Source organism: Triticum aestivum, chromosome 3B (assembly GCF_018294505.1).
Source record: "Triticum aestivum cultivar Chinese Spring chromosome 3B, IWGSC CS RefSeq v2.1, whole genome shotgun sequence".
NCBI classification, from domain to species: domain Eukaryota; kingdom Viridiplantae; phylum Streptophyta; class Magnoliopsida; order Poales; family Poaceae; genus Triticum; species Triticum aestivum.
Window position 1 is genome coordinate 799,668,117 of NC_057801.1, and position 144,179 is coordinate 799,812,295.

At 46.7% G+C, this 144,179-nt stretch overlaps 3 protein-coding genes and 1 pseudogene across 10 annotated transcripts; all 4 read right to left on the bottom strand.

The window, feature by feature from the left end:
* Window positions 1-23,265: 23,265 nt before the first annotated feature.
* Window positions 23,266-61,648, bottom strand: LOC123072520 (uridine 5'-monophosphate synthase). Of its 8 annotated transcripts, XM_044496090.1 has the most exons (12): window positions 60,741-61,025; window positions 60,457-60,540; window positions 56,404-56,491; window positions 46,521-46,700; window positions 45,799-46,428; window positions 45,542-45,694; window positions 45,261-45,455; window positions 43,930-45,180; window positions 24,095-24,232; window positions 23,850-23,953; window positions 23,703-23,775; window positions 23,266-23,617 (listed from the first exon to the last, which is right to left on the bottom strand). In XM_044496090.1, the coding sequence occupies exons 2-12, from the start codon at window positions 60,507-60,509 to the stop codon at window positions 23,492-23,494; spliced, it is 2,991 nt and encodes a 996-aa protein (XP_044352025.1). In that variant the 5' UTR covers window positions 60,510-60,540; window positions 60,741-61,025; the 3' UTR covers window positions 23,266-23,491. The 8 variants fall into 8 exon arrangements, with proteins under 8 accessions (XP_044352025.1, XP_044352026.1, XP_044352024.1 ...); XM_044496091.1 differs by lacking the exons at window positions 23,266-23,617; window positions 23,703-23,775; window positions 23,850-23,953; window positions 24,095-24,232 and adding an exon at window positions 24,753-24,971; XM_044496088.1 differs by lacking the exons at window positions 23,266-23,617; window positions 23,703-23,775; window positions 23,850-23,953; window positions 24,095-24,232 and having other exon boundaries at window positions 43,032-45,180.
* Window positions 61,649-64,502: 2,854 nt separating this feature from the next.
* Window positions 64,503-67,255, bottom strand: LOC123066684 (putative serine/threonine-protein kinase-like protein CCR3). Its single transcript, XM_044489723.1, has 3 exons — window positions 66,746-67,255; window positions 65,561-66,652; window positions 64,503-65,460 (listed from the first exon to the last, which is right to left on the bottom strand). Exons 1-2 carry the CDS (start codon window positions 67,214-67,216, stop codon window positions 65,714-65,716), a joined length of 1,410 nt encoding a protein of 469 aa, XP_044345658.1. The 5' UTR covers window positions 67,217-67,255; the 3' UTR covers window positions 64,503-65,460; window positions 65,561-65,713.
* Window positions 67,256-74,075: 6,820 nt separating this feature from the next.
* On the bottom strand, window positions 74,076-74,848 carry LOC123066685 (uncharacterized). Its single transcript, XM_044489724.1, has 2 exons — window positions 74,591-74,848; window positions 74,076-74,488 (listed from the first exon to the last, which is right to left on the bottom strand). Exons 1-2 carry the CDS (start codon window positions 74,649-74,651, stop codon window positions 74,232-74,234), a joined length of 318 nt encoding a protein of 105 aa, XP_044345659.1. The 5' UTR covers window positions 74,652-74,848; the 3' UTR covers window positions 74,076-74,231.
* A 31,865-nt stretch (window positions 74,849-106,713) lies between these two features.
* LOC123073124 (uncharacterized) lies at window positions 106,714-106,852 on the bottom strand (annotated as a pseudogene).
* Between the last annotated feature and the right edge of the window lie 37,327 nt (window positions 106,853-144,179).

The window sequence follows — 144,179 nt, forward strand, 5'->3', positions numbered from 1 at the left end:
GCCCGATACCCCATGCAACCCTGCGGGCAGGACTGTATCCATGGATGCATCGTCGAAGAGTTTGCTTGTCAATCCCGTTCCAGCTATCACATGGTTTGTTTATGTAGAGAACATCTTCATATACAACTAAACTGGCACCCTAGACAGAAAATGGCAGTAACAGATTTACAGCATGCAGTTATACAAAATAAATCTTAATAAGTAGTTATGAAAGAAATAAGAACTCACCTGGTTCTCCACAGCTAGATTCATTCTTGAGATCTCAAGATGTGCTTTGAAGGAGGAGCAGTGCTTGGAGATTGAGTGCGTGCATGTGCTGGTGACTTGGTTGAATGTGTGTTGTGTATAATATAGGCAGCCAACACCTAGCCAACCGTTGGTTTGCAATAAATGAGCAATAAGTTGGCAGGTTGGCTTATAACTGTAGCATCACTTATTGAATCCACCCCAGTAGCTTTATATTACGTCCCACCAACCTTTTGTGCCAGATGACGAAATTAAATTCCATATGATTAATTTCATTAATGTTTACTATTGAAATCTTGTACGTAACTAATTTCATATTTCAATCAAGTTTTGTTATCGTTAATTTCAGTATGTTTGCCGCACTACATTTTTTACCATTAGAAAACATGGTCGTACAAAACTCCATCATTCCGTCAAAATGTAAAAAGAAAAATCAGATTAGATATAAAAAAATTATCATCATTCCATTACATTTTAGATCTGCAATGGTATTTCAATTCGTTACTATTAGGTGCAATTTGTATTTGAAATCGTTACTATTAGGTCAAATTTATTGCTATTATATATCCAAGATAAACGACATACTAATATGATCATTGCTATTATATATCGAAGATAAACGACGTACTAATATGAACTATGATATATAATACTTTCATATGAACGTTTAATTCTTTACTTCTGAATGTGTTGAAAATAATTATATTAGATATTACAAGACAGATGATACATTTTAGTATGTCCTTTATCTTTGTAAAAGGAAAATCTTACTTATACATAAATATTTATGTTATTATGAAGGAATTTAGCATTATTTTGATACTATATTGAAGTAAGTACTTGTGTTAGGGAAATTAAAAAATTAATACTTCATATCTGCCATTAATTGATATAGCTAGAACTGAATGCAATGTAGATTGATGGAACATTAGTTTGCTTATGTTATAAAATGCCAATTTCATTGATTAACTAGTACATCCATTGAATACAATCGATCATTACGGTTCACATTCCGGAAGTAATAAGAAAACAATTGAAAAACGCTCATCACAAATAATATATAATATGATTTTATGAATGAAGACATTGCGTCTCATATAGATCCTACTTACTTTAATATAGAAGTTATAGAGATTACATTGCATCTCTTATTTAAATGGTAATTTAGTATTTTTACCATTTTGTCTACTACTTATGTATCACTATATGCTATTAGAACATAAAAGTCCTTGTACATATCTTGTAAATGTCATGTTAACTTAAATGTTAGCTCATTACTGGTATTTGTTATCGTTAATGACATGTCAAATTCGTTCAACATGTTAGATTGGAAAAATACAACTATAAACCCATGTTAGATATAAGTAAATTAAAATGATAAATGTGTGCCACACTTGTTAGGAGTAATAAATGAAGTTTTTTAACCGGAATTAAGAACGTTTTATGGAAAAGGTACGATCAAGACTTAATTGTAGTGAAATAGAGGTAGAGCTGACATGTTAGTATATACTTTTTGTGTAAGTATGATATTAGAAGCATGCTTTTGAGCTGCCAATGATTTTTTCCATTGCCACTTTGTATCATGCGTTTAACAAAGCAATTTCATTATTTAGCGCTTGACGTTGAAAGTCTTAGATCTGAGTAATAAGAAATAATAAGTTGAATCAAATGATTGCAATACCTCAATTCTTATTAAAATGTTAATCCTATGGGAAACACTTCTATTATTGAATTATTATACATGAGATGATAAACATCACAATAATAGTACAAATAAAATATGAACAAAGTGATCTTGTGTACATCCTTCCTCTTGCTACGATTAACCTTGTTAGTGGGCTTCACGGACTAGTACTGGAATCGCCCACTACAATTTGTTGTAATGCGAACTGTGATTTACTCTTATTAGAGCAACTCTAGCAGACAACGCTAACATGAGGGCCGTGTCAGAATAACAACAAGGAACGCTAAAGTTTTCGAGGTGCGTGTGATAGTCTATGCCTGAAACAGTTTCATCGTTGGTTTCACCCTCGCCGTTGATTCACCTACATATAATGGTAAGCAGTTGGTGTGCTGGAAATCCCCTCTCGAATTTAACGCACCTTCCCTTTCAAAGTTAACCAAACCACCTTCCCTCTCTCATTTAATGAACCAATATTCTGGCAAAACGACCAATTAGGAGCACACCCAAATGGGGCCAGCCGTACAAGGACTCCACTCCCGGCAACCTGCGTCGTCTTGCCTATTGCTTAGCAAAGCGATGTAATGGTCGTTGATCATGTCATCCAGCCCGGGAAAGGTCTCATCGGTGTATGCAGGTATAGGTTAGATGACCGTCGTTGCCTATCATTTGCTTGAATGAGTTCTTATGGCCGTCCGCCGCGGTCGGCGCTAACGCAGAGTCTCAGTGCCTTGACGATCACGCGCAAATAGACGGACGACTTCAAGCGGAAAGTGCGGCGGCTAAACTTTTGAAAACCGAAGAAGCAATGAAAGTTGTTTTTGAGAATCAAAACGACGGGGTTTGTGCAGTAGTTTTAGCTCATTTCAAAGCTATTTCTTTTATTTTTTTGCGTTAGTAGAAAGGTAAACTATTAACTAGTTTCAAGAATGTTACTGAAACTAGTGAAACTTGATTCTTAGTTTAGTGAAATAAGTTTTGTAAGTGAAGTGAATTAATGAAACTATTAACTAGTTACACTCGTCTAAAAAATAACATAATTCACTCATTGAAACTTTTCAAGGAAGTGAAATTTGTTACTGAAACAACTGGAATAAGAAATTTAATAATGAAACTAGTTAATATTTTTGGAACTGAGTGAGTCCATCTGGAGTCCTTTTCCGGCACTCTAACGAATATAATAGTAAGCAGTTGAAACAAGAGAAATTACTGGAATGTGTTATTTACACCGAGTGCAATTATATAAATAAGATGAAACCAATTGTTGAAGTAAAATTAGTGAAACAAGAGAAATTACTGGAATGTGTTAAAAATGATATTGAAATAAGTGAAATGAGATAAATATTTTAGCAAAAGCATTGATATGACTGAAATATTATATTGAAACGATTGAAACATGAAATTGGAAGAAGTAAAATCTGTTACAGTTTTTAATACTGTATCAAACATTGCCGTTGGATGTATAATAAAAGGTGACTGCAAGGGCACATGTTAGGCCCTGACTGCCAGCAGGCATGTCACCTCAGCCCAGCCATAGTAAAAATACATTTTATTAGGTCATATATCTATGTACGTGGAGTGGTGCACAGAGACCTTTACTATAGTGTGTCCTCTACCTCTCGCCGTCTTGTAATCGTTCAACCACATAGCTATAGGAAACATTACCAGATACTAGATGGCAGAAGGAGAAGAGGAGCAGTCAAGATAATGGAAGAACTTTGAAGAAGGATCTCTGTGCTGGATCATTAGTAGTCAGAAGCTCGTCCAGACTGCTCTCCTTACCGCTGAGAAGCAATTCCAAGCTTCCTCTTTTTCTCTGAAATCGACGGTATGTTCCCTTATCCAATATATTTCATTTATATTTTGCTGCAACTGATGACATCTTTAGAAATGATAGATCTGTCCTCTGGTCATCACTTTGCTTACTTTTGTGACTATCCGTTTTTTGCAAATCATAAAGAGAACCTACTACTTATGTACTACTTAGACTTGACAGAATGACTGATACATGTGGCAATTTACTTGAATCTTTTTCTAGAACTGTTACTTGAACATCAGCTATACTACTAATCTTTTAACTTGTCTATATTGTTTAGAAATTTTTTGGCAGTAAAATTATGTATTTACATGGGTTTGGTCCTAGTCTGATACTCGGATTGATGGTGTACGTTAATTAAAATTTTGTTCTATAGGGTTCATTCTTTCAACATCTCATAATGATCAAGTTAAAATTTTCAGTGAATAATTGAAATTAGGATTTTAAGTTAGATTTAAAATAAGTACATTGTTTCAGGATGGAAGATCAAAACGATGAAGAAACAGGTGACTTGTCAGTACTACCTGATGAGATTAAACAAATTATTTTAGCAAGATTGCCAGCACACCCAAATAGTCTTGCTAGAGCTATAAGTGTGTGCAAAAAGTGGAAGAGGCTGATTGTAACAAATTCCTTTAGGAGACTGTTGATTGATAATCAGAAGAGTCCTCCTTTCCTAGGAGTTTTCACAAGAATAGATGGAATTTTTAGATTCCTTGATGTTGGTCAACATCCTGATATGATTAGAGCTCAAGTGTTTGAGGAACATTTGCAACGTGAAGCTGACGATCCTTTCTTAAATAATCTGAGAATAGTTGATGTTCGTCATGGGAAGGTACTTTTTTTGTGCACACAAGGTAGGATTCTAGCTGTCTGGGATCCTCTGAATGGAGAAACAACATTGACACAAGAACCAGAGAATGAAATTAATAGCCAGGCTAGTATATTGTGTGCTGCCAATCATGATCACAATGGTGGATGCAATAATTGTCCTATCAAAATCATTTGGATTAGCACAGGAAGAAATCCAACCAAGGTGTACACCTTTTCTTCTGCTACTAATGAGTGGCAATGCGCGGTGTGTGTTCATCCATTTTTGTCATATGTAGAATTCCGTCCTGGAACCATTGTTGGAAATGTCATGTATTGGGTACTGAGTGTAAACGACCTGTTTAGTTTCAATATGATTGACAGCAGCATGAGCTACATAGAACAACCTCATGAAGTTGATACAATTCTTAGGAGGAATGTTCATGTAATGAAGATTAGAAATGATGAACTTGGTGTTGCTGCTGTTATTAATTATGAGATGAGAATATGGAGGATGGAAGCTGAATTAGATGAGACAATTTGTTGGATTCCTCATAAAGTGATTCAACTGCAGCGAATCATTTCCTTCCCAAGAACAACCCATCTGTGCTGGAAGCCTAAAGCAATTATAATGCATATTTTTGAAGATGGAGAAAAGATGATTGTTAGAACAGCAGATGGTGTCTATGAACTGGACATTTGCAATGAAGGTGGTACTATGCTGTTTGGGCCGGAAGTTACTATGTCAGTGTACCCATATGCAACTTTACATATCCCTGGTATGATATTATTTATTAATTGAACCATGATATTAAGTAGTACTAGTTATGAAACACTGACATTTGAGTTCTAAATGTAGGCTTATCTGGGTATGTGAACTAAGAAGGAGAAAGTGTTAGTACGTTGGGCAATCAAGACGAAGAATGGACAAGTTTAACCAGTAGTTGGTTTGTCGTACCGTTTGGCGAATCAACCTTTACTATCACGTATTTTGTTATTACCGGATGTTATTCCTACCAGGATAATAGTAGCATTATTGTAATATATTTGAATGTTTCGAACTTGCCTTCAATCTATAATATTATAATTTGAAGTTAGCAATTATTTTGTTGAGATTTCCTTCCATGTGGTACATGTTTAATACTGTTCTTTTATGGGCTAATATTAAAGATCACTAAAAAATAAATTCATAAATATCGTATTGCCAAATTACGTTATATTAATAGAATGTAATTATTATAATTGGATGTCTATATTTAATTTATGTAATTTGAAATTAACAAATAACACATGTTTCATTTTTATGAAAAAAACATATTGTATAATATACAAATGGTATTTCATTATCACATGAATTAGAAGGTAAATTCCTTATGTATTGAAATATAATTTTGTTACAGACAACCTAATAAAGATACAAATTGTGTATTAACGTATGTGAAACATGACATATGAAAATCGGTACAAATCTTTGAAACATATTTGAAAACATAGTACTATGTACATTTTTAACAAATTCGTGATGTTAACTATGTGAACAGCTAAGACATATGTTATTTAATATAATATAAATGTGGAATTACTATTAGGTTAATAGTTAATTAATTTCATATTATTACGTTGCAATGATAAATTTGAAACTTTGTGCATTGCAATATTGACCTGATAGAAACCATATGAAATATGTAATTATTATAATATATGTCAGCAAACTGACATATGTAATACTTACCAGATTCTTCATATGTGTCCCGGTAAGAGAAATATGCAATAAACCAGAATACATATTTCATTGATGTTTTTTTACACATGCATTATACTTACAAAAAATTTGTGAACTATGATAAGCATGACTATATGTATTTCACTTTTCTGTAATATGACATTCTGTATTTATTAATGTATACAACAAGATATATGAAAAACAAAAGAAATAACTGGTACGTTACTTCAAAATATCAAGTCCTCTGTTTTTCAAACTGAAATATTTATGTCAGAAATTTGGATCGTTAGGAAATTTATTATTACATTCGACACATGTGAAAAATGTTATTTGCTCATGTGTTATTTGCTCATGAAATATGTAATGTCATGTATATCATATTTCACTTCTATAACGAAAATGACACATGTAAGAAATGACACATCATATGTCCGTGTTGTTAATAATGAAAATATGTGTAATGTAATTGATGTCATATTTCATATATATGAAATGACATATGGATCCTATTTTGGATAGAATGAAATAGGAGATGTTTTCATTATCCAAATTCAAATTTCATAATAGCAAAACAGACAATATTTACAAAAAATGGAATATGATATGTTGTAAAAATAAAATTTTACTTTCTAAATATGATATCTTAATAAGATCACATTTCAATTTTATAATAACAAATGATAATATAGAATAGGACATTTCACATGTATAAAATGACATATGGTTCATATTGTCGATACAATGATATACGAAATTGGACTTTGAATTAGCATAGATATTCATATTACAGATAACTGAAAATTGTATTTCAAATATATTATATGTCAGATTTCATATTACAGAATAGGACATTTTACAGTAAAATCCAATTAGATTTGTTAATAACACATGGTATTCAATGATATAATGTATTCCATCCATATATAAAAACATTGGTGTGATGTTCAATTATATAATTCTTTTAAGTCGGGATATGCCTTGTTGCACGAAACTATTATTTCATTTGCTTCATTAATGTGAAGTTTCTGATATATTTTGGATATGAAATCTTATGGTGTGCTTCTCAACAAAGGACAACTCATCATACAGGTTAGAAAACATTTCAGCACGTACACATTTATAAACAACATACCGTGCCGCCATAATTTCGATTGCATTGCACAGAATAGTTGCTTTCTTAGCCGACAATGAAGTATCTCGTTGATATTAATATATTTTTTAAGAGTACAAATTGGTACATTGTGGATATCGTACGTCTTCATACTGAGATTTTTCCATGGTCTTCATAAACTAAGATATCGTCTTCATACTGAGATTTTTCAATGGTCTTCATAAACTAAGATATTTGTAGACAGGAAGCAATTCTTTACTTTTTCCATGGTATTCGTAAACTAAAATCTATTTTAGATCATGAAGTACTCTATTAAACTACAATGAAATTTTTTGGCGCAATATTTATAATATAGCAAATGATTGCAGTTCACGAACATAAGAGATACATTGATACAAATATCATTACATATATTAATTAGCTAGAACATTACAGGTCGATAAAAGTAGGAACTAATAATTTAAGATACAAGGTGGAAAACATAAAAAATAGTAACCTAAGCATCAATATCTTCCTCATCTGAAGATAAGATTATAATGCTATTAGATTTTTTGCATGAAGAAGACGGTTCATAGTCCTCCTATGCTTTGTTGTCTCCTTTGGCTTCGACATTGGATCTCTCATTATCAGTATATGAAACACTTTCATTCATATTCCTTAAGCCGGACACATAAGGATCAGCTTGATATGAAACACTTTCATTGTTATTATTTATCCTGCCATACACTTTTGCTTCACCCTTGATGTGTTCAGATACCAAGTCTGGGGTCAAGAATCGGATGACCTGAGGGGATAGATGGAGGCACTCACTAGCATCGTCAAATGTTGAAGACGAGTCGGTGGTATTTGTTGGTGTAGGAGCACCACTTGTAGCAGCTTCAACTTGAGCGTCAATATATTTCCCAGACGCCGTTAGGAACCAAGGTATCTTTGCTACATCCTTCCTCTTGGTTGGATTAACCTTGTTCTTCTGCTTGCGCGGTGGCATCTGAATCACTTTCTAGTGGAATGAGTGAATGGAATGTTGTTGTCATGGCAGCTCTGAAATCTGCTTCTTATATAGAGGGATAGAGTGTCTGCAATAGGATAAGTGTATGTATCAATGTTTGAAATTGATTCTTCTGAAAAAATGAAAGGTAGTCACGGGCGTTGGCTGGTAATGGATCAATGCATATCTATTGATTTGACAATACTATATGGAGAGATAGCTTTCCAGATAAAATGTAAGACAGTAACGTGTTACAGCTTCCTACCTATAGAGTCATAAGATTCTCTTACAAGTACTATGCTGCCAACTTTTTCTATTGAATGAGTACAAGCGTGCTCTCAAAATTCAGCTTCTTGTGTAATGGGCATACAAATAGCTAAAATTTTAGACAATACCCTACTAGATGGTTGTACTATGTTATAACGAAAGTATATTTTATCGTTTAATACCTTATTTTTAATTTTCAATAGAAAAGTTATCATCAACAATGTTGTACTTATAATTTGAAGCCCAAAAAAATACTGCTGTAGGTAATGATGATACAGTACTATTTAGAAAAATTCAATATGTGTAATTAAGTATTTCTATATTGTAATATGGTTGAAGCCCTGTGGAATTTGGAATATATAAGTTATGAACATTTCATTTTTCATTGTCATCCTAGGTAGATCATAACTTCTTAAAATTCAACACTGATTCATAAAATTTACTTTCTTGATCAAAGTTGTAATTATATTGAAGAAACAGATAATGTACGTAAGCAATATAGTTAGAAAAATGACAAATTAATTTTTCAAAATTTTGGATTTACAATTCATGTAATGTAAATTTCATAGTTAATTAAACAATTTATTTATCAAATTTCAATATACTGAAATATGAAATGCTATCCCAACATATTATTTTCCATTCTCTATAGCAATCGTACATAGTACATGTTTTGAATAGTCACATCATGGAACTGGCCCTCTATTCAGAATTGTATACATTTGGCTGTGCATGCAGGGACACAGACAGGTCATAAAATGATTCTTCTGGCATATGTACAAAAAGTTATTCGGTTCCTGGTGTCACACTTTTTTGACCGGTACGGTGGTATGGGAAGTACTGAGACGGGCATAACAAATTTTTTACTAGCATGGTGGAAAGGCCAGTTAGTACATGCATTCGGTTACTTACTAGTTAGGTCTGCATCTGCTATATATATGGTGTGCGCATCCCATTTGAACACAGATTGTCCTAGCTCATAAGTAGTGCAATAGAACTAGCATTTAGAAATGGTTGTCATAGTAACAGTAGAAGTCCACCTGCCGCAGAAGAAACTCATTCAACCAGAGTTCTTGCGCGGCTGCGGTAGACCTGCAGCTGCTAGGAAGTGTTTAGGTGGAGAACACAATGGTCGAATGTTCTACAGGTGCGGAAACGGATGGGTTGAAAATAGTGACGGCTTGAACGAAAAGCTATGGTGGAAACGGGTAAGTTTATTTATATTACCTTTCATAACAGTATATACTATTTGAGAGATTGCGACATGTTCTAAAAAATTGTTTTCTACATTTTAGCACCTTGGTTGTGAAATTTTTGTTTGGGAAGATGTGCTTCAGAAGTTTGCGGAGACTGTGTTTGAGTACAATCGACTTGGTGAAGACGAGTTAGAGGGGGAGATAATTGGAACAATTGGAGCTCGGACTTCGAACTAGTTGCATGTGATGCTATCTGGCTTATTTCGTACTATCTATCAATGTGTTGGCTATCTATGTAATTTTATTTTAGTTATTTTCATGATGCACTAGAAATGTTTCGTTTCATTTGATCATGTAATGAGAAAATTTGTTGTATGATGGAAAATTTGTGCATATATTTCTTTTTATCAATTTATGTACTAATGATCTGTGTTTGTTTAATAATTTGAATGTGCTAAAAAAAGATCATGATCATAAAATGAAATAGCTTGCAGTCGACTAAAATACGAGTTACATATAATGAGGTGTTAATAATTGAACATTTCAATTTTATACTACGGAATGTAATAATAAAATAGGACATTTCACATGCATAAAACAACAGATGATATGTCCAAATTGTTAGTCATAAAAATATGTAATGTAATTGATATCATATTTCATATATATGAAACGACATATGGATCCTATTATTAATAGAATGAAATAGAAGATGTTTTCATTATCAAAATTCATCCTTGTTGGCGGATATTGAAATATGTAATATCATGTAAACATTTGGATAATAAAATAATGTATCTATCAGTTTTTGATTTATACAGAGAAGGATTATTAAATTCCAGTCATTGTTGGCAGATAGTAAAATATGTATCATGTATATCATATTTCACTTCTATAAGGAAAATGACACATGTAAGAAATTACACATCATATGTCCTAGTTGTTAGTAACGAAAATATGTAATGTAATAGAGATATCATATTTCATATATATGAAATTACATATGGATCACATTTTGGATAGAATGAAAAAAGGAGATGCTTTGAGTATGACATTCCAATTTTTGTAATATGAAAATGAAATATTATGTGGAAAATAGATTATGATGTGTTGTAAAAAGAACAATTTACTATTGTAATATAACTCGGAATATTTATATTTGAAGTATTAAATATGATATTTCAATATATTAATTTGAATTTGAACAATTCAATGAAAGAATGAAATATGAGATGTTAATAATTGAATGTTTCAAATTTATACTACGGAATGTAATAATAAAATAGGACATTGCACATGTATAAAATGACAGATAATATGTCCAAATTGTTAGTCATGGAAATATGTAATGTAATTGATATCATATTTCATATATATGAAATGACATATGGATCCTATTTTGGATAGAATGAAATAGGAGATGTTTTCATTATCAAAATTCAATTTTCATAATAGCAAAACGAACAATTTTTACAAAAAATGGAATATGATATGTTGTAATAATAACATTTTACTTTCTTAATATGATATCTTAATAAGATCACATTTCAATTTTATAATAACAAATGAGAATATATAATAGGACATTTCACATGTATAAAATGACATATGGTTCATATTGTGGATATAATGATATATGAAATTGGACTTTGAATTAGCACAGATATTCACATTACAGATAACAGAAAATTGTATTTCAAATATATTATATGTCAGATTTTGTATATTAAAATAATGTACGTATTAGTATTTGATTTAAACAAAGAAGGATTAGTATATTTCATTCTTTGTTGGCACATACTGAAATATGTAAGGTCATGTATATCATATTGCACTTTTAGATATGTCGTAAAAATAACATTTTAATTTCTTAATATGATATCTTAATAATATCACATTTCAAAATTATAATAACAAATGAGAAAATAGAATAGGACATTTCACATGTATAAAATGACATATGGTTCATATTGTGGATACAATGAAATATGAAATTGGACTTTGAATTAGCACAGATATTGATAATATGAGATCTTAATAATATCACATTTCAATTTTATGCTAAGAAAATGTAATAATAAAATAGTATATTTCACATGTATAAAATGACAGATGATATATCCTTGTTGGCAGATATTGAAATATGTAATATCATGTAAAGATTTGGATATTAAAATAATGTATGTATCAGTACTTGATTTAAACACAGAAGGATTATTAAATTTTAGTCATTGTTGGCAGATAGTAAAATATGTAATGTCATGTATATCATATTTCACTTCTATAATGAAAATGACACATGTAAAAAATGACACATCATATGTCCTAGTTGTTAATAATGAAAATATGTATAATGTAATTGATATCATATTTCATATATATGAAATGACATATGGATCCTATTTTGGATAGAATGAAATAGGAGATGTTTTCAGTATCCAAATTCAAATTTCATAATAGCAAAACAAACAATTTTTACAAGAAATGGAATATGATATGTTGTAAAAATAACATTTTACTTTCTTAATATGATATCTTAATAAGATCACATTTCAATTTTATAATAACAAATGATAATATAGAATAGGACATTTCACATGTATAAAATGACATAAGGTTGATATTGTGGATACAATGATATATGAAATTGGACTTTGAATTAGCACAGATATTCATATTACAGATAACTCAAAATTGTATTTCAAATATATTATATGTCAGATTTTGTATATTAAAAGAATGTACGTATCAGTATTTGATTTAAACAAAGAAGGATTAGTATATTTCATTCCTTGTTGGCACATACTGAAATATGCAAGGTCATGTATATCATATTGCAATTTTAGATATGTCATAAAAATAACATTTTAATTTCTTAATATGATATCTTAATAAGATCACATTTCAATTTTATAATAACAAATGAGAAAATAGAATAGGACATTTCACATGTATAAAATGACATATGGTTCATATTGTTGATACAATGAAATATGAAATTGGACTTTGAATTAGCACAGATATTGATAATATGAGATGTTAATAATATCACATTTCAATTTTATGCTAAGAAAATGTAATAATAAAATAGTATATTTCACATGTATAAAATGACAGATGATATATCCTTGTTGGCAGATATTGAAATATGTAATATCATGTAAAGATTTGGATATTAAAATAATGTATGTATCAGTATTTGATTTAAACACAGAAGGATTATTAAATTTCAGTCATTGTTGGCAGATAGTAAAATATGTAATGTCATGTATATCATATTTCACTTTTATAATGAAAATGACACATGTAAGAAATGACACATCATATGTCCTAGTTGTTAATAATAAAAATATGTGTAATGTAATTGATATCATATTTCATATATATGAAATGACATATGGATCCTATTTTGGATAGAATGAAATAGGAGAAGTTTTCATTATCCAAATTCAAATTTCATAATAGCAAAACGAACAATTTTTACAAAAAATGGAATATGATATGTTGTAAAAATAACATTTTACTTTCTTAATATGATAACTTAATAAGAGCACATTTCAATTTTATAATAACAAATGATAATATAGAATAGGACATTTCACATGTATAAAATGACATATGGTTGATATTGTGGATACAATGATATATGAAATTGGACTTTGAATTAGCACAGATATTCATATTACAGATAACTGAAAATTGTATTTAAAATATATTATATGTCAGATTTTGTATATTAAAAGAATGTACGTATCGGCATTTGATTTAAACAAAGAAGGATTAGTATATTTCATTCCTTGTTGGCACATACTGAAATATGTAAGGTCATGTATATCATATTGCAATTTTAGATATGTCGTAAAAATAACATTTTAATTTCTTAATATGATATCTTAATAAGATCACATTTCAATTTTATAATAACAAATGAGAAAATAGAATAGGACATTTCACATGTATAAAATGACATATAGTTCATATTGTTGATAAAAAGAAATATGAAATTGGACTTCGAATTAGCACAGATATTGATAATATGACATGTTAATAATATCACATTTCAATTTTATGCTAAGAAAATGTAATAATAAAATTGTATATTTCACATGTATAAAATGACAGATGATATATCCTTGTTGGCAGATATTGAAATATGTAATATCATGTAAACATTTGGATATTAAAATAATGTATGTATCAGTATTTGATTTAAACACAGAAGGATTATTAAATTTCAGTCATTGTTGGAAGATAGTAAAATATTTAATGTCATGTATATAATATTTCACTTCTATAATGAAAATGACACATGTAAGAAATGAAACATCATATGTCCTAGTTGTTAATAATGAAAATATGTAATGTAATAGAGATATCATATTTCATATATATGAAATTACATATGGATCACATTTTGGATAGAATGAAAAAGGAGATGATTTGAGTATGACATTCCAATTTTCGTAATATGAAAATGAAGTATTATGTGGAAAATAGATTATGATGTGTTGTAAAAAGAACAATTTACTTTTGTAATATAAGTCTTAATATTTATATTTCAAGTAGTAAATATGATATTTGAATATATTAACTTGAATTTGAACAATTCAATGAAAGAATGAAATATGAGATGTTAATAATTGAACATTTCAATTTTATACTACGGAATGTAATAATAAAATAGGACATTTCACATGTATAAAATGACAGATGATACGTCCAGATTGTTAGTCATGGAAATATGTAATGTAATTGATATCATATTTCATATATATGAAATGACATATGGATCCTATTTTGGATAGAATGAAATAGGAGATGTTTTCATTATCAAAATTCAAATTTCATAATAGCAAAATGAACAATTTTTACAAGAAATGGAATATGATATGTTGTAAAAATAACATTTTACTTTCTTAATATGATATCTTAATAAGATCACATTTCAATTTTATAATAACAAATGATAATATAGAATAGGACATTTCACATGTATAAAATGACATATGGTTGATATTGTGGATACAATGATATATGAAATTGGACTTTGAATTAGCACAGATATTCATATTACAGATAACTGAAAATTGTATTTCAAATATATTATATGTCAGATTTTGTATATTAAAAGAATGTACGTATCAGTATTTGATTTAAACAAAGAAGGATTAGTATATTTCATTCCTTGTTGGCACATACTGAAATATGTAAGGTCATGTATATCATATTGCAATTTTAGATATGTCATAAAAATAACATTTTAATTTCTTAATATGATATCTTAATAAGATCACATTTCAATTTTATAATAACAAATTAGAAAATAGAAAAGGACATTTCACATGTATAAAATGACATATGGTTCATATTGTTGATACAATGAAATAGGAAATTGGACTTTGAATTAGCACAGATATTGATAATATGAGATGTTAATAATATCACATTTCAATTTTATGCTAAGAAAATGTAATAATAAAATAGTATATTTCACATGTATAAAATGAGAGATGATATATCCTTGTTGGCAGATATTGAAATATGTAATATCATGTAAAGATTTGGATATTAAAATAATGTATGTATCAGTATTTGATTTAAACACAGAAGGATTATTAAATTTCAGTCATTGTTGGCAGATAGTAAAATATGTAATGTCATGTATATCATATTTCACTTCTATAATGAAAATGACACATGTAAGAAATGACACATCATATGTCCTAGTTGTTAATAATAAAAATATGTGTAATGTAATTGATATCATATTTCATATATATGAAATGACATATGGATCCTATTTTGGATAGAATGAAATAGGAGATGTTTTCATTATCCAAATTCAAATTTCATAATAGCAAAACGAACAATTTTTACAAAAAATGGAATATGATATGTTGTAAAAATAACATTTTACTTTCTTAATATGATATCTTAATAAGAGCACATTTCAATTTTATAATAACAAATGATAATATAGAATAGGACATTTCACATGTATAAAATGACATATGGTTGATATTGTGGATACAATGATATATGAAATTGGACTTTGAATTAGCACAGATATTCATATTACAGATAATTGAAAATTGTATTTAAAATAGATTATATGTCAGATTTTGTATATTAAAAGAATGTACGTATCGGTATTTGATTTAAACAAAGAAGGATTAGTATATTTCATTCCTTGTTGGCACATACTAAAATATGTAAGGTCATGTATATCATATTGCAATTTTAGATATGTCGTAAAAATAACATTTTAATTTCTTAATATGATATCTTAATAAGATCACATTTCAATTTTATAATAACAAATGAGAAAATAGAATAGGACATTTCACATGTATAAAATGACATATAGTTCATATTGTTGATAAAAAAATATATGAAATTGGACTTTGAATTAGCACAGATATTGATAATATGACATGTTAATAATATCACATTTCAATTTTATGCTAAGAAAATGTAATAATAAAATTATATATTTCACATGTATAAAATGACAGATGATATATCCTTGTTGGCAGATATTGAAATATGTAATATCATGTAAACATTTGGATATTAAAATAATGTATGTATCAGTATTTGATTTAAACACAGAAGGATTATTAAATTTCAGTCATTGTTGGCAGATAGTAAAATATTTAATGTCATGTATATAATATTTCACTTCTATAATGAAAATGACACATGTAAGAAATGAAACATCATATGTCCTAGTTGTTAATAATGAAAATATGTAATGTAATAGAGATATCATATTTCATATATATGAAATTACATATAGATCACATTTTGGATAGAATGAAAAAAGGAGATGATTTGAGTATGACATTCCAATTTTCGTAATATGAAAATGAAATATTATGTGGAAAATAGATTATGATGTGTTGTAAAAAGAACAATTTACTTTTGTAATATAAGTCTTAATATTTATATTTCAAGTAGTAAATATGATATTTGAATATATTAATTTGAATTTGAACAATTCAATGAAAGAATGAAATATGAGATGTTAATAATTGAACATTTCAATTTTATACTACGGAATGTAATAATAAAATAGGACATTTCACATGTATAAAATGACAGATGATACGTCTAGATTGTTAGTCATGGAAATATGTAATGTAATTGATATCATATTTCATATATATGAAATGACATATGGATCCTATTTTGGATAAAATGAAATAGGAGATGTTTTCATTATCAAAAATCAATTTTCATAATAGCAAAACAAACAATTTTTACAACAAATGGAATATGATATGTTGTAATAATAACATTTTACTTTCTTAATATGATATCTTAATAAGATCACATTTCAATTTTATAATAACAAATGAGAATATAGAATAGGACATTTCACATGTATAAAATGACATATGGTTCATATTGTCGATACAATGATATATGAAATTGGACTTTGGATTAGCATAGATATTCATATTACAGATAACTGAAAATTGTATTTCAAATATATATGTCAGATTTTGTATATTAAAAGAATGTATGTATCAGTATTTGATTTAAACAAAGAAGGATTAGTATACTTCATTCCTTGTGGGCACATACTGAAATATGTAAGGCCATGTATATCATATTGCACTTTTAGATATGTCGTAAAAATAACATTTTACTTTCTTAATATGATATCTTAATAATATTACATTTCAATTTTATAATAACAAATGAGAAAATATAATAGGACATTCCACATGTATAAAATGACATATGGTTCATATTGTGGATACAACGAAATATGAAATCGGACTTTGAATTGGCACATATATTGATAATATGAGATGTTAATAATATCACATTTCAATTTTATGCTAAAAAAATGTAATAATAAAATAGTATACTTCACATGTATAAAATGACAGATGATATATCCTGTTGGCAGATATTGAAATATGTAATATCATGTAAACATTTGGATATTAAAATAATGTACGTATCAGTATTTGATTTAAACATAGAAGGATTATTAAATTTCAGTCATTGTTGACAGATAGTAAAATATTTAATGTCATGTATATAATATTTCACTTCTATAATGAAAATGACACATGTAAGAAATGAAACATCATATGTCCTAGTTGTTAATAATGAAAATATGTAATGTAATAGAGATATCATATTTCATATATATGAAATTACATATGGATCACATTTTCGATAGAATGAAAAAAGGAGATGATTTGAGTATGACATTCCAATTTTCGTAATATGAAAATGAAATATTATGTGGAAAATAGATTATTATGTGTCGTAAAAAGAACAATTTACTTTTGTAATATTAGTCGGAATATTTATATTTCAAGTAGTAAATATGATATTTCAATATATTAATTTGAATTTGAACAATTCAATGAAAGAATGAAATATGAGATGTTAATAATTGAACATTTTAATTTCATACTACGGAATGTAATAATAAAATAGGACATTTCACATGTATAAAATGACAGATGATATGTCCAAATTGTTAGTCATGGAAATATGTAATGTAATTGATATCATATTTCATATATATGAAATGACATATGGATCCTATTTTGGATAGAATGAAATAGGAGATGTTTTCATTATAAAAATTCAGTTTTCATAATAGCAATACGAACAATTTTTACAAAAAATGGAATATGATATGTTGTATAAATAACATTTTAATTTCTGAATATGATATCTTAATAAGATCACATTTCAATTTTATAATAACAATTGAGAATATAGAATAGGACATTTCACATGTATAAAATGACATATGGTTCATATTGTGGATATAATGAAATATGAAATTGGACTTTGAATTAGCACAGATATTGATAATATGAGATGTTAATAATATCAAATTTCAAATTTATGCTATGAAATTGTAATAATAAAATAGTATATTTCACATGTATAAAATGAGAGATGATATATCCTTGTTGGCAGATATTGAAATATGTAATATCATGTAAATATTTGGATATTAAAATAATGTATGTATCATTATTTGATTTAAACACAGAAGGATTATTAAATTTCAGTCATTGTTGGCAGATAGTAAAATATGTAATGTCATGTATATCATATTTCACTTCTATAGTGAAAATGACACAATATCACATTTCAATTTTATAATAACAATTGAGAAAATAGAATAGGATATTTCACATGTATGAAATGACATGTGGTTCATATTGTGGATACAATGAAATATGAAATTGGACTTTGAATTAGCACTGATATTTATAATATGAGATGTTAATAATATCACATTTCAATTTTATGCTAAGAAAATGTAATAATAAAATAGTATATTTCACATGTATAAAATGACAGAGGATATGTCCTTGTTGGCAGATATTGAAACATGTAATATCATGTAAACATTTGGATATTAAAATAATTTTTGTATCAGTACTTGTTTAAACACAGAAGGATTATTAAATTTCAGTCATTGTTGGCAGATAGTAAAATATGTAATGTCATGTATATCATATTTCACTTCTATAATGAAAATGACACATATAAGAAATGACACATCATATGTCCTAGTTGTTAATAATGAAAATATGTAATGTAATAGAGATATCATATTTCATATATATGAAATTATATATGGATCACATTTTGGATAGAATGAAAAAAGGAGATGCTTAGAGTATGACATTCTAATTTTCGTAATATGAAAATGAAATATTATGTGGAAAATAGATTATGATGTGTTGTAAAAAGAACAATTTACTTTTGTAATATAAGTCGGAATATTTCTATTTCAAGTAGTAAATATGATATTTCAATATATTAATTTGAATTTGAACAATTCAATTAAAGAATGAATATATGACATGTTAATAATTGAACATTTCAATTTTATACTACGGAATGTAATAATAAAATAGGACATTTCACGTGTATAAAATGACAGATGATATGTCCAAATTGTTAGTCATGGAAATATGTAATGTAATTGATATCATATTTCATATATATGAAATGACATATGGATCCTATTTTGGATAGAATGAAATAGGAGATGTTTTTCATTATCAAAATTCAATTTTCATAATAGCAAAACGAACAATTTGTACAAAAAATAGAATATGATATGTTGTATAAATAACATTTTACTTTCTGAATATGATATCTTAATAAGATCACATTTCAATTTTATAATAACAAATGAGAATACAGAATAGGACATTTCACATGTATAAAATGACATATGGTTCATATTGTGGATACAATGAAATATGAAATTGGACTTTGAATTAGCACATATATTGATAATATGAGATGTTAATATTATCACATTTCAATTTTATGCTAAGAAAATGTAATAATAAAATAGTATATTTCACATGTATAAAATGAGAGATGATATATCCTTGTTGGCAGATATTGAAATATGTAATATCATGTAAACATTTGGATATTCAAATAATGTATGTATCAGTATTTGATTTAAACACAGAAGGATTATTAAATTTCAGTCATTGTTTGCAGATAGTAAAATATGTAATGTCATGTATATCCCATTTCACTTCTATAATGAAAATGACACATGTAAGAAATGACACATCATATGTCCTAGTTGTTAATAATGAAAATATGTAATGTAATAGAGATATCATATTTCATATAAATGAAATTACGTATGGATCACATTTTGGATAGAATGAAAAAAGGAGATGCTTTGAGTATGACATTCCAATTTTTGTAATACGAAAATGAAATATTATGTGGAAAGTAGATTATGATGTGTTGTAAAAAGAACATTTTGCTTTTGTAATATAAGTCCGAATATTTAAATTTCAAGTAGTAAATATGATATTTCAATATATTAATTTGAATTTGAACAATTTAATGAAAGAATGAAATATGAGATGTTAATAATTGAAAATTTCAATTTTATAATATGGAATGTAATAATAAAAAAGGACATTTCACATGTATAAAATGACAGATGATATGTCCAAATTATTAGTCATGGAAATATGTAATGTAATTGATCTCATATTTCATATATATGAAATGACATATGGATCCTATTTTGGATAGAATGAAAAAAGGAGATGCTTTGAGTATGACATTCCAATTTTCGTAATATGAAAATGAAATTATGTGGAAAATAGATTATGATGTGTTGTAAAAAGATCAATTTACTTTTGTAATATAAGTCGGAATATTTATATTTCAAGTAGTAGATATGATATTTCAATATATTAATTTAAATTTGAACAATTCAGTGAAAGAATGAAATATGAGATGTTAATAATTGAACATTTCAATTTTATACTACGGAATATAATAATAAAAAAGGACATTTCACATGTATAAAATGACAGATGATATGTCCAAATTGTTAGTCATGGAAATATGTAATGTAATTGATATCATATTTCATATATATGAAATGACATATGAATCTTATTCTGGATAGAATGAAATAGGAGATGTTTTCATTATCAAAATTCAATTTTCATAATATCAAAACAAAGAATTTTCATTATCAAACTTAAATTTTCATAATATCAAAAAGAACAATTGTGAAAAGAAATGGAATATGATATATTTTGAAAATTTGAGTTTTGTTTGATATTTGAAATAAAAATATTCTACCTCATATTAAGAAAATAAAACGTTATTGTTACAACATCTATTTAATATAATGAAAATTGAAATGTGTTAATGAAAAAAACTCTTATTTTATTCTATATAAAATAGTATCCATATGTCATTTCATAGATATGAGATGTTATATCTATTACATTGCTTATTTCATTACTAACAACTATGACATACCATATGGCTTTCATTACCAAATTTATATGAAGTATTGAAAACTGTCATGTTAATAATTTCATATTTCACATTCTTCATATTTGATAAGTTATTGGGCTTCGAGAAACAGTATTGAAGTATTATATGTTCTGCATATCATATTAGATAAATAAAAAATAGAAATAGTGAAGGATTTCCAAAATATTTACAAGTTGATGTGTAAGAGTGGAATAAAGGTAGGTTATGTTGATTATTGGAAGTACTAGTGTTGTCTACACGGCTTGTACTATTTACATTTGGACCATAGTAGATTGGTGTTGTGTAAAAAATGTATATTCTGATAGGTCAAATCAAAGCCCAGGTTGTAATGAAAAGAGTGCAGCCTTACCTACCAGGGAAGCGTGGTACTGACGCATGTGATTAAATAACAAAGCTGTACAAATGCACCAGTTGTGAGAATCCAATGACCGCAGTGGGATATAAGACAGCCGAAGGAACAATCATATTTTAGAGAGGAGAAATGTTGAAAGGGTGTCATTCATCTGGATCTTCAAGCTCGAGCTCTCTTCGAAGGGTGTACACGTCAGTTAGGAATGGTACAAGCTTGGATCCACCAGAGCTGAGGTGTGCATGCAAGGTTGAGGCGAGGAAGATGATGTCTCGTACCCCACGCAATCCAGATCGAGAATACCTTTCATGTGGAAGCACTGTAAGTTCATTGTTCTTCTTTACTAATTATTTCATGCTAGCACAAATCTAATCTCCATAGCCACAAAAAATTATGAGCAGCCAGGAAGATGCAGCATTTGGATCTGGACAGATCTATTGATGGAGTATGTTGAGAATATGGTGGATTATTGTGGAGCTCCACTTAAGGAGATGCTGGAGGATGCAAACAGAAAGGTTGTAGACCAAGATAAGTTAATTTGTTGTCTGAGGATGAAGATTGAACAAGATATTCATGAGAAAAATAGGCATGTTGAAGAGTTCAGAGTTTGTATAACAAAGCTTGAAGGTTCAGTCTGGAGGTTGAGGATGTTCATATGGGGAACAATCATTTTGGTCTCAACTTGCTTAGCAATTGGTGGATCTCCTTCTAGTCTGTTTACTATAGTATTAGCAGTAACGGTAGTTTATCTGGCTTTAGGATAGCTTTGAAAGCGTCCAAGTGTGTATGAAGATGTAATGTCATTGGAGATCTAGTTATGATTAAGTAAATTGTACTCCTTTATGTATGTGCAGAAGTTAGTGTTATCGATTATTGTTTTCGCACATAATTTGTTTGTAATGAACTGAAATTTGAAATGAAGGATATGGAATGTAATATTAAAAATATATAATTACGTATAAGTGAACTTTGCTGGGAAGTGAAATGAGTAACATACAAAGAATGTATGCAAACAACAATAGGTGATATATCATTTCACATAGCATAACGTAGTTGACATAATGAACAAGTTATATATCATTTCACTTCGAAAATGAGTGTGAAAATAAGTTGAGGAGAAAAAATTACAAGCACGAAGAACAAGCATTAAAGTAATTTTTTCATTCGATTGTTAACCAGAAATGGTCTTGGGAATAGTTCAATGAGAGCTGTAAAAACAAATATACTGATGATAGAGAAATTAAGAGGAACTAACTTAAAAACAGCAAAACGTTCAGCTGTCATTTGGTTACATCATAGCAATAAGTAGTTTGTTCCAAAAGCAGGAAATAACCATACAAAGTTTATGAGTAGCATACATCACGGCGGTTCGACTGAATGAAAGTTGTTCATTTTGATAAACTACTATATCATATGAAATAAGTTGCAACCAGGTGGGGATGGTAAATATAGGAAACGCGGCCGTTGAGGAATCATTCGACTATTGTCTCGATGGAGGATGCTATCTTCTGGATCTCAGGCTTTCTTGGGTTGAGATCATTGAAGCGGTGATAAACCAGTATGTAACATATTTCCTTCCGAAAGACATCCATTTCCCACTATATGTAATGAAGCATAGGTTACTAGTGGAAAAGTGATTGTATACAGCATATTTAAAACTGTTGTTTGTTTGGAATAGTATACCTTGTAATTTGCGACCAGCTCTTTGCCATTGTGACACAATAGGACTTTAATAACCCAGAAACCGCAATCATCACTATAATAATATTAATTATGATTAGTTCATGCAAATGTTGAAGATGTAAATAGAAAAAATTGTAGTATCTATACTTGTTTGTTTGCTTTCCAGCATAGCAATACTTCCTTGGGAAATGGATAAAATTGAAAGCACTCTGATTGAGAACAGCAGTCAATGCTTCTTGCAGATTGCTACACTGCAATGTTTATAAATAATTCATTAGCTAACATAATTAATGTGCAACATTTGAAGGTAGTGTTTGACCCTAAAATTTCAGATATGGGCAAATTGGATTACAGCTAGTAACATGAGTAGAGAGACAGTACTAATGACATACCATGTTGTCCAAGATAACCTTGTGTGGGTCTTCACCTTCTTGTACCTTCTTGTTAGAGTCATAAATTTCAATTGTATTTTGTGTGAAGTTAATGACTGCCAATATCCAATGGTTGTCAAATAGCGTCGGGAGGTACAACTTGAACCAAATAAGACACAATTGATTATTACAAACTTGAACTTCTGTATAATTTTGAAGAGTAAATCATGTAAATGCTGAAATATTACCTGCTCAACATTTTCAAGTGACAACTTACTAAGCTTCTTGCATAGTAATGCGTGCCACGTTTCGTAGGTTTTTTCAACAATTCAGTCTATTGAAAGTGCATACTGGTCAGATAATAACAATGGAAAGGAAATAACCTAAGAACAACAAATATTACTTACTATAATTGTCTGGTCCAAAATAACCTTGGTCTTTGATCCCCAGTCATGCATCATTGCAACAGACATTAACCACATCATGTTTTGACACATCTTTCCTTTTGGCAATAGGCATCTTACAAACTCTCTTTCTGTTACAGAAGCTTCACCTATCCTTATCTTTGTACCGCCGGTATCATTCACGTCACGTTGACGTGTCGAACGCAAACCCCTAAACTTGTTTCTGGCAACAAGAGTGTTGTAAACGTCGTTCAACATCTTGGCCGGATATTTCTTCTTCTTAATGAGCTCAGAAATACCTTCAGCGATCTCTTCTTTCTTCTGATAACGCTGTTTTCTACTCCTCATGGATTCATTGATGCTACCAGCATAAGCAAAACTTTCTCCGTCTGATAATGGGTCATCAAGCTGACGAATATGCTTACAATCAATTGTTTTAGGAGATGAAGGTTCATCTGCAATGTCAATTATCTCTACATCTCTCAAGTTGTGTCCTGAGAGTTAAATATTTGTGAGTCAGAAATGTATTTCTATAATAAGACAAGTATATTGAAAAAACATTTTATATGTGACAACATTCATTGCTTGTATGAACTTACTTGGAGTTAAACGAGAAGTATGTGAGTCTGAAACTTGCTGCCCAAATTTAGAGATATCATCATCTTCAGTGCTGTCGGGGGGTGCTGATTCCACCAACACCTATGGGGACAGGGCCCCTTTCGGTTCGGTGGGAGGCGGAGAGCGCACAAAGAGCGGATCGAGGCGATGCACGCGGGGGGGGGGATTTTATCCAGCTTCGGGCCGCACGGATGCGTAAAACCCTACTGCTGCTTGTTTGTGTGTATTGAATCTTTGCTCAGGAGCGATCGATGCTACCAGACTGAGCGTGGGAGTGTTTCTGGTATCTCCAATGAGCCGAACTGGCCGAACCCCCTACGTTGCGCTTGGGCCTCCTTTTATACTTTCAAGGGGTTACCCACAGGTGGCAACGTAGACTAGAAGGGTAAAAATGGAAAAGGATGCGGTAGGTGCAGCTACCGCTACTGTGGATACAGTGCACCCTACCTACCTCTGACGGCAGGGGACAAGGGCATTAAATGCCTGTCTGAGTCTCCTAAACAGTGTAAAAGGTGACCATTAGGAGCGCCACCGTTTGCCACGATGGGCTTCTCTTCATCTCCGCTTGCCACCACGTACCCCTAGCTGCACGGCCTCCTGCCACGTGTGCTTGGGAGAGTCCCAGAGCGACACGTTAGCAGGTGTGCTGGAGCGCGGGCACGAAGTGGGGGTTTCCCGCGGCAAGCTCCTTGCCGCGGCCGTCGTCTTGTCGCGTCCGGAAGCTTGTCGCTCGCCGGATCTTGCCGGGACGCAGGGCGCGTCGCGGCAAGCTTTCTTGGTATGCCTTGAGTAGTCTTCCCGGCAAGATCCTCTTGCCGGGGTCTTGTCTCTTCCGGCAAGATCCTCTTGTCGGGGCCTTGTTTGGCCTTCCCGGCAAGCTCCTCTTGCCGGGGCCTTGGTTTGAGTACTTTGTTCTTGAATGGTCTTCAAGGGATCCACGGAGGGTCTTGGCGGTCACCCGGCAAGCCTTGCCGCGGGGTGCTGCAACTGCCCGTGCACGAGTTCGGGATACTAGGGTACCCCTACTCTAGTACACCGACAGGAGCCCCCGGGCCTGGGCCATACACGGTGCCGAGCGCTGTTGGGCCAGGCCCAAAATAGTGCACGGGCACGCGCGGCCTAGGTCACGCCGAGTCTAACTCCGCTCCCACCGCGCACGCCCAAAACGGCACGCGTCAATCGCGGCGTCGTGGGAGAGATTGTGGGTGGTTGTTTACTTGGAAGGTCGAAACGTCCGCCCCGTCCCCCTTATAAGCAGGGGAAACAGGGGTATTTCCCCTACCTTCGCCATTTGCTGCTGCAATCTCAGAAACCTCCGCCGCCCTCTTCCGCTTCCAAGGTCGAAAGAGAGCAGCGCTCCGCTCCCATCGCCGTCACCACCACCAGCGCTGTCGATCTCCCCCATCGCCTCCGCCATGCCTCCGAAGTCCGGGAAGGGGAAGGCCACGAAGGCCGCGGCCGGGAAAGCTGTGAAGTCGACCGAAGCGCAGCGGCTTGAGGCGCTGCGGAAGGAGCGGGCCACTTCCCCCCCCCCCGAGCTCTCCGCGGAGGAGCTGAGGGAGTGGTACTATCTCTTCTGGTCGACGGAGACGCGGGCGCATCCGCGCACGAAGGTACTCTCCGCCGTCGCCTCGCAAGCAGCTCCAGTTGGCGGATATCCTTTCTTCGCCGTGTTCTTCTACTGCGGGCTCTGCCCGCCATTCTCTGATTTCTTTTGCGACGTCATGAACACCTATGGACTCCACCTCCTTGACTTTACCCCCAACGCCGTTCTGACCATGGCAGTTTTCGCCCATCTATGCGAAAACTTTGTCGGAGTCCACCCCAACGTAGCTCTCTTCCGCCATTTCTTTATGCCTCGTGTTGAGAGAGGGGAACCTCTTGCCGGCGGGATCGCCTGGATCTCGCGGGCCGGCAAGAAGGAGACCTATCTGGAGGGGGAGCTCCGCAGCAAGTGGGACGAGTGGAGAGCTGATTGGTGCTGGGTTGTAGAAGAGAGCCCGCAGCCGTTCACCGCCCTGCGCCAAGCCCCAGCAGTGCGTGGCAATGACTGGAGCGCTCTGTCCGTGGACGACGACAAGCTGACGATCGCCACCACTCGGATCTTGCGCCTCAGGCTTGCCGGGCTGACTGTAGGAGCTGTTGGCGCAGATTTCCTTCGCCGGCGCATCGCCCCTCTGCAGGCGAGGGGGAGACCTGCCTGGGAATTTGGAGGCCCGGCAGATATCATGAGGTTGCGCCCAGGCCTCAACTTCAACTTCACCGTCATAGAGTTGGACGGGATACTCAAGGAGATATTCAAGCACGACCCACAGCATCCCGAGTGGTTCAGGTTGCCGGCAGGCGTCGTTCCTCTGTGCAACAACTCTTCGCACGACCGCATCTGCGCCATGATGCCGTTGTGTGACTCGCACAGGATTGCTCCAACTTGGCGAGAGCCCGCCGACGACGTCGTGCAGCAGTTCTTTGACAGCCTAGTGGAGGTGGCGGTCAATGCTGACGAGAAGAAGCTCCTCACCCGCGACACCACTGAGCAAGAGATGGAGCGCATCGCCACCAGGGCGGAAGAGGCGGCGGCAGCCGCGGCCGTGGGTGAATTCGGGTTCACCGTGGAGGAAGCGGACGCGGTGTTGGCGATGAGTATTGCCGAACGGGAGCAGCCCGAAGAGGAAGAAGAGCTCGCCGCGCCCGATGCCGAGTCGAACGAGCCCGCCGAGGGTGCAAGCGGCCCGCCATCTCTGAGGAGCTTGCCGCGAGCAGGGCCCGCAGCGCAGCCAAGAAGGCGCCTCCACAGGGTTGGCGACGTAGCAAGGGCGGCAAGTGGGCCAACAGCCGCAGCGTCGCGCGACGCGCTCTACTGTGGCAAGTACGGTTGCCGTGGGAGCGCCTCCTGTCGCAACGACAACTGAAGCGGGGTCGTCTCGGGCTGGCGCCGCAGCCCCCGCCAAGCGGCCAAGGGATCCCACCCCTCCACCTCGTCGTGCCGGAGGTGGGCCGAACTTCGACCTCTCCGCGCTCAGCTCCGACGAGGAAGAGGAAGAAGAGTAAGATTCCCTTGTTGTTCTTGTAGTTCTTCAACTTGCTGGTGTTATCTTGCATCTGATCTGACCCATCCTGGACTCTCCCTTTTCAGGACTCTGGCCCAGAGGGCGGCGAAGAGGGCCAAGGCTCAGGTGGTGGTCATCGAGGACGAGCCCACTGCGACGACAGGAGGCGCGCCCGAGACCACCCTACCAGATCCGGCCATCACTTCGCAGAGCAGCCCCCAGCGCAGCCCCCAGCGTGAGCATATGGTTTACTTTCTGCTTCTGGGTGCGCGTGGTTGCTCTTTTCCTTTTTTGACATCCGATCACTGGTTTGTTTGTGCAGGAGCAGAACAGCTTGATCAAGAGGGCGTGGTGATCTCCTCCGACTCGTCGTCTGCTTCGACTATGCCGCCAAGGGCGGACTCCCCGGCAGGGAGCGTCCTCCGGTAAGGGAGGAGCCTCCGGCAAGGGAGGAGTCTCCGGCAAGGCACAGCGCTAACGATCCGCCGGTGGTGGAGGTCGCGACGGCAGATCCTAGCACAGGTAGCCCTTCTTGCCCGAAACTTTCCTTGTAGTCTTCTGCTGATTTCTCTTCTCGAACACTTGTTTGATTTCTCCTTCTTCTTTGGTCGTCAGACCCACCCTCCACGGATCCGATGGAGACCGAGGCGGGTGGCGAGGAAGACGCGCGCGGCAATACTGATGATGCCGCGGCCACCGAAGAAGGAGCCGGCGCTGACGTGCCCGCCGGCGAAGAGGCCGCCAAGACTGCTGCCGAAGAAGCTGGCGGGGGATCTGGCGATCGCACTGACGGCCCTGAGGCCGCAGGAGCGTCGGGCGCTGCACCGACCGCCGATCCCTCCGCCGCTGCCGCAGCGTCAGGCTCCGAGGAGCCCCAGTCCGGCGCCTATCTGAAGGCTGGCGAGGGCATCTTCATCAAGCTCCCCTGGACGTCGAGCTCCAGGGCGCCGGTGGAAGGAGAAGCTCTGGATGGGGAGGTGCTTGCCTCCGCCGGGTTGTCGATCGTCGACTCGCCGGGAAGCAGCAGCGGCGAGCCTGAGGAGGAGCGGTTGCTACGGAGGCTGCTGGCGCTCTACCGCGCCCGCCAGGTCAAGTTGGAGTCCCGGGAAGCGCTTGTCGCGAGGGCGAGCGTGGACATAGAGAAGCGCGCGGAGGAGCTCCGGGGTCTTCGCCAAGAAACTCTCCGGGCCTTGGCGGAGGAGCGGGAGCAGCTTGCTGAGGAGCGGAAGGCCTTCCTCCTCGAGAAGGCCGAAGCTGAAGAGCAGCAGCGGCTCACCGGCGAGAAGCTGTACGCGCGAGAAGGCGAGCTGACTCAGCGGAAAGTGAACCTCGACAGCCACGAAGAGGAGCTTGCCGCGCGCGAACGGGCACTTGGCGGGACGCTCCAAGAGGCAAAGGATACGGCTGCGGCTGCCGAGGCCGCCAAGAAAGACTTGGAGGCAAAGGTGGCGCAGCTAGAAACTGATCTGAAGGTTGGTGGCAAAGAGCTTGCCGCGCTCAAGCTAGAGCGCGAGAAGGACGCCCTTGCCCACGGTGAGTTGCAGGGCCAACTCTCCGAAAAGGGCAAAGAGCTACATGCCGCCAAGGATTCCAACGCTGATCTGGAGCTGAAGCTGGCCACCTTGACGGAGACATTGGACAGCGCCAGGAAACGGGAGGCAGACTTGAAGAAGGACATCGAGGCCAACGAGGCGCTGCTGGCGAGAGCCGCCGAAACCCAGAATCTCCTCAGAGATACCGTGGAGCTCTGGACGGAGGGTCTCGTGAATATTGCTGCAGTCATCGAAGAGGAGCTGGTGCATTTGGGGGTGGAAGGCTTCGGGTACTCCTCCGACGAGAACCTCCAACCCAGCGCCAAGCTCACTCTGTTCTTCAAAGGCGTGGCGGCGGCGCTCCAGCAACTCCGGGAATGGATCCCAAAGCAGTTGGCCGACGAGTCACGCTCGATTTGTGCCGGAGTTCTGGAGAAGGTGCTGGTGAAGGTGGCCTTCCGCAATCCGGGCCTCAACCTTACCAACGTCCTCAAGAAGCTGCCGGCGGACGCTGATCTTGACGCACTTAAGGCCCTCGTCGCACCCATTGTGGACAGGGTGAACGAGGTCAAAAGGGTTGACGGCGGTCGCGTAGATTAGGCCGTCCGTTTTCTTCTTTTCTTGTCGCTGCCAGTCATGTCATGGGAACACTTTATTAGAGGCGCGACAAGTTATTTTTGTAATATAACTCTATCTTAGGCAAAAAATTGATGTGTTACTTCCTTTACTCGACTCTTGGCTTTGTATGGTTCTGCCCTACGCTTTCTAGGGAAACTTGCCGGTGCAGGCACCCTTGCCGCGAGCGCCGAGTGCGGAACTTCAGCAGCCTGCTGGCGGGGTCGCTACCGACAAGCAACCTTGTCGCAACTAGTTGCAGCTCACTTAAGTTGTTGAGCGAACTCGAAACAAAGTAAGGGCGCTAGCAGCTCACTTAAGTTGCTGAGCGGACTCGAAGCAAAGTAAGGGCGCTAGCAGCTCACTTAAGTTGTTGAGCGGGCTCGAAACAAAATAAAGGCGCAACTAGCTACGAGTTGGTTCCTCCGCGCACAGGTTTTCCATACAAAGCACGGTCGTTCAAGGAAAATAACTCAAAAACTTAAAAAACTGATTGCTCAAGCTTTAGCAACTTAGCTTTTCTGTCGTCTGCTTCCCGGCAAGGAGAAACCTTCTTGAACGGCCTGGTCCACACCATTATCTTCTCCTCCCCCCCCCCCGGTAAACCTTGTGGGCGAGGGAACCTTCCTTCTTTTGAGAAAGAAACAGAGAAATAAAGTAATGATATGGAGCCTTGGGCTCGTTATTGCTTACCGGGGTCTAGTGCTGCACAAAGTGTCAGATAATATATGCGAAAAAGGATTATAGCATAAAAGAAAGCTGACAAGATGTGCGGGGCACATGAACTTTACTAGTGCACGGGGTCTGCGCCCGGCTCTGTACAAAGGATTACATGCAACAGCGGCAAGACTTGTACAGAAAGGTGGTTGCCGGACAGGGTCCGACAACCGCGCCTTACGGGTAAAACTTACGAAGATGCTCGATGTTCCAGGAGTTGCTCACCGGAATGCCATCTTCGGTCTCAAGGCGGACAGCGCCGGGCCTAGTGACTCGTTTCACCCGATAAGGGCCTTCCCACTTCGGCGTCAACTTGTTGGAATTCTTGGCCGACTGAACGCGCCGAAGAACAAGGTCGCCTTCCTCGAGACTCCTGGCATTGACTCTGCGGCTATGGTAGCGGCGCAGAGCTTGCTGGTAGCGAGCGGCTCGCACAGCAGCCTGGAGACGGTCTTCCTCAAGGAGCAGCGCGTCATCTTGCCGCAGCTGCTCTTGCTCGAGCTCATCATAAGCGAGCACTCGAGGTGACCCGTATACGAGTTCCGTGGGGAGAACTGCCTCCGCTCCATAGACTAGAGCGAAGGGTGTCTGGCCAGTGGCTCGATTTGGCGTCGTCCTGATCGACCAAAGAACCACCGGCAGCTCCTCGATCCAGTTTCTTCCGCACTTGTGCAGCCTGTCGAAAGTTCTGGTCTTGAGGCCTCGCAGCACTTCAGCGTTTGCCCTCTCCGCTTGACCGTTGCTTCTCGGATGAGCAACAGAAGCGAAGCAGACCTTGGCGCCAAGATCTTGGACGTACTGCATGAAGGTGCGGCTCGTAAACTGTGTGCCGTTGTCGGTGATGATCCTGTTAGGGATCCCGAAACGGCAAACAATCGACCTGAAGAACTTGACTGCTGACTGTGCTGTCACCTTCCTCACTGGTTCCACTTCCGGCCACTTTGTGAACTTGTCGATTGCAACGTACAAGAACTCAAAGCCCCCGACAGCTCGGGGGAAGGGGCCGAGGATGTCGAGCCCCCAGACCGAAAATGGCCAGGATAAAGGGATCGTCTGGAGAGCTTGAGCTGGCTGGTGTATCTGTTTGGAATGGAACTGGCACGCTTCACACTTGGTTACTTGTGCAGTTGCATCCTGGAGGGCTGTCGGCCAGAAGAAGCCTTGTCGGAATGCTTTGCCGACAAGTGCTCTTGCGCCAATGTGGTGACCACATATGCCTCCATGTATCTCTGCCAACAGCTGTTGTCCATCTTCCCGGCGAATGCACTTCAATTTCACACCGTTGAGTCTTATTCTGTACAGTGTGCTGTCGACAAACTTGTACATACTTGACTGCCGGGCTACTTTTTCAGCTTCTTCTTGCTCTTCGGGAAGCTCTCCTGTCTGAAGGAAACGGACAATCTGCTGCGCCCATGCTGGAGCTTGCGGCTCGACAACAAGGACTAAAGGCATATCTGTTGCTGCGGGAACATCCGCTTCTACGGCAAGAACCTGCGGTTCGGCCGGAGCGTGATATTCCCCGGCAAGCTTGCCGGAGCAGAACTTGCCGGGAGCGTTTGCTTCGACAGAACAAACCATAAGGTTTGCCGGAGCAGACTGCCCCTCAGCATCTTTGGTGTTGATCTTGGGGACTTTCTTGGCGGCGGCTTCGGGGAGCTCTGCCGGAAAGTAGTCACTGGAAACCAACTTCCTCTTTTTGCTTGGTCCAGTTGATGGTGTCACGGATGGTTGAGTCAGCTTGAGCAAAAAAAACCCTAGTTCCACAGGTAACTTTAGTGCTGCGCACTTTGACAGGCCGTCAGCAATATCATTCTGAGCTCGTGGAACGTGTTCCATTTGCAGGCCGTCAAAGTGTGCTTCTAGCTTTCTCACTTCATCAACTTAAGCTTCCATCAATGGACTCTGGTAGTTCTTGTTCACTTGGCGGACGACAAGCTGTGAGTCACCCTTGATAATGAGCTTCTTGATCCCAAGGTCGGCTGCGATTCTGAGACCGGCAAGCAATCCTTCATACTCTGCAGTATTGTTGGTTGCTTGCTCTTTGGGAAAGTGCATCTGGACTATGTACTTGAGGTGCTCTCCGGTGGGTGCGATAAGCAGCACGCCAGCTAAATCTTCGTCGTCTTCATCGACATGCCACCGAAGAAGAAGGGTTCGGAGACAGCTGTCCCGTCTGCGTCGCTTCCACCGCCTCCGGAGCAAACGGGTGGTGGAGTGGACGCCGGCGGAGGAATGGGCGTCGACGAGGGTGCCCACAACGCTGCCAAGTCCAAGGACAAGGCGGCACAGACCTCGGCGTCCATGCGAGCACCGCGCCCCTCTCAGGAGGCGCGGGACCAGCAGTGTCATAGCGTTCGCAGCGCTATACGTCCGCTGACCCAACATCAAGCTGGTGGTTCGCGTGGCGTTCAAGACCAGCATGCACGCCAGCATGCTGGCCCCAGCGAGGTGCGGTCGCCGGGACGGGACGCTGCTCCTTCTAACTTGGTTAGGAGTCCGAGCACGCCCCTCTCCTCGCACCGTTCACCTCCGCCGCCCACCACTCCAGCAGAAGCCTTGGCGCGGGCCCAGCTGCTCTTGGACTATCCTCCGACGGCGGACAAGACCGACGAATGGAGGGCCACTATCCAGAGCCTCATCGGCTTCGCCAACGGCGATACTGCGCGGCGACCAAGCACCTCGCTGCCGCGGCAGGACAGCCGGACGCGAGCCGATGGCAACAATACTGAGGGAGGTGCGACTTCCATGCACTCCCCACTACGAAGGCCAAAATCGCCGACTCGCCGGGTCCACCCCAACAGCGGCTCCACCGCGTCGTCGGACCCTCGAGTCCGTCGCGACCAGCGCCAAGTTCTCCATGAACGACAACAAGAAGACGCCCGAACCCGCATCGAGCGCCGAAGAGAAGCGCGACGTCAATCTGACAAGCGCGCTGGGCTCTCTGTTGACATGCATGCGCCAGGGGAACCAGGCGATCTGCCGTACGCGGTAGGTTGTCCTGCGTTCACCCGTGAGCTGCGGCAAGTCCAGTGGCCCAGCACAAAGAATTTCAAGCCAGACGTGCCGGAGAAGTACGACGACAAGACGCATCCGTCGGAGTTCCTCAGCATCTACACCATTGCGGTGCAGGCTGCCGGGGGGCGAGATGACAAGATTCTTGCCAACTACTTCCTGCTGGTGCTCAAACCCAATGTCAGATCCTGGCTCATGCACTTGCCGGACAACTCCATATCCACCTGGGCTGATCTGTGCCATCAGTTTGTCGGCGCCTTTACAGGCGGCCACAAGCCACATGGCCAAGAGAGCGATCTTCATCTGCTCGCCCAGAAGGAAGGAGAGCCATTGTGCAAGTACATTCAGAGATTCAGCCGCGTACAACACAACATCCCAGACGTCCACCCCGCCGCGATCATCAGCGCGTTCCATCAGAACGTGCGAAACCGAAGGATGAGGGAGGAGATGGCGATGTGTAAGATCAGAGACGTCAGCAAGCTTTACGCCTTGGCTGACAAGTGTGCACGCGCTGAAGAGGGGAGGAGGCTCCCCGGAGAGAGTATAGGAGCAGGAGGATCTGACAGTGAGGATCTGACAAGGATGCCCTTATCTGCGCCGACAAGATCTACCGGGAAGTAGCAGCCGTAGCCGATCACCACACACTTGCCGCTGAAGCTCCCGGGGGGAAGAAGAAGGCCAAGTCCGGCAAGAGCTCTGATGCCCACTCCGGCAAGCGCACCTCTTCGGCGTGCTGCGCTACCGTCGAGGTCGCACCATCGAACTCCACCGGCAAGTGCAAGAAGACGATGGCAGCTCCACCCGAGACCAAGAAGGTGTCCGCCAAGAAGGACGGCACTGGTGGTACCTTCACCATCAGTGCCACACTTGACCCCAAATACGAAAGCGCGCTCATTGCTTTCCTGCGGGCGAATGTCGACGTGTTTGCATGGCAACCGTCAGATATCCCCGGTGTTCCCAGGAAAGTAATCGAGCACCACCTTGCCGTCTGTCCTCATGCGCGGCCCGTCAAGCAGAGAGTCAGGAAGCAGGCAGTGGAGCGCCAAGATTTCATTGCAGAAGAGATCAGGAAATTGGAAGCAGCAGGCCTTGTCAGAGGAGTGCTCCATCCCACGTGGTTGGCCAATCCTGTAGTCGTGCGCAAGGCGAGCGGGAAGTGGAGGCTTTGTATAGACTTCACTGATGTCAATAAAGCTTGTCCCAAAGATCCATTTCCCTTGCCGCGCATTGACCAGATTGTTGACTCCACAGCTGGATGTGATTTGCTTTCATTTCTTGATGCGTATTCTGGATACCATCAAATCTTCATGGCAGAAGAGGATGAGGAGAAAACCGCATTTATCACCCCTTGTGGCACATACTGTTTTGTACGGATGCCCTTTGGGTTGAAGAATGCTGGTTCAACATTTGCAAGAGTAGTCCATGTCGCTTTTGAGCCACAGATACACAGAAATGTGGAAACCTACATGGATGATATAGTGGTCAAGAGCAAGGACAAGGCTACCCTGATCCAAGATTTAGAAGAAACTTTTGCAAATCTGCGCAAGATCAACCTCAGGCTCAACCCCGAGAAGTGCGTGTTTGGAGTCCCTTCCGGCAAGCTTCTCGGGTTCTTTGTGTCTCAGCGGGGGATTGAAGCCAACCCCGACAAGATTAAGGCCATCGAGCAGATTGAAGCAGCGAAGCGCGTCAAGGATGTGCGAAGGCTTGCCGGTTGCGTGGCTGCTCTCAGCAGGTTTATCTCTAAGTCTGCTGAGCGCGCCCTGCCGTTTTTCAGAATATTAAAAAAGGCAGGTCAGGATTGTCGAGTGGGCATTGGAACTGTCAAGCTTTGGCCTCAAGTTTGAGAGCACTGCAACTATCCAAAGCAGGGCATTGGCAGAGTTCATAGCAGACTGGACGCCAACTCCAGATGAAGAAATTCCAGAGGCGAGCATCCCCGTCAAGGAGTCAAGCAAAGAGTGGCTGATGTACTTTGATGGTGCCTTCTCGCTGCAAGGCGCCGGTGCTGGGGTGCTGCTTATCGCACCCACCGGAGAGCACCTCAAGTACATAGTCTAGATGCACTTTCCCAAAGAGCAAGCAACCAACAATACTGCAGAGTATGAAGGGTTGCTTGCCGGTCTCAGAATCGCAGCCGACCTTGGGATCAAGAAGCTCATTATCAGGGGTGACTCACAGCTTGTCGTCCACCAAGTGAACAAGAACTACCAGAGTCCATTGATGGAAGCTTATGTTGATGAAGTGAGAAAGCTAGAAGCACACTTTGACGGCCTGCAAATGGAACACGTTCCACGAGCTCAGAACGATATTGCTGACGGCCTGTCAAAGTGCGCAGCACTAAAGTTACCTGTGGAACCAGGGTTTTTTTTGCTCAAGCTGACTCAACCATCCGTGACACCATCAACTGGACCAAGCAAAAAGAGGAAGTTGGTTTCCAGTGACTACTTTCCGGCAGAGCTCCCCGAAGCCGCCGCCAAGAAAGTCCCCAAGATCAACACCAAAGATGCTGAGGGGCAGTCTGCTCCGGCAAACCTTATGGTTTGTTTCGTCGAAGCAAACGCTCCCGGCAAGTTCTGCTCCGGCAAGCTTGCCGGGGAATATCACGCTCCGGCCGAACCGCAGGTTCTTGCCGTAGAAGCGGATGTTCCCGCAGCAACAGATATGCCTTTAGTCCTTGTTGTCGAGCCGCAAGCTCCAGCATGGGCGCAGCAGATTGTCCGTTTCCTTCAGACAGGAGAGCTTCCCGAAGAGCAAGAAGAAGCTGAAAAAGTAGCCCGGCAGTCAAGTATGTACAAGTTTGTCGACAGCACACTGTACAGAATAAGACTCAACGGTGTGAAATTGAAGTGCATTCGCCGGGAAGATGGACAACAGCTGTTGGCAGAGATACATGGAGGCATATGTGGTCACCACATTGGCGTAAGAGCACTTGTCGGCAAAGCGTTCCGACAAGGCTTCTTCTGGCCGACAGCCCTCCAGGATGCAACTGCACAAGTAACCAAGTGTGAAGCGTGCCAGTTCCATTCCAAACAGATACACCAGCCAGCTCAAGCTCTCTAGACGATCCCTTTATCCTGGCCATTTTCGGTCTGGGGGCTCGACATCCTCGGCCCCTTCCCCCGAGCTGTCGGGGGCTTTGAGTTCTTGTACGTTGCAATCGACAAGTTCACAAAGTGGCCGGAAGTGGAACCAGTGAGGAAGGTGACAGCACAGTCAGCAGTCAAGTTCTTCAGGTCGATTGTTTGCCGTTTCGGGATCCCTAACAGGATCATCACCGACAACGGCACACAGTTTACGAGCCGCACCTTTATGCAGTGCGTCCAAGATCTTGGCGCCAAGGTCTGCTTCGCTTCTGTTGCTCATCCCAGAAGCAACGGTCAAGCGGAGAGAGCAAACGCTGAAGTGCTGCGAGGCCTCAAGACAAGAACTTTCGACAGGCTGCACAAGTGTGGAAGAAACTGGATCGAGGAGCTGTCGGTGGTTCTTTGGTCGATCAGGACGACGCCAAATCGAGCCACTAGCCAGACACCCTTCGCTCTAGTCTATGGAGCGGAGGCAGTTCTCCCCACAGAACTCGTATACGGGTCACCTCGAGTGCTCGCTTATGATGAGCTCGAGCAAGAGCAGCTGCGGCAAGATGACGCGCTGCTCCTTGAGGAAGACCGTCTCCAAGCAAATATTCACGAGACTGCAGCAATATTCACCCGAAGCCTTCCACCCCCAAATGCACCAGCTCCTCTTCGATGACTGCAGCAATATTCACGAGACCCTCCGTCCAGAGCTCCACGGTATCTCTGAGGAGATTCTGGGTTTCGGCGGCTCTCGCCAGCAGCGCCTCGTTGGCCTCGATGTCCTTCTTCAAGTCTGCCTCCCGTTTCCTGGCGCTGTCCAACGTCTCCGTCAAGGTGGCCAGCTTCAGCTCCAGATCAGCGTTGGAATCCTTGGCGGCACGCAGCTCTTTGCCCTTTTCGGAGAGTTGGCCCTGCAACTCACTGTGGGCAAGGGCGTCCTTCTCGCGCTCTAGCTTGAGCGCGGCAAGCTCTTTGCCACCAACCTTCAGATCAGTTTCTAGCTGCGCCACCTTTGCCTCCAAGTCTTTCTTGGCGGCCTCGGCAGCCGCAGCCGTATCCTTTGCCTCTTGGAGCGTCCCGCCAAGTGCCCGTTCGCGCGCGGCAAACTCCTCTTCGTGGCTGTCGAGGTTCACTTTCCGCTGAGTCAGCTCGCCTTCTCGCGCGTACAGCTTCTCGCCGGTGAGCCGCTGCTGCTCTTCAGCCTCGGCCTTCTCGAGGAGGAAGGCCTTCCGCTCCTCAGCAAGCTGCTCCCGCTCCTCCGCCAAGGCCCGGAGAGTTTCTTGGCGAAGACCCCGGAGCTCCTCCGCGCGCTTCTCTATGTCCACGCTCGCCCTCGCGACAAGCGCTTCCCGGGACTCCAACTTGACCTGGCGGGCGCGGTAGAGCGCCAGCAGCCTCCGTAGCAACCGCTCCTCCTCAGGCTCGCCGCTGCTGCTTCCCGGCGAGTCGACGATCGACAACCCGACGGAGGCAAGCACCTCCCCATCCAGAGCTTCTCCTTCCACCGGCGCCCTGGAGCTCGACGTCCAGGGGAGCTTGATGAAGATGCCCTCGCCAGCCTTCAGATAGGCGCCGGACTGGGGCTCCTCGGAGCCTGACGCTGCGGCAGCGGCGGAGGGATCGGCGGTCGGTGCAGCGCCCGACGCTCCTGCGGCCTCAGGGCCGTCAGTGCGATCGCCAGATCCCCCGCCAGCTTCTTCGGCAGCAGTCTTGGCGGCCTCTTCGCCAGCGGGCACGTCAGCGCCGGCTCCTTCTTCGGTGGCCGCGGCATCATCAGTATTGCCGCGCGCGTCTTCCTCGCCGCCCGCCTCGGTCTCCATCGGATCCGTGGAGGGTGGGTCTGACGACCAAAGAAGAAGGAGAAATCAAACAAGTGTTCGAGAAGAGAAATCAGCAGAAGACTACAAGGAAAGTTTCGGGCAAGAAGGGCTACCTGTGCTAGGATCTGCCGTCGTGACCTCCACCACCGGCGGATCGTTAGCGCTGTCCCTTGCCGGAGACTCCTCCCTTGCCGGAGGCTCCTCCCTTACCGGAGGACGCTCCCTGCCGGGGAGTCCGCCCTTGGCGGCGTAGTCGAAGCAGACGACGAGTCGGAGGAGATCACCACGCCCTCCTGATCAAGCTGTTCTGCTCCTGCACAAACAAACCAGTGATCAGATGTCAACAAAGGAAAAGAGCAACCACGCGCACCCAGAAGCAGAAAGTAAACCATATGCTCACGCTGGGGGCTGCGCTGGGGGCTGCTCTGCGAAGCGGTGGCCGGATCCGGCAAGGTGGTCTCGGGCGCGCCTCCTGTCGTCGCAGTGGGCTCGTCCTCGATGACCACCACCTGAGCCTTGGCCCTCTTCGCCGCCCTCTGGGCCAGAGTCCTGAAAAGGAAGAGTCCAGGATGGGTCAGATCAGATGCAAGATAACATCAGCAAGTTGAAGAACTACCAGAACAACAAGGGAATCTTACTCTTCTTCATCTTCCTCGTCGGAGCTGAGCGCGGAGAGGTCGAAGTTCGGCCCATCTCCGGCACGACGAGGTGGAGGGGTGGGATCCCTTGGCCGCTTGGCGGGGGCTGCGGCGCCAGCCCGAGACGACCCCGCTTCAGTTGTCGCTGCGACAGGAGGCGCTCCCACGGCAACCGTACTTGCCACGGTAGAGCGCGTCGCGCGACGCTGCGGCTGTTGGCCCACTTGCCGCCCTGCTACGTCGCCAACCCTGTGGAGGCGCCTTCTTGGCTGCGCTGCGGGCCCTGCTCGCGGCAAGCTCCTCGGAGATGGCGGGCCGCTCGCACCCTCGGCGGGCTCGTTCGACTCGGCATCGGGCGCGGCGAGCTCTTCTTCCTCTTCGGGCTGCTCCCGTTCGGCAATACTCATCGCCAACGCCGCGTCCGCTTCCTCCACGGTGAACCCGAATTCACCCGCGGCCGCGGCTGCCGCCGCCTCTTCCGCCCTGGTGGCGATGCGCTCCATCTCTTGCTCAGTGGTGTCGCGGGTGAGGAGCTTCTTCTCGTCAGCATTGACCGCCACCTCCACTAGGCTGTCAAAGAACTGCTGCACGACGTCGCCGGCGGGCTCTTGCCAAGTTGGAGCAATCCCGTGCGAGTCACACAACGGCATCATTGCGCAGATGCAGTCGCACGAGGAGTTGTTGCACAGAGGAACGACGCCTGCCGGCAACCTGAACCACTCGGGATGCTGTGGGTCGTGTTTGAATATCTCCTTGAGTATCCCGTGCAACTCCATGACGGTGAAGTTGAAGTTGAGGCCTGGGCGCAACCTCATGATATCTGCCGGGCCTCCAAATTCCCAGGCAGGTCTCCCCCTCGCCTGCAGAGGGGCGATGCGCCGACGAAGGAAATCTGCGCCAACAGCTCCTACAGTCAGCCCGGCAAGCCTGAGGCGCAAGATCCGAGTAATGGCGATCGTCAGCTTGTCGTCATCCACGGACAGAGCGCTCCAGTCATTGCCACGCACTGCTGGAGCTTGGCGCAGGGCGGTGAACGGCTGTGGGCTCTCTTCTACAACCCAGCACCAATCAGCTCTCCACTCGTCCCACTTGCTGCGGAGCTCCCCCTCCAGATAGGTCTCCTTCTTGCCGGCCCGCGAGATCCAGGCGATCCCGCCGGCAAGAGGTTCCCCTCTCTCAACACGAGGCATAAAGAAATGGCGGAAGAGAGCTACGTTGGGGTGGACTCCGACAAAGTTTTCGCATAGATGGGCGAAAACTGCCATGGTCAGGACGGCGTTGGGGGTAAAGTCAAGGAGGTGGAGTCCATAGGTGTTCATGACGTCGCAAAAGAAATCAGAGAATGGCGGGCAGAGCCCGCAGTAGAAGAACACGGCGAAGAAAGGATATCCGCCAACTGGAGCTGCTTGCGAGGCGACGGCGGAGAGTACCTTCGTGCGCGGATGCGCCCGCGTCTCCGTCGACCAGAAGAGATAGTACCACTCCCTCAGCTCCTCCGCGGAGAGCTCGGGGGGGGGGGGAAGTGGCCCGCTCCTTCCGCAGCGCCTCAAGCCGCTGCGCTTCGGTCGACTTCACAGCTTTCCCGGCCGCGGCCTTCGTGGCCTTCCCCTTCCCGGACTTCGGAGGCATGGCGGAGGCGATGGGGGAGATCGACGGCGCTGGTGGTGGCGACGGCGATGGGAGCGGAGCGCTGCTCTCTTTCGACTTTGGAAGCGGAAGAGGGCGGCGGAGGTTTCTGAGATTGCAGCAGCAAATGGCGAAGATAGGGGAAATACCCCTGTTTCCCCTGCTTATAAGGGGGACGGGGCGGACGTTTCGACCTTCCAAGTAAACAACCACCCACGATCTCTCCCACGACGCCGCGATTGACGCGTGCCGTTCTGGGGGTGCGCGGTGGATACGGAGTTAGATTCGGCGTGACCTAGGCCGCGCGTGCCCGTGCACTGTTTTGGGCCTGGCCCAACAGCGCTCGGCACCGTGTATGGCCCAGGCCCGGGGGCTCCTGTCGGTGTACTAGAGTAGGGGTACCCTAGTATCCCGAACTCGTGCACGGGCAGTTGCAGCACCCCGCGGCAAGGCTTGCCGGGTGACCGCCAAGACCCTCCGTGGATCCCTTGAAGACCATTCAAGAACAAAGTACTCAAACCAAGGCCCCGGCAAGAGGAGCTTGCCGGGAAGGCCAAACAAGGCCCCGGCAAGAGGATCTTGCCGGGAAGAGACAAGACCCCGGCAAGAGGAGCTTGCCGGGAAGGCTACTCAAGGCATACCAAGAAAGCTTGCCGCGACGCGCCCTGCGTCCCGGCAAGATCCGGCGAGCGACAAGCTTCCGGACGCGACAAGACGACGGCCGCGGCAAGGAGCTTGCCGCGGGAAACCCCCACTTCGTGCCCGCGCTCCAGCACACCTGCTAACGTGTCGCTCTGGGACTCTCCCAAGCACACGTGGCAGGAGGCCGTGCAGCTAGGGGTACGTGGTGGCAAGCGGAGATGAAGAGAAGCCCATCGTGGCAAACGGTGGCGCTCCTAACGGTCACCTTTTGCACTGTTTAGGAGACTCAGACAGGCATTTAATGCCCTTGTCCCCTGCCGTCAGAGTTAGGTAGGGTGCACTGTATCCACAGTAGCGGTAGCTGCACCTACCGCATCCTTTTCCATTTTTACCCTTCTAGTCTACGTTGCCACCTGTGGGTAACCCCTTGAAAGTATAAAAGGAGGCCCAAGCGCAACGTAGAGGGGGTTCGGCCAGTTCGGCTCATTGGAGACACCAGAAACACTCCCACGCTCAGTCTGGTAGCGTCGATCGCTCCTGAGCAAAGATTCAATACACACAAACAAGCAGCAGTAGGGTTTTACACATTCGTGCGGCCCGAAGCTGGGTAAAATCCCCCCCCCCGCGTGCACCGCCTCGATCCGCTCTTTGTGCGCTCTCCGCCTCCCACCGAACCGAAAGGGGCCCCTGTCCCCATAGGTGTTGGTGGAATCAGCACCCCCCGACATCTCTGGCGCGCCAGGTAGGGGACAAGGGCATTAAATGCCTGTCTGAGTCTCCTAAACAGTGTAAAAGGTGACCGTTAGGAGCGCCACCGTTTGCCACGATGGGCTTCTCTTCATCTCCGCTTGCCACCACGTACCCCTAGCTGCACGGCCTCCTGCCACGTGTGCTTGGGAGAGTCCCAGAGCGACACGTTAGCAGGTGTGCTGGAGCGCGCGCACGAAGTGGGGGTTTCCCGCGGCAAGCTCCTTGCCGCGGCCGTCGTCTTGTCGCGTCCGGAAGCTTGTCGCTCGCCGGATCTTGCCGGGACGCAGGGCGCGTCGCGGCAAGCTTTCTTGGTATGCCTTGAGTAGTCTTCCCGGCAAGCTCCTCTTGACGGGGTCTTGTCTCTTCCCGGCAAGATCCTCTTGTCGGGGCCTTGTTTGGCCTTCCCGGCAAGCTCCTCTTGCCGGGGCCTTGGTTTGAGTACTTTGTTCTTGAATGGTCTTCAAGGGATCCACGGAGGGTCTTGGCGGTCACCCGACAAGCCTTGCCGCGGGGTGCTGCAACTGCCCGTGCACGAGTTCGGGATACTAGGGTACCCCTACTCTAGTACACCGACAAGTGCGCTCAGAGCTTACAGCTTCACTTGAATTGTCGGAGGGATGGTCCTCGGATTCATGTTCCTTTTGTCCAGTTATATCAATTTGGGATGGGTCTGCAAAGACTTCATGTGTACTAAGAGAAGATGATGATTCTACGTCTCCTGCAGTGCACTGAGTGTGCATTGCTGCTAATGCAAAAGATTGTTCTATGTTTTCGGTCAACACTTCCTTGATATGATGACTTAGGGCTAAGTTGTTCTCATTTCCATGGGCTGCAGTTTCTTGGTTCTCATTCATATTGCTGGGCATGTCCGAACTCATAAAGAGAATCATTTCGACACACTTGTCAAGTTCTTCTTTATCAGATTGAGCCATTTCTTGGCATTCCATTGGTGACGATTGAGCTATTGGTAAAGTGAAAGGTGACGGTTCGGTGGTTGGTTTAGACTGAGCAGCCGGTAAGTTTGAATGGTCGATTTGAAGAAGAGTCAAACCGGAGTTGCTGTGGTCTGCCTCAACCAAATTGTGCAGCAAAGTGATAGCTTCTGGTTCGCTGCTTGGTTTGGGGATATCAGCAGGTAAGTATGAATGGTCTTTCTGCAAAACATCCGAACCGGAGGTGCTGGGCTGTGGCTGAATAACCTCCTCAGGAACTGGAGATGCACCAGTATGTTCTTTTGTATGAATAGTAATATTTTCCAGGACCTTCATATTATCATATTCCCTACTCATCTGACTTACAGACATAATTGAAACATCACAAGCTATCTCAAGGGATAAAGGTGGGGAAGAAATAATTTGAACCTGTTTTGAAGTGGCATCAGTATGCGCAGTTTCGATATCATTCTTTGATTGAATGTCATTTTTGGTCAGATGGAGATTCTCCAATTGCTCAGCCAATGGCTTCTGAATAACATCGGATGCAGGAATATCTGATGGAGTATCAACTAATTCTTGAGATGCAGGTTGGGTTGAGGTTGCAGGAATCATGGCAGTTTCTTTGATTACATAACCAATTTCTACCGTAGTGAGTTGGCTAGGTACTTCATGCAAAACAATACTTGATGATTCCCGATTTGCATGTTCAAGAGCACATGCATTACTAACTGCCTGATTAACTGTATTCGGATTAGCCGGGTCATTGATATTAGTATTAGAAGGTACAACAGAAGAAATGTCAGGTTGAACCTCAGAAGCAACAATCTTCATCATTGATGAATCTTCATTTGACATTTCATTTGACATGCTGTTTCTCAAAGTTTCACCAGGTTGTGACTGGTCTTGTTGACCCGCATTGTTGGTAATTATAGAAGGACTTGGCTCATTTGGAACTGAAGATATGTTTGACGCAGGTACAACATTTGCAGGAGCATTCTCTTCTGTGTATTCTGTAAAATTGACGCATACTGCAGAAGGTGCTTGTTTTTCAGACTGCAGATTTTCAGAATTGCAAATTCTTTGCACAAAATCATCTTTAGAACGATCTAGTTCAGACTGAACAATATGATCTGTTGGAGTAAAATCTTGGCCAATAGATGGACGGGGAACAGAATGGTCGTACTGAGTAATCTCATCAGCTGATGACGAAGCAGGAAGGAAGTTTTCATCTTTTCCACCTACAGTGAACACCATATTGGAGGCCGGTTCAGATTCATGAGTAGCAGTTGCATCCATGAATCTTTGAGATGATGTTATACGGCCTGTCATTTGTGGGATAGCATCAACATGACTGCTAGTTTGGTGATCAAATTCAGCTGACTTGACAGATAGCAGGAAAGTGTTATCTACATTGGAGTGCGATGGACTTTCTGTTCCTATAGATCCTTTGTTCAAAACTGGATCATCATTGTGATGAGAACTGGGTGCAGCTGCATTATCAATCATCGGGAACAGAGCCTTATCAATCTGTTGCTGGACCAATGCTGCGATTTCCTTGGTTTTCTGTACTTCAAGTTCTTGATGTTTTTTGTGAAGCTTGCGTTCAAAGAAAGTAGACCACTTCTGACGCTCAGCTCTGTAGTGCTCTTCAAGTTTCTTTATGCGTTTGATCAAGGTCTGCAAGTTGGACATAGAATAAGTAATGAAGATGTGAATGAAAGATCATTTAGTATGTTTAAAAATAATTCCGAAATCACCTCATCTGTCGAATTATCGGCCTGACGCTTTCTTGAAGTTTGTAATAACTTTGGAGGAACTGTTTGTTTGTCCTGGCAAGGTGAAGAAGTTAATTGCACTCTAACTGTTGGTGTGGAATGTGTGGAATTTTCAGTATCATTAAGATCCTCAACAGGTTCTTCTGCAAGTGGGAACCTTGCTAACTTTTCATCATCCTGGAATTGAAGAAAAAAAGATTCAGCTCATAATTTAGTGCCGCTTACCATTATGAAGTAAACGAATTTGTACATGACTTGTATACCAGGAAGTTTTCAAACATCTGACAATGGTCCTTCGTCTTCTTTTTCCCAGTAGGATCTATTTGATTGAGTACTTCTGAGCCAACGTATTTTAGCCTTGGGTAACCTTGTGGTATGCTGACTAAATTTGATTTTAGTAGATCCACATATATGAGCTGCAAGAATTAGAGCGTGTAGATAGATGATGTATTAGTAAAATACGCGGTTTGAATGTGTACTAGAAGCATTGTATGTGCAATGTTTTCCAACTATATCTTACATGTAGAATATGAATGCATCCGGCGACATTCAGGTTGTGGACTTTGTTCTGCCTTGACTCACGAATTCCCTCGATCAGGTAGTCAGCCGCAAAACGACACCAATTCATAGGAGGGATGTCGCTCAAGTCCTTCAAAGCTCCAAGTAGGTAACTTCTATTAATTTGGTAACCTGTTGTTGGAGCTAAGTACGCACAAAGAATGACTTGCATGAAACATATGCAAAAGTTGTCCTTGTCTTCTTCCTGTTTGTACGTTAACATCCTCGTTGTCACTTCGTTAAGTGATTCTCCTCTCCCAGCTGTAGCAGCCTTGAATTCAGTTTTACCTCTGAATGGCTTGTCACGAACCCTACCAGGCCTGGGCATTGGAACTTCTTTATCAAGAGCAGGTAACTTGAGGAGATTTTCAACAGCTTCTAGTATAGAAACCTTCCTGTTTCTGAATACTAGAGACTTGCTGTCACAGTGAACTTTTGACATAAGCCATATCGTTAGCTTTCTTGGTAACTTGCAGTCAATCATCTCGATGAGTGATCCAAATCCCAATTCTTCTATCCATTTGAGTTGTTCAGGAGTTAGGTCTTTCATAAAGGCACGTATCTTTTGTGGATCACATCTCCAATTGATGCTCTACAGGAATGTTCAAAATTAATGAAGGTTAGTATTGCAGTGATATAGTATTATTTTAGCGAAAGGAAAAATGAATTTAAGTACTTAAATACCTGCTTAATTTCGGATGTTGCGGCTCTCTTTAGCTTTTTTGGAGATGTTCTGCGGCTGTTCCTTGTTGATTTTGACTGAGAGGAGACATCACTATCACTCATGTCCAGACTACCACCTTCATCAGAGTTAGTTCTCTGAAAGCTGAGTGATTTCCGGCGACCGCGTGCCGAATTAGTCATCTGTTTAACATATATTTTGAATTAAATATTCAGCTATTGCAGCTATATTTAATTGGGGTTAGAAAGACAAATAAGTTTTCAGTAAGTAAAACATTTCAGTGTAGATACAATATGAATGAAATTTTTTGAAATGTCCAGTACACCTTATTATTTGAATCAAAACTGGAAATGTGTAGAATAGTAAAATCATTGGCAGGAACACATTGCATTATAAATATGTATTTCAGCTAATACAATAAAAGTGTTTGTTCTGTAGTTGCAACTCCACTCAGAAGAGTGATTTCATTGTCAGGAACACAATTCACTGCTAAATATAATATTTCAAAAAGAACTGAACTTATGTAGAAGAGTGATTTCATTGTCAGGAACACATTTCAATGCTAAAATAATATTTCAATACCAACTCCACTCAGTACAACTACAAACACATTTCAGTGTTAAAATAATATTTCAATAGAAACTCAACTCAGTACAAGTACCAACACATTTCAGTGCTACCAATTTCATTGCACACCGTTTCAAATTTCAGAACAATCATCACATTAGTAGGTGGTTTCACTGCAGTGCATCCATTTATCATTAGTCTTGCTGTAGAAAAGCTCTTCAATGGACAAGCTATCTGATTAAGGACTATAGAAATGGGGATCTAGGGTTAGAAAGTAGGGCTATATGATTAAGGACTACCCGTATGCAGAATCAGAAACATAAATGAGGTATTTGTATCCCACGCAAGATCAATATAACCAGTGTGGCACATTCCCGTATTTCCCAAGATCTTACCAAAAACAAATCAAAGGACAACAGGCAATGAAAAGAGGGAAGAAAAAATAGACAAAAAAAGACGGAATATATTACCGTGAAGAACTTGACCAGCGCGCGGAGGAGGCGGCCGAAATAACCCCGGTCAGACAAGCAGAACGATGCCCGGCGGCGGGGAAAACGACGGCTGATGGTTCATGGAGTTCCAAGGAAGAAGATGAAAGAGATGGGTTGCGGTCAAAACGGGAGGCGGCTGGGGTGGGTGGTGGGGGACGGGGGTAAAGAGAAAGAGTTAAAACCGGTGGGACCAAATGTTGATGCGACATAATGGTGAATACCGACGGGTAAAACTAGAATACACTGGGATACAAAGATGTGGGCCATCCAGCAGCACGAATCACGACGAAAGACCAATGGTGGATGGTTCGCCGGTACATACCACCACCGGTAGAAAGGAGTTTGCGCCACCACACGCACGAACCTACTCCGACTCTTCGTCGCGCCGCGCCTGACTCGACCAAGCAGCCGAGCCAAGTTGGCCAAACCACCCAAGGCCACAACACTCGAGGTCCCAAGACGAATTTGGCCGCACGAATGATCTGGAATTCTGGCCCCGCATACTCTAACCCGAACAAGAGGCCAGCGTAATTAATATGGTGATGGGAGTGATGCAATCTCCTGGAAAAAGAACTCATCTGGGGGTGATGGTACAGGGGCTTCAAGAAAGGGAGAAGAAAAAGAAGTAATGAGCCCACTAAAGGAGCAAGCAAATGCGGAAGAGGTAGGAGCCAGAGGAAAGAAACTCTTTGTGGAAGAGGGTTTGAGGGAAAAGAGTGCCCAAGATCCGAAGAATAATAATGGTTGGCCAACTCCAATGGTGGTGGACCCTAAAACATCACGACTCACGAGAGCAGAAGGGAAGCGAGAAAAAAGAAGCTCCCAACGGAAGAAGGGGTTGGAAAGAAGGCCATGTCTGATGTGAAGGTGAACCAAAATGAAAAGGAGGCAAAGGGGGAGAAAGAAAATGAATCAGTCATATATGAAGAAGAGAAAAGGAAGCCAAGTGAGACCCTGAGTTATAAAAAGGATAAACGGGGGACCTTTAAACGCCAAGAAAGAATAAAACAAATATCGACGAAGGATGCTAGTGAAACAGAACTAAAGAAGAGAGGGCACTCAGATATGGATTTGGATGAGGAGCCGGAGATACTGAAAAAGTGCAAGATGGAGGTTGACTCGGAAGCTGGAACAGAGGTACATGCGGATAGAATGGATAATGAACACAATGTGGAGGGCTGTGGAGAAGTGATCAAACCTGAAAATCAAAAAACTGAGTTGAAAGCGGGGCTGTCAGAACAGTCCCGCGGGGTAAAATGAGGATCACGGTGTGGAACTGCCGGGGTCTGGGGAATGGCCCGGCAATGCGAGGGCTTCTGGATCTCCAGAAGCAGGTGGACCCCGATGTCCTCTTTCTATCCGAAACAAAAATGGATAAAAGAAGGATGGAAAGAATCAAGTGGTTGTTAGGAATGAAGAACATGGTGGTGAGAGATTGTGAAGGACAGAGTGGAGGCTTGGCTTTACTTTGGAAGGAAGAAGTAATGCTAATTCTGCATAACTACTCAAAATATCATATTGATGCGGAGGTGGTGGAGCAGGATGGTTTTAGATGGCGCTTCACGGGCATATATGGCGAACCATCCAGTGGTAAAAGGGAAGTTACATGGAAGCTTCTGCGCATCCTAAACCAGCAGCTAGACCTTCCATGGTTATGTGCAGGCGACTTTAATGAAATCCTATACAACCATGAGAAGAAAGGAGGGCCGGCTAGAACTCACAATCAAATGGAAGGTTTCAGAACAGCTCTTACAGATTGTGGCCTTAGGGATCTGGGCTACTTTGGGGACAAATACACTTGGCGCAATCATAGTTGGGATGCTAGCCGGTACATAAAAGAAAGACTGGACAGAGCTGTAGCTTCAAGGGGGTGGTGTGCAAGATTCCCACACGTCAAGGTTCTGAATGGAGATCCATACCATTCAGATCACAGGTCGGTGACAATCCATATGGATGAAGCCAGAATGACGCAGAACAGTAAAAGAAGGGTGCATGGTTTCAAATTCGAAGCGAGATGGCTTCAGGAGGATGGGTGTGAGGTGATTGTTAACAATGCATGGACAATGGCTAGGCTCCATGGCAGCTACAATACTCAGGACATGTTGCGCAAGGTTGCGGGAGATTTAAAAGACTGGGATGCGAATGTTTTGGGTGAGCTTGGGAAGAGAATCAAGGTTTTGAAGCACGAACTGGAAGAAGTAAGGAGGGAAGATATAAACCAAGATAGGGTATCTAGGGAACACTTCTTAAGGGAGAAACTCGACCGTCTAGAGCAGCAACAAGACATGCACTGGAGGCAACGAGCTCATGTAAAATGGCTCCAGGCAGGGGATAAGAACACTGCTTTCTTTCACGCCTTTGCCTCTGAAAGGAAAAGGAGGAACACAATTAAGCGAAAATAAAAAGATGATGGAAACTGGGTGGAAGGGGAAGAATCTTTGAAAGAGCACATCGCTGATTACTTCTATAATATATTCTCCTCTGAGGCAAGGAATGATAATGAAGAAATCATTCACACAGTACAGCCAAAGGTAACCGAAGGAATGAACAACCTCTTATGTGCAGATTACACTGAAGAGGAGGTCAAGAAAGCCTTGTACAGTATAGGTGACCTAAAAGCCCCGGGTCTAGATGGAATGCTGGCGGTTTTCTTCAAAAGGTTCTGGCAAACCATTGGAGACCAGCTCACCAAAGAGGTACTGCATGTGTTGAGGGGAGGAGACATGCCTGATGGCTGGAATGATACACTCATAGTACTAATCCCAAAAAATGCCACCCCGGTGAGTATGAAAGACTTGAGACCGATTAGTCTATGCAATGTTGTTTATAAGCTGGTGGCCAAGGTAATCACAAATAGACTTAAGTTAATTCTTCCTGATATTATCTCCCCAAATCAGAGTGCCTTCGTGCCAGGGCGGCTCATTTCAGATAATATACTATTGGCATATGAGTTAACTCACTTCTTGCAGAGGAAAAGGAGCGGTCCAGTGGGATATGCTGCAATTAAACTTGACATGAGCAAGGCATATGATCGGGTTGAATGGTCTTTCTTGAGAGACATGATGGAAAGACTGGGTTTTGACAGAGAGTGGATTAAACTGATCATGAAATGCATCTCTACTGTTAAGTACCAGATTAAAGTAAACAAGGATATCACAGACATAATCTATCCCCAAAGGGGTCTACGCCAAGGGGATCCACTCTCTCCATATCTTTTCCTTATATGTGCCGAGGGGTTTTCAGCCATGATCCATGAAGCAGAATTAAATGGCTCACTCAAAGGAATTATGATCTGTAGAGAAGCACCTTGTTTTAGTCATCTGCTCTTTGCGGATGACTCGTTGTTACTAATGGAAGCGAATGCTAATAGCGCCCAAGCAGTCAACCGCATCTTGAACACATATGAAGCCTTCTCGGGCCAGATGATAAATAAAGACAAATCGTCAATTCTCTTCAGCAAAAACACAAGGCCCAAGCAGAAAGAGGAAATGAAGAATATATTGCATATTACATCTGAAGGTCTAACATCAAAGTACCTGGGAGTTCCATCATATGTGGGGAAATCCAAAGCAAGGGCCTTCGAATATGTGAAAGATAGGATGTGGAAGAAGATTCAAGGTTGGAAGGAAAAACTTCTCTCTAAACCGGGGAAGGAAATACTGATAAAGGCGGTCGCACAAGCTATCCCGGTGTACTTGATGGCATGCTTTGACCTTAGTAAATCGGTGTGTGAGGAACTGAGCACTATGATCAATAGGTACTGGTGGAGTCAAATGGATAAGGAGAACAAAATACATTGGGCAAGCTGGGAGAAATTGATGAAAACAAAGAGAAATGGAGGATTAGGATTTAGAGACCTTCACCTTTTCAATCTAGCCATGCTCGCAAGACAAGCATGGAGGTTGCTTCAAAATCCCTCTTCACTTTGTGCACAAGTTCTCTTGGCAAAGTATTACCCAAACAGTTCAATCTTGGAAGCGGAAAGGAAAAATGACATTTCGTACACTTGGCGAAGTATCCTAAAAGGGGTGCAGCTTTTGAAGAAAGGAATAATATGGAGGGTTGGCACTAGCAGTAATATCAACATCTGGTCAGACCCCTGGATCCCAAGAGGAAGCACTAGAAAGGTCATTACTCAGAGAGGCAGAAATTTAATAAATAAGGTCAATGACCTGATTGATCCTGCTACAAACTCCTGGGATGAAGGTCTAGTGAAGCAAATCCTTTTACCAGAAGATGCTGAGATTATATTAAAAATCCCCATTCAGGAAAACATGCAAGATTTCATAGCATGGCATTTCGATAAGAAAGGTATTTTCTCAGTGAAATCGGCCTATAGAGTAGCAGCGGATAGCACAGCCCGTGAATCTCCTGCAGGGCTAACTTCCTCCTCAAGTGCAGATGTAGATGTAGGTGGCTTCAATTGGCATAAGCTGTGGACGCTGCCCCTCCCAAGCAAAGTGCTCCATTTCTTGTGGCGCTTGTCTACTCATAGCCTACCGCTGCGAACGAAACTCCATAACAGAGGTATGAAAGTAGATACTCGATGCCCTCTTTGTTTTAGGCTGGATGAGGATGGTGGGCACTGTTTTATTAAATGCAAGAATGTAAAGGAGGTGTGGAGGAAAGCGTTATTGGACCATGTTAGACTGCAACTAATCAATTGCGATGATGCCGTGAACTTCATGGATACAATTTTTAGCTTAAATGAGGAGGATAAAATTAAAACATGTATCCTTCTTTGGTGTTGGTGGCATCAGAGAAACAGGGCAAATGTGGGTGATACTATTAAAACTTCTGATGAGATATGCTCCTCAATTAATTATCATGTTATGCATGTTTTGAAGGAGAAGAAAGGAGAGGGAAAATTGAAGCCACAAACTGCAGAGAAATGGTCTCCACCTCCACCTAGAATCTTGAAGGTTAACACCGACGGTTCGTTCAAAAAGGATTCCAGTGATGGGGGATGGGGCTTTGTAATTAGAGATGAGCATGGAGAGTGGTGCGGCCAAGCTCGAGAGGGTCATGGATGCACTACAGGCTGAAGCTTTGGCAATGTTGCATGCCATCAACACTGCAAGTCAAATGGGATGCCACAAGGTATTATTGGAAACTGACTCTGCACAACTGAAGACTGCTGTGACAACTGAAGATTATGATTTGGCGGTCCTAGGAGCTATATTCACAGATATAAAATTTCAGTTGTATGTAGATTTCACGGATGTATCTGTTGTCTATTGCCCTCGGGCCTGTAATTTTGTAGCTCACTATTTAGCTAAATATGGAGCTAATTTGGGAGCTGGAACCTGAGACTGGGCTGGGACAACTACCAGACTGTGTACCAAGTGTTGCTGCTGGCGATTTGCCTAGTGGCACCATATAATGGAATGCACTGTGTTCCTTTCAAAAAGAAAAAAAAAAGAGGCCAACGTTGCACCGAAAATGCTAAACGCACGGACCCATTACGGGCTGATTTCGGGCTTTCCCTATAATACTTTTCATCCCCTTGATTTTCAGGTGGGTGGGGTCCACACATCCCTTTAAACCAATAAACATTGGCCATGTCAGCACCAGCCCGTAAAACGCCCGTGAAACTCTGTGTGCGTAGCATCGCTTGCGTTGCACCGCGCCCGGAGCCGAAGGCGTGAGGTGCAACCAGAGTGCAGAAACAAGTGGGTGGGAAGATAAAGCCGCAGTGATTTTCTTTCCTTCCATTTGTTTAGCTCCCAACCGCTTCTTCTTCCTCGCCCCCTTGCACCCAAGTAGTACTACCCTACCCGTGTGTGGCGTTGCAAAGACCGGGGTCGATGGAGCTCGTTTTGCAAAAAAATAAAAAATATGTTTAAAACTTAAAAAAAATGTCAATTTTTTTCTAATAATACATGTACATATTTTTCATGTATGTATAAAATTTTATCAACTAATTTGATTATTTGCAAGCTACACAAAAAATACAAATATCTGACAAAAATACTACAAAGAAAAGACTATTTTAATCCATATATTTATCTTTTTTGTACATCACATATGCATATATATGTTCATGAAATTTTACACAAGTATATGTCTACATGAAAACTTTTTTTTCAGATTTTTTTGGGATGTGGAAAAGGTATTTTTGCTGGAAAAAAAAAGAAAGAGCTCAATGGAGCTCGGCCTCTGCAGCCACTTTTCATACCCTACCCCCTCTCTCGTCTCTGCCCATCCCTCTCTCTCCCTTTTTTGGACGCTACATCCCGGCTTGGTAAAGGGAACCTAGGCAGCTTTCCCTTTCGGGAAACTCATTGTCTCCCGCGGTGGCACACCCACCTGCTCGCACGCACATGCATGAGGCGGTGGCGGCCTTTCGTTATCTCCTCTCCCCACGGTCAGTTTTGGTGGTCGTGATTTGGTGTGGATAGGTGTGTTCAATTTTCAGGCCCGGTGAATCCTGACCTCTTCAGTCAGTTTCACAAGTATCAAAAGGTGCATGTGCGCTAAGAGGGTCATACTTAAATCGTTTTCGCATGCATATAGACAGATAGGAAGCAAATTTTAGTCCGGCGGAAATGAATATAACTTGAAAAGGAATTAATGTAGAAGCACATATATAAGATTAATTTCTTAACCAAATTATTTAACTATTCCATGAAGTAAAATAAAAATACACTCTAGGAGGTTGACACTTCAATAAAGTCAAATCTGGGTGTTTGTGTTACCAAATAAACGACATCGTCTTTTTTACCATCATCACTAGTCTTAAGTTGCCTAGTGGAGCACGCCTCACACACCCGGCAATTCTCCTTGTTGATCTCTCTTTCTTTTTGTTCCGCTCCTGTTCTTCTTCATCTTATGTAACACATCAGTATAGAGGTTCTAGTCGTGTTTCCTATTGAAAAATACAAAAAATACAATATTTATTTATTTATACTGAACATTTTTACTTATTTCTAACTCATTGAATTAATTACAATTTTAACATATTATATTCATTTCAGTTAATAAATTAACCGCATTGAAGTGATGTCGAAGTTACAATATCCATTTCTACAGTTATAATATTTCATGACAAATAAAGGTGTAGTCATTTTGTTCTTTCCATTTGGCAATTAAAGTTATGTTTGTCACTTTTTGGAGACATTTCCATTTGTAAACTTTCAGTATATCTAATCCCTCTCAATCGGAGAGAAAAAAATTACAATATCACATGAGTCCACGGATTAGTTTGTGCCCCTTCAGATGTAGATATACCGTATATATGTACCACATTCACTTTACTTTTCTCAAATATCTTTTTTCAGATAGTTCTAAACCGCGTGGTATAATAAATATCTTGGTAGAGTATTTGCCAGTTTTAGATATAAGAAAATTGAAAATGCGTGGGTACATATGGTGTCCACTATGGATTCTCCACGAAATATTGACATCATTGCTATTTCTAATTATTTGACAACCATATATGTCTTTTTGGTTAGTAGTGTAAACATACTCTCTACTTTATATGACGACCATATGCAGCCGTGTCGAGTTGGGATTAGAGGAGAGAGCTCGAATGGATAGGTCCAGTGAGGCGGGTGTGGAGCAAGAAGGATTAAGAAGGTCCTCTTTATTTCCTCCACTAGGAGGTTTCTTCGGAAAACTCTATCTATTCTGGTGTGGATGGCAAGCAGGCCTATATTTTTTGGTTTCAATAAGACTCCTTATCACTGGACGAAACCAAGAAATAACCCCTTATGTGCGAAATTACACTTCGCGGTGAAAAAACACAGCGCACAAACTCCCTCTGAAAAAATTACTGCTAAGGCGTGTGAAGAAAAAAGAGTGCTAGTCACACAAAACTGAAACGGCAAAGGTCAGACTCTCCGAATTAGGGGTGTCACAGTCATGAGAATCTCGTCCGGCAACAACCTCAAAATCCGGGATCAACAAACGTGGAAGAACGTTGGATTTTTTTTTTTTGAAAAACTTTCAATCTATTCATCTTCCATCATGGTAATAAAATAAACACTAAAAATAATAAAAATTACATCTAGATCCATAGACCATCTAGCGACGACTACAAGCACTAAAGCAACCTGAAGGCACGCCGCTGTCACCACCCCTCCCTCGCCGCCCCATAGAACCAATGCACCAGAACAACAACCGCCACAGATGAAGAGTGTAGATCAAAAGGATCCAACCTCAAGACACACGAACAAAGACGAACGACAAACAAATCTGAGCAAATTCACCAAAGACAGATCCGCCGGAGACACACCTCCACATGCCCACCAATGATGCTAGACGCATCACTGGAAGGGAGGCTAGGCAGGGAGACCTTTATTTCATCTTCAGGGAGCCGCCGCCGTCTCGCTTTCCTGGGCAGGACACAAACCCTACCAAAACTCAAAAAAGATCTAAAAACGGAGTCCACCGGCAAGGGCCGAGATCCACTCCACATCCATAGCCCTAAGGTCATTGGAGAAGGGACGGACCAGCGACGATGCCTGCGGGAGGCAGAGAACCCTAGACTTTTTGGGTGGCGGCGGCTGGCTGGATTTGGCGCTGGAGCTGGCCAGGATGCATGGCTTACCGACAACAATCCGGTAACGAAATCAGAATGTCGCTGGACAAACTTCACGGTTGCCGCGGTGTAATATCCATGAGCACGGTTGCCAGGTGAGCTCATCTTAGCAACCAAGAGTAACCTTTAAACCCTTCAAGACAATAATGCGTCAGATTTACTGTCTATGGGTAGTTGAGCACTTGTGCACTACTACAACATATCAGCCATCAGCAGCTGTAACATTGACGTGACTTTTCAGCTCAGGATTAACTAGTTATAAGGCAAGTAATTAGCATAGTATACCTTCAGCTTCAAGCCATCAACAATTCCAGGTCCAGGAATTACATGCGCAGTGACAATATCGGCCCAGTCTGATATGCGGAATGTTCCTCTGAATCAAAAGTAAAAACACTAGTTATATTACGTCGGTATATACATGCGCTGTGACAATATCGGCTCAGTCTGATATGTGGAATGTTCCTCTGAATCAAAAATAAGAACACGTTATATTATGGGCAGTGATCTGCGCCGGCGCACCGGCCCAAGCGTTGGGCCGGTCAAGGCCCAGCCGTCCGATCCGCGAGCTCGAGCCGTCAGATCTGTTCCTCGAGCCCCCTTCCCCCGCGTTGACTTCTTCCTCTTCTTCTTCACCGCGTCCTCACCCCAGCCGCTCCTTGTCGCCGACGACTAGCCCCCTCACCTGGACCTCCTCCTCCCCCCCTCCTAGTCCCACGCTGCTGGATGCGCTCTCCGTCCCTGCCGCCGCCGGCCGCCGTCCCCGTCCCCGTCGCAACATCTGTACTCGCCCCCCGGTCCAGCAAAAAGCCCATCGCCCCCTCGTAGCAAAAAATGGCGCCGTCTTGAAGCACACCCGCACCCCTTGTCGTCGCAGCACCTAGCAGCCGCTGTCGTCGCTGGACTGTCGTGTCGCCGACGCAGCTCTCAACGTCGCTGCTCGCTGCCATTGGCGAGTCAGGTTGAAGCTTTTTATCTCATCGGTTGAAGCTTTTCTCTATGCCTGTTGAAGCTTTTCTCGCGGATTGAAGCTTTCCACCATGCCAATTGAAGCTTTTTTCACCTGAGCTTGAAGCTTTTTTCACAAAGTGTTGCAGCTTTTTACTCTGCGGTTGCAACAAAAACACAGAGAGACGCCGTGGTCGTCGTCGAGGAGGATTTTCTCGATCTCTGTTTGAAGCTTTTTTCATCTGTGGGTTGAAGCTTTTTGTCAAAACGGTTGTAACTTTTCCTGTATTTCGTTGTCTGGTTGAAGCTTTTTTATCTACTGGATGTAGCAAAAACCTCCAACGGTAGTAGCAAAAGCCTGCTACGGTTGCAGCAAAAAAATCATTGTCGTCCTCGCGAGGTCGTAGCTCTGTCTGATGGATGTAGCAAAAAGCTTTGCCGGTAGTAGCAAAATCCAACAACGGTTGCAGCTTTTCCTTGTTGTGCAATGCCATTGAAGCTTTCTATGTCTATGGTTGAAGCTTTTTTCAACGGCTGTTGAAGCTTTTCTAGGTGACGGTTGCAACACTTGTATACGCGGGAGGATCCGGGCATGGCTGCAGCCATGGCGGCCGGCGAGGGAGCGCCTGGCCGCCGGCGATGGAGGTCGTGGTCGCCCAGTCGCAGCCCGGGGGGAGGGGGAAAGGGGGAGGGGGAAGGGGGGGAGGGGATGCGCTCGCGTGAAGGCTTGAGGTAGGGGATGGATCTGGCCATGGCGGCAGGTAGCCATGGCAGTCGGCGAGGGGAGCCTGGCCGCCGGCGAAGTAGCTCGTGGTGGCCCAGTCGCAGCTCGGGGAGAGGGGAAGGGATGGGGAAGGGGTGGAGAGGAGGGGGCAGAAGAAGAGGGCTACCGCGCGCCCCATGAAGGAGACGCGAGGAAGAGGGAGACCGGCCCAATGTTTCTGCCGGTGCCCCGGCCCCAAACGTTTCCCTTATATTATATGTCGTATATATAGAATATACAAAGTCAGTGGGTGGTTTATAATACTCTGCTCTCACCCTTCATATTGCTTAGTTACCCGTGTTCCCAATGTCAGCGAATTTGCGGTCTTCGAAAATCAGAAAGTTGTGCTCTTCAGCAATCTTCGGAAAACAAATTAAGAATCATGAAACAGAAAACAAGCAATGTAAGAACCAAGCAGCCAAAACCACATTTCAACAGTAGAAAACAAACAGATCTATAGTGAACATAATACATTGCCTTGGTATAAAGGACTATTTTCTAATGTCCGAATGGAAGAAACACACTTTCAGACTAAACAAATGCAGAAGTGAAACATGCTACCGTGGTGGAACTGTATGAACAAAGACACTCTGTACTGAACCGACACTTGCTTTATTTTTCTACACCTGATAGGCATGATCTTACACATGATTTCTTTTCTTCTTTCAGAATGATCCAACATCTAATTACTGACAAACTAACCCCATCTCAGTACTTGACTAGAATGGGCATATATACTAGTCTACTGAACAATGCTACACCTCGGATGGGCCTTATAGAATTAAACTTGCAGGGTGATGCAAGCGACTCGGGCGGCTCCCCAAACCCTAGCCGCCAGGGTCACCCCCACCTCCCTCCTTTCCCTCCGCCGCCGCCGGGCTAAGCCCGGGGGCCGACGGCGGTGGCGTTGGCTCTCCTCCTTGGATCGCGTCGGAGGGGGTGGGGCGGGACCTCCACGCGCGTGACGGCGCGGCGGTGATCTGATCCATGGTGGCGCGACGGCGTGCTCTGGGCGGAGGCCTTGGGCGGCGGCGCGGTTGCCTGGTGGCGAGCCGGCGGCGCCGGCATGAAGAGGGTGCCGTTGAGGTCCGGGCTAGCCAGATCAGGATCCTGGGGCGGCGGCTCTGGACGGCGGTGGCGGGTGAAGCTCGGACTTTCCGCGGCGGCATGGCGTGGTGCAGTCCATATCCAAGGCGGATCTGCGTCGGCGATCTCGTGGTTTTGCCACAGGTTGGTTCCGATCAGAGATGGTGATGAGTGTGCGGGATCCATCTCGGCAGCTCTTGCGGTTTGGCGAGGTGGGGTGGGGGTCCTCCTCCCAAGCTCCAGTGGTGGCGCATTCAGGCAGTGGCCGGTGTGCCAGGGCTCCTACAGTGGCACTGCTGTTGCCATTGGTCGCCGGATCTAGGCGGCTAGATCTGAGGCTTTGAAGGCGGTCGAGACAGTGCACATGTTGTCGGGTGGATTCCTTGGGACGGATCCGAGTGAAAACTTGGTCTTTGGTCGTGGGCGGAGCCGGTGATGACGATGCCCTTATCATCGTTTCCTTCATGAAGGCATCATCGAGGTACAAATCCCAAACCCACCCAATACCTCCGGGGGAAACCCTAGATCAGTTGATCGGATGACGGCGGCATTCATGTGTCGTTACCCCCTTGGGGGCAGCGTTCTTGGAGATGCACTTGGGCTCGAGGGACCAGCGGATGGCTTCTTCGGTGGAGCGGGCGGCTCTTGGCGGCATGGAGCAGCGGAGGCTTGACGTCAGATGTGTGGTGATGGACACACGCAAGAGGTCGACACTGTCTGGCGTCGTGGTGGCGTCGGCGGCAGCTAGACCGGGCAAGGTTGATGCAGCAGTAAACTCTGAATATGGATTGATGGCAAGTGGTTGCGGCAGCCTCATACCCGGCAGGCGTCCTGGTTGAGGAGCACGCCGGACTGGTGGGTGCCCATACCCGGCAGGCGTCCTGGTTGGGACCTCAGGTCTTAGATGTTAGGTCTGGCTGCGATGTCTGTTTGGTATTAGGCCCAGGCTATCAGCGCCCCTTCATCAATTGGATAGGTGTAGCGACAGTTGTTGCTTAGACGGTGGCTTTAGTCTTGCTGTTGTATGACTTTGTAAGGTCTTGTGAGAATAATTAATAAAGTGACCGCATGCATCGCCCAGGCCGGGGGTCATCCTCCTTTTCTAAAAAACCTGATAGAACATTTCTGCAGTAGAAAACAGATCGCAAAATTCAATCAGGTAGAGGTCTATTGTGCCCAAATGCGAACGCATTATTTGTGGGCGTACAGAACTGATGAGCAAAAAGCACACTTCCACATTTTAACAAGTGCAGAAGTGAAACATGCTTCCTGATAGAACAGTACTGTTAACAAAGATACTCTGTACTGAACTTACAACTGGTTTATTTTCTACACCTGATAGGCATGATTGAACGAAGATACTTCGACAATATTTCTTTTCTTTTTAGAAAATGATGTAACATCTGATTACTGACAAACAAACTCCAACTCAGTACTGGACTAGTATGGCATACTAGTCTACTAGCAGACATAAGTGTGAGAAAAATTCATCAATAATAAGGATGGTAGAAGGAAAATAAAGGTTGCATCATAAATGGCCATACCGAACGGAGCTTGGCACCAAAATCTGGTGTAAAATCAGACAAAATATCCACATGGGTTTTCAGCATGCAAATCTCCGGACCAACCTACAATTGCAGAACAAAATCAATAGTACATGTTTAGATTGGGGGCCTAGTAACTGCAATTCTGAATGCATTCAGTTCAGACTTGAGACAACCCTCAAACTTGTGTTTTTACTTCATGCGTACAGTTAGTTGATGCTAATATGCAGTCAATTTCATCTTAACACATTATCCAATATAAAAAATTAGTAAGAGTTGTATACCTTGTTGGCTAGCTCAAGAAGTTCGTTTGCTGTTGTAACATCGGCAGCGACGCAGAGGTTGCTCTGCTTGGCCTCCATGACCTCGAGCAGCTTCCTCCCCACCGGGTTCTTGGCCAGCCTCGCCCTCTCGGCGAAGGCCATCCCTCTTGCCGACACCACCCTGGTCTCCGCCGGCACCAAGACCTTCCTGTTGGCGTCGAGGAAGCGCTTCACCTCGGCGGCCTTCTCCCGGGTGACCTTGCCGTGGCTGACGAGCACGGCGAGCACCTCGGTGAGCGTCATGAGGGAGTGCAGCGTGACCCCGTTCGCCGCGAGGTTCTCCCTCCCGCCCTGCTCGCGGTCGACGACGACGACGGCGTCGGCGACCACGAGCCCCTCGTCCCGGAGCGGCGCGACGGTCTCGAGCACGGAGGCGCCGCTGGTGACGAGGTCCCCGTCGCGGAAGGAGCCCTGGGTGCGCATCGCGGGGGCGGCGCCGGCGCCGGTCTCGTGGTAGCGGCGGAGGATCATGGGGATGCTGCGGGCGACGGAGAGCACGGAGGCGAAGGGGAGGGCCGTGTAGGGCACGCCGCAGAGGAGGCCGTAGGGGCGCGTGAAGGGGAGGGAGCCGAGGAGGGCCGCCACCCGGGAGAGGAGGCGCGGGTGGGAGACGAGCACGCGCAGGTCGAGGTAGATCGGGGAGGTGATCCCCGACTTGAGCACGAAGGCGCCGAACTTGTAGGCCTCCACCGCGTGCAGCTCCAGGATGAGGGACTCCATGGCGGCGGCGTCCATGGCCGCCGGCGACGACCGGCGAGGCAGGGAGCGCGGTGTGGTGGAGCTGGAGGAGGGAGGGAGGAGACAGAGGAGCGAGCAAAGCTCTGGCAGTGTGCAGTGTATGTACCACTAGCGCTGGGGGCTAGTGTTGACTAAAGCGTGACTTTTCCATATGAGGAGAGGATGAGGCGTGCTGGAGAAGGCGCCGCCGTCACGTCAGCGCCAACGTGGCACCGGCTGAGGATTGATACGGTGGGGTCGGGGGGCGCGGCGGCTAGAGCCGGCAGATTCGCTCTCTTTTCTTCTGAAAACTTTCATTCTACTCCGTATTTATCTTCAATTATAACAGAACAGCAAAAATTAGAAATAATAAAAATTATATCCAGATTCATATATCACCTAGTGACAACTACAAGCATTGAAGGGAGACAAAAGCGCATCGCCGTCATCGCCCCTCCCTTTCCAAAGCTGGGCAAAATTTGTTGTAGACAGTCTAGAAGTCGTCGTGCTAAGTCCCCGTAGAACCAGCGCAGTAGAAAAGCATCCGTCGCCGATCAAGAGTAGTGTATATTGGAAGGATCCAACCTGAAGACGCACCAATGTAGTTGAACTAGAACCAGATCCGAGCAAATCCACCAAGTATAGATCCGCGGAGGCACACCTCCACAAGCCCACCGACAATGCTAGACACAAAACCAGGACGGGGGCTAGGCGGGAGAACCTTATTCCATCTTCAAGGAGCCACCACCGTCTCGTCTTCCTGAGCAGGACACAAACCCTAACAAAACTTGAAGGAACATCTAGAAACAGAGATCACATGCCGGCAAAGACCGGGAACCACTGCGCCGCCATGGCCCTAAAGCTACCGATTTGATTCAAGGCCAACACTCCACGAACTAGCTACTTTGGGAAAAAGGAGAAACCATTTGCTTTTTATATGCCAAAAAATTGTTAAAAGTATTGCACGTATATTCTTCTCTGTCCCAAAATAAGTGTTGTTGAAAGCAACACTTATTTTGTGACAGAGAGAGAATATATGTGCTTGTGAATTTGTTTAATGCATATTTTTTTATGGTGAACATAATAAAACTAACTTGGTTGTTGTAGATGTCTGATATAATGTTCTACTCCCACCAATTCATATTAATTGTTGCTGACTTAGTATATAACTTAAGTACAATTAATATGGATCAGAGGGAGTAATAAAGTTTGCCTTTTAAGACACAATCAAAACAAGTGTTCGAGTTAATGGAAAACTAGAACTTGAATTAATTCATAAGAAAAGGAGTAACAAACAACGGCCAGCAGCTCTGTAGATGCTCCTGAGCAGAGTACGCTTGATGGTTTTCAGATGCTTCACGTCTACCGAAAATAATTTTGAAGTGGAGATACAGAGAGGAGAGTCAACAATACCAGCAAACTGATCCCACTTGAAACAAGAACGGTCATTACTTGTTAAAGGTATGCATGGCGACTTCAAAATTCAGAAACTAATCCCAAAGCAAACAAAAGGCAAATGCGCGTTCATTTTAAGCCGAGGTAGCCGCCGACGCCAAGCATACTCCCTCCGTTCGGTGAAGAATGTACATCTAGCTTCAAAACTTGTCCACAAAAAAGTGTACTTCTATCTTTCCAATGCACTTTAAAGTAGGAAAAAAATACTTCTCTCTCATCACACGGTAATCAAGACCAATAGCAATCTACACATGGTCTTCTTAATTTCTACATGCACTTAGCTCATTGGGGTTGAGTAATTAAAGAGGAGAGAGATGGTGGCTTGCACCTTTCCAATGCATTTTTTTACTCAAGTCCATAATTTGTTCTAAAATTTTCTAGATGCACACTCTTCACCGGACGGAGGGAGTAACTAGCTAGGAAGCATTCATGTCAATGCTACACCACTCCTGCAACTAAACAGTTATAGGTTTACCGAAAACGATCTAACCGCCTCATCAGTCATCACTAGGATAACTAGCAAGCATTCACGAAACGCTAATTGTGGCCAAAATAACATCATGTCTAGTTAGGTACCCCCAGCAGCTTCAGCGCGTAATGTCCTCAACTTGAGTACTTCCAGCATCTTGTTCGGCGCGCTTCCCGCTTCAGCTTGCCCCTGTCCACCCGCCACTGCTTCAGGACGTACGCAATGACTTCTTCCAGGGTCGCTTTCCGGTCCTCCTTGTAGTTCCACAGCTCACTGAAAGGATAGCGGCCACTGGGATTGTGCTCGTTGACTTCGAGCAGAGCCTTTGTCACCAAGTCACATATCTGCTCGCCGTGTTCTTCTTTCAGAGCCCGGAGCTTCTCGTCGTCCTCACAGAGAATTTCCTACAACGTAGCACACGCTGTTAGGGATGGCATTTTTAGATGAAGGGGTGCTACAAAGGCTCTGCCGCTACCATCAGTAAATTACAATCTGTCGCTACTCCATTTTTAATTAATTATAAAGACCTTACAAAATAATAAATCAGTAAATCTGAAGTCATCATCTTGGCAACATCTGTCACTACTCCTATCCACTTGATGAAGAGGTGTTGATTGTTCGAGCCGGATACCAAACAGACATCGCACCAAAGCCTAACATGTAAAGCCGGATGCCTCAAACAAGCCGCATTGCCGGGTCTGGGACACACACCGGTCCGGCGCACTCTTTGAGACCGCCGCCGCCGTCTTCCACCGATCCATCTCTAGACAACGCCATCCTGCACGTATCCATCCACACGCGGCCATCGTAGAAACTCCGCAGCGCCATGCCGCCGAGATCCACCGTCTGCCTTGCGGTAGATGTAACACCGCTCCCTTCCAGTCAGCACTTGCTCCAAAACGATGCCCACAGGAGGGAGAACGACACCGAAGGTGCCGTCGTCGTCCAATCCGGTAGACTCAGATCTAGGGATTCCCCGGGAACATCCCGATCGAATTGATGTGACCTGCAACAACTATGTCTCAAGAAGGAAAACGACGTCAGAGACGCCGCCATCGTCCGTCAAGACCGCAGTCAGGCGCAATCTTCACCAGAAGCCGCGTCGTCCTAATCTCGCCTCTGGCTGGAACTGCGCAGAGCCTCGTCATAAAGACGTATGCCGCCGCCGGTATTGCGGCAGAGATCCTCCATCCCCTCACCAAATCCCTCATCACGCCGCCGATCATCCACGTAAAGAATCGACGGCGGATCTGCCATCCAGATCCGCGGCCGCCGTCATGCCCACCATCGCCATAGAACCCGCCGGTTCCCGACAGCTATGGCGGCTAGGACTGCCGCCGCATGATAGGGGTGCCGCCCTGGCCGCTGCGCAAGTGCTCTTTGTTGGACTTGCCCCCGCCGATCCATGAGGGACGCGGTCACAACGTGAGTTGGTGTGGCAGTCTTCCGGCGAGATTGATTGCTAAGCTGATTAGCTTGCTTATTATATTACGTGGGACTTTGACGGAAGCATCCAGCAGGCTTCTTGCTAGCTTCGGTGGCTAGCGGGAGTATTACGATCGGAAAGTAATAATAATCGATCTATAAACACGAGTGCTTCAGCGACCTTGTCAGAAAGTACGCAACGAGTGGGGCCTTGCATGGGTTGACGGCTTTTTCCCCGACAGCGAGCGTGCTTCCGGAAATAAAGACGGAGGCTAAAAACAAAGTACTCCCTCCGTCTAGGTGTGTAAGTCATTTTACGTTGTGCACCGTGACCAAGATGGTAGGGTGAGACCCATCATTCCGTCAACCCATGCGTGTTCCTCTTTTTTTTTCCTGACAGACGTCATTCACGACTGGTGTCAACTGCAAAGTTCTTGATGACCAGACGAGAACATAACTAAGGGTCAATTACTAACGAGACTAGATAGAGTTAGTAATCTTATGGTGCCGCGCGCCGTCGATAGAGTTGGAGCAGCTGCCGCCCGGATCAGACTTGCATTTCTCGTCGCCGCTACCGCCTGGAGGATCCTCCGCCAACGTGATCTCCGAAGACTCCTAATTAAGCAAGAGACCACAAAATAAGTACTATCTTCATCAGCATATGAACACGATTGAATTCACTAATGTAACAGAGTTCAATGAGTTTGTAGTTTACCGGCTCCGGCTGGGACGGGAAGACTGCCCACTGTAGGCTGCTGCTGGCATGTTCTGGTGAGTCGTGAACTGAGCTTGGCTCGTCCCCGCGGTACAATTCGAGCGCCGTCTCGAGGTTGGCCACGATGTCTGGTATGGCCGGCCGGTCCTTCCCTTACTCCTTCACGCAGCATCGTGCAGTCTGGGCCACGTTCTCCAGCGCCCGGAGCTGCCCGGGCGTTGGCTCCGGCACGGGTCGAGTGTCCAGCAACCCCCTAATATTGCCGGCCTCAATGATGGGGACTGCGAACGATGGCAAATATATAGCCCCCTGTTCGTCCTCCTCAGTCACCTTTTTACCTGTCAGAACCTCGAGCATCATGATGCCCAGCGCATACACGTCGCTCGTCGGCTTCACATGACCTGTGGCCAAGTACTCTGGGTCGATGTACCCAAATGTGCCCACAACGGGGCAAGTCATCCCGAACTCCTCACTCATCGCCATGTCACAGGCCAAGGACAAGCCAAAGTCCGACAAACGCGGCACCCAGTTGGCGTCGAGAAGGATGTTTCGCGACTTGATGTCCCGGTGAATGATCGGCAGGTTGGCATGACAGTGCATGTGCTCGATGGCGCGCGACACGCCGAGGAGCACCTCGATGCGCGCCTTCCATGACACCGTCACGGACGACAGCTCGGAGGAGCCCTGATCAGGGTGTAGATGGTGGAAGAGCGTGCCGTTCTCCATGTACTCGTAGACGGCCAGCCACTCCGGCTCTTTCGGCTCCTTTCTCCTCCACCAGGACAGCAGACGCTTCTTTTTCTGTTGCTTGTCCTTCCTTGCAGTCACGCATGATCCGAGGAGGCGGACGATGTGTTTGTGCTGGAGCCGTGGCAGGATGTCGAGCTCCGTGCGGAACTCCTCCTGTAATAAGTTGTACTCACGGCGGTCCGTGATGCGCTTGACGGCCACCTCACGCCCATCGTGAAGGCTGCCCCTGTACATCGTTGCAGAGCTGGCGGGCTCGAGCTCCGTGTGAGGGGCGAAATAATCGGTGGCAGCGACGATTTCTGCAAACGTGAATTCATGGATTTCATACGGTACTACTACTTCCTGATGAAAAATAGACCATAAATAAGCAGTCAGCATTCAAGGAGCCGCGAGACAAATTTGTACTACAGTACTACTAAAATTGCGCATATATACCTGCTGCAGCTGGGACGGCTGTGGAAGCATAGACGATTCACCTCCGGCTCCGGCGGTGTCGAGGAGCTTGTAGATCCGGTCGAGACGGCGTGCGATGCCGATGTGGCTGGTTACGGGGAAGAGCAGAAGGTAGAAGTCGATCTTGTTCTGCATCTCCCTGAACCTCACGGCCTTCCTGCCGGCCATGAAAAGACAGTACGCCGCGCTCCTCCTCTGGCAGGACATGAGGAGCTCGTGGGCTTCCTGCAGCGTGTCACCCAGCCCGGCCATCTGCCGCGCCGCCTCCGGGTCCTCCACGAGCGGCAGCAGCCGCGAGATTATGAGCACCCGACGCGCGAGCTGCCGGCAATCCCTCCTGTTCTGCCGCGCCGTCTCCGCGGCCTGCGTGATCCTTGAGATGAGCCCGACGACGTCTGTGCCGACCAGCTGTGCCACCGTCGCCACATCGCCGAGCTCAGTCCACAGCGACATGGCAGCCGCCTACCTAGGAATTTGGTCGACCTGCACCCGAGGGCGAGACTCGAAATGATGCCGCGGTTGCCTTTGATTTATATATATACCGCGCTACTTTTCTTAGAGTCTCCATGCTGGGGCCAAGCCGTTGAAACCACTTTTGCGGTCGTCGTCGCGGGGGACGAAGGCTCTTCGCAGAAACTCCCAGGAAGCTAGCAAGGTAAAGTACTCAAGTGGACGCGCTTCACTTCGATGACTGCTGGTTAGGCCAACTTCACCGCACGATACCATTCGGATATCCGGTTTGACAGGAATTTGTCCCTTTGAGGCGGCAATGGGTTCGTCCATGTCCGCTTCTGTCCGTTGGGTCGTGGGAGCATCCAACACGCTGCCGCATACCAAATCATGTCCGTATTGGGCGTGATTAAAAAAACAGAAAAACCTAAATAAAATGTCCGGGGCCTCCTCCTCCACTGTCATGCGAGAAAGTGGGGGTGGTGACGGGGAAGGCGACGGCGTGGGCGTGAGGCTGCGTACCCGTGTACGCCCGCGCACCTCCCGGCGTGGCTGCCGCGGCTCCGACATCGACGCCGTGCCGGCGAAGTACGAGGTGCGCCGCACGTCGTGCTTGTCCTGGAGCCACGTGTCCCAGAGCACGGAGTCGGGGGCGTACTATCGTCGTAGTAGAGGTCATCGGGGAGGAGGCAGCGGCGGCGGTCGATCTCATCGCGGCGTGCACGGCCGCTCATCGGCACCGGCGGGATCGGGACCCGGTCGGCGGAGAGGTGCCAATTGTTGGGGAGGTGGACGTCGCTCCACGGGACCAGCGTCCTCGTCTCCCAGTAGCGCCGACACACATAGCGTTGATGTACTGCCGGTCGCACTCGCTGGCGGCCCTAGGGCCGATGGTGAAGGGGGCAGGCGCGGGGGCGATGCGGCCTCCTCCTTTTTCACGGAGCCGCGGCGGCATCCCGACGAGAAGCCAGCCTCGCGGTCGTGCTTCCCCTTGTGGCCGTAGTTCCAGAGCCCCATGGCTGCGAGGCGGCCAGCCGGCGAGTTCGAGGCTAGGGTTTGGGTGTGTCGGGTTTCGAGGGGGCCGCGGGGTGGAGCGTGGAGTGTGGACAACGACCGGTCCACGGCTTCCCCACTTAAGAAGAACCGCGACCGTTCGCCTGGGCGGATGACAGGCGAGGGCCTAGCCGCGCGTGCTCATTAATGTTGGCGCGCGGGAGGTAGGTGGCCGCTTGCCACGCGGCCCCGACGCGAACGAGCGCGTGTCCGTTTGCTGTCCGTTACGACTCAAACCCGGCACATGTTTATGCTCGAAATGGGTCGGCCGGACACAAAACGGAATAAATAGGTCCGGACCGTTGCGCGGTGGAGTTGGCCTTACGCAGCTACCCGGGAAATATACAGCAAGGGAAGCCAATCCAAGGCAAGTCATGAGCCGACCAGAATTTCCATAAGGGCCCACCACGTGAGGCCCTTCATAACAAATCTAGCAATATATTTTTTTGCGGGAAAACAAATCTAGCAATATTGATTTGTAGTAACAGCGGTGGAGTATTTACTTTTAAGTTCTATTAGTCTAAATTACTACCTTCATAATGCAAAGTAACATGATAGTAATGTCATAGATGGCTTCATTTATTAGCTTGTAGACTCATCTTGTCTTGGGAAGCGCTATGTTACAGTAACATATTATGTTACCACCTTACATTAAATACTTGCCACATAAGTAAAATTTCTTGGAGTGCGTTATGTTACTAACTAAGTTACTCCCACTATGACTAGCCTAAGTGATTCCAGCTCTCATTTTCGGTACATGTTCTCCTCATTTTAATACTCCAGATCAGTCAAAATAATTCAATGTTTTAGGCCAGCCTATTTTTTGTTTGGTCAGCTCGACTTTACCGTAGTACTCCCTCCGGTCCTTTTTAGTCTGCATATAAGTTTTATCTAAAGTCAAAGTATCTTTATTTTGACCATAAAAAAGTATCAACATTCATAACGCCAAATCAATATTGCTAAATTTGTTATGAAATGTAGTTTCATAGTATATATATTGGGTACTGTAGATATTGATATTTTTTTAATATGAATTTGGTCAAATTTTGCAAAAGTTTGACTGGACACAAATCTAATACGCAGAATAAAAAAGACCGGAGGAGTACTGTAGTACCTGAGTGTAACACTCAGTTTTGTTAACAAGCATATAATTGTACTTAGTGTTGCTGGCAAGTTGCAGGAAAGACTGGTATAGATAGACAGCAAGCAAGCGAGCAATAGCAGCTGGAAGATTATCTCATTCATATATTCTTGTAAGTTCATTTGTTATTTGAAAGTCTTCTTATTCATAGCTATTCAGTTTTTACTTAGAATTAGCACTATATCATTGTTTTATTTTGCTAAGAATGTTTAAACATGTCGTTTCTAAGTATTGTTGGCATTCCTGGTTTAGTCTAGCTCATGGTTCAGTATATAGTATGTTATCATCATCAGTACTAATTCTTTAGTGTATGTCGTTTGTCCATAAGTTTGTTATAAGTAAGTCATTTATTTCTTACTAGCAAAATGGCCCGTGCGTTTCAACGGAAGAAAAAAAATTCATAATCTTCAATCGCAATGACCACATTTTCTTCACATATGATCGCATGATTTTGAAAATTTGTTCACATATGCAAGAAAATGTTTCCTTTTTAAAATTTATTCACAAATTGAAGCATTGTACACATTTTCAAAAAAAATATCGTCATTGTCAAAAAACTTGGTAATTCAAAGAATTATTCTGAATTTCAAGAAACGTTTTCTCAAAAAAATACACAATATTATGATCCACCGTGGCAGCTAATTCTTCAAAATTCACGTGGGTATATGGTCACAAAGACTCAGAAGCATTACTGTTTAACTACATACCTTTGATCATTCGTGAACTTTTTTAAATATGGTGAACATTGTTTACTATTTACAAACATTTGCTAAAAATTATGAACATTTTTTTATATTACAAATGGTTTTTAAGCATTTTCTTTGGAATCAGTGAACAATTCTAGAATAGACGAACATTTTTCTCAAAATTGGTGGATTTTTTTTAATTCACTAACATTTATTGAAATGCATGAAAATTTTCTGAATCAACAAACATAGTTTCTGAATCAATAAAATCTTTTGTAATTCATGAGCTATTTTTAAAATGCATGAAACTTTTTTGAATTAGCAAACATTTTATTCAATTTAATTAATAACTTTTAATAAACGGATTTGTTTTTTCAAAATCAAGGACATTTTTTAATTTTATGAACAATTTGTTCACAATTGCGAACATTTTTAGAAAAAGCCGAGCATTTTTTCAGTTCAGAAACATTTAATGTTTTCTTAATTATTTTATTTCAAGATTAACAGTTTTTTAAATTTCAAAAGTTTGTTGAAGTTCCAAATTATTAAAAGTATAATAAAACGGAACAGAAAATAAAAATGAAAAGCGAATCTAAAAAATAGACGCCCGCACATGGGCCGGCCCCAAAGGGCACGCTGTGACTTCTCCAGCATGCAGAACGCAGTATAGTAGGTCCCTATACTTGGGCCGGCCCAGGCGGGAGATTCCCTGCAAACCGTTTTTTGTCACTTGTACGTGGCATTGGTGACTACTATTTTGCAACATTGGGGGCAATTTTAACTTATGACCATATGCATGCCTTTATGATGTGGCATAGTTGCATGAAGAGAAAAAAAGATAGATAGTGGGTTGTAACTATTTAAGAATAGAGGATATGATGAGATGCACGCCTTTGGTCTTAGAATGCCTTTGGGGGCAATTTTAACTTATGACCATATGCATGTCTTTGGTCTTAGAATGCATGACGATGTGTCAATTTGCTTTGTAAGAATATCTGGTAGCTTTTCAATATCGCACACCCAACCAAATTCTTCTTGTGTAGCGACAGCCAAATATATGACACCGGTTTTACTACTCTCGAGTGTGTGCACACACCTTATCCTGACCGCTGGTTCGATGGTGCTCATCCTTGAGATCTGAACTGATCTCTGTCGCGCGCTAGTTTACTTTACAACTGAATTGAACAGTAACAGTGACTGGAACAATGCCAAATTTTAAAACCTGCTGTGACTCCTAGGCCACTGTTCATGAGGGACAGATTCCCACCTTATGACAAGACGGCAAACGTGTCCGCCCGTGAGTCATAAACAATTTCAGCGGTGAGATTTATTTCTACCTTTCTTTATTTCTTTTTATGGTGAGCGACAAGTAGTGAGCAGGCACTTATTGTTTGGGACGCGTGAAAATAAATCAGTTCGTGAGGCGTGATTACCAAGGGTGCCACAGGTGTTTCTTTACTTCCTTTTTTTTTGACCGTAGATGTTTCCTTGCTTCGCTTGGTTGTAAAACAAAACTCATTAAACAATACAGACAAGGGCCTGGTACTTTGACTGAAAAATGATAAGGTGAGGCAGCTACAACAGTGGTTGGTCTGTGGTGGTGCACGGACAGCACCGCCTACCGCAGGACCCAGCACTGCAACATAAGACAGGAAATACTAAATTATCATAATGGACTGACATAACAGTCCATGCATATGCAAATGACCTGCAACGTGACAGACTGTTGCACGCATCCCATGGCAAACCGATGGCCAGGATAAGAGGCGTGGGTGCGATAGAGAGTAGTGGCACCTTTCCGACATATATACGTTGCGTCCCAGTGGCGATCGGTCGGCTGACTTGTTGGGGTAGTATTTGTTACTGCAGATTTTGTCAAGATGCCATAAAAAACCTAACATCTCTGTACATATATTTTTTTCGTCTGAAATGAAAGGGCAATGCTCCTGCCGGTTTCTCAAAAGAAAAAAAAATATACGATTAAAAATAAGTAAAATAATGCAGTACATCTTTCCTATTCTGAGAAACTTTTGCACGAGTATGATCCAGTTCGAGTCTATCTTGTTCAGTGCTGAGACGCAACGCAAAGTTACGGTTTGAGGTTTAGGGCATCTCCAGCCGTTGCCCCCTCAGGGGGCATCTAAAAGCGCCGTCTGAGGGTGAGCCGGCGTAAAAAATGAGCCTGGGAGCGAGTCGGTCCCTAGCCGTCGGCCCCCAGGGCCGCCCCCAGGCGCGTATTTAAAAAAAAAATCGTTCGGCGAAGTTATGATAAAAACTAGTTATATTTCGGCCAACCATGGCAAGTTTCGGCGAAATTCGTCCAAACATTACATTAACCTAATCTAAAGTAAAAGAAAGTGGCTGAAGTCGTCGCCGCCATCGTCGTCGTCGGCCTTCTCCTCCTTGACGCGGGTGCCCCTGCTGGACCCCTGCCCGGCGTCGCCTTGGTGAACAGGCGGCGGCGCGTCGTCGTCGTCGTCGCTGTCGCATAAGACGACGACCCCGCCTTCCTCGCGGCCGCGTCGACGCTCCTCGAAGCGGCGTAGGGCGGCGCACTGGCGCTCCTTCTCCTTCTCCCGGCGCGCCTTCTCCAACGCAATGGAGTCCTGGCGCGCCCATTCGAGGGCCGCGTCGTCGTCGTCGAACTCCGCGTTCACCGGCGCCAGCCCCGGCTCCGTCTTCACCGGCGCCAGCCCCGGCTCCATCTTTGGCTTGACGAAGCGCGGAGGAGCCGACGAGGACGAGGCGCGCCGGCCGCCTCGTTGATGACGATGCCGGCGCTGCGAGTGCGCCGGCCGAGCGGCGTCTCCGCCGCGGGCTCGGCCTTGACGCCGAGCAGCGCCGGAGAGCCGGAGGAATGGGAAGAAGAGCGCGATGAGTAGGAAGAAGAGGAAGCGCCGAACCTCCTTGGCGCCCATGGCCCGACGTGTCGGTGCTGCGCCGGGGCGGCCACCCTCGCCGGGGGGTACGCCAACGGCGGGTCGTTACCGCCCTCGAGGTACGTGAGCACGCCCTCGAGTGTGCGGCCGGGGACGCCCCACCAGAGGTGGCGCCCCTCGCTGTTCTGCCGGCCGCCGACCACCGGAGCGCCGTTGGTGGACGCCAAGCGCTGCTGCTGGCGGCGCTGGAAATACGCCGCCCAAGCCGCGTGGTTGTCGTCGGCGTACTGGGGGAGGGAGGTTGGGCGTCGGTGAGGGACGCGCGCACGATGTCGACCTCCTCGGCGAAGTACCTCGGCTTCGCCACGGCGTCGGGCAACGGGGGAATGGGCACTCCCCCGGCGCTGAGCCTCCACCCCGTTGGCCCGGCGCGCATGTCCGGCGGCGCCAGGATGTTTGCCTGGAACAGGAGCCAGGACTCCTGTTCGCGGAGCGAATGGCGGCCAAAGCCGTTGGCCGCTGCCTCGTCTCCGGGGAAGCGTTCTGCCATGGCGACAACGGGGCTGGGCGGGCTCGGGAGAGGTAGAGGGAGGGGCTGGGCGGCGGCGCTCGGGAGAGGCAGGGAGAGGGAGGGGCTGGACGGCGGCGAGGGGGGGTGGGGCTGGTGTGGGCACAGGCGAGTGGAGGCCGCCGGCTTTTATAGCCGGGCCGTGCCCGTGTGTACGCGTGCGAGGGAGGGGAGGCGTCGGCGCGCCGTCCCGTGAAGCGCCGCCCGTGAGGAATCAATTGCAAGGCTGACCGGCGGCAGCCTTGCCATTGATTCCCCACGGGAACCGAGGCCGTTGGGGGAAGACGAGGCGCCGAGTCGCTGACGCGGCTGGCCCACGTCTTTTTCGCGCCAAAACAGTTCGCCCCGGCGCCTCCGTGCGCTCCCCAGCGCGCTGGGTTCGGGCTGGGTCCGCCGGCGCTGTTTTCGGCCCAAGCCGGCGAAAATCAGGGGCGCGACTGGGCCATTTTTTCGACGCCGGCGTGAAAAAATCGCCTGGGGAGGCCTTTCTGGGGGCGCGGCTGGAGATGCCCTTAAAAAGGGCAGGAGTTGAGACTTGGGACGCAACATACTTATTAGCCAACAGGATCCAGTCATTCTGTCAGGCATGCATTGCTTGTTTGCTAGACTGAATTGACTCTTCCACAGCTTAGATGATATGTACTACTGACTGAAGCACTGAAGGGAGCTATCTCATGCAAGCAGGTGGTGGTCAGGATTCTGGCGGCGGTGAGACCATCTTATGCTGCTGCTGGTACTGGTAGCGACGGCGGAGGGCGGCATCACGGGGGTCAGAGTCGTCAGCACAGCAGTAGCAGCCCATGCCGCGCAAGGGGTTGCAGCGGCCGTGGACGAAGCCCCAGTTCTTGCAGCAGCGCATGCAGTTGCCCGACTTGTAGCACTTCTCGATGCACAGGGGCCAGTAGATCTCGCACACCAGCTTCGCCCCAACCTCCTCCACCATCTCACCTAATTTTACACAAAATTATACATGAGATTCACAACTAACTTGAACCAAATGCACAAATGTTTTTAGAAAAATATATGCATCTAGGAGAGATTTTGACTTACAGCAGGTGATGAGGAGGATTGCCAGGAACAATGACAATGGGGCAAGCTTCTTCTTGCCCATCTTCTCCGGTCTCCACTGCTACCTACCTTAATCAGTATTACCTTTCTCGTTAGATATGTGATTTGGTTGGACCTTTTGGAGACTAAAGTTGAGTGGTATTTATACACCAAGGAGGAAGAGAGGATACGTACATGACGAGGAAAAGGTAGTGTAAATTGTGTGGAACGAAGAAGCGCAGAGAATGATCCAGTCTTCAGATTTCAGACAACCGGTACAGGACCCGAGATTATCTATCTATCTATCTATCTTTCTATCTCTATCTGTCTATCTATCTCTATCTCTATCTCTCTCTGTATATATCGGTCTGTTTGTCTACCTATCTATCTCTTTATCTGTCTATCTATCAAAAAAGGGAGCCATCACGTTCTCCCACATAGATTGAAAATACTTATACCTGTTGATTTTAGTTATAAATATACTGAAACTTAAACCTAAACGCTAAAAAGTGCATGGAGGCTCGTCGTCCAAGGTATGTACATGCGAGCTATCTAACCTATGAAGCAAAATGGCAACGCCACTCCCACAAGCCTGTACAACACATTCATCATCTGCTATATACAGAACTAGCCCAATGGCCCGCACACTAGTAGAAAAAGGGTCAAATGTGAAGCATAATAGTGCCGGTTTGAATTTCAGCCGGCACTAATGTGTACATTAATGCCGGTTCGTGGCGGCGATCAATAGCACCGGTTCGTGGTGAACCTTTAGTACCGGTTCATGCCACGAACCGGTACTAAAGAGGCTGTGTCAGTCTGTGGTCAGGCTATGGCCCCACCATCACCATTTAGTGCCGGTTCGTACCATGAACCGGTACTAATGAGGTTATGACAAGCTGTTTTTAGTCCCATCTCGCTCCCCTAACAAGCCTTTTACCACCTTAAATATGTTATTTCTTAAACTATCACAAGCACTTGGTCTTCATTGAACTCTATGTGTAGAATTTGTGGTCAGTCTTCATCGGTTTATAAATCATTGATGACTCATATTGACAATTCAAATTGTACACACAAAGATCATTGATGATCAAAGTATTTTTGATGTTATAAGATCATATTGACAATTTAGACTGTAAAGAAATATAAGATCATGATCTAAATGCTCTTATATTTTTTGCGTTAAGTATGCACCATTCAAAGCGACGACATCAACTTTCAATCGTTTATGCCTTCATTTGTTATTTTTCATGCATTTAATGATTTGTTTTGAGAACTAAATGACCTGCAAATTGAAAAGCACTACAAATGAACTCTGAAAAAGTTGAAACTTGGCATGGTATCATCATTTCACCCACATATCATGTTCAAAAAAGTAGAGAGGGTTAAGGCAAAAACTGGATGCACTTCGTTTACAAACTGGACAATCTCTTTCGAAGTATTTGGGTTTATGACGAAATTAAACTCATCTGTTACAAAGGCATTTCATTTTTTAAACTTATTACAACTCCAGTCTTTTTGTGCATTCAGTATGCACCATTCAACTGCTAGGCGGGAGGAGCTCTTAAGTACCGGTTCCAACTGCTAGGCGGGTGGAGCTCTTTAGTACCGGTTCCAACTGCTAGGCGGGAGGAGCTCTTTAGTACCGGTTCGTGGCGAACCTTTAGCACCGGTTCGTGCCACCAACTGGTACTAATGAGGTTGTGTCAAGTAAGGCTGGGCCCCACGAGCACCTTTAGTACCGGTTCATGGATGAACCAGTACTACAGTTTCTTAGTAAGCTGTTTTTTAGTCCCACCTCGCGAAGAGAGAGGGACTAGGAGCGGCTTATAAGCCCTGAGTGCAAAGACGATGAAGAAGAGGCTCAATGCTCACGTTGCTTAGCTTCAAGCCTTCAGGAATATGGTAGACTGCACGAAGCTATGCTCAGTGCAGTTTACACTATTCCGAAAGGCTTGAAGCAAATTAACGAGCATTGCACCTCTTTTTTATTTTTAATAACTTATTACAACTCCGGACTTCTTCTGTTATGGCAAAAACTAATTGCACGTCGGCATTTCTTTTTTTTAAACTTTGGTTATAACTCCAGACTTTGACCATCAAGTTTTGCAGAAAAGAAAAAATAGCAGAAAAGAAGAAAAACTATAGCTGAAAAGAAAAAAACTATATAAAAAAACTACTCAGAAATAAATAGAAGAAAATAAATATAGCAGAAAAGAAAAAACTACTCAGAAATAAATAAAAGAAAAAATAAAGCAGAAAAGAAAAAAAAATATATTTCCTATTTTTCAATCATTTACAAAATGACCGTGAAATTGAAAATCACTACAAAATGAACTCTGAAAATGTTGAATTCTGGCATACTAGATGAAAAACTACTCACAAAAAAATAGAAGAAAATAAATATAACAGAAAGGAAAAAACTATACAAAAAACTACGCAGAAATAAATAGAAGAAAATAAAGCAGAAAAGAAAAAAACTATAAAAAAAACTGGGGCGCTGCCCTGTGGGCTTGCTAGGCCGCGAGCGTGCAGTTACAGGCCTTAAAGGCCCAGCAGACTCACAGGGCAGCGCATAGAATTTAGGCCCACAAACCTGCTATATAGAGCAGTTCAAAGAGGTAGCCGCGGCTGGGTTTATAAACCAGTGCGGCTGCCCTTCGTCCGGCGAGGTGGGACTAAACTTTGGTGTGGCAGCGCGAGGCCTTTAGTACCGGTTGGTGGCTACAACCGGTACTAAAGACAACCCTTTAGTATCGGTTGGAGCCACCAACCGGTACTAAAGGCCTGCTCTTCCCGCCTCTTGGCCTGGCCAAAGTTGGCCTTTAGTACCGGTTGGTGGCTCCAACCGGTACTAAAGGCCTCTCCTATATATACAACACTTACGAAAATTTCAGTTACATCTCCCCACTTCTTCGCGTCTCCAACCTCTCGCGACGCCGCGCGGCGCCGCTCGAGTCCCGTACGTCGTCGCCGGCCGCCGCGCCCGTCGCCCGTCGCCGGTCGTCCGCTCGTCGCCCGTCACCCGCCGCCCGTCGTCGCCCGTCGTCCGTCATCGTATAGACACACACATATATACACACATACACACACATATATACACACACATATACACACACACATACACACATACACACACACATACACACGCACATTTTTTTACTTATTTTCTGTTTTCTGTTTTTAGAAAATTTAATTAGATATTAATTAGCTAGGTATGTGAGATTTGAACTAGTTGAATAATTAATATAACTAATTTATTTTTAGTAAGAAAATTGTCGAACTAGTTTATTTAGGTATTTGAGATTTGAACTAGTTGAATAATTAATATAACTAGTTTATTTTCAGTAAGAAAATTGCCGAACTAGTTTATTTAGGTATTTGAGATTTGAACTAGTTGAATAATTAATATAATTAGTTTATTTTTAGTAAGAAAATTGTCGTATCTGAGATTTGATGATCTAATTAAAATATTATTTGTTAATGATTTTTTCTGTTTATTTAATGTTTTTATATATTTTGAGTTTATATAAATGTTAGATTAAAATATAAGTGTTTAATATTTCATCTATATGAACATATAGGAAATGTCATCTGACAACGAAAAAGATTTCATTATGTGCGAACACTGTGAAGACCAGCGCGGCCTGTGCAACATAAATTTCCTTATTGATGGTAGGCGCTTCAGCATCAAGCTGAATGAGACATTCGAAGTGGATACAGTAAGTCACAACGGCAATTATTATTTGAATGCAAAACTTATGCTTCATTTGCTTCAACTTATAATTTTAAAGCATGACTTATGCTTCATTTGCTTCAACTTATAATTTTAAATTTTCAATATTCTACTAGCGCATCCCCTGCCATGCAAGAATTTTTGTCTTGGATAAGATAGGTTTTAGTGCTGTAGATGATATGGAGGTAAAGAGAGTTTACTTGAAGACGGAGCATGGGTATACTTTCAACGTCAAATTATATAATGGAGACACATACACCCATTTTGAATGCAAAACTTGGCAAGCACTATGCAAGACTTATGCATTTGAGCCTGATATGGTTATCATCTTTGATATTCGTCCGGAAGATGATATTGAAGGTAATATAGACATCTGGGTCGATGTGCAAACGCCTCCAGTTCTACCATTATGCGAGTATTTCTCAACCATGCATGCATATGTTTATGTCTTTGATACAGTTTATTCAAAAATAGTTGACAACTAATTTGTATTGTCAGCTTATTTCGGTTCAAGCAAACATGTTCGGCGCTTGGTAGACAGGACCTACTACTGCCCCGGGGCTCAACTAAACTGCGAGGAGATAAATCATTATGTTTCATGGCTTGAGGATCTTAATACTGTCAAGACAAATATTTTTCCTGAACTTAGAAATGTTAGTACTCAAAACGTGCGACCAATGGTGATTGTATTGAACTACGGTCACATCTATAATCGAAAGATGGTAAGATTTTAACTATTTGTCCTTAATTAGTGCATCTTTTGCATACATTATTTTTGAAGCTAAACTTTCATTGCTTAGTATATTAATTACTATACGATGTTCTTCAACAGGGACTTCCGATGATAGTTGTGCCTCAGTGGATCGAGACAAAATATCGCATGTCAATGGTTAGCTTACGACTAAGATTTCCTACATTGCACATGAGTGCATTCAGGTTTTCTAAAAGCGAAGAATGCTTAATAGTGAAAGATTGGAGCAAAATTGTTAACGATCGCAGAGAAGTACTAGGGGGCAGCAAGGAGAAGCGCAACCCAAGATTAGGAGACAGATTCATCTGCATGCTCCAGTATGATGAATCAGGAGAGCTATACATGTTCTATGCTATTCTACCTGAGAGGGAGCAGCAAGAGTAGCTAGTTCATGCTCTAAATTAGTACTTGTCATGCATGCATGTCCGTATTGTCCTGAACTTCGATGTTGGTGATGATTATGTTGAACTCGATGATATCTTTGCTTCTGTTACAAAGTGAATGTTTCTTCTTTAAGCTAGCCAGTGTTGGTGATGATTAGATAGCTAGCTGACTATGATGATTAAATAGTGGTAATTAATGACGACTACGATGATTTTTAGCGCGCTAAAGTTTATTTATTTATTAATATGCGATGATGATGATGATGATGATGATGACGACGACTACAACTCATTATAACGTAAAACAATCCTAAATTAAATTGATAACACAAATTTAATTGAAAAATAAAAAATAAAACAAAAACCCACAAACATTTAGTACTGGTTGGTGTTACCAACCGGTACTAAAGGGCTCCCGGCCCCCGGAGCTGGCTCGTGCCACGTGGTTTCAGCACCGGTTCGTGCTGAACCGGTACTAAGGGGGGGGGGCTTTAGTGCCCACACTTTAGTGCCGGTTACGGAACCAACACTAAAGGGCCTTACGAACCGGTGCTATTGCCCGGTTCTGCACTAGTGGCACAAGTGCGGTGCGTGGGCAACTTATTCGGTAATGTGGTGCAACTGTGTTTCCAAATAAAACTCGTTGAACCGTTATGGGTCTGGCCAATGTGTGTTGCTGACCTAGAAGTGAGGGAGGAGTAAGTTGTCTCCTCGATAGAACACACCCCCGAGTTTGATGTGCAGCCGCCGCTCTTCAGGTTGGTGCTCCTCAAAGCACAAAAGGGTATCAGAGCAAGGCGACGGCGGGGCTGACAGGACGGTGATTCCGGCTGGGATCGGAGGCTGTCCTATGCGGCGAAGCCGAGGCGGCGGCAATGGTGGTGTAGTTGCCAGTGAGGCGGTGGGGTCCAATCAGGAGACGGTGATGCATCTGGGCGGCTGCGCAGGGGCCTGCGGCTACACGAGGAGGCGGTGCTCTGCAGGAGAGCAGCGGGGCTGGCAACAGGCGTGCTGCTGCTGGTCGGGGTCGCGAGCTGGGTCTGGTTTGAGAAGCTAGCGGGTGTGCTGCTGCTGTTGGGATTGTGCTTCTGTTGCTGCTGATTGGAGTGTACTGATTGGTAAGGGAAAAGTGCTCTTGTTGTTGCTTCGTGCAACTATTTGCCACGTGAAGAAGACTGTTGGGTAGCTGTTGTGTTGCTACTACATTAGTGGTTGGGAAGATCAAGATGGGTGAATCCAAAGGCCTTGTTGAAGCTCTCGAGCAAGTCACGAGGTTTCTCACGGTATCGAATTCTAGGGCCAATGTTCCTCCTCAGGAGGTGTTTCAGAAGATTGACCTGTCACCCAACGACATCAGGCTAGAGGGGGTTACCAACTATTTGAGTTGGTCTCGATGGGTAGTGTTGGATGTGTGAGCAGAAGGATCTTGATGGACACTTGATGGGTACCGTTGGAGAACTAGGAGACAAGACTAGTGTGGACGAAAGGAAGTGGAAGGCTATCAACTGTATGCTTATTGGGTGGTTGTTGAGCTCGGTGGTGCCTCCCATTGCTTGCTCCATGGTGGCGGGTGACGGGCGTTGGTGTCAAGCTCAGAGACGTTCTGTTGTCTTTTCAGTTTTGTCATGTCCGTCTTTATGTGACTTGTACTTTAATCTTTATAATATGAATGAGACACATATTACCATGCAAAAAAAGGTAAAGTTGACTTGTTGATGCAGCCCTACCCATCCAACCTGGCATGTGTCGCACTACAACATATGCCAAGTCACCATGGATATCAAAGGTGAACTCCTTCCACTTTGTGAACCCCAAAATGTCGCATTTGGATGGTATACTACTTGACCATTGACCCTCTTGCCTTGTTATGTGTGACTCAATGAGTATGGACACGCGGGGATATGCCGAGGAAGCCCTAGAGCTTGAGCCATCCAAGGCGTACGCTTGGAATAGGAGGAGGAAGCGACAAGACAAACCAGATGTTGAAGAGACCTGAGTCTCTGGCCTGACGAACCTGGAGTCCCCAACCTTGGTGCTACACCACATCACTGCCAAACGATGTAACATGCAAAGGTGGGGTCCGGAGTGTGACCGGAGTATCCGGTCCCTACCTCCAAGACCGGAGTCTCCACCCCTGAGCTGACCGGAGTCTCCGCCCCAGGCCAGACTAGAGCCTCCGCCCCTAACAGAGTCTCCAGACTAAGTGACTGTTTAAGTGCATATTTCGGGAATATTCCCTTGTATCCCTGTTCCCACCTACCCCTTCGTGGCTAGACTATATATAGTGCCCCTATGGCTCGGATCTAGATAGGAAAGAATAGAGAGAAGAAAGACTTGAGCAAGTGCTCCTCCCCTTGTGGAGAAGATCCCTATGGGATTCAAGGCAACTCCATCGATTCATCTATTGGAATGTTTCAAGGCCCCTTATTGGGCAAAGTCTCTCGTGTGGAAGATTCTACCTCTCGCTCTCTCTCCCCCAATATTATTGAGCGCTTACCGATCTCTAGCATAGGGATTCTACCTCACGGTCTCTCCCTTCGTGATTCTATTGGGCCGGCTTGGATCGAGCGGTGAGGGAAACGATCCTTGTATCGTGTTCGTGTTCTTATGTTCTTGGTGTTATTTGTTCTTCAACGTGTTCTTGCGTGAGTTCGCCCCACTCGCTTGTCAATCCATGAACATCACGTCACCCTAGAGGCACAAGCCTGCATTATATGATATCAAGGCAAGGTTGCCATGGATTTGACACCCTTTTTCCACCAATTTTTTCTTGTTCTTGAAGAAATTCAAAATTTTCACCAAAAATAGCCCCAAATTGCTTTTGGTTCGATCTGTGATTCTAGTGCTTTTTGGTAGGTTTTGGTCCATAGATCCACTGCTAAACTTGTTGATCTACCTTCCTTTGTATTCCCATGGCCAATTTCCACTGATTTCCCCTTCGATTTGGTGTTTTTCATCGCGTTTTTCCGCCAAAAAACGCACCCCGAACGAGTAGACCCGGTCCCGGACCAGAGTTTCCAGCCCCAGATAGGAGTACCCCCCCCCCCCCCCCCCCCCAAAGACCGGAGTCTCTGGCCTGGTTCGCCTGGAAGAAAACTGCAGCACTCGCCTTACTGTTTTGGCCATAACATTCACATCCGGACTCCGTTTTTGGTGCTCTTTGGCTTGTTTCGAAGCTATATATGGACAAGCTCTACATCACCATGGAGGAAGATTCTTTTGTTAGCCAACCTACCTTTGTGTTTACCTTGCCTATTGAGGCTAACTCATTTATGATTGCTTGGGCTTTGCAGATTGTACCTATAGTTCCCGAGCGACCGTTGTATGAGCTAGTTGATATTGTCTCATCTGTTGGCACAAAGTGAGTGATAAAAATAAAAAAATATAAAGAAAAAGAAAAAGAAAGAAGAATCACTACTTTCCATATCTTGTAGGAAGCGCGCAAGATCGATGAAAATCTTGTAGGAGGTGCATTTCGTGCAAATCTTGTAGCTCACCGATAAATTGCTAATTAATAATATATCAGCATAGTCATGTCCAGTACTGCCATCAGCATGGAAAATGCAGGAAATTAAAAGGTGAGCAGAAAGGTTCCATGACTCATGGCAAGTGAATGCTGACGATAAAGTACTCTTCTTTGCTCATCAAGGTAGGTAGGCATTTCTCACGAGTCAGTCGGAACAGGAAAATTGATAGTGAGAAGGCTCTCTTTCAAGGTAATCCCAGGCTGCCCGCTTGACATGAGTCAACCATCTCATTGCAAAAACCAAGTTATAAAAAATATGCACATCGTATGAAATTAGAGGGTTCGAAAAGATGCATGACGCGCACCAAAACAAGAGAGCGCGGCTCCCCGCTCCCCGCTCCCGCTCCCGCTAGGGTTCCCCGCCGCCCCCGATGGGCCCTAGGCCCTTCCCGCCGCCGCCGCACGCCCGGCGTGGCGCCTCGCTCCCCCGCCCCCGCCCTCCCCTGATCCTGCAACCGCCGCCCGCCCGGCGCAGGCGCCCCGCCCCGCCCCGCGCTCCTCCTCCCCTATACCCTCCTCCCCATCCCGCCGCCTCCGCCGTCTCCCCGAGAGGCAGCCAGGGCGGCGCCCGACCTCCCTCCGCCTTGCCCGCCCCTTCTCCGTCCTTCCCCCCCGCCGCTGCCGGCGGTCGCCCCCGGATCTGGCCGGGTGGTTTCAGCGGCGGCGGGTCATTCCCTACCCGCGCGCGCTCCTCCTTCCCGTGGTGGGGGAGGTGGCGGTGATGCTAGGCCGGTGGCGGTCCGGCGTCCTGGTGCAGAGGCCGGCGCCGCTCGCCGATGTGGTGCCGCCTCTTGGCGGCGGGGCGGTCTGGTGGTGCTGGTCAATCGGTGGCTTGTCCCCGGCCCAGATCTGGGCCCGTAGGGTCCCTTTTGGGTCCTTGCAGGTCAGCTCCGGCGCGACCGCGACACCTTCTGTATGGGGAGGCTAGGGGGCGGCTTGGACTGGGACAGCGACGCCGACGGCGTACCAGCTGCTGCGCGGAGGCGGGAGCTGTCCGGGCCTTTGAGGGCCCGGCCGGGCCTGTGGGGCCACGGGCCCGGTAGGCTCCTGCTATGGTCCGGTCGGCTACCGTCATGGACGGTGGAGGTGGGGCCCTCCCGTATGCCGACGGTGTTGCTGCCCTAATCCCGGCTCCTCTTTTTCGTTGTGCAGACCATCTTCGCGGTGTCGTGGTGAGACAGCGTCTGAAGCTTCCTATCCGTGTTGGCGTTGGGTGGTGGTCGGTTTGGTGGCAAGCTCCTAAGTGCCTGAGGTAGAGGCTGGGATCAGGAGAAATCCCTGTTGGCTTGGATGACACCGACGCGGTGGCGGCTGAGGGTGCCGCCGGACCTTCCTGAAGGGCGTCGGGGCTACCCATCCTCTCTCCTCATCGTGTATCGGGGGAAACCCTTGGCAGCAGCGTCGTCATCGTCGTGTTCCTTCTTGAAGGTGTTGATTTGTACTGGCGCTTCGGAGTCTCGAAGCTTGGTGGGCGATCTCCAGTGGACGCAGCGGTCACGAGGCTTCGTCGTTTTTGTCGATCCGCTGTTATCGGCATTTATTTCTTTTCTTTTTTCTCTTTCATTTTTTTTTGGGCGAGATTGTGCTGCTTCCGCCCCAGCTGCTATCGTTGGTTGTATCGGATGATTGCTTTGTAATATAAAGCGGGTTCTTATAAAAGATGCATGACACTATAGGGTCGGAACACACTGCTTCAGTGGCTCGATGGCTGGTGGAGCTCTATGGCTGGAGGCGTACCTGTGAAGCAACCAACCTCATATTAGTCATTGACTCACTAGTGCATGAGCCATAGCTAAAAAAGATCAGGAAAAATCAGCTTCGCGGTCACGGAATCTACGACTGAATCTTGAAAGGTGGGCATTCTAGCTATATTACTAGCATCTGAAAAAGAGCAAATAGCGTGAAATACAAAACCCGGTGTTTGATCGCGTAATTAAGGTTCAAACGCTACCTAGCATTGCTGTTTTTTTTTTTAGATAAGAGGCCTACAGCCCGGCGTTAAATTAATGACTCCCTTACAGCCGAGGACACAAAGACCAAACACCGATACAACACAACGCTACAAAGAGAAGCGAAAATAAAAACTCCGACAAGAGATCCAAAAGCTGTTGTGTGATTTTAAATGAGATCCAAAAGCGCCGCATTATTTTCCATACAGAAGGGGTCATATTCTCCAGATTCCCATGTATGATCAAACACAGTAATTACGAGTTATATATTTGGAACTTCATAAGCAGCTAAGAGCTAACTAAAGTCTCAAACCTTGAAGTACATCGATCAAGTAGCCTATATATTGTCCTCACAGCCTTGTATTTTTTCCCTATAAGATTAGTATCATCCTAGCATCCACACAGAATTCTAAGAGCAAGACAGTACAAATTCTTGTCAACAAGAATGTGACTTTTTCTGTGAACAACTGTGTATCTCAATGATCAAATCATCTGAGAAGCTTGCTAGCTACAGCTACAGCCTGGCAAGATCAAACAGAAAAATGGCAGAGGAGCAATAAGGGACTGAAGATAGGGTAAGTTAGTGATTTCATGCAGCCAAATGACTAAACAAACTATCCTTCAAAAATGTCAAGATGATAAAAGAAGAATTGGTATCACACATTAGGGGTATATATGTGAGGGTGAGGATACAAATCGTATAGACATAATGGGAATGGCACATCACCTAAGGAACATGTAATCAATTAGCTTATAATAAGTTGTGACGGCCATATCCCAACACAGGTATCCAGAATAAAAAACAAAAACCACGAAACCACAAAGAGATTAGTAAATCTTAGATGGAATTTGGCTAACTTGACAACTGAATATCAGCTTAACAGCCCAAAGGTCTACATTTCCAAGCTTCCGGCAACGCACTCGGTCAACATGCAACAACATGGAGGAAGAAGATGAACTACACATGAATAACAGGCAAGGCGTTATCAGCAGCACATTCCTGAAACAATGTTTGACACACCTTCTTATTATCTATAACTGTGAGTAACTTAGCCAGGTTAAGTGTATTATCAGCTACTCCAAAAAAAATCCTTAACCCTCAAGAGCAAGGTCTAAGTAAACTTGGTACAGTAATGGTATTTTTTTCGCGAATACGCAAAAGCTTTGCGTATCATTGCATTGATAGGGGGAAAAAGAGTGACGGTTACAGGGATAGCCTCGCAAGCACGTACGCAAGAGGGCGTGAGCGAGAGCTACTCGGGCGCATACAAAGAGAAGGGGGGGGGGGGATGCGCTAGTCCCCACAGGCGAATACTACGGGGGCGGGAGCAGGTTGCTGAGCCCTTTGCCTCCGGCGGTGGCCTAGCCGCGGGCATCTTCCTTGATGTCGTTGACGAGGAGGGGGATTGAGGGGGTAGCGCCATGGAAGATGCAGGCGTTCCGCACCTTCCAAAGACGCCAGGCAGTGAGGATGATCAGCGAGGCCAGACCGCGTCTCAAGGATGTGGGCATGTCCTGCATGACCAGGGAGAACCAGTCGCGGAAGTCCAGCCCTGGGCCTGGGAGTGGCGTGTGTCGGTGATGGGGTACCAGGATAAGACCTCGTTCCATGTTTGTTGATAGAAAGCGTAACCTGCAAGCAGGTGCTCCATGGTCTCGGTTTCCTGGTCGCAGAAGAGGCATAGCTAGCGGAGCATGGGCGAGGCCACGGCGAGCAAGGCAGTCGGCGTTCCAGCATCGCCCTTGGAAGGTTAACCAAAGGAAGATATTGACGCGGAGGGGTTCCCAAGATTTCCATGTTAGCTTCCAGGAGGGCTCGATCATGGAACCGACAAACATGGCTTTGTAGCACGACTTGACGGAGTACTCGCCGTTCGACATCCAACGTCAAGTGAGGAGGTCCGGGGCATCGGAGAGGGTTGTCTGCCGGAGCCGTGTCCAGAGGTGGATGTACTGCAGGAGGGCCGCGGGGCCCAGGGAGCCCTGCACATCCTGGATCCAGGCACGGGCAGCCACGCCCGCGGACACAGTGCGCGCGCGCCTTGTGGCGCCGGCGAGGCACAAGAGCATGGAGGAGAGGTGCTAACTCGGCAATGGAGGCCCCATCAACACAGTGGTCCTCCCAGAAAAGGCAAGAATTGCCGTGGCCAATCGTCCAAGTAGTGGAGGCCCGGAAGATGGCCTGCACGGCCGGGCTGCTGGGAATGTGAAGGTGCGGACACGGGTGGGTGGGGTCGGTCTTTTTTTCACGAATACGCAAGTTGTGTATCTTTGCATTGATAGAAGAAGAGTATACAGCAAGAGATTACAACCACACTCAAGCCATGTACGCTAGAGGCATGATCGCGGGTGGTGGAGCAGACAGAGCAAGAGGCTGCTCATCCCCAATAATGCAAAAGTCTAACTCTCGGGTATAACGTTGCTAATCGCTGTGGCGCCGGCCTTGACCTATAGGCGCACCTCGTCTTTAATGGTTGTGGTGAGGTGGGAGAAGGATGGCCGATCGTGATCGAAGACACACCCATTGCGGTGTTTCCAAATCCACCATGCAGTGAGGATGATGATGGAAGCGAGACCTTTGTGGGCGGAGTGGGACGCTTGGTATGTTGAGGTTGCCCACCAAGTTTGGAAGGGGGTGTTGCCGTCGGGAAGGCAAGTAGGTGCTCTCACCCAACCGAGAATTTCATGCCAAATCTGCCTGGAGAAGGAGCAGCCCGCAAGGAGGTGCTGCATGGTCTCAGGCTCTTGGTCGCATAGGGCGCACTTGTTGTCATAGGAGAGGCCATCACGGGCTAGGCGGTCCGTCGTCCAGTAGCGCTCTTGCATCGCAAGCCACATGAAGAACTTGATGCGAAGAGGTGCCCATGGTTTCCATGTGAGTTTCCAGTGGTCTTCACCGCATGACCCGATGAAAAGGGCCTGGCAGCAAGAGCTGGCCGAGTATAGGCCTGACGCCGTCCATCTCCAGGTAAGGGTGTCGGGGGTGGCCGAGAGCTCAACATGCCAGATTTGTCGCCAAAGGTCGACGTACTGGAGCAAGGCTGCGGGCCCCAGTGCTCCCCTGATGTCTTGAACCCAGGACCTGAGGTGCATGGCCTTGCTGACGGTGCGAGATTTTCGTTGGCGTCGAGGAACAAACGAGTGGACGAGGGGGGCGATCTCAGCCACAGATCTCCCCTTGATCCAGTGGTCACTCCAGAATTTGCAGCTGGTTCTGTTGCCAAGGTACCAGGTGGTGGACGCCCTGAAGATGGCGGTGACGTCGTTGTCGTGCGGGATATGAAGGTGGCTCCAAGGTCTCGAGGGGTCCGTGTGTTGCAGCCATAGCCATCTCGAACGCAGAGCGATTCCAGCATGGTATAGGTCGCGGATGCCTAGCCCACCGAGGGAGATGGGTCTGCAAACCCTCTGCCAGTTGACAAGGCATTTTCCGCCTGTCGCATCTTTGCTGCCGGCCCAAAGTAAGCTCCAAATGATCGGATTGACCCGCTTGAGGATCGATTTGTTGAATGCAATGGTGATGAGGAAGTGCGTTGGGATCACACAAAGGACATGGCGGACCAAGGCAAGCCGGTCACCTTTCGATAGAAGAGAAGTGTCAGGACCCCGACTCGATGTCACATCGATCTAGCTGGTAACACCTCATATCACTTTGTGGCCTCACGCACGGTATCCCCACGGGTGTCGTCTTACCTTTTCCCGGGACCGTTTGCGCCTTTTGGCTCACGTATATGATAGTGTCGCTAGCATCCATATGATAAAGAGCCCGGGCTGACATGACTAGTCGTAAACCCAAAGTGGCACAGACTTACAGGGACAGGCATCCATGACCCAGCTTCGAACGTGTCGGTCATCAGCAAGTGGGTCTGGGCTGTAGCACTGGGCTAGCAGGACTCCGGTACTCAAAGCGTGACATTTCCCCGAAGGGACAGACACAGGAACGAAGAAGGACACATGCCGGCCAGCCTAAGTGTTCCAGAGCAGTAGCAAGCTACCATGGCTCAGCGGTAACACTAGGAGACATTTCCCGGTAAGAGAGGCTACTAAAGATAAACAACTAGATAGTCAGATCCCACACATACCAAGCATTTCAATCATACACACAATATGCTCGATATGTGCAAATACAACGAAGCATCACAACATGACTCTATGACACAAGTACTTTATTTAAGGCTCAGTGAGCCATACATAACATACACAAAGGTACGGGTCTCACGACCCCACATACAAGTCATACAGTCATACAAACCAGCAGCGGAAGTAACTTGTCTGAGTACAGACAACTAGTAAAATAAAAGAGGCTTGGAAAGCCTAGCTATACTACGTGGTCCTTCACAAGCTCAGGGTCACCACCTGGGTCTTTAGCCTACTCGTTGATGTCAACGTCTACATAGAACCCATCAGAAGGGGTTGCAGCGTCTTCTGTAAAATGTAGATTATAGCAACATGAGTACAAAGGTACTCAGCAAGACTTACATCAGATCCTACATACATGCATAGTATCAAGAAGGGTTGGTGGAGTTATTGCAGCAAGCCAGCTTTGACTCTTGGCTAGGCTATTCTATGATACTCCAACTGAAATGGTTTTGCGCACACAAGTCCACTACTCACCACTTCAATACACTACCGATGATCCACCTCCGTCTTCCTACGGAAGAGCCATCCTCGGCACTCACACTTATCTTGAGGCTTTTAGTAGTTTCCATTTACTTGTCTATGAACTGTATAGGCAACCAAGTAGTCCTTTACCGCGGACGCGGCTATTCGAATAGATCATGTTAACCCTGCAGGGGGTACTTCTTCATACACGCTCTCACCACTTACCGTCGTTTACACGACATGTACTCGGCAACCTTCAAGCGGAAGCCCAACGTGGGTGTCGGCCACGACCTACCTAATCACCTAAGCCTCCAGTCCAGGTTTATCGCCTATTCAGGTTCCATCCGCAGGGAGTCCGGCCGAGGTTTCCCATACGGTCCCGAACGATGTGAACAGGGTTCCCGAGATACCTAATGGGTATTCGGTACACCCGGCCACGTACCTACCGCATCACAGCCCACCCCTACGGTCAGCGCTGTCCACGGCCTCCAGTAGGCTACAAACACCAGAAACTACTTGCAACTCCTGGACGGAGAACTAGGGTGAATAAGAAGCCGAGAGGGTCCATTGGTTTCGGGCCCAATGCATGGTAGTAGCTGATTCTTAAATCACACATACAGATCTCAGTGCTTAAGGTCGGCTTCAATGAAACAACCCACCATGTACTCCTACATGGCCTCTCATCGATACCTTTACCAAATCGTGTTCACCACACCACTCTCATTACCAACATAATCATTCCACTCCAGCCCATCACCCCGATGAACCAGACCTGACACGACTCTAAGCATAGCAGGCATAGCAAGGTAGGAACAACACATACATATGGCTCAATCAACTCCTACACATGCTAGTGGGTTTCATCTAGTTACTGTGGCAATGACAGGTCATGCAGAGGAAATGGGTTCAACTACCGTAGCACACAGCAGTTTGAATCGCGTTGTCTTAATGCAGTAAAAGAGAGCAGGAGCGAGAACATGGGATTGTATCGATATGATCAAATGGTTGGTTGCTTGCCTGATGGTTCGATGCACGGATACGGTTCTTCGTTAGGGTAATCACGGTACTCCTCGGGGACAGATCCTGTCGCAAAGGACATCGATACACAAGCATCACCAAACAATGTGCAACAATATGATGCATGCATGAAACATGGCAATATGAGTGTGTTGGGCTAATGCAACTAAAACCAGAAGTGTTTGAACAAATTTGAATCAAGGATTCAAATTTCAATTTCAAATATGGCCTTTTAAAGTGCCTTTTCTTGTTCTGCTTAAAACATCAATTTAACTTGTTTGATCATGCATGAAAATAGTACAGATGGATAGATTGGATTTTTCTGATCATTTTTCATATATAATTTGTCCAATTTGGAGTTACAGAATAAAAGTTATGAATTTTTGAAGTTTAATTAATATTCTGGAATTTCCTGATTTAAATTAAATCCAGAAATATAATTATTGCGCCAGCATGACGTCAGCATGACGTCAGTGGTCAACTGTGGCTGGCTGAGGTCAAACCTGACGTGTGGGGCCCTCACGTCAGTGACAGGGGGGGTTAAACAGGATTAAATTAATCCTAATTAGGGTTAGTGGCGCTGGGGCCCACTGTCAGTGTCAGGGGGGGTTGACTAACAGTAGTTAGCGCTAACCTAACCACCTGGCCGACAGGGCCCACGCGTCAGTGACCCTGGGGGGTCAAACCCCAGGTCGGACAAGTCAAACCCCACCGGCGACATGACGCCGGCGAGGTCCGAGACGGCGGCGAGAGTGCTTTTTGCCATTCCGGCAACCAAATGGACGGCGGAAGGCATCTACGTGTTGCTGAGGTTGAGCCGCGACTATTGGTGGTGGTGGTTGGGCTCGGGGTGGCCGGAGTTCGGGTGCGGTCGGGATCAGTGTTGCAGGGGGTTTGGGGAGGCGTTGGTGCGTGCTGCGTGCTCCTGGTGAGGTGGGGAGCATGATGGTGTGCTCGGTTGGGCGCTACGGCGACCGTGGCCACGACGGCGACATCGCCGGCGGCGTGGAGCTCTCGGCCAAGGTGGGGCTAGGGCCTAGAGGTCGGGAGAGACCAGGGAAGAAGGGGGAAACGATCCGGGGGCTCACCGCGGAGCTGCAGGGATGGTTAGCGGGCTCGGGGACGCGCTGGTGACGGTGAATTCGACGGCGACGACGGTCGGAGCCCGAAGAGGGGAACGGCGACGTGGCGGCGATGCAGGGCTTCCGGGGAGCTGTGGAGCGGTGGGGAGGAAGAGGGAGTCGAGGCGGAGCTCCTGAGCTAGTCGGGGGAGCGAGGGGTGGTCGGAGACGGTGGCTATGGCGAACGGCGGCGACGGTGGTGTTCGGCCGTGAAAGAGAGAGAGGGAGCAGCACGGGAGAGAGAGAGGGATAAGGCCAGGGGATCGGGGCGGCACCGAGAAGAAACGCCGCGGCGTCGCGCTGGCGAGGGAGGCAGGCAGACGGGCTGGTGGCATGGCGCTCCGGCCGTGCGCGCGCGCCGGCCACACGCCTGGCCGACTGGCGCCAGGAGGACGACGGCGGTGGTGGGCTGGGCTGGCTTGCTGGGCCGGCCAGCTGGCTGGGCCGCACAGGTAAGTTTTTCCCTTTTTTTCTGTTTCTGTTTTTATTTAATATATCTGCAACTTTGTTGAATTAAATAAAATACCTAGGCAACTCCAAAAATCACCAAACTATTCCTGGCCCATTGTTGGATTATTTCCAACATGAAACATTTTAGTTTGGAGATATTTGAGCATTTAAATATTTTATATTATTTTAAATGCCCAAATTCAAATATTTATGATTTAAATCAAAAACCCTAGGATGGCCTAGGAAAATGTGCACCACTTTTGGCAGAGGTTCTGAACCAAGGCAAAAATGATGGGCATTTTAGAAGGGCATTTCAGGTTCATTGAAAAATTATTTTAGTAACCCTAGTTGGTTTCAGAGGGGACTGGGGGTTCTGTCATCCCCATTTCAAGTTTCTGATGAAAGAGTAAACATGATGCAACACTCTAATGCATGACTAGCTAGGGTGTGACAACTCACCCCCACTCAAAAGAATCTCGTCCCGAGATTTGGGTTCCTCCGAGAAGAAGGCGGGATATTCAAGTCGAAGACGATCCTCCCTTTCCCAAGTTGCTTCATCCTCAGAATGGTGCGACCATTGAACCTTGAGAAACTTGATATTATGACGTCGCGTGGTACGTTCGGCTTGATCGAGGATACGAATGGGGTACTCTCGATATGTAAGATCATCTTGGAGATCAAGCGTTTTGTGGTCCACTTCACGGATAGGATCCGAGAAGCAACGCCTGAGTTGAGAAACGTGGAAGACATCGTGAACTCTGGAGAGGTGCGGAGGTAGTTCCAACTGGTAGGCAACTTCTCCTCGTTTGGCAAGAATGCGAAAAGGTCCAATGTAACGAGGAGCCAATTTGCCTTTGATACCGAAACGATGGGTTCCCTTCAGAGGGGTGACCCGAAGATAAGCTTTCTCGTCAACCTCGAAAGTCATAGCCTTATGTTTTCGGTCATATTGACTCTTTTGACGGGATTGGGCTGTTTTCAACTTTTCACGAACGATACGAACTTGTTCTTCTGCTTCCTGAATCATATCCGGGCCAAAGAATTGTCTTTCCCCGGTCTCTGACCAGTTAAGGGGTGTTCGACATCGTCGTCCATAGAGAACTTCAAAAGGGGCTTTACCCAAGCTAGATTGATAGCTGTTGTTGTAAGCGAATTCGGCAAATGGAAGGCACTTCTCCCAGTCCATTCCGAATGAGATAACAGAGGCTCGAAGCATATCTTCTAGAATTTGGTTGACGCGTTCCACTTGACCACTCGACTGAGGGTGGAAAGCGGTGCTAAAGGAAAGACGGGTTCCCATAGCATTTTGGAAACTTTCCCAAAATCGAGAGGTGAAAAGACTTCCTCGATCCGAGTTAATTTCCAAAGGAACACCATGGAGAGACACTATTCGGGAGATGTACAAATCTGCCAGCTGACTAGCGGTTATACTCTCACGAACAGGTAAGAAGTGGGCTACTTTGGAAAGACGATCGACCACGACGAAAATAGCATTATTCCCTCTCTTGGTCCTGGGAAACCCGGTAATGAAATCCATACCAATTTTATCCCATTTCCATTCAGGAATAGCTAAGGGTTGAAGGGTGCCAGCAGGCCGTTGATGCTCTGCTTTTACACGACGACAGACGTCGCAATTTGCAATATACTGAGCAATTTCTCTCTTCATCCTAGTCCACCAGAACCTCTGGCGTAGGTCCTGATACATCTTAGTACTACCGGGATGAATAGTGAGAGGAGATTCATGAGCTTCCTTAAGGATTAATCGCCTTAGGTTGCGCACTTTGGGAACTACTAGTCGATCCCCGAAGTATACGACTCCTTGATCATTAATGGAGAAACAATCCGCAATTCCTTTCTGAATGTTCCTCTTGATGCGGGAGATTCCCGGATCTACCTTCTGTGCTTTGATAATTTGATCCGTAAGGGTAGGTTTTGCCACCAAGGTGGAGAGAAAACCTTGAGGAACAATGTGAAGGTTAAGCTTTCGAAATTCCTCATGGAGAAGCGGTTGACTTTGTTGTAACATCAGGTTGTTACAATAAGATTTACGACTTAGCGCATCAGCCATGACGTTGGCTTTCCCTGGGGTGTAGGTTATTCCTAAGTCGAAGTCAGTGATCAATTCAACCCAACGTCTCTGCCTGAGATTCAAATCCGGTTGGGTGAAAATATACTTCAGACTTTGGTGATCAGTGAATATTTCGCAACGATTACCGAGGAGGTAATGTCGCCAGGTCTTAAGTGCATAGACTACGGCTGCAAGCTCTAGTTCGGTTAGAGGTTTAGCAACCTTGGAGAAGTTCTCGACAAAGCGACGACAATAGCTCGCTAAGCCTAGAAAACTCCGAACTTGCTTGACCGATTCGGGTGGAGTCCAGTTAAGGACGACTTGAACTCGCTCAGGGTTAACAGCAATACCTTTACCAGATATTACATGACCCAGATAGGTCACTTCTGACAACCAGAATTCACATTTAGAGAATTTGGCATAAAGGCGATGCTCTCGAAGTTTCTTCAACACTAGCCTTAGATGTTCGGCATGTTCTTCCTCGTTCTTGGAGTAGATGAGTATATCATCGAGATAAACTACGACGAATTTATCCAAATACTCCATGAAGATTGAGTTCATTAACCGAGAAAAGGTGGCTGGAGCGTTGGTTAAACCGAAGGACATGACGGTGTACTCGTATTGGCCATAACGAGTAACAAAGGCCGTTTTAGGAATGTCCCTGTTTCTGATTTTGATTTGATGGTAGCCCAACCTCAAATCCATCTTGGAGAAGACTGAGGATCCAGCGAGCTGATCATACAGGTCGTTGATCCTGGGAAGCGGGTATTTGTTCTTGATTGTGACCAAGTTGACAGGTCGGTAATCTACAACCATCCGGTCCGTACCATCCTTCTTCTTGACGAATAGGACGGGGCAAGCCCACGGAGATGAGCTAGGGCGGATGAAACCCTTTTTCAAGGACTCATCGAGTTGTTTCTTAAGCTCGGCTAGTTCTAGAGGTGCCATCTTGTAGGGTCTTCTAGCAATCGGAACGGTTCCTGGAATGAGGTCTATTACGAACTCAACATCCCTGTCAGGTGGAACACCTGGCAATTCCTCTGGGAAGACATCCGGGAAGTCACGGACTACCGGAACGTCCTCAAGGTCTGGCAAAGGGCTGGCGTTAAGAGAATATAATTGTCGCTTGGCTATTCGGGTCAAGACATGGACTATCTTCCCCGAAGGATGGGTGAGTTGAACAGTCCTAGAGAAGCAATCAATTTGGGCATGATGAGCTGACATCCAGTCCATACCCAGAATGATATTAATATCTGAAGGTTTAAGGGCTATCAAAGACGCAAGGAAAACAAGTCTGTCGACTTGGATCTCATTTCCATAACTTACCCTAGAGGTCTGCCATCTAGACCCAGGGGTAGAGATTTCCATAGTGGATGGCATGTCACAGAATGCAACGTTATGCAAACGAGCATAATTTTCAGATATAAAGGAATGAGAGGCTCCTGTATCGAAAAGGACAGATGCCGGGTGGCAATTAACAAGAAGCGTACCGAGAACGACGTTGGGATCCTCTTGAGCTTCTTCGGCAGAGACACAGTTGACATGGCCACGTGAAGCGGTGACCGGCTTGGCGTGGAATACTTTTCCTGTCGGCTTGCCACGGCCAACAGCTTTAGCAGATTGATTGGGGTTGGTCTGGGGGCATTCACGCATATAGTGACCAGATTCCCCACACTTGAAACAAGTCACGGAACTGGTACGTGGAGGAACATTATTGGTTGGACCCCCATAGGGCTTGGCTGGAGCAGACTGTTGAACGGGGCGAGGCGCCTGGAAAGATGGCCTCGGTGTGAACCTGGGTGGCAGGGCGGTGTTGGGTACCCACACGCGGCGCTTCTGAGGACCAGCACCGGACGAGGAACCCATGTCACGTCCATGCTTGCGTGTTGCGTCATAGTCAGTCTGTCCAGTTTCAGCACTGATGGCTTTGTTGACAAGTTTCGAAAAAGATGTGCACTCATGCAGACGGAGGTCGCGGCGAAGCTCAGGACTAAGGCCCTTACGGAACCTTGCTTGCTTCTTGGCGTCAGTAGACACTTCCTCAGTTGCATATCGGGCGAGATTACCGAACTCTCTGCTATAGGCATCCACAGAAAGTCGGCCTTGGGTGAAACTGCAAAATTCTTCACGTTTACGGTCCATGAGACCCTCCGGAATGTGATGTTCACGGAAAGCCTCGCTGAATTCAGCCCAAGTTGTGACATGGCCCGCTGGGCGCATAGCTCCATAATTCTCCCACCATAGACTGGCGGGGCCTTCAAGATGATATGCAGCAAAGGTGACCTTGTCAGCCTCCGCTACCAGCGCGGAACGCAGTTTGTGAGAGATACTGCGAAGCCAGTCATCAGCGTCGAGAGGCTCGACGGAGTGGTGGAACGTGGGTGGATGCAATTTGATAAAATCACTGAGTGACACCACGTTAGCCCTCTGATGGTGTGCTGTATTCTGTTCAATACGCTCCAACAAACGGTTTGTCTCCCGCTTGTTTCTCTCAGCTTCCATCATCACCTCGGCTAGTGAAGGAGGATGAGGCAGATTTTCATTCCTGGCTTCACTGCCTTCGGCCTGCTCTTGGGAAGCAGGGTTAGCGCGCGTGTTGACCATCCTAGGTAAACAAGACAATGATTTAGTCAGAATGATAAAATTCCGACATAGGATACATAATGTAAGGAATAACTCGGAATGCAAGATGATCATCCGTATGACATGGTAGATACAGAAACTGCTTCTTTTATTCCATCGTCATACACACCATACAGGGTTTAGTACAAGACCAAACAAAGTACTAATACGGTGAAAAGAGGATTACATCTCATCGGAGGCATTCCAAGCTCCTATACATTATTTTTCTACACCTTCGGAAGGAGTACAGACTAGGTCATATCCCACGAGTCACGCAGGACGATAGACGACATAGCTAGTGCGAACCAGTGTTACTACCACTAACTCAGACCGATCCGTAGTAGTCCTCGTAGAAGTCACCTCCATAGCCTGGAAGTTCAACATGATCATCCGGAAACAGACGGTCTCACGGAGCTTGTGGACCATAGGGCTAGGATGAGGCCTTGGACCAACAAACGGTGGCCTGCGGGGACCGCGAGGTGGGGTGATGCCTCCTACATCACGCCAAACCATCACGTCCGGCAGAGCAGATCTCACAGGATAGAGATCGCGCATATCTGAATATCCAGCTTGCACCGCCGGTGCGAACCGAGTCAAAGTGGCCCAGTGGTCAGCACGGGTATTGAAGAGCTCTAACCTTAAGGCCCGATTTTCACGGTCCTTATCCTCGAGCATCTCAGCAGTGGTGCGAGTCCGTGAATCCTCCTGAGTGGAGTCAGCATAGATAGCCTGAAGATACCCTTGTGCTCCCGGAAGTGATCCTGGCATATACCGGAAGTCAGAGTCCCGAAATAGACCAGATCTGACTCGCATAATGGTCATCATAGAGTAGGCGGCGTCCTGCACAGCCATCTCAATAGTAACCCCGAGTCCATAGGAGCAGTGAAGAGGCTCGGTGGATCCAGGATAAGATGGAAATATCCTGACAGTGCAGAGATACTGGCTTTGATTAAAATCCCGGAATTGCTCTTCGACCGTGTACTCAGGATACCAGCGGTATCCAGCCTCAGTCATTACCCTGACCAACTTGGAAGTATGGCCGGGTACATCTAGACATCGAGTCAGGCGAACCACTTGATTGAGGTCGCGAGTGGCCATCTGAAAGCACAATCATAATGCAAAGGCATTAGAATTCCTAGCAAAATTTCGGCAGCATAACAGCTGTAAATGCTCAAAAAGGATTTGAGACATTTGACAAAGGATTTCGTACACACTCAACATCATCATATCAAAGTTCTGAACCATTCTGACTACATAATGTGGTAGTAGAACTGAACTAGGCTTGTAACCATCAAACTTATAAGGTACTACTGATTAGTAACACGTGATCCTGATAGAAAGAATAGATCCTAATTCCTTATCCCCGGTGGAAGAATGGACTGACTCAGATCAGAAAGTCATAAGGTATAAGGAGTAAAAAGAGCCTTACGTTCCAACCCACAAACAATTCCCCTACATATAGCTAAAGAATTTCTAGACTCAACATCGACCAGTTTGGCTTGGAGAACCTACAGGCAGTCCGGCTCTGATGCCAACGCTGTCAGGACCCCGACTCGATGTCACATCGATCTAGCTGGTAACACCTCATATCACTTTGTGGCCTCACGCACGGTATCCCCACGGGTGTCGTCTTACCTTTTCCCGGGACCGTTTGCGCCTTTTGGCTCACGTATATGATAGTGTCGCTAGCATCCATATGATAAAGAGCCCGGGCTGACATGACTAGTCGTAAACCCAAAGTGGCACAGACTTACAGGGACAGGCATCCATGACCCAGCTTCGAACGTGTCGGTCATCAGCAAGTGGGTCTGGGCTGTAGCACTGGGCTAGCAGGACTCCGGTACTCAAAGCGTGACATTTCCCCGAAGGGACAGACACAGGAACGAAGAAGGACACATGCCGGCCAGCCTAAGTGTTCCAGAGCAGTAGCAAGCTACCATGGCTCAGCGGTAACACTAGGAGACATTTCCCGGTAAGAGAGGCTACTAAAGATAAACAACTAGATAGTCAGATCCCACACATACCAAGCATTTCAATCATTCACACAATATGCTCAATATGTGCAAATACAACGAAGCATCACAACATGACTCTATGACACAAGTACTTTATTTAAGGCTCAGTGAGCCATACATAACATACACAAAGGTACGGGTCTCACGACCCCACATACAAGTCATACAGTCATACAAACCAGCAGCGGAAGTAACTTGTCTGAGTACAGACAACTAGTAAAATAAAAGAGGCTTGGAAAGCCTAGCTATACTACGTGGTCCTTCACAAGCTCAGGGTCACCACCTGGGTCTTTAGCCTACTCGTTGATGTCAACGTCTACATAGAACCCATCAGAAGGGGTTGCAGCGTCTTCTGTAAAATGTAGATTATAGCAACATGAGTACAAAGGTACTCAGCAAGACTTACATCAGATCCTACATACATGCATAGTATCAAGAAGGGTTGGTGGAGTTATTGCAGCAAGCCAGCTTTGACTCTTGGCTAGGCTATTCTACGATACTCCAACTGAAATGGTTTTGCGCACACGAGTCCACTACTCACCACTTCAATACACTACCGAGGATCCACCTCCGTCTTCCTACGGAAGAGCCATCCTCGGCACTCACACTTATCTTGAGGCTTTTAGTAGTTTCCATTTACTTGTCTATGAACTGTATAGGCAACCAAGTAGTCCTTTACCGCGGACGCGGCTATTCGAATAGATCATGTTAACCCTGCAGGGGGTAATTCTTCATACACGCTCTCACCACTTACCGTCGTTTACACGACATGTACTCGGCAACCTTCAAGCGGAAGCCCAACGTGGGTGTCGGCCACGACCTACCTAATCACCTAAGCCTCCAGTCCAGGTTTATCGCCTATTCAGGTTCCATCCGCAGGGAGTCCGGCCGAGGTTTCCCATACGGCCCCGAACGATGTGAACAGGGTTCCCGAGATACCTAACGGGTATTCGGTACACCCGGCCACGTACCTACCGCATCACAGCCCACCCCTACGGTCAGCGCTGTCCACGGCCTCCAGTAGGCTACAAACACCAGAAACTACTTGCAACTCCTGGACGGAGAACTAGGGTGAATAAGAAGCCGAGAGGGTCCATTGGTTTCGGGCCCAATGCATGGTAGTAGCTGATTCTTAAATCACACATACAGATCTCAGTGCTTAAGGTCGGCTTCAATGAAACAACCCACCATGTACTCCTACATGGCCTCTCATCGATACCTTTACCAAATCGTGTTCACCACACCACTCTCATTACCAACATAATCATTCCACTCCAGCCCATCACCCCGATGAACCAGACCTGACACGACTCTAAGCATAGCAGGCATAGCAAGGTAGGAACAACACATACATATGGCTCAATCAACTCCTACACATGCTAGTGGGTTTCATCTAGTTACTGTGGCAATGACAGGTCATGCAGAGGAAATGGGTTCAACTACCGTAGCACACAGCAGTTTGAATCGCGTTGTCTTAATGCAGTAAAAGAGAGCAGGAGCGAGAACATGGGATTGTATCGATATGATCAAATGGTTGGTTGCTTGCCTGATGGTTCGATGCATGGATACGGTTCTTCGTTAGGGTAATCACGGTACTCCTCGGGGACAGATCCTGTCGCAAAGGACATCGATACACAAGCATCACCAAACAATGTGCAACAATATGATGCATGCATGAAACATGGCAATATGAGTGTGTTGGGCTAATGCAACTAAAACCAGAAGTGTTTGAACAAATTTGAATCAAGGATTCAAATTTCAATTTCAAATATGGCCTTTTAAAGTGCCTTTTCTTGTTCTGCTTAAAACATCAATTTAACTTGTTTGATCATGCATGAAAATAGTACAGATGGATAGATTGGATTTTTCTGATCATTTTTCATATATAATTTGTCCAATTTGGAGTTACAGAATAAAAGTTATGAATTTTTGAAGTTTAATTAATATTCTGGAATTTCCTGATTTAAATTAAATCCAGAAATATAATTATTGCGCCAGCATGACGTCAGCATGACGTCAGTGGTCAACTGTGGCTGGCTGAGGTCAAACCTGACGTGTGGGGCCCTCACGTCAGTGACAGGGGGGTTAAACAGGATTAAATTAATCCTAATTAGGGTTAGTGGCGCTGGGGCCCACTGTCAGTGTCAGGGGGGGTTGACTAACAGTAGTTAGCGCTAACCTAACCACCTGGCCGACAGGGCCCACGCGTCAGTGACCCTGGGGGGTCAAACCCCAGGTCGGACAAGTCAAACCCCACCGGCGACATGACGCCGGCGAGGTCCGAGACGGCGGCGAGAGTGCTTTTTGCCATTCCGGCAACCAAATGGACGGCGGAAGGCATCTACGTGTTGCTGAGGTTGAGCCGCGACTATTGGTGGTGGTGGTTGGGCTCGGGGTGGCCGGAGTTCGGGTGCGGTCGGGATCAGTGTTGCAGGGGGTTTGGGGAGGCGTTGGTGCGTGCTGCGTGCTCCTGGTGAGGTGGGGAGCACGATGGTGTGCTCGGTTTGGCGCTACGGCGACCGTGGCCACGACGGCGACATCGCCGGTGGCGTGGAGCTCTCGGCCAAGGTGGGGCTAGGGCCTAGAGGTCGGGAGAGACCAGGGAAGAAGGGGGAAACGATCCGGGGGCTCACCGCGGAGCTGCAGGGATGGTTAGCGGGCTCGGGGACGCGCTGGTGACGGTGAATTCGACGGCGACGACGGTCGGAGCCCGAAGAGGGGAACGGCGACGTGGCGGCGATGCAGGGCTTCCGGGGAGCTGTGGAGCGGTGGAGAGGAAGAGGGAGTCGAGGCGGAGCTCCTGAGCTAGTCGGGGGAGCGAGGGGTGGTCGGAGACGGTGGCTATGGCGAACGGCGGCGACGGTGGTGTTCGGCCGTGAGAGAGAGAGAGAGAGGGAGCAGCACGGGAGAGAGAGAGGGATAAGGCCAGGGGATCGGGGCGGCACCGAGAAGAAACGCCACGGCGTCGCGCTGGCGAGGGAGGCAGGCAGACGGGCTGGTGGCGTGGCGCTCCGGCCGTGCGCGCGCGCCGGCCACACGCCTGGCCGACTGGCGCCAGGAGGACGACGACGGTGGTGGGCTGGGCTGGCTTGCTGGGCCGGCCAGCTGGCTAGGCCGCACAGGTAAGTTTTTCCCTTTTTTTCTGTTTCTGTTTTTATTTAATATATCTGCAACTTTGTTGAATTAAATAAAATACCTAGGCAACTCCAAAAATCACCAAACTATTCCTGGCCCATTGTTGGATTATTTCCAACATGAAACATTTTAGTTTGGAGATATTTGAGCATTTAAATATTTTATATTATTTTAAATGCCCAAATTCAAATATTTATGATTTAAATCAAAAACCCTAGGATGGCCTAGGAAAATGTGCACCACTTTTGGCAGAGGTTCTGAACCAAGGCAAAAATGATGGGCATTTTAGAAGGGCATTTCAGGTTCATTGAAAAATTATTTTAGTAACCCTAGTTGGTTTCAGAGGGGACTGGGGGTTCTGTCATCCCCATTTCAAGTTTCTGATGAAAGAGTAAACATGATGCAACACTCTAATGCATGACTAGCTAGGGTGTGACAAGAAGCGCGCCAAGTGGAAAGTTTCTTCTCGAGCTTGTGGATGACCGGAAGAAGGCTCGAGGTCGGTGGCTTGTGGATGGAGAGTGGCAGCCCAAGGTATTGGATAGGGAAGTGCTTGATCGGGCATTGCATCTTGGTCTTGATCGTGTCAATGTGGTCATCGCTGCATTGGATTGGCATTGCAGAGCATTTGTTGAAGTTGGTGTGGAGTCCCGAGGCCACCCCAAACACCCGAAGAAGCTCGCGAACGGTGGCTATATCGTGACTGTCGGGGTAGCAGAAAATGATGACGTCGTTCGCATAGAGTGAAATGCTCGAGGCCGCATGGCGCGACGTGAGGCGCTGAAGGAGGCCGATGTCGACCGCACGGAGAAGGAGCGAGTTCAGGACGTCGATGACTATGGTGAACAGCATGGGGGAGATAGGTCGCCCTGTCTGAGGCCACAAGCGTGGGTGGCCATTTATCATGACCCGTGTCGACGCGGTGGAGAGAGGGATCGAGATCCAGTCTCGCCAACGGTGGCCGAAGCCGAGGTGCTGCAAGACTTGTAACAGGAAGGGCCATGAGACGTTGTCGAAGGCCCGGGCGATGTCGAGCTTGAGAAGCATGCGAGGGGTCTTGAGGTTATGGAGGAGGTGCGCAGTTTGTTGAACAAGAAGAAAGTTGTCGTGGATGCTCCGTCCGGCTATGAACGCGCTTTGGTTCGTGGAGATCATCGAGCTTAGCCTTGGAGCGAGACGCAAGGCGAGAACTTTGGCAAAAAGCTTGGAGAGCAGATGGATGAGACTAATGGGCCGGTAGTCTGAGAGAGAGGCGGCATCGGGCCTCTTGGGGAGCAGTGTGAGGAGGGCCTCGTTGAGCTTTTGTAAGCCGCGCCCATTCATGGTGTATAGCTTGTCGAAAGCGTCGCAAATATCCTGCTTGATGATGTCCTAATAGGCACGCAAGAACTCATAGGTGAAGCCGTCGGGGCCAGGCGCCTTCCCGGTTGGTAAGCATTTCACGGCTCGCCATATTTCATCCTCGGAGAAAGGGGCCTCGAGGTAGGTCCAGGAGGTCAAAGGAATTGACGTGCAGGCTGGTCAGATCCAGCGTGAAATCGCGCCCGAAGTCGATGCCGAGGATGTTGGTGAAGTGGTCGTAGGCCGCCTCGGCCATGCAATCGTGGTCCGAGACCAACTGGTCGCCCACGGGCACGCAGGCCATGTAGTTGCGCTACTTATGGTGCGAGGCATGCACCTTAAGCGCGGGCACAGAAGGGTCGTCACTGCGGAGCCAAGCGAGGTACACGCGCTGTCGCACAATCGTTTATTCGAGGGAGGAAAGTCTGAAGTAGGAGGCCTTGAGCCTGCGTCTTAGCCAGGCTTCGCCGGTGGAGAGAGGTCACAGGTCCTGGGCAGCGTCAAGTCGCGCAATGATCTCGCGTGCCACCATGAGCTGGAGGGACACGTTCCCAATGGTACGGGCGCTCCAGTGTTGAAGGTGCCTAGCGGTACACTTGAGGCGGGAGATGAGTCGCCGGAAGGGGTCGGGGTCAAGTGGCAAAGCATTCCATCCCTCTTGGACGGCACCCTGGAAACCCTCCATTTTTGGCCAGAAGCATTTGAAATGGAACCGTCTAGCCCCGGGTGGGCACGCAGCGCAATCGATGACCAATGGGCAGTGATCGGATGCGGCAGAAGTGAGGCAGTGTAGAAGACAGTTTGGGTGCTCAATTTCCCAACCGGAGGTGCAAAGAACATGGTCATTGCGCACGAGTGTAGGGGAGTCACGCTCGCTCGACCACGTGTAGCGGCGGCCGTGGAGGTACATGTCCCGTAGCTCCTCGTCAGCTATGAACCGTCTAAACCTGCTCATGACACGGTGGTTAAGGTTTGAGTTGTTTTTATCCGCCGCGGAGGTGATCATGTTGAAGTCTCCTCCAATGAGCCAAGGACCGATGTGGGAGGCGCGCACGTCCTGTAGATCAGCGAGGAGGTCGATTTTTGCTTGGTCGTCCTGTGGGCTGGGCCATACACACCGGTTAACCACCAATGGTTTGTGCTGCTCGGGGGGGGGGGGGGGGTGATCAGCGCCGTAATGTGGTGCTCGCCAATCAACGGGTTGGAGATGGAGGTCTCCGATCGCCGCCAGGCAAGGAGAATGTCGCCGCGGGTGCCGGTTGCCGGCAGGAAGTAGAAGTCCTCGAACTGTGGGCCAAGAGTGTCGAGTACGATGGAGTCCGAGACGTGAGCTAGCTTTGTCTCTTGGAGACAGACGATGGAAGGGGATGCAATGGAGATCACACTGCGCACAGCCGAGCGTTTGGCACCGGAGTTTAAACCCCACACGTTCCAAAATAGAATTTTGAGGTTACAATCCATGGGAAGGGTGGGGGGGGGGGGGGACGTTGCTAACAAGATAGCGAATAGACTACGCCTCGACCAGGCGCGGCTGGGCCCGCTCGGGGCAGGCATCAGGGTTGGAGAAGCTTGGCACTTGCCAACCGTAGAAATCTGCGAAGGCTTCCAGCATGTCCTCCGCGAGTGGTCGCTCGAAGATGCGGGCATATTTGCTCAGCATGTCGCTGGAGATGGGTGCGTCGTCACTCTCAATTAGCCCAAGGCGTCGGAGCAGCACCCGTTTAGCCTTCATTTCGGAGTCCAACCCACGGTCGGCCTTAGCAATCCTGTAACTGCGCCTGGGGGTGAAATTGGGCGGAACCGCGTTCCTGCGCCGGCGTGGAGGCGGGGTGGGGTCGGTCTTGCGTAGCCAAAGCCAACGGGCCTGTAGTAATGGTATTGTTATGCTATACTGTCGACACGAAACCTTTTGGTACAACAAAAGCTGTGTAAACAGAAGTAGTGGAACCCCCTTTGAGAGCATGTATGGTTTTTTGATCAAAGTGAAAAAGCTGCAAAAGCAGAAGCAAAAGCCCAAACAAACACGACCTGAGTCAACTTGCTTGTCTCAAGGTTTCAGCCAAACTCTGGCCATAATTCTGAAACAGCTGGATGAGTTTACAGCTGCAAAGATCAAAGTACGTCCATCCAAGGAGGAGAGCATGATCACAAATAAGTGCAACATAAAAGAAAAGAAAAAAACAATTTTTACACAATGACGACCATGAGTATGACCATATTTTTTATCAACATACAAGAAAAGAAATCAATTCTCTGGAAGTCCACTGTGCTGAAGATAGTAGCTTCTAATTCTTGATCAAAATGTGCCATTTGACCGTTCCAATTGATCACCGAGCTCATCTAAGCGGTTACAGTCCAGATTCAGAATGTGCCTCTTTGGATCATAGGAACGAGAAAACATTCATTAATCTCGAAACCGTGGAAACTGCAGCATCACATCGAAACTGTGGGGTAGCAACACGAGAAAAGAAAATAAATGTAATGGATAAACATGCAGCCAAGACTTTAGAACAGTAACAACCAGGATTCGACATCATCAATTCATATGGATGTAACACGATTTGGAATCCCATCTACTAAGAGAGGCAGCCAAAAGGAACAAGCACAAAGACACCTTTTCCAGAAAAAGGAAGCAGAAGAAGAATTCATAATTCACAGGCACTGCAGCTGCAAGATTGCTGTGAAATCAGTAATATAGTGTTACATGGAAGATGGAACTAGTATAATAATTGGACATTTGACAATGTGACATGGGTCACTCTCACGGTAATCCCAGGATGCTTATGATATGAGTAAACCATCTAAATTCATCGACCAACTTATAAGAAACACGCAGATCACATGAAACTAGAGAGTCAGGTAGATGTATGACGATATGACATAGGGTTAGAGTACGCTGCTTCAGTGGCTCGACTTACCTGTGAAACAACCAATTCTGTTAGTTATACAACTCACTAGTGCACGAGCTATAGCTCGAAAATATCAGGAAATATTAACTTCACGGTACAGAACTTATGACTGAATTGGTTGCGCCACTGTCAAGATACCAATTGGTATCGACGCCATAGGACCCGTCGGCGGCAGCAGCAATTAACCTTGTCATCATCCTCAGAGGAGGCATCGTCTTCATCAAACCGATACCAACAATCCTTGGCGGTGTGCCCTAGCTTCCTGCAGATCTGGCAGCACACGGGATCCGATCGTGATTTGCCAGAGCCGCCGCGGCGATCCCTGTTGTTGGTGGAGTTGGGGCGGCCGCTGCGGGAGCCGGGGCTGTTGGTGTTGCCGCCACCTTGCTTGCCCTTGGAACGAGGAGGAACACGGTGGCGTGAGGAGTTGCCACCACGCCCGCTGGTCACCGTGTTTAGAAGATTTGAAGCCGCCGCCTGAGCACTAGAGTCGGGCCACGTGCTGATCGAAGTTTTTGAGCATGGCAAAGAGCTCGTCGAGGGTGACAGGCATGACGCGGGCATCGAGGACCGAGACGAGGGACTGGTAATCCATGTCCAGCCCGTGAAGAATATAGGAGATCAGCTCGTCGTCCTGGATGGGCTTGCTGGTTGCGACCAGGCCACGCATGCAGGCGAAGTAAGCGACCACTGATTGGTTGCTCTTTTACGCGTTGATCAATGCTATGCGGATGTTTTTGACGCGGCTGAGAGACTGCAACGAAAACATACCTGCCAGCGCCGCCCAAAGTGCGAGTGTCGTGGTGATCGCAGTCACTGTGACAAGCACCTCTTTGGAGAGGTTATTTAGCAGGTAACTGAGCACCTACTGGTCCTCCCTGACCCAAATTGGATGGAGAGGGTTGGGCTCAGAGGTTTCCTTCCTGTCCTTGTCCTTGGTGACGAGAAGCCTGGCCGGTTCCAACATGGTGCCATCGACGTAGCCGAAGACACCGGCTTCCCTCAGCTGTGGCGTGATCTGTGTGCGCCACAGGACGTGGTTTGTGCGGGAGAGCTTCTCCGTGACATGGCCGTTGAGGCTTAGTGCTGGAGGAAGACATGGCTAGCACTTGATGGAATTGGAGAGCTAGATGGTTGGAAGGAGGAAGGCTCTGATTACCATGTGTGATGACGGAAAGCGTCTTACCTCATCTGGAGGCGACACCCTTCATGTTATAGGCAGGGGCGCACCTCCCTGAACACAACATACATCGTTGGAGATTTTTCAGGAGAGTTATAACTCGGAGAAGAAGAGATAGAGATGGTTACAAGAGATAAAGATTTCATCTAACTACCTAGCCTATCTCTCGTATAGTCGCACGCCATGTACATAACCAGGACGTGACACAATGTTGTGTTTGACACTTCAAACGCCCATAATTCAAACTCATGGAAAGGACATCCTCTGCTGGAAGCTAACCCAACTAGTGAATATACTTCAAAAAGTGCTTATAAACTTTGTGTGGAGGACCGCCTCAATGAGGGAGCACCACAACCTAGGCAGGTTCCTTCTCTTGTCACTTCCCTTCTCACACAGGTTTGGAAGGATAAAACTTTAGCGCCTAGAGTTCAGACTTTCGCTTGGAGCTTTTTAAGGCGAGATTTACCCACAGGTATGAGAGGAGGCAGGTACATTTCTCATATTAATAAACATTTCTCTACTTGTGATGTTGAAGAGTCTGACGTGCATCTATTCTTTTCTTGCTCCTTTGCTAAAGCTGTTTGGTTCTCTGACACATGGTTCATTAGATCAGAACTGTTATTACGGCATCACAGGTCTGTGCCACAACTTATTTCAGGCGATTCTAGACTCAGGGCATCCACAGGCGTCCATGTGTAACACAATGACACTTCTCTGGTGCTTATGGAAGGCTAGGAACAACAAGCGCAGGGTCATCCTGCACAGGTTAATTTCACCGCGCAAGCACTTATGCAGGGACAAAAAATAGAAGATGATATTACTTGCCAGGCCTATCTTCCAGAATACAGAGAACAGGCGCATACATTGACGGTAGAAGGACAATTTCCTTCTGGAAGTACTATCAGGACTGATCATCAGCTTGCAGGTTTCAAGGTCTTCTGTGATGCAGCGTCGAAGGAGGGTTCTGGACGGCTTTCTACAGGAATTGGTATTTATATTTGTAATGAATAGGTGGACCAAAGAACTAATGTTATGATTTCAGCCACTTATGGTGCTGTCTCTCCATGCTGAAGCCAAAGCTCTGCTTCTTGCCTCTAAGCTCGCTTCTACCACTCAGCTTAACCAAGCAACACTTCTCACAGACAATCAGGCGCTTGCTACAGTCACAGATGCTGAAGATGTTCACTCCAAACTAGTACTCCCTCCGTCCGGAAATACTTGTCATCAAAATGAATAAAAGGGGATGTATCTAGATGTATTTTGGTTCTAGATACACCCCTTTTTGTCTCTTTTGATGACAAGTTTTTTCGGACGGAGGGAGTACAAAGTTAGGTCATCTATTTTGGAACGAAGGGAGTAGGTCATTGGCAAATCAGGTCAGATTTAGAGCATCTCCAACAGCCGCGCCAAAAGACGCGCGCGCGGGGTAAGCTGGTTTTTTAGCGCGCGCGGCCCGTTTTCGCGCGCTCCAGTGGTGGCGGCATACTAGCGCGTAGGAGAAAGCGGCAGCTCGCGTGGTAGATTTGGTGCGCCGCTTCGCGCGCGCCTATAAAATGCGGCGCTCGCCACACGCTCCACCACACTGCCACGCGCCCTTCCCCTCACCACCTCGCCGCTTCCAGGCTTTCTCGCCGCTTCCAGCGCCCCGCCACCACCGCGCCACCCTGCCGCCGCGCCGCCGGGGATCTTCGGGCTACTGCGGTGTCCGCGAGCGCCCCAACGGCTGGTACTCTGCCGAGATCCGGTCCGGCGATGTCCGGCTCGGACTCGACTCGTTCCGGACCGCGCACAAGGCGGCCCGCGCGTATGACGCGGCGGCGTGGCGCTTGGAGAGGCCCCCGTCGCAGATGAACTTCCGGGACGTCTACACGCGCGAGCAGGCGCAGCGCGTCGCCCCTCCGCCTCGTCTGATTACGGACCAAGACCGTGCGGACCACGTTTGGCTGCAGCGCCGCCTCCTCGTCGCCGAGGAGGACGAGCGAGCCATGGCGGAGTGGCGCCGGCGCCACCTGGAGGATGTCGCCGCCGAGAACGCCTTCTGGGCGGAGAGGACAGCAAGGCGCTGCGCGGAGCATGCCGACAGGCGCTGGCGCAAGGCACTGGCCTTATCGCAGTGCGATATCGTCCGGCAGGCGGGACGTCGATCTTCTCCCCTAACGATGACCGTTGGGATGATATGTGGCTCGATACCTCGGACAACACCACCGATGATGATGATGATGATGGTGATGATGATGACAGTTGGGATTAGGTTTTAGTTGCACCGTAGTTTTATCAAGTTGCATCGTAGTTTTTCTATCTAGTTGCACTGTAGTTCTACCTATCTATGCTTTTGCGCCTCTCTCCTCCGCCCCTAACCCTAACCGCGCCGCCAGCCGCCCCTCCCTGCTCCTCCCCCGCTTCACCGCCGCCGGAGGGGACACCAGCGAAGCCCGCGTGGTCCCCAGGGAAGGTGGCGGCGGGGGTACTCGCCGTTCTCGCGCAGATCCCGCGGCGGCCGGTGGCGCGCGGTGGTGTTCCGTCGGGGACTGGCGCCTGCTACCCGTGAGGCGGCGTCCCTCACGGCGGCGGGGCTGCCCCTGAACGACGCTTGGTGGTGGCCACATGCGGCGCGCGGGTGGGCCGGATCTGGGCTTCCGGTTTGCGCCCTTGCCGTGGCAGCGCTTGCCGTTGCCCTCGGCCATGAGGCATGGTCCGGGACGGGCCTCGCGCCGGTGGTGTTGGCCAGGACGCACGCTGGCAGCGCCCTACTTCATCTCGCGTCGTCTCGTTGGCCAATGGTGGTGGTCATCTTCGTCGTCAAAGGCTAGCAGCAGCGCGGGTTTTAGGTGTATCAGTAGCGCGGGGAGTGGCGCTATTAATAAGGCGCTACAGCTAACACATAGCAGTAGCGCGTGCTCACCAGCGCTACTACTGCTAGTAGCTCTAGCGCGCTCTGGCTGGACGCGCTACTGCTATCGCGGCACTGCTGCTAACTTTCATACACTCGCTACTGCTAATTTTAGTAGTTTTTTGTTTTTTTCGGCATATTTGTTTTGTATTTGAACAGGCTTTATAGAAGAATCTTTAAAACATACAAATGTCATCATGATACACATACAAATGCCTGCGAGACCATAAACGTAATCATAGCATATACATACAAATAGTCTCATCATAATCATCATCCAACACAAAGTGGTCTCTCGTCATCATCTCGAAATAGCGATACAAGTCTCGATTACTTGCAAATACATGGTCATCCATCTAAACAATGATATACGCGAGAAGAGCTATCACTTTGAGTACATGAGTTCATATCCCTCTCTCGCATTAGCGTGAACCTAAACTAACTACTGCCTGTCGCTCGGAAACCGGAAACCGGTACACCTGGGCCTAACACTCCGGCCATTTGTCGTATATATACTCCTGGTGTAGCACTTATTCACCATCGATGATTTATGCACCTGCATCATCACATGAGTCGATGATATGCAACATATATATATAGTTGAGCAACAGAAAGAGACAGACTTGGCAAAATTAGAAACAACATATCATAAGCATAAATAACAAAGTTCATCGTACCCCTAAATGCCCTAACTAGAGTGATTTTTGCTAGTCGAGGAGGAGGACGGTTTAATTACATCACAAATAAAGTTTCACCGTGCATAACTCAAAGTTTTGTCATACAGAAAGTATGGACTAAACGGACACATTGTCATATATCGACAATCACTCCAACATGTCGTTCCATCCATCCATGTTAGGGAGATAGTCCCCGAGCCTAGTGAAAGGCTTCAGGTCGCGACGCTCACTACTAGGAAAAGGCCTACTAATGGCGCACCAAATTTGGCCATTAATGGCGCATTAGTGATGCGCCATTAGTGCCACGTCATTAGTATATTTTACTAATGGCGCACCACTTGTGCGCCATTAGTATCTGGTATACTAATGGCGCACCACCGGATGCACCATTAGTATATACAACAGTGCACCATTAGTATGCCTCCCAGGGGGCCATGTATACCCAGGTGCTTTGGCATACTAATGGCGCACAACAGCAAGATGCGCCATTAGTAACTTCGGCATACTAATGACGCACTGTTTAATGATGCGCCATTAGTATCCTTTGGCATACTAATGGCGCACTGTGATGTGATGCGTATGAATATTAGGTTTTTTTATTTTTTATTTTCTGTTTTTTGCACAGGTTAAAAAAGGTATAATTGGACAAAATATAGACAGCACACATCAACAACAGATTCATCGAATACAATAGAAGATTAGTCTCTGAATACAATTCATCATATTAGTCTCCGAATTGAAAAGACCGAACAAAGATAGAACATTATATTACAAGTCTCGAGACCGCGAGTAGCGAGTTTGTCTTCACATTACAAGTCGATATCGATCATCTAAACTACCATCACATAGAAGAGAGCTGCGGTCATCACGATGAGCATCATCACGATGAAACTCGTCTTCATCCGGTTCCTCCAACGCTCCCTCCCCTCTCCCGCTAGATAGCGGGCGTATCTAGATTCGGCCTCGGCCCTAGTGGTGTACCCTTTGTAACTGTTACCGCTGAATCGGTGAACCTGTCTCCGACACTCCTCCCAGTCGTCGTAGACTCCGGGAACCTTACCCTTGTACACGACATACGACGGCATCGCTATGCACTAGCCAAACGAAACGTTAGTACCAATTCACAGACAATACATAAGCAATATATAAGTATGCAACAGAACGATCGGAAGAGAAAAGCAAGACATTAATAGCATCGATTACATCTAAGTTGAACGACTCTCGAAACCAAAGAGACATACTACAAGTTCATTAAAGTTTAATTACAACATGAGCCAATCGATGTTTCAGAACTAGACACAGCATCACTGCTTTCGACTCGACTCAAGGGACCGGAGCGTGGATGAAGCCGCCGTCTATCGTGGGAGTCATGAAAGAACGGGCGTTGTCAGCCTGCATTTGTAGCATTGTGTCGATGTCACTGTTGGACGGTTGATTTCTGAGGTAGAACTGCCCCGAGGTACGAAGGACATCTTGATGGATGATTTCCGCAAACTCCGACTGGATGCGAAAGAATTCTTGTCTGATGTCCGCGTCCTGGATTGCCGACACGCTCGCGGCCCAATCTTTGAGTTTACTCGGTAGCAGAAGTTGATGATGGTCCCGTACGATCGCCCGCATGTGATGGATGGCGTAGTAGGCACCCTTCTGACCGCCAGGCGGCTGCTTGACGCAGCAGAACGTCGTATTGTGGGAGAACACGTGCTTGCCGTACTTACGAAATAGGCCTGGTGAAGGTGCCTCCAGATTTGGCGTAGCCGGGGAGAACATCATCAAGAACCTTCTTGACATTTGTGTAGTCTACGTTCGACTGACGGTCCGGGTCGAAATACGTGGCCATGGAATATTTGGGGCTTAGGAGGATGAGCGTGCAATGTGTGTCACTGCAGAAAACACGGAATGTTAAAAGAAAAACGATCGAAATCTAAGAATTCATATGTTACGGGCCGGTTGAGGGGAGGACTTACTCAGGAAAGTAAGGCACGAGGAAGTTATCCTTATCTTGGTTTGCCAGAATGACGCCTTCGAGGTAAGAACTCGCGACTTGCCGGTCCCCAGCGCTGCCCAAGATCTTGGCACGCATGTAGAAGGGGTCGACTATCACGATGTCCGGGGTCTTGTCGCGAATGATCCGCATCTCCATACTCAGCGAAAATAGCCGAACGAAGGTGTAGTGCAGCGGATGAAGGTTCATCATAGCGTGGATGTCATCAAACCGCAGGATGATCATACGCCCGATGGAGTTATCCACAAAGCCCTTGCCCTCTGGCACCTTGGCCGCGAAAACCGGGTATGCCACATCCTTCTCTCTGAGACGCCGCTTCTCCAAAGAAAGAACACTGTCATGCAGACTCCGCATAGCACCGGTTGCAGCATTGAGCATATTTGTCGGTAGCATCGCCCTACCCGCCACATGCACCCTCCTCGAGATATCCTCAGGTGAAGGTGGCCCGTCCTGAGCACGGATCGTACTCGGTGCCGGCTGGCTCGCACCCTTGTTAGTCTTTCTTTTGCGTGCCTTCTTCTTCTCCTGTAATGGGACCGAGTTCTGCTCACAGACCGCCTTCTTGAGTGTGTTTGGGCTGATAATATTTCGCACCTCGCCTATCTGAGGCTCGGTGAAGTCGGCAGCTGGAGGCGTCTCCTGAGAGCTGAACGGCAGACGACGCCTGTTGCAACTTGGCTTCTCCGGGTACCAGCTAGATCGCGCACGTCTTTTGTTGGGTTGGGTTCTTGAGAAGGAGCCCCCATGAAGTCGCCATCGTACCCATGTTCGGCAAAGTACTGATCGACGTTGCCAAATGTATCGTCGTCGTCGTCGTTCTGATCCTGTGCCATATGCATGTTTGGATCCAGTGGCATAGGGATGTCCGGCACCGTTGCGGCGGTCTTGCCATGGGGCCGACTTGGCGCCGGCACGACTGGCGGTGTTGTCTTTGGGGTGGTGTCCCCCGCCCCCAAACGAATCTGGCTCTTCGGCCAAAGCAGGGGCCAGCTCAGGCAGGCGCTGAGGGTCATCACGTCATCATCGTCGGCCCCGACGGGTCGAATCGGAGGTAACAACTCGTCGCAGCCTGGCAGCACCCGAACCAGTTCAACCCTAAACAAGTTGGGTGGCATCTGGGTACCGTGGAACAAGGGGTTGCCCGGTTGAACGATTTTGCCCTTGGCGACATCGACCAACTCGTTGTTCACGAAGTGCAGGAGAGTGCACGGAACGTCGGCGGCGCCCTGCGAAAACATGTAGGGCGTCAGGGATGCCCAGTCAAAGGCAAGGAGATGAAGTCCTCGACCGAGAGAGGCTTAATTAGTTACCGTGATGATGGTGTCGAGCTCGGCTAATGTCGAGGCACCGCCAACGGCGGGCGTGCAGTTGACGGAGGGGCCGCTTGCTGCAGAGGTGCCGGCCGGCGTACACCCGGGTGCATTAAGCTCCCGTGCCGGCGTCGGAGACACCAATGCCGCCTCCGCCGGAGACAACAATGGCCCCGCCATCGCATTCTGCGAGTTGCTGGCCGTGAAGCTAGGAATCGGGGGCGGCCCCTGTTGGCCGCCCGCAATCCACGCACTCAACCCCTGGATCAAGGTAGGCACAATGGCGGTGATCGTCGCTCCGAGTTGTTGTTGCACTTGCTCTTGGACAATCTCCGAAATCCGCGCCACCTGTGCCTTGAGTTCTTGAACCTCGTGCGCCTGGCTTTCTGAGCTGGTCTTTTTCTCCTTCCGCACACCAGCGGTATAGTATGACCCCCATTTTGTGGACAAGCCTTTGCCGGCCACACGACCAGCTGACGTCGGCTTACTGAGCTTATCCTTGTTCTTCATTACATTCAACACCCTATTTAGAGTGGTGTCCCAAGGGTTGCTCTTAGTCGACCCCGCGCTACTGCTTTCAGTCGCCTGCGGAAGGAATGTGAACCATTTAGAAATTTGGCTTCATTAATTAGAATGCAACCATATGGAGCTAATTACGCGGGGGTGTATTCCTTACCAGAACAAGCTCAAGCGCCCTGGTCTTCGGATCCGTGGTAAGCTCCTTTGTTATCGGGTCCTCCTTGTACCGGGCCCTGACATAGTTCCTGGTCTGCTTGTTACCGCCGTATTTCTCGAAGCGAGGCGGTAGGCCTTGCTCGGCACGCTCCGCGTCCTCCTTGTCCCATATAGGCTCCGCCACTCTGTAACCACCGGGACCGAGTTTGTGTTCCCCCAAGTTCAGCTCCCGCATTTCTTTCCCCCACTGACTTGATTGGGAGTTTGCGGTGCTCGAGCAATTGATCTTGAAGTCGTTGTAGTCATCTTCGGTGATCGAAGGATTTTTCTCCTTGATCTTCTCATAACTCTCACCTTTCTCGATCATTCTCTTCACATTGCTTTTCCAAGTAGATAGGGCCTTGCTCATCTTCGTGAGGGCAACATTGTTCACTTTATTCCCTTTGAGGCTTGTGTTTTCAAAATCAGCGGGGAACTTGTATCGTTCGTGCAGCTTCGTGAAGAGGAGGTTGCACAAATTCCCTCGGTCAGGATGCCTCAGGTTCTCGGTGTTGATCGAGACGGTGCTTCGGAGAATGCACCCGAGCTGAAGCGAGTACCCCTTGACTATTCGTTCGGGTGCCGTTGGATTCCCGTCGGAGTCCACTTCAGTAACTTCCTCCTTGAGGGTGCGGAGCACGGTCGGGCACCGGTCCTTCCGTTGCCTCTTCGGTTGGCTGCCATCTGTGCGTGCGCCGCCATCATTAGTGGTGGCATCCTCGGCGGCACCATCAGTGGTGGCATCAGTGGGGTCATCCTCGGCGGTACCATCAGTGGTCTTAGGATCGGTGGGGAAGGCGGCGTCCTCATACAAGTGAGGTTGTTCCTCCATCTCCTGGGACAGCTCCCAGAATGCCTTGCCGCCCGAACCCCCGGCCTCATCGTTGTTGGCCATGTTTCTCTCTAAATAGGAACAAAGTTTGGTCAAAAAGTTGGTTATTGTCAAGGAACAAGATCATGGTCTCATCATTTAGGGTTTGTCGACACCGAGGCATCCTAAAAGCTAAGCTTTTATTATTGAGGGTTTTTCGACGCCGAGGCACCCTAAAAGCCTAAGCTTTCATCATTAGTCACAAGTACCCCGGCCCATGCATTAGTCACAAGTACCCCATATGTCCTATTTTTAGCAAAGTCATGCTAAAATTCACGGAAAATTTCAGCATGACCTTTGCTGAAAATAGGACATATGGAGTACCCAAATTTGCTGGAATGGAAGTTAATCGACATTCCAGCAAACTAAAGGGCATCTCGGGTGGACAAGGCAAAAAAAGGCCTTCATCACAACATGGAAAATACATTGGCATGTGAAGAGGTGAAACAATATATGCATCTCCAAGCAGTATCATTCAACATTTTGGACAAACCACTACAAGCAATACTGGATCAGAATGTTTTTTATACATAACTGCTAAAACCCTAGGAGTTAACCGAGCCACCAACAGAATGTGGACTTAAAAAGAGAGAGTCACGGACAGTGACATGATACATTTTCATAAAATTAGCTAGTTTTACTTATGGTGCACAAAGGAACAAGTACTGCAGTGCACTTAGAAAAAAATGAGCACCGCAAAACAAGAAGACTCGTTTCAGGTAAACGGAAGCTGTCGGCTCCATCAAGTGGAGGCAAAAACAAGTGTAATTGCAAATGAATGCAAACCACGTTAAGACTTAACTGCTAAGGCCTAGTTTGGCAACACGGTTAAGGATATTGTTATTTAGCCATTAATTACCATCTTAAGTGCAAATCATTTTTGATTCACTCTAGCTATGAATTGGTTGGTATATGATGTTTTTTTCCAAGGGGCCTGCTTATTTTTTGCCTTGATAAATATAGCTCATTATTCATTGTTATCTCCTCTTTATGAATAAATAGTATACTCATGTTCACTTGCCTGCCAACTAATTTGTTTCAGAATCTTCACATGCATAGGTACTTGAGAAAGGGAGGGGAATCAGAGTTGTTGTGGAGGAAATGAAAATATCTTGTTATTTGGCTGCTACCATCCATGTTCTTTTAGACTGAACATTCCCATGGGCGTTTCTCTACGCAGCGAATATATTAGATCAAGCATCATATCATGGACACCATAAAACTTTTCTGCCTTGATAACGATGTCTACAGGTTGGACCCTGCTTTTGTTTATGAGCTCATTCAAGTAACTCTCCTAGCTCAAATGGGTCAATTTCACGTTTACATGATAGATGATACACAACATAATCTTTAGTCTTGAACAAATTATGGTAGACTAGAGATAGAACACTATAAGAACCAGACACATACCGACGATATGGAAACTAGACTCAGGTTATTAGCAAATACTTGTAGACTGAATTTGCTGCTTACATCGTAATAATGCTAACATCAACTGTTCCTCTGATTGCAAATAGATCACGTGAAATTCCAACAGTCCTATTGTACAGAAATTCAGTCCATAAGGGCATATATGTCCAACAGACTCTGCTACTTTGATATATGAGTTTTGCTGTATAGGTAAAAAAAGAAAGACATGTCTAACAGACTCTGCTATCTACTTTGCAAACATTAACTGCTAGCTACTTTACATGTTAAAAATTCAAAATGCTAAGATGAACTGTTCATCTGATTGCAGCTAGATCAAGTGAAATTACAACAGTTCTAAAGGCCGTCGAAGATCACAAGGGCAGCTTGCTGTTGTACAGGACTTAGGTGAATATGAGGCGTCACTTGACTGAACTTCAGTCAGTACATGTTACACAACTTCAGTCAAATGGGAGTGAGAACATTCTACAGATTCAACATCAGTTATTCGAGCCTACAACATCAGTTTCTATTTTGGGTAGTGGTTTTTCGTCTTGTTCTTTCAACACTACCAGCAGCCTCACTTTAACTAACAAAACAGCGTTGTCTCTGTGACAGCGCAAAATTAGTAATTGTTTGACAGCTCAAAATCAGAAACCATCAGTGTTAATTGCGGTTGATAATTTGGGTGTCCTCTTGCACTACCGACGATATGGAGAGGGGGAGAGGAGTGGGAGCTCACGGGGGCGGTGGTGTGGACGGGGCGACGAGGTCCGGGTGGTGGTGGTGCGACGAGGTCCGGGTGGTGGTGGTGCTCCGGCGACGGTGGTGTTGATGGGGCGGCGTCCGGGCCACCGGCGACGAGGGCGGCGGGGAGAGCGGCGCCGAGGATACGAGGACGACGGGGCAGCGGGGCGGCGGCGTCGGGAGAGGAGAGGGCGGCATCGCGGCGTCGGCGCGTCGGGCAGGAGACGAGGACGACGGGGCGGCGTCGAGGCGGCGGGGCAGCGGCGTCGGGAGAGGAGAGGGGAAGGGGATCGAGGGCGAAGGCGAGGGAGAGAGAGGGGATAGGTTTGGGCCGGGATATGGATGGGGGCGGCACAATACTAATGGCGCACCACACCACGGTGCGCCATAAGTACATCCATACTAATGGCGCACCTCGCCCTGGTGCGCCATTAGTAATTTTTTTTGATTTCTGCTCGAGCCAACAGGTTATCTTCCACCTGACCTGATCCACATTAAGTTCCCTCTACTAGCTCGATTGGTCAGCAACCAGTTCTCACACCAGGAGGTCTTGGGTTCGATTCCCAGGCTCCACAATTTTTTATGCACTTAAAATGTTGTTTGATACTTATTTGTGTTTAAATATGTTCAAACTTGTTTAAATCATAACAGTAATATTTTTTTATAAGACAGTAATAATTTTTTAAAAAATATCATCAAACAGTAATGCCGGTGGAGCGGGGGAGGGTGCGGGGGGTGCGGGGGGTCGGCGGCGGCGGTTGAGTAGGGGAGGGGTGTGCGGGGGGTCGGCGGCAGCGGTTGAGTAGGGGAGGGGTGTGCCGGGGGTCGGCGGCGGCGGTTGAGTAGGGGAATCGAGGGTGCGGGGGGTCGGCAGCGGCGGCCGGTGGACCGGGGGGTGCTCGGCGGCGAGGGGGACCGGATCTGGCGAGGTGGGATAGCGATCGAGATGGAGGGGGATCGAGATCGAGTGTCCATGAAATTTAAAAATATTCATGATAGTTCAAAAAGTGCCCATGAAATACAATCGAGAAATGAAGGCTACGATTTAAATACAATCGATCTTAGCTAGCTATCTGTTCACAATCTTCTTGCCCTTCTTTTTCGCAAATGGAGTTCTTCTGTGGAACGGACGTCCTTTAGGTAGGGTGGTCCTGCTTCTTCTTGTGGTGTATGCTGCTACTTCATCATCGTCGTCATGTTCGATCTTCGGGTCGCCGTACTTGTCGAAGTCTTGCTCATTGGCTACTCCATCCATTCCGATGATCTTCCTTTTGCCTCTCCTCACGACAACATGACTGGGCTTTGGCGGGTCGGTAATGAAGAAGCATTGGTCCACTTGGGAAGCCAGTACCCATGGCTCATTTTTCGCGGTGACGTTTGCGCCCGCGGTTTTGGATTTGGCTTCGGCTATAACCATGATGGTGAAATATCGGTCTTCTTCTAGGACGCTCTTGGCCCATCTGACATGGAACATCGGCACCTTCTCTCCAGCATAGCTCAGCTCCCAGATCTCCTCGATCCTTCCGTAGTATCTGTCCTTGTCCTTACCGGTGTAGGATTCCATCGTTACCCCAGAGTTCTGATAACCATCGCTCTTCATGTCCTTGTCCTCGGTGTAGAATGTGTAGCCGTTGATATCGTACGCCTCATAGGTCATCAGGTTGTGCTCGGCGCCCTGTGACAAGGTGAATATGAGTTGTTCTTCCGCGGAAGAATCTTCATGTAAAGGGTACGACAGAAGCTTCTGCTTGAACCAACGCGTGAAACATGAGTTGTGCTCTTTGAGTATATCTCCGTCCGTCCTCTGTTGGCCTCGGTCATTGTACGTCTTCTCAATAAAGGTTTTGTGCTCTACCACCCAAGGATCGATCACGTCTATGTGTTGTAGCGCGACTAGGTTTGCTCTTTCAAAGTCGGTGAGTCGACCCTCGAAGTCGACATGCATTTCACGGCGACCCTCACGGTGACCCCATCTAGCGAGCCTGCCGAGGTGCCTGTTGACGAGCAGACCAACGGGGTTCTCGATGCCTAGATAATTCGTGCAGTAGGAGATGCACTCTTCGGTCAGAAAGCCCCTGGCTATACTTCCCTCTGGACGTGACATGTTCCGAACGTATCCTTTGATGACACCATTCATCCTTTCGAACAGCATCATGCTGTGCAGGAACGTCGGCCCGAGTTGGATGATATCCTCCACGATATGGACCAGCAGATGCACCATAACGTCGAAGAATGCGGGCGGGAAGTACATCTCAACCTCTCATAGTATCACCACGATCTCTTCCTGTAGCCTTCTGAGTTTCCTCACGCCAATCGACTTCCGAGAGATGACGTCGAAAAAGTTGCATAGGCCAAATAGCATTTCACGGACGTGCGTGTCCATGATCCCACGGATTGCAACTGGAAGTATCTACGTCATTAGCACGTGACAGTCGTGAGACTTCATCCCGCTGAACTTCTGCTTCGCTGGGTCTAGGTATCTGCTTATCTTCCCCGCGTAACCGTAAGGAAGTTTTACTCCTAGGAGGCAGGTGAAAAACTGCTCGATCTCCTCCTGACTTAGAGTGAAGCATGCGGGAGGGTAGTCATTTCCGGTCTTCTTGGCCTTTTTGCCTTTGCGACGACTTTCTGTGTCCTGCTTCGCCTCATCATCATCATCATCATCGTCATCATTAGCGTGAAGCTCCTGCCGGATGCCCATTGATTTCAAGTCTGCCCTTACTTTCGGCCCATCTTTGGTCCTCTCTGGCATGTTGAGCAGGGTACCAAGCAGACTCTCGCACACGTTCTTCGTGATATGCATGACATCAAGGCTGTGAGGCACACGGTGGATCTTCCAGTACGGCAAGTCCCAGAAAATAGACCTCGTTTTCCATACCTTCAGCAGCGGCTCTGGCGCCTTTCGCTTCTTTCCCGGCTCTGGCGCCTTTTGCTTCTTTCCCGGCAGTGGGCAGTCTTTCCAATTTTTGAACAGCTTGTCTATTTCCTCGCCGCTCCTCGTACACGGGCGTTTTTGGGGTTCGGTTTCACCATCGAACAGATCCTTGCGTTTCCTCCATGGGTCATCGTCGCGAAGCCACCTTTGATGTCCCATGAACACAGTTTTCGAAGATCCGGGATCTCTATCTGGCTGGCGATACGTTGTGTCATCCATGCACCTTACGCATCCAGAAAATCCGTGGACTACCTGCCCCGCGAGATATCCGTAACCGAGATAGTCGTGCACCGTCGTGAGCAGTGCGGCTCTCATTGGGAAATATTCTTTCTCTGCGGCGTCCCACGTATTGGCTGGCATTTTCCACAGCGTGTCAAGCTCCTCTTTCAGCAGCCCCAGATACAGATTGATGTCGTTCCCTAGTTGTTTCGGCCCTTCAATTAGCATACTCATGTGAATGTACTTCCTCTTCATGCACAACCAGGGGGGAAGGTTGTACATCCACACAAACACAGGCCAGGTGCTATGTGTGCTTCTCTGGCTGCCAAACGAATTGACTCCATCGGTGCTCGCGCCCAGCACGATGTTCCTTGGATCGTTCCCAAATTCTGAGTCTTCGAAGTTCAACGCTTGCCACTGGCTCGCATCCTTAGGGTGACTCAGCATCTTGTCTTTTTTATCTATCTCCGGATCATTTGCGTCATCTTCTCGCTTCTTCTCCTCCCTATCCGCGTGCCAACGCAGGAGCTTTGCTACCTTAGGGTCCGCGAAATACCGCTGCATACGAGGAGTGATCGGAAAGTACCACACCACTATTCGAGGAGCTTTCTTCCTCTTCTTGTATCGAGTGACGCCGCACACCGGACATATGGTAGACTTCGCGTGCTCGTCCCGATAAATGATGCAATTATTCATGCACACATGGTATTTCACGTGCGGTAAATCCAGAGGACACACGATTTTCTTCGCCTCCTCCAAACTGGTCGGGCACTTGTTCCCCTTGGGAAGACGTTCGTGCCAGAATAACATGTTCTCGTCGAAACATGCGTCCGTCATTTTGTGTTTTACCTTCATCTCCAGAGCCATGAGCGTTACTTTCAGGCGGGTATCCTCGGGCTTGCATCCTTCATACAATGGAGTAACCGCGTCTAACTCAAGTTGATCCATCTTGGCTTTCTCTCGGGCGGCAGCTCTTGCGTTATCCGTCTGCTTGAGAAGCATCTCTTGAATATGAGGGTCCTGCACCCAGCCCATCGATGGTCCAGCGTCGTCTGCTCCACCGACATCATCATCTTCATGATCATGCCCGTCGTCTGCTCCAGCATCTTACTCATCATCATGTCCTGCATCTTCTACATGATGACTGTGTACAGCATCACCGTCGTGATCATCTCCTGGAGATTCTTCGTCTTCTCGCCCGCCCGAGCCGCGGTGGTTGTCTTGCTGCCCTTCCTCATTTCTTGCCCGGCCCCCATGGACGACTTCGTAGTCATCTTCATCACCTTGCCACCGATAGCCATCCATAAAACCACGCAAGAGCAGGTGGTCCCGCACCTGCCCGAAATCTGGGTCCGCAATAAGGCTCTTCAGCTTGCATCTTCGACACGGACATCTTATCTCCGTCTCGTCTTTTGAAGCATCTCGGCCTTCGCGGACCTCAAAAACCTATTCACGATGCCCTCGGTCATCGTGCGGACCATGGTCGCCTGCGGGGTAGAGCAAAACGATATTTTAGAACCAAGAAAAAATTTGGCATGACTTTCCCTAAAAATAGGACCAAAAAGAATGCTTAATGCCAAAATTCTCGCCGAAACGGAAATGAATCAACATTCCGGCAAAATATTGGCAACTATCACATTTGAAATACCGGTACACCTCCAAACACAAACACATATGCAACACCACAAACATATGCAACACCACGAACATACATAGATCTAGCTAGGCCATAAAAAGTGCATGTGCACATTGTTGTAGGGAGAACAACATAAATATAGCTTCCCCCCTTACTTACCTATCAAAACAAGGTAATTTAACCACTTAATTTGAATGAATCTATGGTGGAAATGAGGTGAAAAAGAGGAGGCACCCGAGACAAGGAGGAGGTGGAGAGAATGAAGTGGGGAGAAAGTGAGTGTAGGTAGGAGAGGCTGTCCAAAATATCTTGTTGCTGCCCACTTACTAATGGCGCACTAGCACTAAATGCGCCATTAGTAATCCAGGTTACTAATGGCGCACCTTCTGGCGGTGCGCCATTAGTAGTTTTGCAAAAAAAAACATACTAATGGCGCACTTTTCTACAGTGCGCATTACTAGTTTAAACTAGTAATGGCGCACGGTTGTACAGTGCGCCATTAGTAGTATTGCAAAAAAAGGAATAAAAAATATAATTAAAAAACAACTTTAGTGGCGCACTTTCCGACGGGTGCGCCATTACTAGTTGTGTCTGGATGCGCCATTAGTATGTCTGGACAGGCGCACTAGTTCAAAAAAAAATTGATACTAATGGCGCACCTTGGGCCAGGTGCGCCATTAGTAGTTACAACTCTAATGGCGTATACTAATGGCGCACCCCTTGTCTGGTGCGCCATTAGTGTCAATCCCATCTATAGCCCTTTTTCTAGTAGTGACTGAGCGGCTACCCATGTTCGGACGTCTTCCCGCGACATTTGTGATAGAACATCCCTGTTTTTCCGACGACCTCCTTCATGATGATTTGGGCAAGTTCGCGCTGGATGTGATAGAACTCGGCTCGAAGTCGATGATTCTCAATATCTCCTACGTTCTTTGCCCATTGCAGAATATGGGCATCGCCAGATGTAGGTGACATGCGAAGGTTCTGGTGATCCCGTTTGTACTCCAGCATGTGATATAGGACATAGAATCCATCATTAAGAGAATCGTTCGGTTGCTGGATGCAGCAGAAGTCGGTCTTATGGCCGAAGGCGAGCCTGCCGCCCCTTCTCTTCTTGTCCCTAACCTCTCCGCCCCTTGCTTGGTAGTAAAACATAGCACTGTCGAGAACATCCTTGATGTGGGTGTAATCCTTTTTGTGAATGTTCTTCGACGAGTCCAAGTAAAGAGCGTGGGAGAATCGGGGGTATAGGATGATGAGGACGGCGCGCCCGCCGCTGCGCAAATAAGTACACCTCAAATTACTTAGCCTCCACCGTGCAAATGAATGATTGAAATTGAAGGAAGGATAGCAGCACGGATGACTTACACGGGATGATAAGGCACGGGAATCGCCTCCTTGTCCTTATTTGCGAGCATGAAATTGACAATGTATTCCCTCGCGTATACACGGTGCTCTGCACAGACTCCCAAGAAGCCCTCGTGCATGTAGTACGGGTCAGCGACACAGATATGAGATATCTGCTCAAACCCGATGATGTAGTTCATGTGCAAGGCATAAAGGCGGACAAACGTAAAATCCAGATTATTCACGTGAAACATGTAGAATATGTAATCGAATCGGAGGAAGAACTTATCCGCGGGGAAGCTGTCGACGTACGACATTTGCCGCGGAACATTAACCACGTAGAGTGGGTATCCTGGATCTGTCGAGGCGATGAGGCCTTTCTCTACCCGCAGCACATCGTCATGAAGTCTCCTTAGATCGCCGAATCTGGCCCCTAGCGCTCTTGCAGGTAGGATTGGTTGACCGGGCATATGCCATTTATCCGCATCGGGGATATCTATACGGTCCTGAAGCCGAGGCTGCTGAGGCGGCTGGATCATAGAATCAACTTTTTTGCCTTTCCTCGCTCTCTTTCTAGACTTCTTTACTACCGGAAGGTCGTTGTCGGTGTCAAAACCGGCGGATCTCGGGTAGGGGGTCCCGAACTGTGCGTCTAGGCGGATGGTAACAGGAGACAAGGGACACGATGTTTTTACCTAGGTTCGGGCCCTCTCGATGGAGGTAATACCCTACTCCTGCTTGATTAATATTAATGATATGGGTAGTATAAGAGTAGATCTACCACGAGATCAAGGAGGCTAAACCCTAGAAGCTAGCCTATGGTATGATTGTCGTTCGTCCTACGGACTAAACCCTCCGGTTTATATAGACACCGGATAGGTTAGGGTTACACAGAGTCGGTTACAATGGTAGGAGATCTACATATCCGTATCGCCAAGCTTGCCTTCCACGCCAAGGAAAGTCCCATCCGGACACGAGACGAAGTCTTCAATCTTGTATCTTCATAGTCCAGGAGTCCGGCCAACGGTGATAGTTCGGCTATCCGGACACCCCATAATCCGGGACTCCCTCAGTAGCCCCCGAACCAGGCTTCAATGACGATGAGTCCGGCGCGTAGTTTGTCTTCGGCATTGCGAGGCGGGTTCTTCTCCAAATTCCATATACTTGTCGAATAGTGTCCGGCTTCTGATAAATGCTGCGCTCCTTGGCTTCTACGCCCAATAATGGCCATCTTCCACGTGTTTGAATGAATGCGAAAAGCCATGGTATTTTTACACTTACCCCCCTAGCTGCGCAAATGAGCCGCCTATAAAAGGGGCGAGTATCTAGATCTGAGTCACACCATCCCCCCTTCGCGAGCTTTCATCGGAGCGCCTCTGACCAAAGCCCATTCCATCATGGACAGTCGACGCGGCTCCTCCTCTCGCGCTCCCAGCCCTCAGCCTGGAAACTGGGAGAGATGCTCAGTCCCGCATAGCGAGCTAGTTATACTCCAAACCAAGGGATTTCTTCCCCCGGCCTTCATGGTTCCGGTTCGAGCCGGACTTGCCACCTACAAGGGCGGAAAGCGAGCGGAGAGTGTCCCCGATCCCTCTAAAGGAGAGCGGGTATGCTTCATCTCTTATCTAGTAAGAGGACTCGGATTTCCAATCCATCCGTTTCTCCGGGGGCTCTTGGAGTTCTACGGCCTCCAGTTGCACCACCTTACGCCTGCCTCCATTTTGCACATCGCGGGCTTCGTGGCCCTTTGCGAACTGTTCTTGGGCATTGAGGCTCATTTTGCACTGTGGAAGAGATTATTCTGCCTAGTACCCCGTTCTCACGAGGGGTCAATATATCAAGTGGGCGGAGCCGAACTATGGCGCATCGTTGGGACCGGATATCTATCCGGAACCCCGAAGAAGGCATCCGAAGACTGGCCTTCGGAATGATTTTACATGGAGGACGTCCCGCTGCCGGACCCTGTTCGGATCGGCCTTCCGGAGTTTAGCCATGCTCCTCTGAAGAAGCGCCTAAGCTGGCGCCCACGGAGCCCCCAGAGGGAAAATGACCGGGACGTCCTTTACTTGATGAGCCGAATAAGATTACTGGCTCATGCCGGATTGACCATGATTGGAGTCATGGCAATCTGCATTATGAGGGGAGTGCAGCCGCTCCAATATTGGGGCCACCCCATGTGGGATTTTAACGGGGAGGACGATGCCACCCGCCATGGCCGCAAAGGGCCGGGATCGGTCACCGAACTGGTGAAGACCTTGTCCGCCATGTACAAAGGGGAAGAGGAGGATGTTCTCCGCGTCAATCCACTGAGCGGGTTTTCTTCGAATAATCCTCGAAGTTGGGTAAGCAAATATCTTTGTGGCCTGTCCGATCCATGTTCCCGTGGTTAAACATCTCATTTCATGGTTTTTGCGCAGGAACTGCGCCGGGCCGTGGAGAAGATACACAGCCCGGCCCCACAACCCGAGGATCCGGAACGGTCCCTCGATCTGGCCTCCGAAGAGGATCTAGATATAAAGGTGGAGTTGATCGACGGGGTGTTCCACCAAGTTAGCATCGACAATGCTTTGGTTGCCATTACGGCCGACTACCCCGGATTATTTCCGGCCTCCCAGGTAACCGTGACCGAAGTCCGGATACCATGACCCCACCCGTGCTTTACTTCTAATCACCACGTATTTGATGGTGTTTCGCAGGGGGTGCCTTTGAGGCAGGAGGCCAAGCCCGCGGCGGCTAGCCAACAGGGGGCAGTACGGCCCCGCAGGCTAAAAAGAAGTGCGGTCCGGAACAAAACTCCGTCGCAACGGTATGGCGTGTCACCATATTCCCAGGATTGAGTCCGGGAAGGCGTACTAACGCTTGTGCTCCGAACCTCCGCCAGCCAGGTTCCAAAGCCGGGTCCAGAAGCGGAGGCGAGCACGAGGCGTGCGTTGGATACTCCTCCGATAGAGGATGCCGACAGATTGTCTGCCACCAACTCCAAGGTGGAGAGCGCCATGAATCACAGGCGCCGCCGGACAGTTCTTCGTGACGCATGTTTCTCCCAAGAGGCGTTGAATGCCTTCAATTCGGGAGATGCGCACCTCCGTGACGCTCAAGATGGTCTAGCCAAAGCCATGGAGCAGTATGTAAAGGACATACGGGTGAGGAAATTTGACAATTATATATCCTAGTAGCCCCCGAGACTTAAAATAGTTAGAATAACTGATTTAAGGATCATTTGTTATGCAGGATCTTACAAAAAAGAATACCCGACTGTCCCAGGAGCTTGAAGAATGCAAGGCCCAACTTGAGGCCGCACTAGCCGCTACAGGGGGAGCCACAGAGACCCCCTCTGGTAATATATGCTTTAAAAGATAAATAGTTTATGAAGTGCGGCGGGTGTGTAAATCTGACAATAATATTGCAGATGGCGCCGGACTAGATCCGGACAAGCAACAGCTCCTGCGCCAACTAAAGGCTGGCGAGAGCGTGCTTACGCGGGTGCGGCAGGAGAAAAATAACCTCCAAGATGCCAACACCAAACTGGGTGAGGAACTAAAGGATGTTCGTGCCCAGTTGTCTGACTCCGTAAAGGAGAATCGACGGCTTCGTCGCGGCATTTTCAGTAAGTGCTTGAACGAACGTTGAAAGAGTTCGGCGAGGAAGGCGACTAACATAAACATGTATGTAGGTTTGCTCACAGGTCGTCCTGAAGAGGAGATGCCCAGTTCTTCGGGTGATCTTCTTCCCGAACTGTGTCAGCTGCATGAACGAGTTCGGCAGGTGATGAAAGGCGTCGGCCAGGCCTTGTGGCCATCTATCTCCCTGCCAGAAGGCATTGGAGAGCTGGCAGAGCGGCTTCAAGGAGCACGGCGGCGCTTCCGACTGTGGAAGATATCGGCCTGTCGTCAAGGCGCCAGGGAGGCCTGGGCCATGGTAAAGACGCGGTACACGAAGGCTGACCCAAACCACATGGCCGAGGTCGGACCTGTTGGGCCGGATGGGAAGGAGATCCCTGCAAGCTTAGTGTACGACCAAGTAGAATTGGCCGCCAAGTATTCCCAGCAAGATTGTAAATTAGATAGCCTATTAGATGGCATTGAGGAGGAATACAATGAGTCGAGTTGACTATCTAATTAAATATGACATGAAAAATGTCTTCTAGCCGGATTGTAGATCGTTTGTCATAGCGGACCTTTTTGCTTCGACCTCAGGACCCAATAGTCCGGAGTGTGTCCGAATACCTTCGCGGTTATATAAGAACCGGGGTATGCATGGAGACAAGGCGTAGGTTTCATTATTGCTGTATCAGACAAGTGCCCAACTAGTTATGTTATATTACATGGATAGTAAGAAACATCTTCCAGGGAGAATAGTTCCGTTAAGGGTTCCTTTCGCTGGGATGCAATGCCCTAAAGTGCATGTCAAAACTGCTAGGAAAGCAGAAAATCATCTTGGGGGCAGATGGGTAAATAGTTAAAAATCATCTTTCAGTTCACCGACCGAATATTCCCTTAAGAACGCTAGCTTTCGGCTTCACCCAGTCTGAGGTACACATCCGGCTGACCCGGCAGTAACAATCGCAGAGGTGCTCCCTTTACCACCTAGCTGAACAATCGGGAACGTAGGGGTAAGCACAGGAGCCAGGCAACCAAGCTTGGCCAAAACTTAAGTCATATTGATGCATATAATAGTGAATAAAAGGTACATACGGAAGTTTGACGCATGTGTTGGGCATGAAGCTCGTATAAATAAGCTTCTGTTAAAGAAGCCCCCAGGTATAATGAGCGCGGACAGCGCATCAAATATGTGCGAACAAAGAGCAAACGAGCCTCTAAAGGCTTCAAGAAGAAGGAGGAGGAAGAAGAGAAATAACAGACAGCAAAAATAGAAAATGTGGACGGAGGAAGGAGACGAACTTGGAGTCCGGCGCTTAGGCGTAGAATCTTCGTAGACGGGCTGCGTTCCATGGGTTCGGCTCGAGTCGGTTATCCGATGTGTGTCGCAGACGGTATGCTCCGCCGGTCAGGACCAGGTCGATGATGAAGGGACCTTCCCATTTGGGCTTGAGTTTGTCCTTTTTCTTGTCCGGCAGGCGTAGAAGTAGTTCGCCAACGTTGTAAGCTTTGGCCCGTACTTCCCTACTTTGATATCTTCGAGCCTGCTGTTGATAAAATGCGGAACGAGCTTTTGCCATGTCGCACTCCTCCTCCAATGCGTCCAAACTGTCCTGCCGATCGAGCTCGGCTTCTCTTTCTTCGTACATGTGCACGCGAGGTGAGTCATGAACTATGTCGCAGGGCAAGACTGCCTCTGCGCCGTACACCATAAAAAATGGTGTGAATCCGGTAGTACGATTCAGCGTGGTCCGCAGCCCCCAGAGTACGGAGTCGAGCTCCTCAACCCAGTGCGTGTTAGATTCCTTGAGGGACCGCACTAGTCTGGGTTTAATGCCGCTCATGATTAGACCGTTTGCTCGCTCGACTTGGCCATTGGTTTGAGGGTGATAGACTGAAGTGTAATCGAGCTTAATGCCCATGTTTTTGCACCATAATTTGACCTCATCGGCCGTGAAGTTGGTGCCGTTATCAGTGATGATACTGTGGGGGACACCGTAACGGTGCACTACCCCTGATATGAAGTCTACCACCGGTCCAGATTCGGCCGTTTTAACAGGCTTGGCCTCTACCCATTTGGTGAATTTATCCACCATGACCAATAGGTATTTTTGCTTGTGGGTTCCTCCCTTAAGGGGTCGAACCATGTCAATCCCCCAGACTGCGAACGGCCAAGTGATGGGTATAGTTTTTAGGGCGGTGGGTGGCATGTGGCTTTGATTAGCAAAAAGCTGGCAACCGACGCATCGTTGGACTAAATCCTACCCATCTGCCCGGGCCGTCGGCCAATAAAATCCTGTACGGAAGGCCTTGCCTACAAGGGCCCGGGCTGCGGCGTGGTGCCCACCCAGTCCGGCATGAATTTCAGCCAGGAGGTTTCGCCCTTCCTCTTCGGAGATACACCTTTGAAGGACTCCTGTTGTGCTTTTATTATAGAGCTCTCCCTCATGGACTTTATAGGCTTTGGATCGCCGTACTATGCAGCGAGCCTCATTTTGGTCTTCGGGGATTTCCTGCCTAGTTAGGTAGGCTAGGAATGGTTCCATCCACGGGGCGATAATCGCCATTATTTCGTGAGTGGAGGGTGTTATCTCGGTGGCAGAGCCTCCGATTGTGTCAGAGTGTTCGGTGTCAGGCAGTGCGGTTGGGTCCGGATCGTTATTTCCGGACTCCCCTTCCCATAGTACGAATGGCTTGAACAGCCGTCCCAGGAAGATGTTGGGCGGGACGGCATCGCGTTTTGCACCGATGCATGCCAATACATCCGCCGCCTGATTGTTGTCCCGGGCTATGTGATGAAATTCGAGCCCTTCGAACTGTGCTGACATTTTTAGGAACGCATTGCGGTACGCTGCCATTTTCGGATCTTTGGCATCAAAGTCTCCGTTTATTTGAGATATCGCGAGGTTCGAATCCCCGCGCACCTTTAGGCGTTTAATTCCCATGGAGACTGCCATCCGGAGGCCGTGCAAAAGGGCCTCGTATTCGGCTGCGTTGTTGGAGTCCGTATACATTATTTGAAGGACGTATTGGACTGTGTCCCCGGTTGGGGACGTCAGGACGACGCCAGCCCCCAGGCCGGCCAATATTTTGGAGCCGTCAAAGTGCATGATCATATTGGAGTATGCGCCGTACTCTTTAGGGAGTTCGGCCTCGGTCCATTTGGCCACGAAGTCGGCCAAAACCTGCGACTTGATAGCTCGTCGTGGCTTATAGGTTATGTCGAATGGAAGGAGCTCTATGGCCCATTTAGCAATCCGGCCCGTCGCGTCGCGGTTGTTTATAATGTCGTTAAGAGGTACTTCGGAGGCTACCGTTATCGAACACTCTTGAAAGTAGCACTACTAGGGAAAAGCCTATACACAGAATCTTAGCAGCAGCGCGGGTCAAAAAGGAGCGCTGCTGCTAATTAGTAGTAGCGAGTGTGCGGGAAACTCGCTGCTGATAAGTTTTTAGCAGTAGCGCGCTCTGTGTAAACCGCGCTGCTACAAATATCCACCGGCGGTGTTCACCGAGCTCCATTTAGCAGTAGCGCCGTTGCCCGAACCGCGCTACTGCTACGGATATAGTAGCAGCGCGCTTTTACTGGGATCGCTGCTGCTACATTTCAAATTGGCAAATTTTTTTGTCACTGTTAGCAGTAGCGCCGTTGCCCAAAGCGCGCTGCTGCTAATTCTTTAGCAGCAGCGCGTTTCTTCCCCAGTGCTACTGCTAACCCGCACCAACCCACCACATTTCCCCATCCGTGCCTCCCCTCCCCCTCCTCTCTTTCCTTCCCCCTACCTCCCCCACATGCTCCCACTCTGACTCTTCTTCTTCCTCAATACTTCTCCCCCATTACTCTTTCTCTTCTATCCACCTCTCTCTCTCTTCGTTACTCCTACCTAAGTACACCATCTCCATTAATGCATCTCCTTTCTCTTTTTCCTTTCCCCTCCACTAGTTCAAGTTGTCTCCTCCCAAATTAGCTAGCTAGGTAAATGTAGCATTTAGTTAAGTGACCTATTTGCCCCCTAACTAGATCTATCTTTGTCAACAAGAGCTTTGTGCACTTTTGATCTCCCTACAACATCATCTCCACCATGTGCTCGATCTTGATCGAGGTGATGAAAATTTCATGCTTTTGCAAAATGAAAATATGTTTATGTGTGTGTGATATGTTTGTGGAAATTGTGTGTGTGGCACGCCAAATTGTGCTTTTGAGTTGCCTATGTTTTGCCGAAATGTTGATTTATTTCCGTTTCGGCGAATTCTGGGCAAACTCTAGATCCATATATGTCCTATTTTTAGGGAAGGCCATCCCAAATTTTTGTATGACTTTGATGCATGCATGCATTTTTATAATCAATTTGTGTATTATTACCGTGCAGAGTTGACGATGGTCAGTGGAACGATGGTGGACAGGTGGTTGCGGTCGGCGGTGCAGGACATGAAAGAAAATAACCGGACAGAGGTTTTATGTCCGTGTCGAAAATGCAAAGGAATAGTTTGGCTTGACCCCCATGACGATGGTCATGTCGAAGCGCACCTTCTCATGATTGGTTTCATGGATGGCTATACACGGTGGATAATTGAAGATGAGGATGACGATGTTGAGGATGCCGACGGGGCAGACAATGATGACACGGGGCAAGAAGAAGAGATGATCGATAATGGCGGCGGGGAAGAGGCCGGACATGGCGGCGGAGAAAGGGTCGGACATGGCGGAGGAGAAGGGGCCAGACATGGCGGCAGAGAGAACGACATGGACTCCACGCAGCAGAGTTCGTCGGTACTAAGTGCAATCATGCAGGACCCTCATGTTCAAGCATTTCTTCGCAAGGAGACGGGTACTGAGAGAGCTGCTTCTAGAGAGGAGGCTAAGCTAGAGTAACTGGTGGTAGACTCGAACACTCCATTGTATGATGGTTGCAATCCTGAGGTGACCCGCTTGAGTTTCACGCTCCAACTCCTGAAGACGAAGGCTAAGAATAAATGGACCGACACTAGCCTCGATGAGCATCTCAAGTACCTAAAGGATGTTCTTCCCGCGGGTAATCTATGTCCTACTAGTGTTGATGAGGCCAAGAAGATCGTGTGCCCTCTTGATCTTCCACACGTTAGATACCATGCGTGCATCAACGATTGCATAATTTATTGGAAGGAGCACGATGAAAAAACAAGCTGTCCGGTGTGCAATGCTTCTCGATACAAGAAGGCCGGGAAGAAATGTCCCCAGAAAGTTGTATGGTACTTACCGATCACACCCCGTCTCCAGAGGTATTTTGTAGATCCCAAGGAAGCAAAGCTAATGCGCTGGCACGCGGAGAGGAAGAAGCCCGACGATGGAGATGATCCGAAGCTGAGACACGTGAAGGATGGAAGCCAGTGGAGAGCGTTGAACAGCTTCTATCGGTATTTTGAATGTGATGCAAGGAACATCATGCTCGGCGCGTGTACCGATGGCATGAATCCGTTTGGCAACCAGAACACCAACCATAGCACATCGCCTGTGTTTGTATGGATGTACAACCTCCCCCCCTGGTTGTGCATGAAATCGAAGTACATTCACATGAGCATGCTTATTCAAGGGCCGAAACAACTAGGAAATAATATTAATTTGTATCTGGGGCTACTTCAAGAGGAGTTAGACACGTTATGGAAAACACCGGCCAAGACATGGGATGCCAGCAAAGGTGAGTATTTCAACATGAGAGCCGCGCTGATCACGACAGTGCAGGACTATCTCGGTTACGGATATGTGGCAGGCCAAGTGTGCCATGGATATTGTGGATGCACGCGGTGCATGGATGATACAACGTCTCAGCAGCTAACGTCAAGGAAAGATGGCGGGTGTGGGAAAATCGTGTACATGGCGCATCGAAGATGGCTTGAATAGGACGACCCGTGGAAAAACCATGGAGATCTATTCAATGGTCATGCTGAGCATCGAGGACCTCCACGTAAGTGGAGCGATGCCGAAATTGATGAGCTGTTGAAAAACTGGAAGGAGTGCCCCGCGCCGGGAAAGACGATGAGAAAGGCGCCGGAGCCGCTGCTGAAGGTATGGAAGATGAGGTCTGTGTTCTGGGACTTGGAGTACTGGCACAAACTCGATACACCTCATTGCCTTGATCAAATGCATATATGTAAGAATGTCCTTAAGAGCTTGCTCGCAACACTGATGAACATGCCGGATAAGACCAAGGATGGGCCGAAGGCAAGAAAAGACTTGCAAGATTTGAAAATTAGGGAAGATCTGCACATGCCGCCCCGTAAAATGTCAGACGAGACAGAGACGGAGACAGAGGCACGGGAGAAGAAGGGCAAGAAAATAAAGAAAGAGGATTATTGCCCCCCCTTCTTGCTTCACCTTAAGTCAGGCTGAGATCAATGCCTTCTTTAAGTGCCTTACCGGAGTCAAAGTTAGTTCCGGTTACTGTGGCAAGATAAGCAGATATCTAGACACGGACAAGAAAAGGTTCAGCGGGATGAAGTCTCATGACTGTCATGTGATGATGACGCAGATACTACCTGTTGCCCTTAGAGGGATAATGGACAAGCACGTCCGTGACACGCTTATTGGTCTCTGCAACTTTTTCGACGTCATCTCTCGAAAGTCGATCAGTGTGGAGCAGCTCCAAAGGCTACAGGAAGAGATCGTTGTGATACTGAATGAGCTTGAGATGTACTTCCCGCCCGCGTTCTTTGATGTGATGGTGCATCTGTGTGTCCATATTGTGGATGACATAATAGACCTGGGGCCGTCATTCCTGCACAACATGATGCCATTTGAGAGGATGAATGGGATCATCAAAGGATTCGTTCGTAACATGTCCCGTCTGGATGGAAGCATCGTCCAGGGCTATTTGGCACAAGAGTGCATGTCTTTCTGTGAGAATTTTCTATATGGCGCAGACCAGCCGCCTGGTGTTAGTGTTGGTTTGCCCGTTAACAAGCACGATGGGAGGCTCGAAGGAGATGGTCACTTCAACGGTCGCAAGGAACTGCACGTGGCATACTCAGATCGATGCAGCGACTTTGACAGAGCAAACTTGGTAGTGCTACAACACCTAGACGAGGTAGATCCTTTCGTGGCACTGCACAAAGAAATTATCGCAAAGAAGTATCGTGACCGGGGGGTATGCAGGACGGACGCCGAAGTTATTAGAGAGCACAACTCCACTTTCCTGCATTGGTTCAAAGAGCATATTATTGCTAATCCTCCGAAGGAGGGCTCTAAGGACGGATTGCTCATATACGCCTTAGCACATGGCCCCTCGCCCAACCTCGTAACTTATCAGGCATATGATATCAACGGATACACGTTCTACACGGAGGCCAAAGATATGGACAGTGATGGTCAGAACTCAGGGGTGACGATGGAATGCATGACCGGCAGCGACAACAGCGCAACTGAACGATTTTATAGAAGGGTCGAGGAGATCTGGGAGCTTGACTACTCTGGACTGCACAACACGACGATGTTCCGTCTCAGATGGGCTAAGAATGTCGCAAGAGAAAGCCGGATTTTCACTACCATGACTATACCCGACGCCAAGAGCGCTACCGTGAACGCTATCGCAAAAAAAGAGCCATGCGTACACGCTAAGCACGTGACACAATGCTTCTTCATAACTGACCCGCGCAATCCCAGCCGTGTTGTCCTGAGGAGAGGCAGAAGGAACATCATTGGAATGGATGGAGTCGCCAACGAGGAAGACTATGATCAGTACGGCAACCCAATAAGGGAAGATGACGATGATGATGAAGTATACGTCAAAAGAAGAATCAATACTACATTACCCAAGAAAAATCATACTCCATGGAAAAGGCAAAGTCACAATGAGGGGCTCAATTATTCTTCGACAAACAAGAAGGGAAAGAAGCTGACTCAAAAAAGAAAACGTCAGCAGTGAGGAAACTTATGTTATCGGTCAAATGATGTGTAATATATATGTTCCTATTTTGCGTACATATTTAACCGTCAAATGATGCAATATATATTGCCCTGCCTTCGTTCACTGCCCTCAGGAAATAAAAGTGGGATAAAATAAAGGAAAAGGAAAACTGGCAGTAGCGAAGGTAGTAGCAGCGCGTTTTTCCTAAACCGCTACAGATACTGAAGTTAGTAGCAGCGCGTTTTGTCCAAATGCGCTACTGCTATGTCCACTTAACCCAAAATTCTCACCCGCCCTGCTTCATCCCGCCTCCCCCCCCCCAAATCCCCACTCTTCCCCGTCGCACTGCCGTGCCCGACCCGGCCCCGACGCTCGCCCCCGACTCCGGCGCCGGCGCTAGCCCCCGACCCGTCCCTCGCCCCCGACCCCGACGTCGGCGCTCGCTCCCAACCCGGCCCTCACCCCGACCCCGGCGCCGGCGCTTGCCCCCGACCCCAGCGCGCTCGCCCCCGACCCGTCGGCCCTCGCCTCCCTCCTCTCCCCTCCCGGCCGTCGTCGGGCCTGCCTCCTCGCCCCTGCACCCTCTGTAAACCCCCCCTCTCTCTCTGCTAGGGTTCTTCGGTTAATTTAATTACTTAGGTTTTAGTTAGGGCAGTATGTTAATTAGGTTATCTATTTAGTTATGAATTTAGCTAGGTTTCAAAATTTGAACTGGACATGTGATATGTGCAAGTTTGAACTGGATATGTGATATGTGCATATATATGTCATGTTTTGGACATGTCATGTTTGGAAAATGATCCGAGTGGCCTATGTTACGCCGGAATGTTGATTCATTTCCGTTCCGGTGAATTTCAGGCGCTCGATATGTCCATTTTTTAGCAAAGGTCATGCCGAAATTTCCCGTGAATAAAGGCATGATTTTGTGCTACATAATTGGCATATCGAGTGCTGGCACATAGATTTCTTTTTATGTCATTTATCATTTATTCATACTTCTAGAAATAAATGAGGACACTTAAACGTAGGAAACATGTCGAACAACGAAGAAACTGGGCCTTCTGACCAAGATGCAGACGAGATGGATTATGAGGGTGAACAAGAGTACCTTGACTATTTGACTGCTAAGCAAGGTTTGCAGGTCGGCCTCGATGATGGTACTGACGCCGACATCGACACCGACAGCGCCGGCACCGATGGCGGCACCGAGACCGGTGGGGAAGGTACCGGCACCGATGGCGGCACCGAGACCGGCGGGGAAGGTACCGGCCCCGATGCCGCTACCGAAAAGAGGAAGCATAAGAAGCAGAGGATACGAAAACCTAACAAACTAGGGATTGGACGACTTGTGATCACAAAGATGGCACTTGGCAAGTTTGAGCCGTTAGAGCCGGAAGAACCTCGCAAGTGCTATGAGAACCAAGTAGGATGCATCCTACGGGAATGCGCGAGCATCAACGACGATGACTTAAGGAGTAAAGAACAGTACAATACTTAGCTGACACGCCTGAAGATGCCGCCTCAACACAGGCTCAACTAGCCGGGCGCGAGGGTCGTACAGTACTTAGCCCGGGAACACTGGGGCAGGGGTTAAGGAAGGGTCTGGAAGGTGTGCCCAAGAAAAATGAGAGGAAGAGATCGGGGAAGGTAACAGCCTCCAAACAAGCCAGAGCACATAGCAGCCAGACGATGCATTCTGAAGAGCGTGTACCCGTGAAAAGTGCGATCATGTTCCATCTCATGGGCGAGCCGATGCTACCGCCGAAACCGCTGGAGGCACTATCAGGGGATCTCAGGAGACTGCACGACCATGTGCTGTCGACTGAGAAAAGCCTACTAGCCTCAAAGGATCCAGGATATCCGACCTACGCGGCTCGTGTGCCTGAGGGGAAGTGCTACGTTGACACACAGCCTGCGGAGGTGTTCTTCCCGCGGTTTGACCATATCTTTGTGATGTTTCTAACAAGGTGGCTTGATTTTACTATCGTCCGCCTTTTTGCGCTACATATGAGCTCCATCATGAAAAGTGAAGAAGTCTCGCAAATCTGTGTGGCGAATCCGTACTACATGCACGAGTCTTTCTTGAGTCGCGGCGACTTTGAGCGTGAAACTGCTAGGGAGTACCTCCAAAACTTCATGGTACATAATAAGGACCGGGAAATTGTCCTCGTGCCTTATCATCCAAAGTAAGTGAGTTCCGGACAACCTCTCGTACATTTCAATCATTCCTTCTCTCTCATATGGGGAATAATTTGAGGTGTCTTTTCCCCACAGCAACGGGCGCGCCGTCCTTATCGTTCTTTACCCGCAAGTCTCCCACGCCGTGTATTTTGACCCTTCTAGAGACTACGAGAAAAAAGACTACACCCACATAATGAATATTCTAGATGATGCTCTCCAAGGCTTCAGCTTTAGAGGTGGCCACGTGTAGATCAAGAAACAAAGGAACAAGAAGATGGGTTTCGCGCATAAAACTAACTTCTCCTGCATCCATGTCCCAAAACCAAGCAAGAAGGATGGATTCTACATCGTCCATCTCATGATTCAGTTCAACACGGATCACCAAAAGCTTCGCATTAACAGCAGAAATGATGATCGTATCCACAAGTGGCTAGAATCTCATGGAGAAGCGGATTATAAACTTAGAGATGACTTCTTTCGCATCCAAAGCGACATTGCGACGATCATCATGAAAGAAGTCGTCGATGAGAAGGGGATGTTCCATCACGGCCCTATATCGCGAGCTGACGTTCGAACTCGCATAGGCATGCAACGTCTAGACCTCACGCCGTTCAAGAAGCTAGGGTTCATCCTCGATGATATGGAAGGATGGAACTTCTAGTGATTTATGATGCCGATGATGATGATATATGTCGGTTGAACTTGTATACTTCTTGTAGCGATGAAACTTTGTGATGTCCACGGTCCATGTGCCGAACTTGTGTAACGCTACTTTGTTAGTTTGCGTACGATGACCTGCGTACCTCTAGTTAATTAATTTGCGTACTGTATGTTGCATCTAGTTGCTAACCCTTTCTTTTTCGGTGTTGCTCTAGTATATTTTGTTGCATATATATGATTGTACGTCCTCTTCATGAACATGCATCTCTAACAGGTACCTAGTTTCTTGATGGCGAGAGGGAATTGCTATGTCGTGTACAAAGGGAAGGTTCCGGGGGTGTACAACGACTAGCATGAGTGTCAGGCACAAGTGAATGTGTTCACGGGCGCCAGCCATAAAGTCTTCAAAAGCAGACAAGAAGGAGAAGCTAGTTACTTGAGGTTCACGCTAGCGCGAGAGAGGACTCGTAACCGCCACCTCATGTACTGCATAGTTCCGCTCTCACTCATAGTGATAGCACTTCTTGCGTATACCTTTGTTTAGATGGATGACGTTGTTGTAGTTGCAAGTATTCGAGACTTGCATGTATCGCTATTTTCGAGATGATGACAAGATATCACTTTGTGTTGGATGATGATTATGATGAGACTATTTGTATGTACATGCTATGATTACATTTGTGGTCTCGCAGACATTTGTATGTGTATCATGATGACATTTCTATGTGCTAAAGATTCTTCTATAAAGCCTGTTCAAATATAAAACAAATATGCCAAAAAAATAACAAAAAAACCTACTTAAATTAGCAGCAGCGCCGCGATAGCAGTAGCGCGTCAAGGTAAAGCGCGCTAGAGATACTAGTAGTAGCGAGCTTCCGCAAACAGCGCTGCTGCTACACTTGTGTAGCAGTAGCGCCGGTGAGCACGCGCTACTGCTACATGTTAGCTGTAGCGCCTTATTAGTAGCGCCTATCCCCGCGCTACTGATACATCTAAAACCCGCGCTGCTGCTAGCCTTTTCCCTAGTAGTGTAGTGTCGCAGCTTCCGGGATGCCATGAACACCGCGTATGCTATCTTTTGATAATGTGGGTACCGGGACTTGCATGGAGTGAGGATAGTGGACACATAATAAACCGGTCTTTGAAGAGGGAACCGGTGTCCGTCCGTTTCTCGTTCGACGACGAGCACCGCGCTGACAACTTGATGTGTTGCGGCAATATATAATAGCATTGGTTCGCCCACGTTGGGCGCGGCCAGGACCGGATTTGTCGCCAATATGGCTTTTATTTCTTCGAGTCCGGCCGTGGCGGCATCCGTCCACTCGAAGTGTTCGGTGCGCCGGAGGAGGCGGTAAAGGGGTCACGCCTTTTCTCCCAAACGGGAAATAAAGCGGCTTAGAGCCGCTACGCATCCAGTCAATTTTTGTATTTGTTTGAGGTCTTTTGGAATATCCAATTGTGACAGAGCTCAGATTTTGGCTGGGTTTGCTTCAATTCCTCTACCGGACACAATGAAGCCCAAGAGCTTTCCGGCTGGAACGCCGAAGACGCATTTTTCCGGATTGAGCTTGATGTCATATTTTCGGAGATTGTCGAATGTGAGCCTTAAGTCATCTACTAGAGTTTCGACATGCTTGGATTTGACGACCACGTCATCTACATATGCTTCCACTGTTTTGCCGATCTGGTTTGCCACACATGTCTGAATCATGCGCTGATATGTTGCGCCGGCGTTTTTGAGCCTGAAGGGCATTGTGTTAAAGCAGAATGGGCCATATGGAGTGATGAATGCTGTTGCAGCTTGGTCTGGCTCCGCCATCTTGATTTGGTGGTAGCCGGAGTACGCGTCGAGGAAGCACAATGAGTCGTGTCCTGCTGTAGCGTCGATAATTTGATCAATTCGAGGGAGGGGGAAGGGATTCTTTGGGCAAGCCTTATTAAGGTCTTTGAAATCAACACATAGGCGCCAGGATTTATCCTTCTTTGGTACCATCACCAGGTTTGCTAGCCAGTCCGAATGTTTTATATCTCTGATGAATCCGGCTTCCAAAAGTTTGGCTAGCTCCTCTCCAATGGCCTGTCTCTTGGGTTCAGAAAAGCGCCGAAGAGCCTGTTTGACTGGCTTAAATCCTTTTAGGATATTTAGGCTGTGCTCGGCCAGCCGACGTGGGATTCCTGGCATGTCTGAAGGGTGCCAGGCAAAAATGTCCCAGTTTTCTCGTAGAAATTCTCGTAGTGCGGCGTCTACATCAGGGTTTAATTGTGCCCCAATGGAGGCCGTCTTTGTAGGGTCCGTTGGGTGGACTTGGAATTTGACTATTTCATCCGCTGGTTTAAAAGAGGTGGACTTGGATCTTTTATCAACTATCACATCGTCCCTGTTCACCGTGGAGCGCATCGCAGTGAGTTCCTCGGCCGCTAGGGCTTCAGATAGTGCCTCGAGGGCTGGTGCAGCTATCTTGTTTTCGGCACGGAGTGCTATGTTCAGATCACTAGCGAGAGTGATGATTCCGTTAGGTCCGGGCATTTTAAGCTTCATGTACCCATAGTGGGGTATAGCTTAAAAAATTGTGAATGCCTCTCGCCCTAATAAAGCGTGATATCCGCTGCTGAATGGGGCCACTTGAAATGTGACCTCTTCGGACCTGTAATTGTCCGGCAAGCCGAACACTACGTCCAGTGTGATTTTTCCTGTGCAGCATGCTTCCCGGCTAGGGATTATTCCTCTAAAGGTTGTGCTGCTTCGCTCAATGCGGTTCCAGCCTGTTTCCATTTTCAGAGGGTTTCCTCATAGATGAGGTTTAGTCCGCTGCCGCCATCCATGAGTACCTTAGTAAGGCGAAAGCCGTCCACTATCGGACTGAGGACCAATGCGGCTGGTGCTCAGGCTGTTCGGAATTTAGGTTCGTCACTGACATTAAAGGTAATAGCCATGTCACTCCATGGATTTATTGTTGCTACTTGGTAGACTTCGGCAAGGTTGCGGAGTGTTCCTTTTCACATGTTATTAGATGCGAAAGCCTCGAAGACTGTTAACACCGTACTGGTGTTGCTGGGCTGGGATTCTGAGGCTAGAAGTTCTTCGCCACTTTTGGCCACCTGCCGTAGTATCCAACATGCTCGAAGGCTATGAGTTGGAGTGGCGCCCTCTGTGCTATGAATTTTGCAGGGTCCTTTTAGCCAACCCTCCAGTATGGTTCCGTACCCTTTAGGGGGTTTTGGTTTTTGGTGTTTAACCCAGGTGCTTGGTGATGATGCACCCTTTTATTTCGGACTAGGGATGTATTCGGGGCCGGATTATCCCAAAATTTACTTTCGGTTTTCCAAGCACTCTCCATCGCACAGTACTTTTATACTATGGTCACCAAATCAGCAAAGCGTGTAATTTCGCGACGACTTATGGCGTTTAGGATTCCCTTGTCCGTGCAATTATTGCAGAAAAGTGGGATTGCGTCCTCCTCTCGGCAATCCTTTATCCTATCCATAACCAGGAGGAATCTGGCCCAGTAATGATGTACTGTTTCAGCGGGCTCTTTCTAAATTCGAGATAGATCGCTAATGTTTGGGTGGGCGGGTGGAACTAGATCCGGAACCCCGTCCAATTTAAGACTCAGGGGTCGGGAAGTTTCCGAACTCGGAAGTTTGGATTTTTGAATGCTATCCAATGAATCCAAACCGCCGCCTGACTTTAAGTTCAGGGCTTGATCGACATCCGTCCCTCTGCGGGAATCCGGCATGGAGAGATCGGGAATCCGGACATAGCTAGTCCTTAAGATTGAAGAAGAATCGCCGCATTGCTCCTCTATCACAGCAATATGATGGGTAGCCTGGGGAGAGTTGATCTCTCTCAGATCGGTTTTAGGCCCGATCCGGTCGTAGTCTGTGGCGACTCCCAGGGCGGCGATGCGATCCAAGAGCTCGTTTACGGAGGAGAGCTCGATCGGATCTAACTGCTCGGCAAGTTCCGAGTTAACGTGAAGATTGGTTTCGATGACCCGAGAAGTCATCGTCGGCGCGGTGGCCGAACTAGCGGTCATAAGAAAACCACCTAGCCGGAGAGTCTGGCCAGTGGCCTAGGCTCCTTTGGCGATAGTATCGTCTTTAAAGACGGGATGAGGCATCCTTCCTGACAGCGACGGCACAGAGGAACTCTCAATGAAAGCACCAATGTCGGTGTCAAAACCGGCGGATCTCGGGTAGGGGGTCCCGAACTGTGCGTCTAGGCCGATGGTAAAAGGAGACAAGGGACACGATGTTTTTACCCAGGTTCGGGCCCTCTCGATGGAGGTAATACCCTACTCCTGCTTGATTAATATTGATGATATGGATAGTATAAGAGTAGATCTACCACGAGATCAAGGAGGCTAAACCCTAGAAGCTAGCCTATGGTATGATTGTCGTTCGTCCTACGGACTAAAACCCTCCGGTTTATATAGACACCGGATAGGTTAGGGTTACACAGAGTCGGTTACAATGGTAGGAGATCTACATATCCGTATCGCCAAGCTTGCCTTCCACGCCAAGGAAAGTCCCATCTGGACACGGGACGAAGTCTTCAATCTTGTATCTTCATAGTCCAGGAGTCCGGCCAACGGTGATAGTTCGGCTATCCGGACACCCCCTAATCCAGGACTTCCTCAGTCGTCCATAATATGTTGAGACGGAAATTCAGGCACCGACTCATGACGCTCAAACCCTGAGGAGGCGCCAGTATAGACATACTGTTCAGCGCCACCGTCGTCCTCATCCTCATCCATGGCGACGTCATCAAAGACTAAGGGAGCCTCCTCCTTACCCCGTCTGCTATCACCCAACCCGACACCCGACGCTAATTGGGTAGGTGGGGTGTTGATGTTCATACCTTGCTGAGGCTGCGTGCTCGTGGGTGTGCTCCCGACCGCCTCCAGACAAAGCAGACTCTTTGGCCACAACAGGACCCACCCATTGCAACAATCAACAAGACGCCACGGTGTCTCCTCGTCATCCACCAGTAGTATTGGAGGAGGCAAATTCTCGTGGCCCGGTTTGACACTGGCCACGCTTCCTCGGGCGCCTTTGGCTCAAAAATGCCGTCGTCCACCTCCGTGACCACCAGTCTAGTATTCCTGAGTTTGTTAGGAAGCCGTTGCCTCTTTGCTTTCGGTTCTACAGTACCGGCCCCGTTCCTCGAGGCAGCACCGGTCTCAGTCTCAGCGCCGGTCTCGATGCCGGTCTGAGTCTCAGCGTCGGTCTCAGTCTCAGCACCGGTCTGTGTGTAGGTCTCAGTCCCCGATGCCACTGGTGGGCCCAGCAACAACATCGGTTGATCATCAGTAAGGCTAAAAAATTCGTCTGCCACCCGGTAGACGTCGTCGCAATCACCAGAACCCTGTTCTTCATCGTTGCTAGCCATGTTTCCTATGATTAAATCTAGTCAATTAATTCTAGACCTAAAAAAAATGAATAATGACATAAAAAAGGCCTATTGTTTTGCAGGAACGTTGACTCCTTCCTGGTGCGGCAAATCCCGGGCACTCGATATGTCCTAGTTTGTAGCACAAGTCATACCGAAATTCACAGAAAATTTCGGCATGACCTTTGCTAAAAAGTGGACAAATCGAGAACCTAAAATTTGCCGGAACGGAAATGAATCAACATTCCGGCAAAACATATATAGGCCACTCAGCTTCATTGAAACAACAAAGCCACTTGGGCACAATCGAACCACTTCAA

Excerpts from the sequence above, each read along its gene's own strand:
- LOC123072520 (XM_044496088.1), bottom strand. The coding sequence starts at position 60,509 with ATGTGGATATTTTGTCTGATTTTACACCAGATTTTGGTGCCAAGCTCC. Across the intron at positions 46,429-46,520 it reads CAACATCCGAAATTAAGCAG|AGCATCAATTGGAGATGTGA; the intron begins GTATTTAAGTAC and ends ACATTCCTGTAG. Across the intron at positions 45,456-45,541 it reads AGATGTTTGAAAACTTCCTG|GATGATGAAAAGTTAGCAAG; the intron begins GTATACAAGTCA and ends CTTCAATTCCAG.
- LOC123066684 (XM_044489723.1), bottom strand. The coding sequence starts at position 67,216 with ATGTCGCTGTGGACTGAGCTCGGCGATGTGGCGACGGTGGCACAGCTG. Across the intron at positions 66,653-66,745 it reads AGCCGTCCCAGCTGCAGCAG|GAAGTAGTAGTACCGTATGA; the intron begins GTATATATGCGC and ends ATTTTTCATCAG.
- LOC123066685 (XM_044489724.1), bottom strand. The coding sequence starts at position 74,651 with ATGGGCAAGAAGAAGCTTGCCCCATTGTCATTGTTCCTGGCAATCCTC. Across the intron at positions 74,489-74,590 it reads AATCCTCCTCATCACCTGCT|GTGAGATGGTGGAGGAGGTT; the intron begins GTAAGTCAAAAT and ends GTGTAAAATTAG.